Source organism: Lycorma delicatula, chromosome 4 (assembly GCF_047948215.1).
Source record: "Lycorma delicatula isolate Av1 chromosome 4, ASM4794821v1, whole genome shotgun sequence".
In the NCBI taxonomy this organism is placed as follows: domain Eukaryota; kingdom Metazoa; phylum Arthropoda; class Insecta; order Hemiptera; family Fulgoridae; genus Lycorma; species Lycorma delicatula.
The window spans coordinates 84648365-84771159 of record NC_134458.1 but is presented as its reverse complement, the minus strand read 5'-3'; the positions used below and the strand labels follow the sequence as shown (position 1 = coordinate 84771159).

The 122795-nt window shown below is 32.5% G+C and overlaps 3 protein-coding genes across 3 annotated transcripts; all 3 read left to right on the top strand.

Annotated features, from left to right (window-relative positions):
* Window positions 1-1594: 1594 nt before the first annotated feature.
* On the top strand, window positions 1595-11412 carry LOC142322666 (DC-STAMP domain-containing protein 2-like). Its single transcript, XM_075361742.1, has 4 exons — window positions 1595-1741; window positions 2022-2181; window positions 7503-7624; window positions 11347-11412. The coding sequence occupies exons 1-4, from the start codon at window positions 1664-1666 to the stop codon at window positions 11410-11412; spliced, it is 426 nt and encodes a 141-aa protein (XP_075217857.1). The 5' UTR covers window positions 1595-1663.
* Window positions 11413-30667: 19255 nt separating this feature from the next.
* Window positions 30668-31384, top strand: LOC142322664 (uncharacterized). Its single transcript, XM_075361741.1, has one exon. The coding sequence runs from the start codon at window positions 30668-30670 to the stop codon at window positions 31382-31384; it is 717 nt and encodes a 238-aa protein (XP_075217856.1).
* A 9948-nt stretch (window positions 31385-41332) lies between these two features.
* LOC142322890 (uncharacterized) lies at window positions 41333-85181 on the top strand. Its single transcript, XM_075361985.1, has 7 exons — window positions 41333-41495; window positions 46175-46330; window positions 51201-51450; window positions 56491-56712; window positions 67182-67411; window positions 78065-78258; window positions 84140-85181. The coding sequence occupies exons 1-7, from the start codon at window positions 41426-41428 to the stop codon at window positions 84689-84691; spliced, it is 1674 nt and encodes a 557-aa protein (XP_075218100.1). The 5' UTR covers window positions 41333-41425; the 3' UTR covers window positions 84692-85181.
* The last annotated feature ends 37614 nt before the right edge of the window (window positions 85182-122795 follow it).

The following is a 122795-nucleotide window of genomic DNA, read 5'->3' as shown; positions in this document are numbered from 1 at the left end:
TAACAGGATTTGTTTTCTCTAGCAATCTTTTAGATTTTACAGGTGGTTCCCCAACACTCACTAGACTCTCATTGAGCCTATCTAATGCATAAGTGGTTTCACCATCATCTGCTTCTTCTTCTGAAGCGCTTTATTAATAATTGAGGCAGTTTTTTCTGATATTTATTATAAATCTTCCAATTACAACATTTATTATTGTAAAAAGTTGCCATTTTCAAAAGATACCTAACTCTAAAAAACTAAGTAACTACACCAACACAGTAATAAATAAACACTGAATATCTTGACTTCAGAGCAGGTGTATTTATACAGTGCTCATGCTTTCTTACCTCATGTTATTCCACAAATAAATTATTTAAATAAATCAAATATTGTAGGTCATATTTAATATTGTTTACACAAAAATAATTGACATAGACTATGACTAAACTGATGATATAGAAAGTTTCAATACATTTTGTGTTTCAATTTGTATTAATTACAATGAATTATTGCATTACATCATCATTGTTCATTTGATTGAGTTGAGATTTACTATTTCTTATTAATAAATGAAATGAGGAACATATAACCTCATTACTTTTAATTTCTTTTTGCAAGACATTTTATTTGATTTTGCAATTTCAGCCAACAAAAATTTAAGTATTTTCCACCTCAAAACCCCACAAAAAAGATTTTTTTTTGTTAAACATTGATACACATTTTAGTTTTTTATCTTTATTCCAGTGAAGTCCAAGTTTCAAATTTTCTCAGCTATTTTATAATATAAAATTATTATATTTTATAATATATAATAGATTAATAAATATATTTTTCATAAAAAATTGAAGACCTGTATTTCTGAAAGTCAAAGGCTTTATTTCAAGACCTTGAAATAAAGATATATGTAGACATAGGCGTTTTGTATTTCATATAAAAGAACATAAAATAAGCTTTTAAATAAGTCCAATTTTATCATTCTACTTTAGTAAATAACAAAGTTATGTCAACCAAACACTATTGCCACAAGTCAAAATTTGTCATTTTCTAGCAAATTTGAAAGACTCTAAAAACAAAGTGGTTAACGATAGAGATCTGAAATTCAGTATTTTCTCATAACTCTATAAGCAGTTAATTCATACCAGATTTCATGAAAATCCCAATCAGTAGGGTTGTGAATGGCTACGTTGTTGATTTGGCATAGAATGACCCTTTTAAATTTTTTATTATGTAATAATGGAATTATTTCAATCATGACTGAGGATGCAGGATACCGCAAAAGTACTTTCATGAAAAATTACGGTAAGATATGTCTTATCGCAATATGTCTTATATTGAGATAAGACATCTCAATATGACATATTTGTTTATATTTATTATCATATTTATTTTTTTTTATATCATCTAGTATTCTGTACAAGGTGGTTTTTTTAATAGAATTTAGGTATAATTTAACAGAATTTAAATATAGTTTAACATATATATATATATATATATATAAAAAAATATATATATATAAAAAAATATATACATATATATTTGTAAGTATATATATATATATATATATATACTTACAAATATATATGTATATATTTTTTTTAATCTTTACAGATGTGTTGCCCTATTGGTATTGCCTCAAGTATTTTCCAAGCGTGGTCGTCAAGGAATTCTTTTATATGTATATATGTTAGCTGTTATGCATCCATTGCAGAACACACTGATTAATGTTGATGCCCTCTCAGAAAATCTGGCGTGCAAGCAGGTATGAAATTATTTACAAAAAATATCCTTTTGGTCACCAACTGCTAGGGTAGTTATATTATACCATAAACTGAGAGGCTTCCAAGTGTTATGGAATCATCAGTTTACAAAGAATGCAATACTTGCCATCAGAAAAGATCATCATCTTGTTTAGGACTTATGTAATAATTATTACTTGTCCATAGGTAATGCTTTATGAACTGTTATATAGACAGTTAGCTTAATTTCATAATTCCTCTTGTTATACACATAAGACATCTTTATGATAATTTTATTTTTAGGAACTTATACACCTTCAGTTGAACAGAGCAGTGCGAATGCTTACACAGCCAGGACTTTATTTCAAAGATAAATTGGGTCCTATTAGAAAAACATTGAATGTATTAAGACATGAAATTGAAAATGCTATCAAGTATAGAAAACAAATTCTTTTTGAAATGTGTAAGTATTTAAAAGATTTTTTTTTATTTCATTCATTCAATAGTTGAATATGTCATTTTAAATTTCTATTTGGGTTTTGAAGTTCATGTTTATTATTGTAGAATATCATGCTTTTATTTAGTAGAAGAATTAGCATAACCTCTTTTGTGCTTTGCCATCTTAACTGTAGAGTACCATAACTGAAACCTGTGTGGCACTAGATTGACTGTTGTCAGGTTCATATATGTAGAACCCACTGGGTTGGTCTAGTGGTAAACGCGTCTTCCCATATCAACTGATTTGGAAGTCGAGAGTTCCAGCGTTCAAGTCCTAGTAAAGCCAGTTATTTTTATACGGATTTGAATACTAGATCGTGGATACCGGTGTTCTTTGGTGGTTGAGTTTCAATTAACCACACATCTCAGGAATGGTCGAACTGAGAATGTACAAGACCACTTCATTTACACTCGTACATATCATCTCATTCATCCTCTGAAGTATTATCTAAACGGTAGTTACCAGAGGCTAAACAGGAAAAGAAAGGGAAAGGTTCATATATGTAGGGTCACCCTAGGGGCAAGCTCACTTTGTATCCTTTGTTGAAAAAAAGCTGTCTGCAAATAAGATGGTCACTTTTGGCCTGCGAGGAATTTGGTCATGGATAGAAATTATGGGTTCTGAAACTACCAGTGGTAAGCACCCAACTGGTGCTTACTTCACTAAGATAGGTGTTTTGACACTGAGCTTTGGTTAGCTTAGATATTCGATTGGACAGTCAAGCTGTACTTGAAACACTTATTTCAAACAATTTTTATTCTTTACTGCTGTGGGAATGCAGCTAAGGTTTTTAAACCTCTTGCACTTAACAATGTAGAACTGAGATGTAAGGTGGACAGTTAGGGGTTGAGGATAATTAGATGGCTGATTTTTTTGACCAGAAAGAGGTACTAGGCCACCGTTTATTGGTGCTTGAACCAACCAGCCTGTAGATTGTATTACTAGCTAGAATTGCAGTCTGACATTGCTCTAAGAAACTCAATCTTCCATTAGAAAATAGATCTCTGATTGAAGAACCCAGTTAAGGTATCATTAGATCTGTTATTAGATTGTAGAAGTAAAGATTGTAAATTGTGGAAAAATTCCATGTCAGGTTAGAATGATTGTTTTAACTTAACATGAATGTTCAGCAACTTTTATAAATTGTGGGTCTATTTCCAAGAAGACGCAAGGTTGTGGTGATAGCAGTACAGCAAGTTCTGTAGGCATTTTACTTTGAGAGTATGAGATTTGTTAAACAAAAGAGCTGGATTATCCTTTTTTTTCTACTGTATTTTATTAAAGATATATATTGGTCTACCTGAGTAACAAGAATTGATAGAGAAAAAACCTTTTAAGCTGATATGCATATGGTTTTGAACTGAACTCTAAAAAACTAAAGTCCAAATCTTTATATTTTAATACGTATTTTTTTATCACATTACCTTTTTATATGAGGAAATATACTATTCTGGGTAATACCAGCTTATGAAATATATCATTTTTCCATCGGTTTTTTTAAAAAAAATTCAGTGATAACTCTGTTTTTGTCTCAAAGTGTACAAAGGACAAACAAAAAATGTTCATGTTATTCAGTAATAAGATTTAAAGTTTTATTATTCTGTAATGAATTTCATAATTTATTTTCACATAACAAACTTATAATTGAAAATTAATGATAGATATAAACAATTTTTAAAAAACTAAATAAATGATTTTACAGTTCAGTTAAATGCTAGTCCTGTTTCTTTTAGAGATTGTTCGTTTTTTCCCTTCCACCTATCCTTATTTTACATTTTCAGACTTGTGTTCTTGATTATTAATATACCATAATTTTAATGTAGGATCTCTTCTAAACTTAGAACTATTCAGCATTAACTCATTGAATCGAAATTGCATAATGATAAGTTGTCCTTTTTTCTGTGTCTTAAGCATTTTTTTATGTAATTGTTATAATTATTGTGGATAATGGTGAACTTATTGTTAACCATTCTTGAAATATTCTCTGACAGTTAATTTAGATTATATTAACTAAAAATATTTTTCCTCTGATATATATTTTTAATTTTTCAGAATTATTGCATAATTTGTCGATTTTTTTCTATAAATAATATCTGTCATATTCTTTAGGATAAATATATTTTATAAGAACTACTTTTGTTTCTTTTATAAGTATATTCCTAATCTTTCAGATTAGTTGAAATAAGAGCTCTATCTGCCAAACTTGTGACTGATTGTTTATTTGAGCATTGGTTGGGCTAACAGGTAATTCAGTAATAATGTCCAGATGTATTTTTGTTATTATTATTATAGTACTAGTATAAATTTTATAATTTTTTTGTGTAATTGGTAGATCTACAAAATTTGTTGAATATTTTTTATCTTATTTGTTAAATTTATTTGCCTTAACATGTGTATTAAATATTTCTTGACCATAATTCATTTGGTAATAGAATAAACATAATAAAATGCCATCAAAAAGTATAAAGAATTACGCTTACATTCTCTTTTTTGCTTATTTATAATATGTATATATTAATTATTTTAAAAATATTTCAACAAGATGAAATTTTTGTTAAAATATTCCAAAACTTTTCTTTGGATTCTTCTTTTATAATTAACTTTGAACCCAAAGAAAACTTAACATTCCAGGGTATTTAAATTTTACCTTAATATGTTTTCTATATATATATATATATATATATATATATATATGTATATAATAAAACATTTAACATTTTGTAATTTTAAACAATTTTTATATTTTATGTTTTTATCTCTTGTTGGGATTATAATTTAAATAAAAGGTTTTAACATTTTTGTATGCTTTTAAGGTATGGTAAGTTAAATTTAATTTAAAAGTTAAAAACAAATTTAATTAATTTTTAAAGTATATTTAACATTGCAAGTTTTTAATGGTTTTGTAATAAATAAATATATATATATATGTATATATATATATAAAATGAAGAAAGTTCCAAGAAAACTAACTTCCGAGACTATTATAAAATTTTTGGTCAGGCTCTTCAAAGATATGAACCACCCACCCTTATGCTGAGAGGAAAAAAAGGAAATATGGCCCACACCAATAAAGAAAATGCTGAAATTTTGGCAGAAACCTTCAATAGACTCCTCAACTGTGACGACCCCCCAGAGCTTTTTGAGATTGACACTGAAACTCCAGTTAAAACTTCACCAGTAAATATCAACCCGCCAACAATTTAAGAAGTTCTCGCAGCCTTAAATGAAATAAAAAACTACAAAGCAAGCGGAGAAGACCAGCTTTTCGCAGAACTCTGGAAACACTCATCAGTTTATTCAGTCAAAACTTCCCTATATTTATGTTTCGTGAAAATATGGAACGAAGAAAAACTTCCAGAACACTGGACCACAGCCCTCATTCATCCATTACATAAAAAAGGGGATAAAACTAATCCGGAAAACTACAGAGGCATATCTCTCCTGGATTGCACATACAAAATCCTGTCGAGAATCATATACAACTGATGCAAAGACCAACTTGAACTGGAACTTGGAGAATACCAAGGGGGATTTAGGCCATGGAGAGGTTGCCCGGAGCAAATAATATCCCTAAAACTTATGATGGACTTATATAAAAGACGGAAAAAACAACTAATAATCACCTTCGTCAACTTTAAAAGGGACTATGATTGTATACACTGACCATCCATGCTGAATATTCTGAGAAACCTGGGCCTTCACCCTAAACTCGTAAACATGATAAAATTAACTTTAATCAATACCCAGTCCAGAGTGAAATTCAGAGCTGAACTCTCTCAACCCTTCTACATAAAAACTGGGTTGAGGCAAGGAGACGGCCTCTCACCACTCCTTTTTAACTGCGCCCTCGAATTTGTCATGAGAAAATGGTATGAAATAAATCCCAAAAATATAAAAATGGGTACCAAGAAAAACTCCATCACACTAAATTGCCTAGGATTTGCAGATGACCTCGCTGTTTTAGCAAATAATGTTCAAGAAGCCAAAACACAAATCATGAGCCTTCAAAACCTAGCACAAAAGATAGGGCTTGATATCTCTTTCGAAAAAACTGAACTAATGGCCATAGATCCTCTAGTAATAAAGCACATTACGGTAAACAATCAGAAAATTAAAATAGTAAAACAATTTAAATATCTAGGGGAAATAATAACTTATAATTTAAATGAAAAAGTGACTTGGCAAAACAGGACAAATAAAATGATTAAATCCCAAAAATTAACTTGGTCAACATATAACAAAAAATGCCTTTCTGCTAAAACAAAACTTAAACATTATAAAACTGTAGTACAGCCAGAAGTCACCTACGGAAGCGAGACCCTTTTCAAAATCACTCAGAAAAACCGAATTGAAAAAATTCTGAAAATAGAGAGGAGAATTGTCAGAACGTGTATCAATAAAAAACACCAAAAAGAAGGCCAATGGTGGATTGTGCCAAATGAGGTGGTGTATCGAGAAATAGAGCCTGTTACTGATACTATGCGGAAAAAAAGAATCTCTTTCTTTGGTCATCTCATAAGGACACCGGAAACAAGACTGTCAAGAAATATCATTGAAAAGCTCTGGTTCCAAAAGCTAGAAGTAGGATGGATCAAAGAAATTAGAGAAGATATGAAAGAATTGGGAATTTCCCTGACTGACCTACAGAATAAAACTGGAAAAATTACAAAGCTAAAAGATAAAAGCATTAGATTTAAACAAAAGACAGACAAACGACAAAATACAACGAAGAGGGTGTTTACGGATGAAGAAAAGAAAGCAAGATCTGAACGGATGAAGAAATACTGGGCAGCTCGGAAGAGTAAAATAACACGCTTTTCTCAGAAAAGATCCAACTAAAATTGACTTAAGTGGTCCCATGTTGGCCGTAAAAGCATAATAATAATAATATATAAAATGAATGCAGCTGATGATGCGAATAAAATTCGCGAAAGCGCTTCTGTTATGTAATGAAATAAGGTAAGTCATCCTATTTCAATTGTTCTGTACTTAGGGTTGATCTATTAAATATAAATATATATATTTATTCATTTATTTATATATTTATGGTGTCTTAATGTAAATAAAAAATTATACATAACTTTCTACATCTTATATAATTGCTTTTATCTTGTAAAACGTTTTTTGTGCTGTTTTGATAATGTCTATTTATAGTACTTGAATAAAAATTTATGAAATAAACTTTTTTTATGGTGTTCATAAATCCAATTTTTTCCAGAATCCTAACTGATTACACTTAAAAATAAGGGAGATATATGTAGTTAATGTAGTATTTTATATTGCAGTGGAAAGTCTAAGTGATGGTATGGATTGGCTGGAAACTGTATTCAATACATGCTTAAATAAATTTGGAACTCCTTTTGGAAGATGTATGAAGGTGTTTGATGATAATATGAATGACTGTGTTGTAAGTACACTGATGTGTATGTTCTAAAACAAATTAATTTTTTTTTAATAATAGGAATAATATAATTATATTCATTAAAAGATATGCTACAAATAAGATGTAAAAAATGCTTGGTTATTATAACTTTTTTAAAAGTCCCTGTTCTTAAAAATAGATTTACAGATACCTTGTAATCACTGAATAGCCAAACAAAGTATGATAAAACTTTAAAATGATTAAAAAAGTAGTAAACCATTTATCATCATATTTTAACAATCTTTCAACTAGAAAAGTTGAGTTTTAAAAAGGTTTTTTTTTAATTGCCAAATGTTTCTATGCTAGTAAACTGAATAGTACAATACTACACTTTTGTCTTTCACACTACTCTTGTACTGTATCTAAATATTTAATATTTTTGTAAAGTTGCATCTAGTGATGTTTATTTCTATTACTTTTCCTTATCATTAACTGCTATTTCAATCTTCATTCTTCACTTTCAGTATTTTATTTGGTTACTTAAAATGTAATATCTATTACTGTTGTCAGTATCACTATTAGCCTTTATTATATGTACTGCTATGGCATTGTTTTTATGCAGCATCCCAAACCAGTGAGCTGGTAGCTCACTGTTTTTTTTTACAAAACAGCCACATAATTAATTATGTGAACTCTGACAGTTAAGTATATAAAAGTTACTGGTTGGACCAGTGAATTACAGTTCTAATATAATTTTACTACAGTTTACTTGTAATTTGTAATACGTAGATTATTTTTATAATTTTTGATTTTTGTTAAAAATTAATTTTGAGGTGCCTGGCTGATTTTCTGGTTTATTTTTTTGGGGTTGCTGGCATCAAACCTTGATCTTTTTTCATTCTTGTTGAAAAGGTTGGTAAATTAGTTAATTTGTTTAAGGAGAACTTCTCTCTGAATTAATTTTTGTTATAATGTACAACATATTTTTAGTAGTATTCCATTGACTTCATGCATGGCCTGTTGTAATTTGTGTCAAAAATACATTTAAAAATTCTATTTTTTTTTTAGGTTTTGAAATTTTTGGTAACAAAGGATACTTTTTCTTTTTTTTGGCATGTTGTATGATGTTTCCTCATATGTAGAAAAAGATCAGATTGAATTTACATATTCATGTATCCACATGAATATTTTAATCCTGAAAGTTGTTAACACTATTTTAATCCTGGATATAATTGTTAATTAGAGGAAAATGAAAGAAAAAACTTTAAGGAAAATTAAATATACTATAATCACTCACTACTAGGTTTTATGAATTTACTGCAATTAGTGTAACTACAAATAAAGTTATGGAGTAAAGTGTTATGGAATAAAGGTGATTGTTCCGTAACAATACAATGAGACAAAATTAGTATACATTAGATAGAATACAATTAAACAGAAATATTTATTTAGCTTTTTGTAGCAGTTATTTATTAACGTGTTCACAAAACACAACACTTGCATTACTCACGAAATAATCTCTAACTTATTTTGTTACAGTCCTTTTTAAACTTTCAATCTCACACTGTTTAACATGTTTGAGATCTAGTAAACAAGTAAGTTTTTGGAATATTATACCTTTGCTGTGCAAGGAAAAAAATAAATGTTTCTTGTTCCATTGCAGTTTCTTTAATGTCATCAGAAGTATAATTCTAAAGAAGATATGATTCAATGAATTTCAACAGATGCTGTTCGAATATAGCCCAGGATGCTATATTCAAGTAGTGTATTTAGTAAAGTAGAATTGACTTGCTTACAAAAAAAACAAAATAAAATTGCCCTAAGCTTATTTAGTTGCACAAGAGAGAATATGACACCTATTTTAATTAAAAAAGTTCAATAATAATTGAATATGAATTGTGTTGTTATAAGAAGTCCATAATATTTCTAATGACTTTCTTTTAAATGATTAATTTTATGAAAAATACTTGAAAGCAGCAAATTAAATACAGTTAGTTTATCACTGAACAAACAACCTGTAATGTTGATAATATAATTAATGATTCAAAATGTTAAGTTAATGATTTACTTCTTGTAAAGTAAAAGTGCTCTGAAATAAGACCACAGTCAGCATTTTTGTTGCATTTTTCTGGGAATATTCAGTGGTAGTTTTCTGGCTGTTGACATTTGCTGATTAATTACTTACACATTACTGATTGTCAAAGAGTTGTTCTAAAAGATTCTGAATTGTAATAATGTTGCAGTCATTAATTGTTAATTCATGTTGTAATTATAAAACCAAGAAAAGTAATTAAATGAGTTTATGTCATTTGCTTGCAGTTTATTTTTGTATAGGAACAGCTATATAAAAATTCAAAACTATGAATAGTAAATCTGTAAATTATTATATATTTCTGTAGACTGTATTTAATTAAAAAATAATGCTTATCAGAAAAAATATATATTTAACATTAATTTTGTAATATAAAAAAATTAACTAGCTGCTGAACTTAGCATATGTATATAATGAAATATTCAGCTGAGATTGTTAAGCAGCAAGTGGTTTTGTAAATTTACACGGTTGTTTGTAAAACTATTAACTTATAAAAATGAAAATTATTCTTTAAAGAAGAATAACAAAAACTTTGAACATAAGTATGAAAGAAACCCTAATTTTACTGGCGCTGTTGTAAAATGGCTGTCTAATATTTTGTTTTCTACACCTCTAATCTCTTAAAATTTACAAAAATGTAAATAAATACAAATTATTTATGGAATATTTTATTGTAATGTAATGACCGTTACGTTATGCAATATATGTATTAGTACAATTAAAAAATGTTCTCAAGGTGAAATTTGTTAAAAATGAATAAAAAGTTGAAAGTGCTACACAAAAATTTAGGCTTTATTGAAAATAAATACTCGTATATACTTTAAAAACAGTAAATGATGAAACATCACTTACTTGTATGCAGCTGAACGCAGGAGTAATAAATGTATTGTTAACAAGAAAATAATTATGACTGCATCTATATGTATTGCAGAAAACATATTATAACAGTTCTAAAAACAATTGAGTAAGTCATAAAAAAATTGAAGTCAGAGTGAGCACAATGCTCACTAGCATTGATGGGTTAATAATTGCAAAGTTTTGGTTTATAAATTAGTGTATATGAAAAAAAGTTTAAAATTTAGTAAATTGCAAACTTTGAATTATTAGTAAAACTTTGTAGCCAAAGTTTTATTTATAAAGTTTTAATAAATTTTTATCTTCAAACCGTTTTAAAAAAGTTTTGGAATCTGTAGTTTGTAGAGTCATTTAGATAGGTAGTTTATTCTATCTTTAGATTGTTCTTGACAATTTCATATCTGTGTCTTTTATCTTATTTTGCTTTACTGTTTAAAAATATAATGGTAAACATATTATCTTATAATTTTCAGGAATAAATTTAGTTCTGAAGATAATTTTTCTTCTTTGTTGGCAGTATTGGTATTTTCCTGATTTATTAGATTATTACTATTAATATAGTTGTAATATAATTATTTATTAATTCATATATGAATGATATTCCTCATATCACAAAAGAGCCTCATGAGTGGTGCTGTTTTGCGATCACTCCAACATTTTTTCTTTTTTGTTTATTACTGAGATTACATCCATTCTGTCAGACATTAAGACTGAATATTCTGATTCTATTAATATAGAAATATTTATTTATTTAGAACCTGTTTTTGTTAATGTAAAATGTTTAAATAATAAAATATTCAGATTTAAACATTCTTTGCAGGTGATATTTATTTGGTTGCAAGTAATTACAGATGAAGGTAACAGGATCAGCCCATATACTGGGTGATCATTTGAAAAGTTACCACATTTATTATTCAACAGCTATCAGTCCCACTGTATTTTAGTTTGCAGGCATGTATACCATTCTCAGGGGGAACCTTTTTAAAATTATTTTCAAACGGGTGAAATCCAACTTCTGCTACACGTACCCCAATTCAAAAATCTTAGATGGCAATGGTAACATTTAATTAAATTAATTGACAACATGAAAAAAATAAAGAGTTTGGTGGAAAGAAAATAAAAATCCGCCCACCCCTTCACTCGATAGGTGCAAAAAACCATTTGGGGTAGTACTTTTTTTAAATGTCAATCCAACAAAAATAACTGTAAAATTATGTGATATTACTTTTTAAACCATTTGAAATAATCATAATCTGTTGATTAAAACTATGAAGACTTTTGTCTGAAAGTGAAGCATGTTTTGTTACAAACTTATTTTTTTCATGTCAAATGCAACTTTTCTTCGTGAATTAGATTTTTAATGTCTTATTTTGTCACTGTTTGCCTTTGAATATCCAAAAGCAAGGACTATTTTTGTGCAGTCTGATTTTTATAATTTAGGTTATATCTTTTATTTTTAAATAAACATATGTCTATGTTTATTTAAGTTAAAACTTTAATAAAAACAAATTTTATATGAAAGGGCCATTTTTTTATTTCTCTCAAAAAGCAGTACCAGAACCGTTTTCCAACACTAGTGCATTCCTGCTTAAAAACCTGTTTGGACTCTACTTGGTGTATCCAATAATTGATGAACAAAGTCCATATCTGTACAGCCTATACAGCCTACTCAAGGCAACTTCTCACTTAGACATGCAGAGTATTTTAATTACATCAATATCCTGAAAATATTTAGTGTATTTCATTATAAATCCCAGTTGTCTGTTAGTCTCATTTAAAATAAACTGAAAATGTTTGTCAAATATAATTCCCAGACCCTAACAGACACAACCACAAGTAACATGAAATCACCAGTTATATAAAAAGGTACAGGTACTTAAGATCTCTGCCTAGATACAACCAACACTACATTTCTTTGGATTTAAATGCACTCTATTTTTATCACATCCAATCAATAAATAATTCATGTTTGCTTGAATAAATCAGGAGTCAGAATTGTTTCTCATGACAAACTTTAACATCGTTAAATGCCTCAATGAGAAATGTTAAATGCCTCCTGTTCATTAGATGTGATCCAGTCAACTGTAATAACCCATTAGAGATCCCGAATATACTAGGTGTTTTTAATAATACAACATGATCAACATAACAAAAACTTTTATAAAATTGGTATAAGTAACACCTACCCTTCCCCTGGTATGTAGGATTTTCATAAAATCTTCTGTGAACAATGAGGAATTAGTCACAACTGAACAGCCTGTCATGAACCTATGTTGTAGACATAAATTTAAGGTGTGACATGTCACCATAAATGTTTGTTCTTAGTTTTTAAAAAACTCTAGTAAAAGCCTTAATAATTGAGATGGGACAATAATTAGGCACTTCATTACAATTCCTCGATTTAGATACTGGAATAATTTTATCCAGATTCCATTTATCAAGAAAGCTCATTTTTAGAGATAAAATGAGTATGAAGCAAAGCTGTTTAGTAAGAACTTCCTCATAAATTCGAAACAGTATAAGTTGGAATACCGTCAGGACTGTAGGATGTCTTCAGTTTGAAGCTATTTATTGCCTCAATAACATCTAAATTAAATGAGTTAATGGTCAATAAATCACTGTTATTCAAAACTATCAGTAATATGTCCATTCAGTTCATTAAAGCAGTACAATGGAGGAGCTTTTGTTTACAATGAAGATAAGTATTGAGTGAATTGGAGGATATATCACTGTCAGAAAAATTAATACCACTCAAACACATTTTATTCTGATAAAAAGCAGAGTTTTTCTTTTGCCTAATAAAATTCCAAAAATGCTTTATGTCTTACTTTAAAATATCTTCCACAAACTGGATATAGTTTGGTAAGCAATGTCAATTCTTATATTTAGAGATTTTTAGAACTCTGAATAATAAATCATGATACACAATCATTCTGAGAATGCCACCTCTTGTGGGCACGGAGGTATTTTCGATGAATATCCCTAATAATTCAGCCGAAAACCAACATGGGAGGCAAGAGTAGGCGCCATTAACCTTTTTTTTGGAACACACTCCTCTAAAAGTCATTAATCGTAGCATAAAAGCAAACAATAGCTAAATTCATGTGTAAAATTGTATCGTTCCTCCTAAATAGTTGTAACGAATTTGTTATAAAGACTATAAAAATAAGCTAATTTAAAAATTGTATGAAATTTTATTAGGAACAATTAATAGTTCATTATTAAATTGAAGGATTTGAAATCCAATAGGGAATGAAGTTACCCAACATCCATGTATCAAGTGTTCCCTTCTCAAATTTAAACAGTATTGAGTTAATTTCAGGGAAGTTAAAATCACCCAAAAGCAAAATATTACAACTATATACTATATACTCATAAAGGCGCATAAAACATACTCAAAAAAGTTTGATACCAACAAATAGAAGTAACTAGAGAGAAATAAACTATACCAATTAATACACTAAAATTACCAGTATAAACTTTAAACCACACACTCTCAAACTCAGGATCTGCAGTATCATTACAAATTTACGAATGATATAGCTTACCAACTGCCAACAAAACAGCTCCACATCTACTATCCTGTCATTCTTTTTATGTTTTTTTTTTTTGTCTTCAGTCATTTGACTGGTTTGATGCAGCTCTCCAAGATTCCCTATCTAGTGCTAGTCGTTTCATTTCGGTATATCCCCTACATCCTACATCCCTAACAATTTGTTTTACATATTCCAAACGTTCCCTGCCTACACAATTTTTTCTTTCTACCTGTCTCTCCAATATTAAAGCGACTATTCCAGGATGCCTTAATATGTTGCCTATAAGTCTGTCTCTTCTTTTAGCTATATTTTTCCAAATGCTTCTTTCTTCATTTATTTGCCGCAACACCTCTTCATTTGTCACTTTATCCACCCATTTGATTTTTAACATTCTCCTATAGCACCACATTTCAAAAGCTTCTAATCTTTTCTTCTCAGATACTCCGATCGTCCAAGTTTCACTTACATATAAAGCGACACTCCAAGTATATACTTTCAGAAATCTTTTCCTGACATTTAAATTAATTTTTGATGCAAACAAATTATATTTTTGACTGAAGGCTCATTTCACCTGTGCTATTCGGCATTTTATGTCGCTCCTGCTTCGTTCATCTTTAATAATTCTACTTCCTAAATAACAAAATTCTTCTATATCCATAATCTTTTTTCCTCCTATTTTCACATTCAGTGGTCCATCTTCGTTATTTCTACTACATTTCATTACTTTCGTTTTGTTCTTGTTTATTTTCATGCGGGAGTTCTTGTGTAGGACATCATCCATGCCATTCATTGTTTCTAAATCCTTTTTACTCTCAGCTAAAATTACTATATCATCAGCAAATCGTAGCATCTTTATCTTTTCACCTTGTTCTGTTACTCCGAATCGAAATTGTTCTTTAACATCATTAACTGCTAGTTCTATGTAAAGATTAAAAAGTAACGGAGATAGAGAAAGTTAGTTAGAGAAAGTAACGAATGATAGAGAAAGATAGTTGAAAAACTATTATTAACATAATAAAATCCCACCGATCCCTTTCTTATTATGGATTCTTTCTTCTGTTCTTCAATTATTACTGTTGCTGTTTGGTTCCTGTAAATGTTAGCAATTGTTCTTCTATCTCTGTATTTGAACCCTAATTTTTTAAAATGCTGAACATTTTATTCCACTCTACATTATCGAATGCCTTTTCTAGGTCTATAAATGCCAAGTATGTTGGTTTATTTTTCTTTAATCTTCCTTCTACTATTAATCTGAGGCCTAAAATTGCTTCCTTTGTCCCTATACTTTTCTTGAAACCAAATTGGTCTTCTCCTAACACTTCTTCCACTCTCCTCTCAATTCTTCTGTACAGAATTCTAGTTAAAATTTTTGATGCCTGAATAGTTAAGCTAATTGTTCTGTATTATTCACATTTATCTGCTCGTGCTTTCTTTGGTATCATGACTATAACACTTTTTTTGAAGTCTGACGGAACTTCCCTTTTTCATAAATATTACACACCAGTGTGTACAATCTATCAATTGCTTCCTCACCTGCACTGCACAGTAATTCTACAGGTATTCTGTCTATTCCAGGAGCCTTTCTGCCATTCAAATCTTTTAATACTCTCTTAAATTCAGATCTCAGTATTGTTTCTCCCATTTCATCCTCTTCGACTTCCTCTTCTTCCTGTATAACGCCATTTTCTAATTCATTTCCTCCGTATAACTCTTCAATATATTCCACCCACCTATCAACTTTACCTTTTGTATTATAAATTGGTGTACCATCTTTGTTTAACACATTATTGGATTTTAATTTATGCACCCCAAAATTTTCCTTAACTTTCCTGTATGCTCCGTCTATTTTACCAATGTTCATTTCTCTTTCCACTTCTGAACACTTTTCTTTTATCCACTCTTTTTTTGCTAGTTTGCACTTCCTGTTTATAGTATTTCTTAATTGTCGATAGTTTCTTTTACTTTCTTCATCACTGCCATTCTTATATTTTCTAGTTCATCCATCAGCTGTAATATATTGTCTCAAACCCAAGGTTTTCTACCAGTTCTCTTTGTTCCGCCTAAGTTCACTTCTGCTGATTTAAGAATTTCCTTTTTACATTCTCCCATTCTTCTTCTACATTTTCTACCTTATCTTTTTTACTCAGACCTCTTGCGATGTCCTTCTCAAAAATCTTCTTTACATCCTCTTCCTCAAGCTTCTCTAAATTCCACCGATTCATCTGGCACCTTTTCTTCAGCCTTTTAAACCCCAATCTACATTTCATTATCACTAAATTGTGGTCGCTATCAATGTCTGCTCCAGGGTAAGCTTTGCAGTCAACGAGTTGACTTCTAAATCTTTTCTTAACCATGATATAATCTATCTGATACCTTGCTTTTTCTGGCTTTTTCCATGTGTATATTCTTCTATTATGATTTTTAAACTGGGTGTTGGCAATTAATAAATTATACTCTGTGCAAAACTCTATAAGTCGGTCCCCTCTTTCATTCCTTTTGCCCAGCCCATATTCACCCACGATATTTCCTTCTTTGCCTTTTCCAATGCTTGCATTACAATCTCCAACTATTATTAAATTTTCATCTCCTTTTATGTGTTTAATTGCTTCGTCAATTTCTTTGTGTACACACTACCTCATCATCATCATGGGTGCTTGTAGGCATATAGACGTTAACAATTGTTGTCGGTTTAGGTTTTGATTTTATCCTTATTACAATGATTCTATCACTATGCATTTTCAAATATTCTCTTCTCTTCCCTATCTTCTTGTTCATTACAAAACCTACTCCTGCCTGCCCATTATTTGAAGCTGAGTTATTTATCCTAAAATCACCTGACCAAAAGTCGTTTTCCTCTTCCCACCGAACTTCACTAATTCCTACTACATCTACATTTATCCTATCCATTTCTCTCTTTAAATTTTCTAACCTACCAACCTTTTTTAAGCTTCTAACATTCCACGCTCCGACTCGTAGAATGTTATTTTTTAATTTTCTTATGACCCCTTCCTTAGTAGTTCCCACCCAGAGATCTGAACGGGGGACTAGTTTACCTCTGGAATATTTTACCAAGGAAGGCATCATTGCTATATGAAAATGCAGAGAGCTACATTTTCTTGGAAAAAAAAAGCAGCTGTAGTTTTCCATTGCTTTCAGCTGCACAGTACTCAGAGGACTGAGTGATGTTGATATGGCCATTTAAGTCGTCCTGACCTACGCCCTTAACAACTACTGAAAGAGCTGCTGCCCTCTTTCAGGAATCATTCCTTAGTCTGGCTCTCGACAGATACCTCTCTGATATGGTTGCACCTTTGGTCCAGCTATTCTGTATCACTGATTACTCAAGCCCCCTCACCAACGGCAAGGTCTCATGATTCATAGAGGGAGTCTTTTTATGTATTTGATAGTTACTCCCAAATAATTCAGCATCAGATAAATTGTTATTCAGCCATGTTTCAGTCAACCCAATAATATAAGAGAGATATAAAACAGAAACATAGATGTTAGACAACTTTGTTCTAAGACCCCTTTCTTTTCTTTCTTTTTCCTGTTTAGCCTCCGGTAACTACCGTTTAGATAATTCTTCAGAGGATGAATGAGGATGATATATATGAATGTAAATGAAGTGTAGTCTTGTACATTCTCAGTTTGACCATTCCTGAGATGTGTGGTTAATTGAAACCCAACCACCAAAGAACACTGGTATCCACAATCTAGTATTCAAATCCGTGTAAAAATAATTGGCTTTACTAGGACTTGAACGCTGGAACTCTTGACTTCCAAATCAGCTGATCTGGGAAGACACATTAACAACTAGACCAACCCGGTGGGTTATGTTCTAAGACCCCTGACATTTTGATAGTGAACAAAATATTATCTTTAAATTTATACATAATGAAAATGTAAAAGGGAAATAAAAAGTCAATCAAAAAGCTTACTGTATCTGCAAATAAATATAATAGAAACACTAACTGAATGGATGATACCTTAACTTAGTGAAAAATCAATATTAAAAAAAATTGAAAAAATGAAAGCAATATATGTTTTTTTAATTTTCACTAGTTTTATTTAAACATGACAGTTGTCTCATTTCATAGTACCTTCTTCAGATGTTTAGCACACGTGTGCACAAACACACATATACATATCCACATACACAATTTATCTAATTTAGAAAATCAAGTATCATACTGTATGCAGAATATCCATTTATGAATTAATATAATAAAAAATAAAAATTTCAATATCATAGAAATTCAGTTCATTCTGTTCATAAATCTTCTGTAATATCATAAGAAAAAAAATTAATTAATTAATGAAAATTATTAATACTATTTAAGAGTATGTGATACTGCAATGTTAATAAAACTATCAAAATAACTGTGTACAGCATGTATCTTTCTTAATGCCATTCCGGAAAACTGATCTTAATTCAATTCAAGATAAAGTACATCGCTAGCAAGCAAAAATACCTAATATAATATAAACAGAAATGATAATTTATCAATTTAGCTATAGATATGAGAAATTTATTACAGTATAAAAATTTCATAACATTAAATTACCGGACAAATCCAATCCACAACAGAAATCTCACACATACACATATGTATAGATACATTCATACACACAAACACTCACATGTACATATGTTAATATAGATACCATAGTATAAAGGAATTTATCAGACATAAATACCAGTTACTTAAAATGCTTCTTAGTAAGTCAGTAATAATAATAATAATAATAATAGTAATCCCTTTCACTTTTGAATATAAATGAATATATACATAGTAGACAAAGATAAACTGAACCCAAAGCAAGCGAAGAACATATGAACTGTAAGCTGATGTTATACAAGTAAATGAAAGACACAAACCTGCTTATGTGTGTTCCATCATCTCTACAGATACTGCTAGAAATGTTGACCTCTATTGATCAGGCATAGTTTGGCCTGATGAATCACATTCAGTGTGACTTGCTGTAACTTGTCTCATTGGATGTTAGTGATGGTGTTGCATATATTCTGTTGCAGTGCATCAAGAGTTTGTGGATTGCTCTGGTAAACCTTACCTGTCTGGTTGCCCCACAAATAAAAATCACAACTATATATACTAGCATTCACGTCGTGGCTTCACCCACATTATATGGTTGCTTGCATTTCCCATCACGGGTAATTTTTTTTATTTTGGAAATATCTGATCATTTAAATGATCAGATAAAATAAACCTAATTAAAATCAATTTGTAACAAAGCAACCATATTTAAAATAGAATGGGGAGAACACGCTTATAAAGAAATTTATATAGGAACGACAAATAGAAATTTGAAAAAAAATCTTCAAGAGCATTTACAATTTTGTACATTTTTAAAACAAAATTCTAATTAGTCTCATCATGTTAAGAAAAATAAAAATAAAATAAATAATATGAGTATATCGGTATTAAAAATAATGATAATGAAAGTTGATTTTGTAAAATTGAAAATGAGTTAAAAAGAAAAGAAGAAGAACTTTCTATATATATATATATATATAGAAAGAACTGGGAATTTCCCTGACTGACCTACAGAATAAAACTGGAAAAATTACAAAGCTAAAAGACAAAAGCATTAGATTTAAACAAACGACAAAATACAACGAAGAAGGTGTTTATGGATGAAGAAAAGAAAGCAAGATGAAGAAATACTGGGCAGCTCGGAAGAGTAAAATAACACGCTTTTCTCAGAAAAGATCCAACTAAAATTGACTTAAGTGGTCCCATGTTGGCCGTTAAAGCATAATAATAATAATATATATATGAGCAATTAAAGTTTGACAACCATTGGTTCCAGAAATTTTATATGTCCTAAATCATTTAAAATTATATTATTTATGGCATACATTTAATATGGGTCCTTAATATATAAGTTGTTATTTCTACAAATACTGTAATCCAATTGTCTTGAAATAATCAGTTTTATTTCTAATGAGATTAATGTATGTTCTGTAATTTTAGTTCAAAGTTTTAAAAAGTTGGATCAAAAAATTTGTCTAGTGAGTATTTGTAATTATTACTAGAAAGTAATCAGGATCTTAAGATAAAAATAGCAAAGCAGTATTTATGGATTTTAAGAGTTATTTAATAATATATAACTTCAGATAATTTGTGTTTGCTTTTTATTGTTATATAGGTACAAGTAAAACCTTCTTTGCAGAGGGTTTGTTCACCAGCATATGTTGCATCAAATGTCTGCCATTCTGTTAAGTTCATGGATAACATTTGCGTTTTTATTGATTTTTTGGACTCGCTATTTTTTGATACTGTGAAGAAAGGTCATTATCATTGTTAGTAATTATTATTTTATATTGTGCATGCCAGAAAAAGGTAAAAAGTATTTCAAATTGATTTCATTACTGCAACATTTCAGTTGTTTTTGTGTAAAAACATCCATAAACTTTGCTGAAAGGATTTTTTGCAGTTCCTTTCAGTAATGCCGGTCAGACTTTTGGTCTGTTCTTACTTTATTTGTGTTAATTTTTATTAGCTGCTGGTATTATCATTTTTTGACACCAATTTTAGAGCAGTTAGAAAAATTGTGGTATTTAGTTAAAAAAAAGTACAAAATGTTTTGTATTTGTGAATTATGTTACTATTTTTGTATAATTTTTAGTGGGTTGAGTTGGTAACTAGTATGCTTTACGTTTTATTACAAGATAACACTTTTGAGAAGTTTTCTCATCTTCAATGTAAAATTATCATAAAATACACATACAATAAGAAAACATATTAAGTTAAACATATTTTTATAAATCAGCCAAGTTGGCATTGTCATTATTTATAATTTCTTATCAGTACATTATAAATAATGGATTGATTTTAACTTAAGTAACATATAATCATAACTGTTCAACAAATATTGGAAATTCATTATTCCTAAAGTCCTGTACAATCATCGATAAAGATAGTTTTTAAATTTATTATTGCAAAATATTTCTATAATTTCTTTTTTCTAATTATTTACTTCTGAGATTCCTAAATTGTTTTCTATATTATGGTGTGTTATTGATTTTGGCCTGCGAGGAATTTGGTCATGGATAGAAATTATGGGTTCTGAAACTACCAAAATCGACTGATATTTGACTGATATTTTTTTATCAAGTGTTTAGATGTCTGAAAGTTTAGTGTTGTCATTAAATAATGTTAAATTATGTATATGTAAACAAGCATGGACCTATTGATAGAAATACTGAGCAAGTGTGTGTGAATGAGAACTCAAGTGGATTAAAGAATATAAAAATAAATTTAATTTACTCAGAGGATTTTGTGTAATCAATAATTTATATAACTATGTACTAATTAATAATTTACGTAGTAAATAATACGTAGTAATAATTTTAATAACTACTACTATAATTTATTAAATATATTACATCTGAAGAAAATAAAACAGGTAAAAGAGTAATCATCTTCATTACCAATCATTCCAAATTTTGGAAATAGCACGTGTGTTCAAACATTTATGGTTACCATAATAACCATAACCATAACCATTTATGGTTATGGGCAATGAAATGGACCATAATGCTATTAATTCACTCAGATTCAAAGTATCCTAAGTAACTGCAAAATGCATTTAGAATCTTATATCATCACACCTGCTTGCCTGTAAAGAAATATTTCTGGGATTACTTATGCTTATGCTCCTCACTACAGTGAATATCAGTGTGGGATCTGAGGAGGATAAGTCTGTGTGCCATACCTCAAGAATGCCAAATCTTATTTAAGTGCCCTTAGTTTCTGTTATCCAACATATAGGATTACCTTTATGAAAGTACATTCCCTAAGCTCACCTCACCTGTAATGACAATTATGTGAAAATTATTTTTTCATCTCATATGTCATAAAACAATCAGTTAACATGATACAAAATAGAATATTAGTCTTCCTTTTTCTAGAAATACAGTTTAATTGAATTTTTAGAGGGTTGACTTGCCATTTCTTATTTTTTTGTGCCAGGAATGCTGGAATTTTCACATTTTTTTGAGGAAGCAGTATATGCAGATGTAGATATAACATCCTCTTTTGAAAATAATGCAGAAGATCAGCGACGCAGGCAAATCTTATTTAGACTGATGGATGATATGAAGATGATTTTGGAAGCTTTGTTGAACACATTGTCTCTCTTACATTCTATTTCTATTTTTATCACAGTCTTTTCAATCGTTAGGTAAAACTCCTTATTTTTTAAGTTGTGTTTTAGAATCTCGTATGTTAAAAATTTGTAGTTATGATCTTGATAACTTATTTTTTTATATTCTACTTCATATGAATTCAGCTTTATTAATGTTTAGTTTATCATTAATGTACTTTTATAAGTAATGATGGTGTAACGCTTTGTTTTCAGACGTAATATAATAAATAAACATTTCATTACTCCTGTGATACTCTTGTTAATTGTCTCCCTTCTTATTGTCAGTAATATAGTTCAGTATTCTTATTCTAAAGGTGAGCTATGCTCAGAAATATAACAGTTGTAAATGATGAGAATAGTACATAACTATATGTGCTCTTAAGAATTTTTACTGAAAGTATGCTGTTTACACATAATTAGCACATAAAACACACAAAATAAATACAATGTGTTTGGAAAGAAGCTGTGCAGTACGCTTTAGAATTATGTAGTGCATTCTGTTCTTTCAGCATTAGGTGGTTGCCCTCTGGGTTCATTGGGCATTGCTCAGTAATAAACCAAGACATCAGTTGTTGAGTTGTGATTAAACATGCTTCGTTTCATTTCATGTTGTTTCATTTATTGGAATGAATAGTTGTGAGAAATGTAATGGTTCTTTCAGTAGAGGTACGCATTTTTCTTGTTGAATACATCTTCGTGAAGGTGACAAGTATATTGATTTAGTGAAGTACAAATTTTCTGAAAAGTTTCCAAATACTCCTGCTTCTCTCTCTGCAATTCAACATGAACTCTTATCAAAAAATTTCGGGCAACAGGCTCTGTTGAAGACGCTGTTCAAAGTGAAAGATTACCTAAACTAAACAAACAGAAGCTGCTTGATATTTTGGATGCTATGGCTGAAAGTCCACCAAAGTCAATTAGTAAGTTAACACAGCAGCAAGATATCGGAGTTGCTACTGCACATTAAGCTGTAAGAAAAGAACTGAAACTTTTCCTCTACTAAGTAATGTTTGTTCAAGAACTTAAACCTACAGATCATGCTAAAATTATTATCAATGATTTAAACATTTTACTGACCAAAATTCTGTTGGTATCCTCAACAATACATTTTTTGAAAATAAAGGACGTTTTCATCTGGCAGGGTATATTAATTCACAAAATACATGACTGTGATCGACCTTTTTTTTTTTTCGATCCCATCCTCTAGGCCTGGACCCGCCGCAGAAGCACACTCGGTCCTAGGGGTGCCATTGCCTCTAACCTTCCGGGCGACCATGCCGAAGCCAGCTATGCCGTCCCTGGCATGGGTTACTACCCGGTCAGCCAGGATTAGGTCCTCTCAATTGCCTGCCTCAAATCAAGGGTCCCCCAAGGAGGTCCCCTAACTGGGTCTCTGTCTTTATTTGCCTGCCTCAAATCAGAGGTACCCCACAGGGGACCTCTGATTGGGACTCGGTCTTTACACTTCCCTTTCTACTCAGCCACTGTTTGTTTACTTTTTCTGTACAGCGTCGACCACATGAGGCTGAAAAGATCTCTTATTATTGAGCCAGGTTCCAAGGTACTTTGCTTTGGCTATCGGCGCAAACTCCACATATCCTACTACTAAAGTTATTGGAGCCAACCGCCTCCTTCCTGCCATAACCACAAGTTGAGTCTTCTCTAAGGCCAAATGAAGACCTTCTCCTCCAACCAGGCATGTACCATCCGCTTGGCTTCATTGCTCTTCCTCACCAATTCATCCTCCGTTTTAGCCGATATAACCAGAGACAAATCATCGGCAAAACCGGTTAGGTACACGCCCTCTGGATAATCCAAGTGGAGCACCCCATCATAGGCTACATTCCACAATGTTGGCCCCAAAACTGAACCCTGGGGTACTCCGGCCTGCATCTCAATCAGAATCTGGGCCCCCTCAGCACAGTCCCCCACCACCACTTGTCCTCTTAAATAATCTTGAATAAGATGTCGCAAGTATGGGCTGACTCCTCTTCTCTTAAGTTCACTCAGGATCCACCCGAATGGTAGTGAGTTAAACGCATTACTTACGTCCAACAACACCACCGCCGGGATCATCAGCGATCTTCATGATTCTATTTATCACCGCCGTAGTTGTATATCCCTTCCTAAATCCAAATTGGTTTAGGCTAAAACCCTCCCCTCGCTCAATCTCTTCTAAAAGCCTTATGACAATCATCCACTCAGCAAGCTTCCCCATACAGCTGAGGAGGCACAGTGGTCTATAACCACTCGGGTCATTCACTTTCCTTCCTGCCTTCTTCAACAATGCAACTTTTGCAGTCTTCCAATCTCGCAGAAAAACACCATCCAATAAAATCTTATTGAATGCCGACAATATTTGTATTGGGAACTTCATTGCCATCAGCGCCACAACCTCATCCGGAATATCGTCTAAGCCGGGACTTTTCCTCTTACTCGTTTTCATTGCAGCACTAAACAATTCCTCTTGTGTTTAATTCCTCTGTGGAAAAAGAGGAATTTCCACAGTCGCAATTTCCTCTACCTCTTCCTGTCGCCTCCTCGGAAACAATTTCATCAAACACCTCTGCATTACATCACTTGATAGCACCGGTAGCTTCTGTCCAATCCACAACTAATCCTCATTAATTGCACAAAGTCAAAATTGGAGTCTGGGTCGGTGCGAGTGGATCGCACATTGTAGTTCCAATCTTTTTTGAAAATACAGTTAATAGTGATTGTTTTGTTGCTGTTTTAACAAAATTCATTAGTCAGTTTACATAAGTGGAAATCAGTCGTGGTTGGTTCCAACATGATGGTGCTACAGTGCACACAGCTAAGATGTCAATGGCTTTTTTATGAAATATCTTTGGTGAAGGAATTATTCTGAGGGTTTGTGGCTTGCCAGATTACTTTCTATGGGGGTTAGTGAAACAAGCAGTGTATTGCAACACACCATGCACAATTGACTAACTAAAAACAACAATAACACCATATCTACAAGACATTCCAGTACATCAGCTGGTTAAAGTGTTTGAAAACAAATTGAAATGCATGCAGTGTTGTATTGATGTTGGAGGAGGTCATTTTCAATACCTTTAATTAACTATTCTAGTTATTGCAATATCTGTTTCTATAAAATAATGAAATAAAAATATAGAGTAATAATTAAGAAAGTTTCATAATACACTTCTCTAATTCCAGTGCACAGCAACTTTCCGAACACAATGTGCTGTAGTGTTAATTATATGAACTCTATTTTCTTGTTTTGGATGGTCAACTGAATTTAATTGAGAATCAATTGTTATTTCACAGGTTATAAAATTTGTCTGTGTTAGGTGCCATAATCGTAATGGTTACAGACAACTTGAAGCAGACAAAATCATTTATAAGATGATATAATCATTCTTTAGAATAACTAGCATTCCACACCATGTTTATTGAGGAGCGTGAAAAATGTAGTTTCTTGTTTCTTTTCTGAGTCAAATATCCTGTTGTACACCAGTATGCCAAACCCATTGAAATGCAGGTGATACCTATCCCTGGCAGTCACACCCTTCTACTCACCACAGTGACTGGCTAAACTATATAATAAAAATAACTCTAACAGTAAGTGACTCTTATTGTTGCCTGTTGTCCCTAAGGTGCTTGACATATGTCACGTTCATAAGAAACACTTACTAAATTACAGTCGATTAAAAATTTTTGTTTTTGTTATTGATTTTAAATCAGTTTATACTTAATTGTTGTCTTATTCAGTTATAGTCAAGTATCAAGCAGTTGCCTCACGTGCTTAATTTGACTTAAATCTCCATTTTGTGAAGAACTGCTACTATATTTATTTTTTGACACAGTGTCATCCATTTATTTGATTCTTTATTTTTTAGAATTTTTTTTATTTTTGTAGTACTTAGATTTGTAGTACTTAGTACTTAGATTGTTTTTTCAGTATACTTCAAAAATGTTTTTAAATAAAAATGTCAGTCTGAGTATCAGTTTCTGTTAGTATTCTTTAGTCACTAGTGTGTGCTAAATAACTGGACTGTCTGTTTAAAATTTTGTGTGTGCTGTCAAGGGTCAACTCATCCCTTTACCTGTCATCAGTACAGAGTACTACAACATTCTGAGTATTGTCCGAGTTAAACATTTTTCATAAAATATCAGTTTTGCTAAAAAAATCATCTGCATTGAGTTTGAATATTCTTTAACACATATAGCAGTCATGTGTAATCTGTACTGGTGATATAAGAGTACCTTGAAAACTTTATAGGATTATAGCTTTCTATATTTGTAAAGCTTTTTTTAAACTTTTCGACTTAAATACACATTTAAAAATACAAAAATAATACAGATTACACAACTTCAGTATTTTAATATGTTTCTAGTAATTTTGTTTATAGGCCTCATTATTTGACTGGCTTTTCTATAAATAATTTCTGATAAATTTTAGTGCCATATATATTTGTTTTATTTACAGATTGTTTATATTTTTGTATGAAAAATGTTGTCTAAATATTTATTTATTTAACAAGTAACAAATTTTTGTATTGATTTTTAACTTCTCTGACTTTTAGGTCTTTACATTACCATAACAGTTACATAACAAGTGATTTATATGATAATCATTATATAACTGAAGATTTTCTAAAAATTGATTATTATAAAATTTACAGAAAAAAGAAAACATTATTGCCTCTTAACAACAGAGAAAAAAATGCATATGTACAAGTAAGCAAATGTATTATTTTATTTATGTTAACATTTTCTTTAGGTTAAATTCTAGAAACTTTAATGAAGCATAGAAAGTTATTTTCCAATCATGTGGATCTTAAACATTATTACACAAGTACAAGTATACCTCTCAAATATTTCTCAAATGCTAAGTAGAAAAAATTGATTAACTGAATTGAATGCATTTTTTTTCTTTAGACCCTATGTAGTTGGAGTCTTTTGAAATAACTTTAGATATTGTTTATTTTGAATTAGGCCTTTATTCCTTATATTGCAACTATGAAAAATATTGTTTTTTTATTAATTGCTCATAAGCATATTTATGGATTGAGAATTGTTAGTACAGATTTATTACTTGCACTAATTTTTCTGTGCATGACTAGCCTAGGTAACAGTATTTGTTTGAAATAAATGTAATGACAATTTTTTCTTTTTTTTTAACTTACAAATTCGAAATTGAGTGACCTCCCTTCCATAACCAATACTACAGATGCAACATAACAAATTGAGACAGTGATATCTATTAATTTGTTAAATAATATAGAACTAGAATTACATATGAGTACATTCTATGATTGGCAGCTTAACAATATATCTAATATTATAAAAAATATTTTGCAATTAAGTAAAAATTATGTTTATATTGGGTCCGTTAACAATTGGCGCAGTGGTGGTGAGTGGACTGCATGGGGTGTTGAAGAGCTGTTATGCGTGTGTTCCACAAACATTGTTATTAAAAAAATATGAATCCTCATCTAATTACTGTATTTACATTTGCATTTAAAGTTATCTTTAAACTGTGATTTATGTTATCTAACACATATTACAATAGATGTGTAGACCCTTGGATTTATAAAAAACTATAATGTATAACAATAAATAACAAGTATTTAGTATCCTCTTAGGTGACAGTAGGACACTCTTACAATAGCACAGTTTTCTGAACTGCAACAAGGCAAGTTCAATAAATTTATTTGTGCGCTTTTTATTTAAATTTATAAGTGACATCTTTTTAAGAATTACCTATAGCTATTTTCTGTTGGTAAAGTATATTTTGCATGGGTTTTGAAAGCAGATTGTAGTTTCTTTTTGTTATAGAGCCTAATAATTTTAGTATTCACATGAAACAAAATATTTTATTTTAGTGTCATTTCTTCATTAACAATGAATCCTATAATTAAAAGCAAAGTAAAAAATACAAAATTGCATAGACAGAGCAAAGAAATTATATATAACATGTTAAAATTTATGGAAGAAGCTAAGCTCAGCAAATCTAAGAAATCAGATAACAGCTTTCTTATTCCTTTGAAACAAGTTCAGCTTCATTGTTGTAAAGCTACTGGTGTTTCTATTAGTGCGATAACGTGTATAAAAAGGGAAGCTGAAAGCATGTTTACAAATGAAAATGATGAGTCAAGTTTCTGTATTCCAGATAAAAATTGCAAGTCGAGTTGTGGACTGCACGGTGTGTTGACGTGTCTATCTGAGCTCCGCGTTTTTAGTTGTTTTGGATTGGTTTTTTGGCTTTTGTGTTCGACTGGTGAACTGGAATTTTAAGTGGACTGGACAAGGAATACGGACTATAATTTTCGAGTTATTTGGTTGCGGACTTATCAAGTTTTTTAAGTTTTTTGTTCTCTTTAGTGAGTTCATTATTTTTGTACTTATTTCTCGCTAAATCTTTATTATAATAGTGAGTGAGGGTGATAGTGAGGTATATTACTAACGAAGAGACTACTAGTGTGTACTAAAGTGAGAAATTTTTACTGTATAATAGTTTTTTACAATTTTTTTCGAGGTTAGAATAGAGGCTATTTTAGCTAAATTATTCTAAGTTATAAGACAGGCCTGTACGAGTCTGTTTTTAATAGTAAACAAGGACTTTGAAAATTTTTTGTCTAATTCTTATTGTAAGAGTAAAATTTTCAAAGTCCTCAGACTAGCCGTTTACTAGGGAATTTAACTTTCTCTAATAACTTTTGACCCACTCGTCCTATATCCAATATACCCGGTTATAAATCCATCCCCAAAACTTCCCTACCCTCTGACCCCCCAAAATTTTTGATCCAATTTTTGGATCGATACATTTTACCACCTCCAACCCCCCCCAAAAAAATGTTTGGGGCTCCCATCCCCAAGTGGGTACTCGTTGGGCGCGGGATTGTCCCCATAGTCCAACCGTGACATTATGAGGCGCAGAGGATCGCTCCCCTTAGAGGGAACAGCTGCCCAAAGTAGCAGTCAGCAGAGAATGGTACCCATCAAGAAATTAGATGTTAAATGCAAGAAAAGACCACATCAAGGGTCCTCAGAGGAGGAGGAGGAGCACATTGACACCTTGGAAAGTCTGGTTCATCAACTGGGAATGGTCACGATTTCATTGAAACAGCATATGGGGCCGGGCCTCATTAAATATATCAGTACTCATGAACAGGAGTTGAGGGCAGTTTATGAGGGCCTGAATGCACTGGTTGACAAGTCGTCCTCTGTGAATAAAGTGACAAAGGCCACTCAAACGGATCTGCCAGCCACGGAGGACAACATGGAGCAAATTCTTTGCAAGGAGCTAGAAGATGAGGAGCTGTTAGGGCTCTTACAAAGAAGGTGGCCGAATAATCTGAGAAGTAAGATAAGTCTGGTGATGGAACTCCCTCCCGACAGGGAAATAACATGCAGTTTAAAAGACCTAAAAAAGACGGGAGAGCAAGAACAAGGCCCTAGATTTGCTGTAGGAGACATTATAAAAGATGAAGTCTCGGTTATTGGAGACAACACAACAGAGAAAAAGAGAAGCAAGTACAAAATATGCTACAACTCTGGTGTATCTGAGAGGGAGACTCTCACTACACCAGGAGACGACCAGGAGAGTCGTAACACAAGCACCAGATGCTGCCTATGTCTTGCCGGCGGGGAGCATTGGGAACTATATGAAAAAGATCCTGTCGTATCTGTTAAGAAATAAGGAGACACCAATATATATATTGACGATAAAAGGAGACAATAGTGTAAGACATGTGGGCACTAATCAAATACCCATCAAGAAAGCCACACCGCCGGCGGATCAGAGCCGCACTGTTGTTGTGAAAGCCGAAGCCAAGTCATACGCTGAGCTCCTTAGGTCGATGAAGGGAGCGGTGTCGAGCAAGGAGGCCAATAATGTCATATCGTTGCGTAAGGGCCGCAATGAGGAGCTACACGTTAGGATCGAGGGCGTAAAGAATGCAGAGAACTTTACCACTCTACTCAGGGACAAAGCGGCTGATCTGCATGTGGATCTTAAGAGCAGAGCTAGTAGGAGAGCGGTAGTACACATCAGGGATGTGGAGATGGATACTGCTGAACAGGAGGTGATGGCCGCAATAGCCAACTGGATTGGCCCTAACGAAGATTTTAAGATATCGTCAATCAGAAAGGGTTTTGGTGAGACTAGAAATGTCACGGTTATCACCTCTTACAGAGCCGCGTGTAAGTTAGTCGAACAAAGGCTGAGGATAGGGTGGATAAGTTGTAGAGCCTACATACGCGAGGATGAGGAAAGGTACTATCGATGCTGGGGAACCGGGCACAGGAGGCAAGACTGTAAGGGCCCAGATAGGTTGGAACTCTGTTTCAATTGTGGAGGTTGAGGCCATAAGATTGTAGACTGCCAAGAGCTGAAGCGGTGTCTTGATTGCGGTAGCAAAGATCACAGGACTGGGGCATGGCTATGTAAGAAAGATCAGTATGTATAAGACATTATTTGCAAATGTAAACAGGAGTCATCTTGCACATGATTTGATCGCACGAGTAGTAGCTGAGAAAGAGATAGACCTTCTTGCAGTTGCTGAGCCTAACAGATACGGAGCCGCTAAATCTAGTTGGATAACTGATACGGAGGGTGATGTTGCCATAATGGTTACTAGTAGCAGTATTCACTGGAGGCTCAGGTTCAGGGTTAGGGGTGTTGTTGCTCTGGAGAACGAGTCTATCATGATAGTGGGGGTATACGTGTCACCAAATATAGACTTAGCTGAATTCACTCACTTTATTGACATCTTGCAGAGTGTAATAATTAATTCGCCGAAGAAATTGGTCATGTTGGGATACTTCAATAGTAAAATGGTGAATGCTGGTAGTAGCTACATGAATAGGAGAGGACAAATTCTGGCAGATCTGCTGGAAATAACTGGGTGTCGCTGTGTTAACGATGGCACCCCTACCTATGTTGCCAGAGGCCACCAGTCTGTCTTAGATCTGACCATCCTGGATAACAGATGGAGAGGAGAACAATACAACTGGATGGTCCTCCTTGATGAGATTGCCAGTGATCATCTTGCAATGAGACTAGACCTGATAGACGCAAATCTCGAGCGAGTGGAGTATCCCCGTCCACTGAATTTCACAGCCGATCAAATAGAAGTAATAGTTAATAGGACAGCTGATAGGTTAAGGGACAGGTAGCAACAGACCCCTGAAGCTTTATCGAATATAGTTATGCAAGAGATAAACAGGACGGCAAATAATACTGCAAGGAGACGAAATGTATATTGGTGGACAGCCGAGATTGGTAAATTGAGACAAGAACTCCAGTCCTTAAGGAGAAGGAAACAGAGATTACTTAGAAACGGTAGAGAGGAATATCAGCATGCAGCAAGAATGTATACTGAAACCAGAAGGGCCCTGAATAAAGCCATTAAAAAGAAGAAAAGAGAATGTTGGAGCAATCTCTGAAAAGAGCTAGACACTGACCCATGGGGTCAAGCTTATCGCATAGTGACGAAGAGATTCGGAAGACGATTGCCTGTGCTGGACAGGGCAAATGCAGAGATACAGGTGGCGAATTTGTTCCCCAGAATGATGGCCGAAGACAGTGGACCCACACCTTGTGAGGGCAGGAGGTTTACCATCGACGAATTACAACTAGCAGCCAAAAGTCTGGCATTAAAGAAAAGCCCCGGGCTGGATAGGATCCCCGCAGCGGTAATAAAGGGTTTGATCAGGAAGACTCCCTGGGAGTTATTAGAGATCGCTAGCTATGGCTTAGAGAGGAAGTTTTTCCCTGCATGTTGGAAGGAGGCCAGAGTGGTCTTCCTCCCTAAAGGTGCACCTATGACTGAGGACGCCACTTATAGGCCGTTGAGTCTGCTAAATACCATGGCTAAACTTGTAGAGAAGATGCTAGCGAGCAGAATTATACAGGAATTAAAACAGGGAGTCGGGATCAGTGCAAACCAATATGGTTTTTGGCGGGGGCGGTCCACGGTGCAGGTCATCGGTAAAATTTCGAACTGGGCCAACGAGGTCAAAAGAGGAACTTGGCGTACTAGACGCATACTGATGATAATCTCACTTGATATAAGGAATGCCTTCAAATCAGTTAGCTGGAGACATATAAATAGTGCGATGACCTCAAAGGGGCTGAGCCCTTATTTACGTAGACAAATTGAGGATTATCTCTCCGATAGAAAATGTAGCATCGAGGCCCAGGAGGGAAGGATACATTTTGAGATGCACTGTGGGGTGCCGCAAGGATCAGTCCTGGGGTCGCTGTGCTATGGTTGCTTGTCATAGACGACCTCCTGCTTAAAAGTTTCCCTGATGGAGTGGAATTGCTGGCTTATGCGGACGATCTCGCAGTCCTGGTGGAGGGCAGAACGGTTGATCAGGTACAAGAAAGAGCGAACGCGGCCACCCGCATTATATACGAGTGGATGGACTCTAGGGGTCTGAGTTTGTCATATGAAAAGTTTCGGTGTATTGCCATAACAGGCAAAAGGGTACTAGACCCCATTGCTGTATTTATCAACGGTTATGTCATTGAGGAGGTTCATAGTCTGAAGTATTTGGGTGAAGTTTTGGCTTGACGATGCGGAGCACATCTTTTTCATGTGCGACAGGTGGGCCGTCTTGAGATTTAATCAGAACATCAATGGATTAACACCTGACAATATAGTGCAATTTATGACTAGCAGTGAATATAACTGGAACACAGTAGCAGGTTACGTTAGGCAAATTCTAATCCAGAAATATGTTGATGAAAGAAGCCAAGGATATTAAAAGAGCTGAACCGGTGGGCCGACCTGTCATGCCGGACGTACAGCCGGTAGGTGGGGAGGCCCATTAGAGTCAAAAGACACTCCCCTGGGTGGCGTAATACCAACAAGTCGGTCCGGCCCAGGGGAGTTGAGAAGAAAAAAAAAAAAAGATAAAAATTGCAAGAGACAAAAACCTATTACAATGAGAGACAATTATGATTCCTCAGCTATCAGAAGAATTTTTCACAATTTTTACTTGATAGATAAAACAATACCTACTGTCAAAAAATTAAAAAATAAACTTCAAAATGATTTAGGTTGGCAAGGAGGAGAAACAAGCTTAAGAAATAAATTACACGATTTAGGATTTAAATGTGTGAAAACAACAAAAATTGTTGACAGAGAAACATGATATTTCTGTGAAGAGGATATTTTATTTGATAGCCATTAAGAAATTTTGGAAATAAAATAGACCAATCATATATTTAGATGAAAGTTACTTTTTAACTTTGCACTCATCTGCTAAATCATGGAAAGATGGCAGCAGTGAGGGATTTCACTCACCAATTTCCAAAGGTGAAAGGGTCATCATAATTCATGCAGGAGGAAAAGACGGGTTTGTTCCAAATGCCTTACTGACATATACCACTAGCTCAAAATCAGGTGACTACCATGATAATATGAACCACAGGAACTTCGAGAAGTGGATTTCTGAAAAATATTTGGGAAAATTGAAACCAAATTCTGTAATAGTTCTTGAAAACGTACCATACCATTTTTGCAAATTGGAAAAAATTCCAAATATGGGAACTCTTAAAGCAGAAATGGTGGAGTGGCTAAAGAGACAGAATATTTCCTTTGATGAACCAATGATTAAAAGAGAGTTACTTCAGTTAATACAAACATTAAATCTGCTTGTAACTTATTCTCGTATCATTTTAAATGCGGAGGGTCATACGGTTCTTTAATTGCCTCCAAATCACCAAGATTTAAATCCAGTAGAACTAATTTGGGAAATAATAAAAGAGTGGGTGGCAGATCGAAACTTATCCTTTAAAGCAGCAGATATTATTGCCCTTGTTGAACAAAACGATTTTTCTATTGATGCTATTATGTGGTTAAAATGTTGTCAGAAAGATATTGAAATTGAAAACAACTGCTGACGTAAAGAATGTGCCATGGATATTGAAATTGACAAAACAATCAACCTAATTAGTGAAACTTCTACTGATGAAACAGTGAGGGATACTGAAGATGAGATTCCATCGAAGATACTATTTGGAGTTGAAGAAATGGATTCATAAAGTTTGAATATGGAACAAAAATTGATAAGTTTGATTTAATTTAATTCAAATGTTAATCAAGCATTTAACCTATACGATTATCTGAATTAGATTATTAGAATAATTAAAAGATTGTATTAATTAAATATCACCATTTACCATTATATAACATGTTACAATAATTTATGTTTTTGTTTTCCATGTATTTTTTATATTTCATAATTTTTTTTAAAGTTACTACAAATTACAATTACATTTGAATTAATCTACTTGATTTTTCTTTCAATAGTTAAATTATCTCTCTATACTTCAGTGTATTATGAGTTGTAATCTATAACATAAATGTTTACGGTTTAGTTTCATTTGCATTTATAATCATGATATACGTTGCATTTGCGATGATGTGGAACAATAGTAGAATGTACAGTATACTGTATACAGTACAGTATGTACAGTATAGTGTTAGGCTACAATCATCAAGTAACCGACCTGTACCGGTAAATTAACAGGTATTGTTAAGCAGAAAGGAACTTTTTTGTGGAATTGCAACATTATTTTTGTTGCAAAAGTTCTAATGAAAAATTTGCTAATTGTTTGCTTGTTAGATCAGGCTTGAAGATAGGTGGAAGTTTATTTAATATCTTTGTACCAGAACAAAAAGGTAAATTTTTGGTAGTATGATTTTTTTTGGATGTGGTTTGATAGCAAGTTTTAATGTTTTGTGCTATAATAATGTGAAGGGGATTAAATTATAAATTTGATCTATTTGATCTATCAAAATGTACCAAATGTTAAACATAAATAACAAGGTAGTATAAAAATTTGAAGTTGATGGAAACTTGCTTGTCTGTGAATTTCTCCGATTTTAAGGTTCAATGGCTCTTAAAGTGAATTTTTCATGGACTATATTGTATGATGTAAGTATTTTAATAAAATGATTTGATTCACCATAAAGTTATTCAGTTTTACTAAATATATGTAAACGTCAAAACTTCAGAAATAAATAAAATATCAGAACAAATTATACATTTCATTATCTTTATTACATTTGTTTTCTTTAACAGAAAATTTATTCTTCCAATAAATTTTTTTTTCATTCTTCCTTTGACACTTGATTAGTTTCTGATTCTAGAAGCATCTTTAGTCATTTATTCTACTTTATTACATTAGTCATTAACTTATTTATTCTGTGATGGATTTTTTTTTAATGATAATCCCTAGAAATTTAATTTAATCTAGTTCACTCAATTTGATATACACTAAAATTTATGTATATTAAAATTAACACTTTAATTTTTGGTCTCTGAATTGTCCTTTACGTCTTTTTATTTTTTATGAGGAAAAGGATGCCTGATTTTACCCAATGGGATTCTCAACTGCGAGTTTGTACTACCCCCAGGTAGGAAATAGAACTTGGATAGCATCACAGACACAATAAAGAAGGTTACCATTCCATCAAGCCCCAATAAAAAATAGCTGCTTTGCTAGCTACTGGAAGGTACTACACAGCCAGAACCAGGATAGGCTAATTCCTATTTCTACAATACTCACCCGAATAAGAACGAATAAAGTATAAGGAAAATAGAGGGAAGAGAAAAAGAATGATCAACTCACAGAGGGACTGCCTTTAATTGGGATAGTTTACTCTCTTTCCCAAAACACTCCAGCCTGAAGTAAGACAAAATTTGTGTTACTTTATTTTCTACTGTTACAGTCCTTTGATTCTTTTATAAAATTGTCAATAACTTAACTTATAGAGATATATTCTATACCTCTATATTTCAGTTCTAATTTACATATTAAACATATTTCATTATCAAACCTTGTTGTGCAAGGTCTGATAATGAAATATGTTTGGTACCAATCAAAATCGATAGGTACCATTTAATTAGCTTTATTTTTCTTCAGCTTGTCTTATAAAATTAATTGTTATATTAGAATTGATAATTTTCCCATTTCTTTTCCTGAAAAAAATGTTTAACCATAGTGGTCTTCATCTAGTGCATCTTCCACGCTAACTTATAAGGACTTCAGTTCTAAAAATTATTTTACTTTGCTGTTTGGAACCATGAATTATGACTTCAGTATATTTCTCACATATATTGAAACTTGACAGTCCAGGAATCTCTACCATTCATTAATATTTACTTTTTCCTAATTTGAGCTATTGTAAATGAATCCAGCTCTTTATTTTCTCCTAGTTTGCCTTTTTGTGTTCTACTATTATGTGTGCTAACTATTACCACAGCCAGCTAGTTCTTATGTAGATATTGTGTTTCATTTTTATTTCTGTGTATTTAATCTGATTTTTCATATAATTTTAAACACTTTATTCCATCCCACTTATCAAATTCTTTTTGAGATTACAGTTTTGTATTAATCTTCGTTATATTAATTGGAGGGTTAAAATGCCTTTCTTATATCCATGCATGTTTTTAAAATTGGACATGTCTACATATAATATAAATTTTACTTCGCATTCTGATCAGATGTTAACCTAATGTGTATTTTTTATGTATGGCGTATTAATTTGATAGTGCAGTAGTTCTCACATTTATCTCCCTTTTTTAGTGTGATGAAAAGTATTTTTTTAGTAACAGTAATTTATTTGGTCTCATAAATTCTTCCTATTAATCTCTGTAGCCAATTCAGCCTTAATTCCCATAAACTACATAATTCATGATTCTGTTTAAGTATTTAGATTGCGCTTATTAAGTTCTGCCTTGGTCCCGCTCTTCCTATAGAGGTGTTGATCGCACAATATTCCACAGACTCATGTAGATCAGAGATGCTGTATTTGGAGGTATTGTATTGTAATATTTTTTCTGCTTTCAGTGCATTCTGATGACTAAATCTACAAGATGATAAGTATGAGCATTATGAAATATTTTTTACATAGACTTTATTTGTTTGTTGTGGTTATTTGTGAAGGGAACACAGTTTGTGTTAATTATTGACTATCTTTCACATTGTTTATTGATCTATTGGAACTGGCATTTTTATGTATTTATGTTTTTCTATCTTGTGAAATTCATTTTTATTTCATTAGGTAATTTATTTTCACAGTTATTTACTCATAATAATAGTAATTATGAATGAATTTGGTAGATTATAAAAATTAACATACCTGGCTTAATGATTCAGATATTATGATATCTTAATCGGTTTTACTGCTTGAACTGTCCAAATCTAATCAAGATGAAAAATTAATTAATCTTTTGCATTGTTCTAAATAAAACAAATAACTAAAAATATATAACTATGAAAGTCAGAGTATGTAGCATCTAGAGATTTGGTACATGTTATATACTAACAAGAACAAAAAGTGTTAGCATAGCCCTGCTAACACAACTGGCCAATTTTAGCTAGCACAGGTCATACATTTTCTAATCTGGATATAAATTAAATGTTTTATATTATTTATGTAATCATTTAGCATATTATTTAAAAACTACATTTAAATTGATTGTACGAAACTTTGATTGTACGATTGTATGAAACTGATTCAGTTTCATCAGCCCACCTGATATTTTTCTGTTCACTACTGGTAGTAGTGATTGATGAAACACTGTCATCACTTCCACTAACTGCATGATGTGATTGCCATACACAATTTTATTAGTGCTATGATTAATCAGAAGTATTTGTTGAAGTATTTGCTATGATTAAGTATGTATTTGTTTATTGATCATAATTAAGAACAATTTCTTTATTTAGTTATTTTTAAATTAAATTAAATATTCTGCTGTACGATATAATTAAAGGATTTATTATTTAGTTGTGACTTGACCTGTGATAACTTCCAAAGTTTTATGTTTTGGATATTTGCAGCTTATTAAATGTTTTGGCTTTTTAAGTACACAGGCTGTAACAGAAGCATTTTACTGCCTTAGCCAATACTCTAATAGCTTAGGTGCATTTATAATGATTAATAGCTGTATCTTTATGATTAAAAACATCACAGTTAGTTTACTTCATTGTAGCTTGTATTGGTTCATATAACTTTATTCTATAAAAGGATGAATTGAAGACAGACAGTAGCTAATTTAAATAATGAGAATACTTTCTAAGAATATAACAAAAAAAAAAAAAAAAAATAGCTAATATTTATGTACTGTTTAAACACATGCAGATGCATACTTTGCTGAAAATTTTCTAGATTTCTTAAAGTGTATTTTGTATATATATATATATATATATTGTTGCTGAATGGCTTTGATGATGGCAAGTGGCTTCTTAAAACCTTTTTTGGTAGCCCTGAAAAGGGCTGTTTTTGGTTTTTGGAGTGATGGCTTGGACAAGAGTCATTTGTGTGTTTTGCAAGGAAGCCCTGAGGAAGGCTGTTGGATCCAGAAGCTGATTTCTGGTGATGTTGATTTGGCTGTTGGAGAATTGCTGCTCATCCATTGGAATCAGACTGAACTTCTCCTCAGTGGCAGTTGAGTCCCTACTTCAGCACGGCAGTGGTGGCCCCTAGAGTCCCGCAGTGTCAGTTTGTCTTCAGCTGTCTTCCACCAGTGCAGCCAAGGCTGTTCTCCCTGAGCAATATCACACTGAGCTGGCTCCTGCTGATGGGCCCGTTGATTGGCCTACTGGCCAGGATGCTTGAAGCCCAGCAGGCTGGGGCAGGAATGTAGCATCTGTGCCCAGTGGCTTCCTTGGTCTGGCCTCCTGCTCTGAGGGGGTGTTGGCATCTTCTGGGAGGTCCCACATTGAGCCAGCCAGGGAACTTCTTTCTTCTTCTTCTTCTTCTTCTCCAGGTGGTGGTCAGTGATGAATTAATTCTTGCTGTACTGACATCATACTTATATAGATGGCCAAGAGCGTGGTGGGAGTCAGGCTGCTTTAGTGGGAGGTATTGTGTGGTCAGCTGGCTTGTTGGGGACTAGTGCTTGAGCATGCACATAGGTATATTGTACTCCTGCTGACATCTAAATGGCTAGTGTTGTGGTCACATATATGAAGCTCAACATGAATGTGGCAACAATAGATATAAACTACACATTGTATATATATGTATATGAAATAAAATATTGTGTTAAATTTATAAAATAATGCTCTATCTCAATGAAAAAAATTTATTCTAAAAATGTATATATATATATATATATAATAAAATGTTTTATTAAAGCTATAAAATAATGCTCCATTTCAATTAAAAAATTTTATTCCAAAAGTAGTTCTTTTTCACTGGTTCCAAATGACTAAAATTAGTAATAATTTAGTATTAATTACTTCGTATTTACTTAGTAATAATTTTTTTCAAAACTAATGAATAAATATGAGGGTTATGTGGTAAGTAATACCTATTCATGCATCCTTTTCATGCAGATGGTCTGCACATGTCTGTTCCTATTCATTCTGTTTCAGTCATATGTCTAGAATGTCCACTTTCTGTGTTCGTATTGCATTCTTCTTACTAATATTGTTTCTGTATGTACATAAAGTGAATAAGAGAATAGAAAACTCTGCTGCAAGTGAAGTAAGATCTGGGATTTGATTTTTAAGTACAAGAAATTTGGAACCATACCTTATTTATACCTTGTGAATGAAATATTATTCACAAGGTATATTCAAAAATTGACTGATGAAAAAAGTGGTTGTCAAAAAATATGGCAGAAGCTCATTAGCTATCAGCAATCTATTATAATCTTGTTTCATATAATCTTGGTGGATCAAATATAAATGAGCCATTTCATTAAAAAAATATATATATTTGTGGTAAAAAAAATGAAAAAGCTCACAATAATATGCCGCATTGATGGTGCAATGATTCAATGTCCAAAACCAAGACATGCCGATTCCAAAAAACTAACTGGTAAGCATCTTCCCAGCTGACAACAGAGTCAGCTGGGAGAGTTAGAGGGCTAACTATTCTTCTTCATTCCATGCTGGCTTGTTTCAATTGGTGTCTCTAATGATGTACCCATGTTTCATTTATAATATGTAAATATAATTAATAAATCTAATTTATTAATATTATATATATATATATATATATATATATATATATATATATATATATATATATATATTATTATACAATTAATATAAATATAATTAATGGTGTACCCATGATACAATTTAAAAATGCATCATCTTGTGTAAACCTCACTGAGAGCCGAGCCATTCACGTAAATAGAAATGTGCCAACTTCTGATTTGCAGACAAAAGAGAGGAGACCCATCGTGCAGACGCTATGAAACCTTAGGTTCTTTTTCATTGCAGATTGAATGCTTCCAATAGCTTATTCTGATTTCAGAAGATATTTTGGAAACTGTCAAATGTCGATCACCCTCCACAAGGTCATGCACAAATGATGTGAATGTCCTGCTCCATAATGGTCGTCCTACGTGGATGTTGGTCGTGATTCTCATTTTAAGCCTCTTTATGGCCCTGCCTGAGTTTCTAATGTCAGGCAAAACATCTGACCTTGACAGTGTTTGATCTCCGAACTGTGTTTTCAGCCTCCGCAGAATTTTGATTGATTTTATGTGTTCATGAGTGAGAAATTTGATGAAGATAGATTCTGCAACAGAAGGGTGTACCTCTTTCTCAGATATTGTGTATGATCTGATAGGATCTCACAAGGCTGGTTGGCCACTCTCTTCACACCTGACATCCCTACTTGACAAGTCTCAAAGCAGCAGCCTGTTTTGTTCAGTCTTAGGTGCTCAAAATGAAAAGTTTATATTTGATCCATCCTCATATATCTGCCATCTATTTTGTTAAAGTAACAAAATTTGTAAAGTAACAATTGATGATCCATGGAATGGAACCAGTTATTATTGCCCCTGCCAAGTTCAATGCGCATTGCATGATTAAATCTTTGGTTCCACAAAAAATGGAATATCTTAAAACAGAAGAAGCATTCTAGAAAATGAAATAAGAATATAATGCTAATGATCAAAGACATCTTCAATGAATTGCTTCCCATTTATCAAATTTTTAATTTACTGGATGCTGTTTTACTGCATGCAGAATGGGAACTTGTGTTTCATGAGTCTAATGAATGTGTTAGTTGTACCATGTTATAACACTTTATTGCATATATGGAAATTTTTATTGTTTCTTAATGTTTGCAGATGACTGATACTAAGTTGTTAAAAAATGAGAAAAAGAGAATTATTGCTTCATGTATATTGATAGCATTTGTAGCAGTTCAGATTTCTGTATTTGTAGTCATGGATTGGTTCACATACTGGGTTGTTGAAATAACTAGGAGCTATGATAAGTATTTCTATGAAGATAAAGGTATAGCATTCAGTTAATATTATATCTTAGTGAAATAATTTTTTCAAAACTAATGAATAAATATGAGGGTTATGTGGTAAGTAATACCTATTCATGCATCCTTTTCATGCAGATGGTCTGCACATGTCTGTTCCTATTCACTCTATTTCAGTCATATGTCTAGAATGTCCACTTAGTCTTTCTGTGCTCGTATTGCATTCTTCTTACTAATATTGTTTCTGTATGTACATAAAGTGAATAAGAGAATAGAAAACTCTGCTGCAAATGAAGTAAGATCTGGGATTTGATTTCTAAGTACAAGAAATTTGGGACCATACAGTTCAACTTCAAATCAAGGAAGTCCATGAAGTTGTAATGGATGAATCATGAAAATTTCAGTAATGTCAAAAATTTAATGCAGGGTGAGAGAATGTTCATGATAATGAGATCTGGTTGCCCACCTGTTATTAGATGATTTTATTGTGTTGTGTTGTTGATAAATTCATCAAACAGGATTGCCACGTCACACTTGAAATTAGTGAAAATTTTTCATTTTTTTCTCACATCATTGTCAGCAAAATTGTCATTATTCATCTCAATTGCAGAATAATTTGTGTGAGGTGGATTCCTTACAAATTTAGTGATGAGCATAAAGAAAACAGTATGGGTGCTTGTAAAACTTAAGGGAGTTATTTTTGATCATCGAGACTATAGTCCTTAATCCACCAGGTTGGTCTAGTGGGTGAACTTGTCATCACAAATCAGCTGATTTTGAAGTCAAGAGTTTTAAGTTTCAAACCGTAGTAAAGGCAGTTACTTCTATATGAATTTCAATACTAGATTGTGAATACCGGTAGGCTTTGGTGGTTGGGTTTCAATTAACCACACATCTGAAGAATGGTTGACCTGAGACTGTATAAGACTACACTTCATTACATTTATACATATCATCTTCATTCATCCTCTAAAGTAATTCCTCTGGTGGTACCAGAGGCTAAACAGAAAAAAAGAGACTCACCTGGCTCGTAGTGACCAACATCTGTTTATCAGACTGAAAGATTTTAGAAGGAAAGCATTTTGAAAGTGATGAAAAAACTGACTATTTATCTCAGTGAACTAATGACAGAGGAATATGACTTGGAATTATCAAAATAAATCAGTCTGTGTGAAAAGTGCTTAAATATACATGATGACTAGAAAAGTAGCTTAAAGTTAGTTTATGTTAAAATAAACTGTTTTGTTCTAAAACCTTTATTGGTTATGTTTTGTTTCATAAAAGGGGTATTACTTTCCAGACAACCTTTGTAGATATACAACTGCAGCAAAAAAATCTGGACTTCAAAGGCTAACAAAATAGGAACGATAAGTGCTGTTTAAAATTCTATTTCATTATCTAATACAATTTGCTTTTACTTAGCTTTGAAATTTGTTTCTACATGGTCTTCATTCATGATACACATGCTGTAGATTTCTGAAGATTGCATCACCCAGCAGACAATTTCTGGCAGTATTGTTGTAATTTCTTGATATGCCTTGCAGTTTCTGTTCGCTAACAGTTTTTGGTTGATGTTCATAGACCTCAGTTAACTCCAAAGAAATATCACTGAAAGCAAGCCAGGTGAATTTGTAGGCTGTACTATCTCAGTGTGTACTGAAACATTATGAAAACAATTTTTCTCAAAAGTTTCTTTGATGTTCTTCCTGTTTTTCTGTAGCTCCAACCTGTTGTAACCATACTTTCAGATTTCTTAAGTTTTCTGAGTGTTCTTGGCAAAGTTGCCCTGCAGCATCTCCATATACCAACCAGAAGTAACTGTTTGGCCTCGTCAAAATAGATTCCATAAAGAATAAAATCTTCTATAGGCACCAAACAAAATCATGTTATCGGTGTAAATGTCTTTCAAAAAGTTGAGAATTATTTTTCACCTAATAATGAAATTCTGCTTTTTCATAGTCAGGCAGATCAGAGAGATCTTAGTCACTTGTAAGAACAGTGATAGCAGGAAAGGATGTTCTTATTACATGCCTTGCATTCGTATTCATTAATTTCCTGAACAACTATAATTTTTTACAGATGGAACAAAGACCAGTGTGCAAATTTCTCCTGATAGTTCAGACAACCCTAAAGCAGAAGCATGTTCACAGGGTGATGTTTGGGAGACTGGAAAATGTACTGTATTACAGTTTGGTTATTTTCTAGTATATGAACAACAAATCTCTTGGAGGTTTTCCATTAGATTTTTTTTTTAATGTTGAACTTGTGGTTCTGTAATTTCAAATTGAAAGGTTTTTAAACTGATAGCATTTCAGTTAAATGTGAAGTGGTTTCAAGAACCTCTCTTTATTGTGATCACAGTTTCATTGGCTTCTTCTATAAATTCTTTAATAACAAACACAGTGTTAACCCATCCAAGCTATGTTGGCAAAAGAAAACAGTAATACATGTATCTAAAATCTCATTTTGACCCACCTTTATACTCCTGTATCACTTAACACTGGCCTAATAGCTGAGTTAATGCTAAATGTGAGAGGTTTTATTGCTGTACCGAGAAGCTTTTTTTTCTTCCTTTTTATGTTTATTGGTTTTATGATTTGTAAAATAGCCTTAACTTGTTTTCTTGAGTTTGTGTTTTTCAGCATTTCTTCTGAAACTTTCTGGATAATCAGCTGATGGTTTTCTCCAATAATCATGCCCTTTTCCAACATGATTGTGTTTAATGTTTGTAGCTGTTTAGATTCTGTATTATTCTTTGTTTTTATTCTTGTTTGTTTTATTATTATTTGCTTTTAAGTACGAATTCTGTACTGTTGGTGGAAAACTGTGTTATACTTTTGTCTTTGACATGATTGGTGCAGAGGGGAATATGGACAAATACAATAACAAAAAAAGAATTGATTTTGCTAAGTTAATATAAATATATATATACGTGTGTGAGAAGAACTCTGTGGTTTTACATTAAATCTACTTTATTACATTTAGAATTATAAATTTGTGTGTTTTATTACATGAAATTACAAACTTTAAAATTAATTTTTATATCTTAATGTAAGCACCATTTACAGCCCTGCAGATGTCAAACTGATAATCCACCTAATTCCACACTCTGGCGAGCATATCTACAGGAATTACTTCTACAGCATGTTATTCTTTGGCACAGTTGATCAATTGACTGGAGTTTTTCTTGGTATATGATAACTTTTATGTAGCCCAAAAGAAGAAGTTAATTGGCATCTAATCAGGACTTTGTGGTGGCCAAATGATAAGAGCCTTTCCAGCCTTCTGGGAACCTAACCTACCAGGTTGGTCTAGTGGTGAACGCGTCTTCCCACATCAGCTGATTTGGAAGTTGAAAGATCCAGTGTTCAAGTCCTAGTAAAGACAGTTACTTTTATACGGATTTAAATACAGATTGTGGATACTGGTGTTCTTTGGTAGTTGGGTTTCAATTAACCACACATCTCAGGAACGGTCGAACTGAGACTGTACAAGACTACACTTCATTTACACTCATGCATATCATCCTCATTCATCCTCTGAAGTATTATCTGAATGGTAATTACTCGAGGCTACACAGGAAAAAGAAAGAAAAGCCTTCGTGGAACCTGTCATTGAGCACAGTCCACACAACTTCAGTAAGATGTGGAGGGCATCCAGTCTGTTGAAAAATTAGGCCCACCATATTTTCAATCTATGGAAACAAGCAACAAAGTTCTTTAATGTGTCCAACTACTCCATGCCCATATTGGTCTGCTCATGGAAAAAAATTGTCCAAAAATTTGATTATGCATGATATATCACACCAGACATTCACTTTTAGATAGTTACAGACGAATTCTACAAATTCATGTGGTTTTTCTGAGCTCCATATGTAACAATTATAGTGATTCACAACTCAATGAACATGAAATATTGCTTCATCAGAAAACAAAATGCACTCTAGGTAGTTTTCATCAGCAGAAATGAAGTCTTAACATGGATGTTACAATTTGAATGCTTTATGACTTATCGTTAGGTTTAATTGCATGGAGTAGCTGACATTTATAAGCACCGAGTTTCAATCACTTGCAAACATCATTATGGATAGTACTTTTAGGAATGTTTAGTTGATGACCAACACTATAAACTGAAATTTCTGCACTTCGCTGGAAAGCCAGATGAATTCGTTCTGTGTTTTCAGCACTTGTTTTACGACTGCCTGGTGTCTGTCCTTTCAAAGTGGGTATTGTGAGATATTTGCTGAAGAATCTCACTGTATATTGTCTCAAATCATATGACACCCTGCCTTTGTATTTGTGTGCTTTTTATTTTTGAGTTTATTCTTTGCAGTGTTCACTCTACACTCTTTGTAGACAGCTCTCATATTATTAAGAAAACCTAATGAATAATCTAATCACTTAGTACTCTTACAGAACCTTTTTATAAAAGAACTGGGATCTCATGCTCATTATGAATGATGAAGCATTTCATCATAAAAACAGTGAACATAGTCAGCTTGATATCTTTAAGGGCTATTACAAATAATATAATATGTTTCTGAAGAGTGGTTTCAGTTTGCCATTACAAAATATTGTGTAGGAAAAGGAAGTTGTGAATTGAAGTTTTAACATAAAGCTTACTTTAGTATATACATAAAGGATTTGCTTAATTTAAAATCTTAATTGAGAAGAAATCAGTGATAGGAAATAATATTTTTTTCTAGGTAAACCAGAATCAATATCAGTTTATATAAGTGGAAACAGCACTCTTGAAAGATTTCTTAAAACTATTATTGATAATGTTAAGCCAACTAAATATGATGTGGAGACGTGCGCTTTTGCAGGATCACCTCCTGATCTGAAAAAAATGGCCTTTCTTTGTAAGTAGCAGTATATTTTATAAGTATTTTTAAAAAAAACTTCAGGTAGTATATCTGCAAAAAAAGAAGAAAAAATTGCAGTAATTCTCTAGGAATATAATTCCCTGAAGTATTATTATGACTGTGTTATGAATATTAATTATTATTATTATTCACAATAAATGATAGTATAAAGATAAGGCAAGAATAAATAATACACTATATAACTTACATCTCTGTATATTAAAATTATGACTATACTGTATGAAACCCTTCTGCAACTGCTTGTGTGTAATAAAAATTGCCTCACTGCATATACTACATTACCAAAAGCAATTTTTTTTAATTTAGTTGAATTTGATTAATCACGTTCCTCTCCTTTAGTTTTCATTCAAAATATTTGAAGATTTATGGTTTATTTATAATTTTCTGAAGTAGTGTATGCAAAAATTTAAGTTAACAGTTGAAACAAGTTAATAATTTGAAAACAAATTTATATATCAAATACAGACTGTATCACGAATTTCTCAAGGGACTTTCATAACCTATTCTACTTGTGAAAATAATGGAAAAATTTCATATGAACATATGTCCTAAAATTCTTCATTTGCGAGTTATGGCTAGTGAAGTATTTTGCTTGGATTTCAGCTACTGGGGTGAAATGAGATCGTATTGAAATTTTTAGGATGTTAATTAAGGGGCAGAATTAGTGATTTTGTATGGTTTTTGACCTGAAAAATCAAAACTTTTAGAAAATTTCAAATTTTATTTAGAAACAGTACACTAGACCAAAGTGCATTATACGTACCAGTTTATAATAAATGTTCAAAAATGAGCCCGCCATTTTTATTACATTTTTTGAATTGGAGATGTTGACCTGACTGTTTATAGTAATGATAAAACTTATTTTGTTCAAGTGTTCTCCAAACCAACGAATGTGAAACTGATCTACTTGGAAAGACATTATGTACTGACACCTGGGCTGCACTGAACTGCATCAATAATAATTTTATTAATAACAGCGTTGGGTTGGACAGATTGTTCATAGCTGATACGATGACTAGGTAGTGAACCTAGAAACCTGGGTTTGGAAACCTGTTTCCTGAAGATTGCACTAAAAAATCACACCCGTTGTTTTGGGATTTGGAATCCTGTGATTGAGAAAACGTATTTCATATTCTACTGCAGCAGCTGCAGCACTACTATTACACACACCCAAAATGAATACCGTATCAGTGGTTCCTCTGTTTTAAATAAGTACAACATTACTTTAATGACAATGACCTTCTAATTAAAATTCATAGAAAATCTTCACTGTCAACAGCACAGTTCACAGTACCCTGGATATTTAATGTACCTTACATAATGATTTAGACACCAACAACAATACAGTATTGTGTATTGTTGATCAGCTGTTGTTATTTTATTGCCTACTTTGAAACAATAATTTTTCAAATAATTTGTTGTATTTCTGACATTTAATAAAAAAATTATTATTTGAGTAATTTGTATTAATTTATTTCTATTATACAATTTTTATGTAATTTCCTTTTTTTCAATTTGTTAACGGCGATTTTTAACAGTAAATTTGTAAGCCGATATAAAGAAAATGCTTTAATGAATCATTCTTTTCAGCTGAAATAAAATTATAATAAATATTATCCAAATTATAAAAAATTCAATCAGATTAAGATTACATAGTTGCATTATTACTTGGTGTGTATTTTTAACATTACAGCGAACAAATAAATAACTATAGTAGCCAGCAGGCAATACAATTATTTAAACAAAATTATTTCTTGGTGTAAAGTTATCAAATTACAAAAAAAAACAAAAAAAAACATTGTTTTTTATAGCACAAATTATATTTATTATATAATAAATAATTATATTTATTCCAAATGTAAATATATTAATATATAAATATAAATGTATTAATAAATATTTATATAAATGTTTATGCGCGCGTGTGTGTGTGTGTTATATGTTTATATTATTTATATATGTTTATATAAATGTAAAAATATATTCAAATGTATTCCTATTGGCAAGTATTGCAAAAGGAAAAAATATTCACTCATTATCTAAGATATAAATAAGTAAAGATAAATAGATATATCTGAAATGTATGACCTTCAAGAAAGTTATATATTTAAATACCATAAAGCAGGTTTGTCAAAAGAAACTGGATTTTAAAAGTAGTTACCAGGAAAACATATGATTGCACAAGAGATATACCTTTCATAAGAGGTATGTTAAGCAAAAGGTAACCTCATCTATTTGGATGATTGAAAAAACAAACAGGTTGAGATATTAAACAAACCCATATTCAAAAACAATTTTTGTCTCAAATTTTATGATTTATCATTTTACTGAATTACATTTCCCAATGTATAATTACTCTTAATGATGTTATATAGTCATGTGGTGAAATAAATAACTTACATTAACTATAAATGAAATACACCAATGCTAACATGGTTACTGAAAATGCATACTCTGAACATTAACTTATTACGAGGGTTATTTTTTTCAAGGTCCAATCTATCGCGAAATAAAAACCCGTGCAAAAATCGGATGAACCTTTGCGCATGTGTGTTGCGCAGCGTCTCTAGTATGGTCTTCAATCACGCCGCATCACTTTGTTTAGTTCTGAACACGCAGCTAGCACGTAAACATGTCTACAACAATAGCATCTCCCGCAAGTGTGAAGTGCGTGCAGTAATTTGATTTCTTCAGGCTGAGGGGTGTAATGCAGCTGAAATTCATCAATGAATAAGTAATGTGTACAGTGAAACTTCAATGAGTGACAGCAAGCACTTTGCTGTCACTCATTGAAGTCACCATTGTCGCACTGACAATGGTGCAGGAACATTAAAGCAGGATGTACAGATGTTCATGATGCAGGCGGTCAGGGAAGGAAGCGAGTGTCAACCGAAGATCTCGTTGAGCGAGTGGATGAGGCAATTCAAGAAAATTGTCGCTTCACAATTTCTGTATTGAGTGATTCGTTTCCTGAAATTTCAAGGTCAGGCCATTGTGAGTGAGAAACTTCAGTACCGCAAACTGTGTGTGAGATGGGTTCCCAAGATGCTGTCCGACCATCACAAAACAATGAGAATGGACGCCTCCCTAACGTTTCTCCAGCACTACCACAGTGAAGGAGAAGATCTTTTGAACAAAATTGTCACAGGTGATGAGACATGGGTCCATTTCGAAACTGAAGAAACAAAAGAACAATCCAAACAGTGGATACATTCTCATTCTCCCAGTAAAGAAGTCCAAAGAAGTTCAAGCGAACCTTCTCCAACAGAAAGTGTATGGCTACTGTGTTCTGGGACTGGAATGGAGTTCTCTTGGTGGAATTTATGGAACTTGGCACGACCATCACTGAAGCCTCATACTGCGTGACTCTTCAACGTCTATGAAGGTCAATTTAGAATAAGCAGAGAGGAATGTTGTCATCAGGCATTGTCTTTCTCTATGACAATGCTCGGCCGCACACTGCAGCTGTAACAAAGAAGCTCCTGCAGCGTTTTCGTTGGGAAGTATTTGATCACCCACCATAAAGCCTAGACTTGGCTCCATTCAATTTTCACCTCTTTGCTCACATGAAACGCTGGCTAGGAGGACAACATTTTGGCACAGACATCGAGCTGCAGACCAGCGTAGAAACATGGCTGAAAACACAGGCGGCTCCGTTCTATGACGAGGGTATTGGAAAGTTGGTACCGCGCTACAATAAATGTCTAAATCGGAGTGGCGACTACTTAGAGAAATAGCGTAACTATGTAAGTACTTGTTACAAATAAAAAATTTTTTATTTTCACTGTGGTTTTAATTTCGTGGCCGATCAGACCTTGAAAAAAAATAACCCTCGTAATACTTGTAAGATGTAAAGATAATGACATAGAATTTCAAAACTCTTTTACAAATAACATTTCTATAACAACTTCTATACTATTAAAACAGTTCTTTACACTTTGCATGCCAGAGCTGTAATGTTATGACATTGTTATTCTATGAAAAATGTTATGAGTTATGAGTTATGATAAAATCAGAACTTTTATCTATGGTTTGTAATGAATTCTATCATATCATTACACCTCCACAAGTTTTTAAATGTAACTAAATATTAGTTGTAGTACATGTAAGTGCTTACCATGTAAGTGGTATATAGCATTTATTGCCCAAATTTGATCGCGAGAAAAATTTTATTGTTATGTTACAAGTAATTTTTCATTTTGTCAATAAGTGAACTTTTTTATTCTTTCCTGTAAGTATATACCTTTGTTTAATGTTTTTTGTATTTTATGAATTTGAGAAAAAGATATCATGCTTCTAACTACTATTAATAATCTTTAACAAAGCTCTGAAATGCACTAAAAACAGCTGGCATCCATGGAAAGTGTTTTAATTAAATTGCTGGCATTGGTGTTGAACAATCTGTAAGATAAAAACTGTTAAGTTGAGAATAATGCCGGCCTCTGTGGCGCGAGTGCTAGTGTCTTGGTCTTTCATCCGGAGATCCCAGGTTCGAATCCTGGTCAGGCATAGCAGTTTCACACGCTACTTGTCATTCATCTCATCCTCTGAAGCAATACCTAATGATGGTCCTGGAGGTTAAAAAAAAAAGTTCCGAATAATAATGTCATGACATCCTGATTTATACCTGACATGATACTTTACTGTTCATTTAATAAACAAATTGTTAAAAAGATATAAATAAAACTAAATTAGCAACTCATTATTTTATTACTTGTATACAATAAACAAAAATTTTTTTTTAATGATCCGACATAAACCAAGGTAGGCTGCTAATCATGGAATCTTCACTCTGTTATTTATTCACTGATAAAAAATTACTGAATTGATAAGTTTTTCTTTACAGCTTCTCTTCTGGTAGTAGTCTGGTGTATGGGTTTGCTAGAACCATATGGGTTAAGGTTACGTCAAATTGTAATGGCTACATATCATCCAAACATTTCGCAACGACGAGCTGTTTGGCTGTACAACCACATATTGACCAAACGAAAAACTTTTGTGACGGATGCAAGAAGATTTCTCCGTCGAAAATTTTCTCTTTCAATACGACCATATAAACGTCAACCGCATCGGTTCATAAAATTCTTCTTCTCAAGGTAATATTAGGATAATTCCATACAATTGATTGAAATTATTATTGTGCATATGGTCAAATAAGTAGGTGTAACGGAACTGTTTTCATTTTCTTAGTTAGAATAGTAGTTAAAGATTAATTCTTAATTTCTTAATGAAACAAATTCTCATTTGTGTTTTGTACTGAAGTTATTAAATTAAAACTTTCATGCATTACAGAATGAATGATAAAGAATTTTTTCTCTTTATAAATAAGTAATTTAAAGGCCTCTGTTTTCTTGTTTTATTTTGACACATTTTTGAACACTGTGATTTTTTGATTTTTTAATGTCAGTTATGAAAATTTGCAGCTATACATAGTGTTATTTTCTGAATAAAATGTTTAATTAAGTATAATGATAATTGGAAATATTTCCTTAGGAGTAATTATTCATTACCGATTAAATACTAGTAATGTTAAGTACTACAATACTGAATGAAGCATTAGCTGATAAAAACCTCAATTAAAAAAAATTTAATTTTTTTCATCTGAATGTTCTACCACTAGATTTTATCGTACATACCACCATATTAGTGGTTAAATTTTGTTAATTTAACAGTTCTAGTTACGTCCTACAAGGAGAGCTAGATACCTAGAATGTACATTCTACTTGAACACTTACCTGTCTTTTTCTTTCTTCTGTTTTTTGTTTCTTTTGTATCAAGGTATTTTCCAATTTCTACCCATTTTTTTTCTCTTGCAGTTTTATATGTTTTTATCTCAGATTTTTAACTTCAAAGAGTCAGTTTATTTCAATTATTAAAAAAAAATAACAAAATTATATTTCAAGTTTACTCTTTCATTTTATGCACATTCAAGTTATCCACTATCAGCAAGCAGTCCACTGCAATAGACTAAAAACTGTATACAAACAATTATATTTATATTTGTATATAGACATCTTTATTGTGTAATTCAGTTTTGATTACTATAATTCTAAGTTTGTTTGGCTGAATGACGTAAGCAGAGTCCAAAAAGAAATGTCAGTATGGTACACCAGGGATCTATAGTGTGACTTTGATATGTTATCATTGCCGAACAATATTTTTTTTTATTTTGGAATAAGTAGACTGAATTGGCACTGAAAAAACATTCAATATTTCCATACATTTCTACATACTGGAAGTAGGTTTCTCAGTACCTTTCATTACTCGCAGTTATTGGTAAATATTGATATCAAGTAAAGTCAATAAAAAAATTGTTATGTTGAACTGCTTACTATACAGCATTACTAGAATCATTCAGATGTGATCATACATTTTTTATTGTTAGTAATAAGTAGGATTTAAAGTAATATTAACAAAAATGGTAAACATTGCACTGTGAGATACAATTGTTTAAAGAAGAACTATTTTTTAAATTGTACTTATTTGAATCCTGATAACTTCTAATATTTTCAATTTTAGAATGTTTTAAGCTTACTGATATTAAAAATTTCCTACTTTAAAATTGTAACTTTATTGATCTATTTTGTTGAATTTTCAACTAAAAAAATTATACATTTATTTTTATATATAATAAAAATGATTCCAGTAGATTTCATTATAATATTAATTTTAGGAATATGTAGCCTGATAAAAACTGATAAAGTTATAAAGAAAATGCCAAATGAAAACCAAGTTGTAAAATGCCAAAAGCTAAAAAAATGAAGCAATAAAAATACTTTAAAAATATAAATAAACACAGTCAAAACTACAAAATATACACCCAAAAAACTCCATTCACAATGCATTTCTTTACACATGTTGAATGAAAAACTAAAAGCTATTGTATTATACATAAAAACTACCTAATACTGTATAACTATTTCAAAAAGAAGTAAAATAATAATCATGACAAAAATTTGACTTAAATTATGATACTCCAATGAAAAATAGTAAAGCCAATTTAAGAATATTGCCAGTTGGACAAGGAAGGAAATCATTGCAAAAGCACAATTAACAGTCATTAACAATATTTAAGGGTAAATATTTATATGATATTCATCCTTAAATATAATTTTGTTCAATAACTACTGAGACACAGAAATGGAATACAAATGAAGAGAATAATTAAAATTAAGAGGTTGTCAAACTATGTTACCAATTATTGTTAACTAAACTTATTTTTTTTCCTTTTTTTTACTAATACTGGTATACCTCTTCAAATTTCCATAAATTAAATTTCTTCATACAGTAAAACTTTTGTGATTGCTGTTATTTCAAATTTATTCTTCTTTTAAAATTGTATACTGAAATTTTACTGATAAACTGGATATTAACACTTTACATTTTATGCTGTTTGAAATTAGAAAAGACTGAATTATAAAACTGTACTTAGAGATTTCAGTTGATTATTTCTGGAATTTATAATGATTATTTCAATGTTGTCTAATTATTATTTAATTATACGTGAAATCAAAATTTCCAAGGAGTGTACTTGAGCTCCTATTTGTGCAAACCCATCCAACAATTAAATAAAAGTGAATCTGCAAAATTTAAAAGATAAATTTTAATTTTTCGGACTGGAAGGCAGGTGTTACTACTAAAAAAATACAAAAACAAAGTTTACACATTTTTACAATATCAATGAGATTAAAAATAAAATCAGTCGTTAACTAAGATAATAAAATTATCTCCTGAGTGTGGTGCACTTGATAACTTTTGGAAAAAGTAGATGGATATCTACTTTTAAATAAAGCTGTATCCTATATGGCCGTCTGAAACAAGAAAAAATTACATATCTCCTTTAAAAAGGGCAGAAAAATATCTGATATAGAGGTAAAATATTTATTTACCATATCTTCTATATGATGTTGTCATTACTTTTATTTATAAAAAATTGAACAGAGGTAATTCATACATCAGATATTGTTTAAGTTCTTCACCTAGGTTTTTGTGCACAGTAAAACCTTAAAAAAGTATGTTGGAAATTTTCATTTTTTGTTCATTTACGAGGCATATTATTAAAGTAAGAGCTGTTTGGTCATTAAAAAAAATTAACTCATGAGAAAAGATTTTTACTTACAGTTTTAGTTTACTACGTATCTACTTCACTTTTCCACATAATTGCCATTCAGTTCTAAGTACTTTTCGTAATTCTGCACCAGTTTCTTTAACCCCTCTGCATAGAAGTTTGCCGCCTGGGAATTGAACCAGTTGACAACAGTAGTCTTGAGTTCCTCATCATTTTCAAACTGTTCATCAAGCCACTTTTTCAAATGCAAGAAGAGGAAGTAGTTGTTAGGTGCAAGGTTGGAGCTATATGGAGGGTGGTCAAAAATTTTCTGATGAAAATCTTGAATCTTCTTTTTGGCTAAGGCAGCGGTATGAGGATGTGCGTTGTCATGAAGGAGGATTACGCTGGACGATAGTTTTCCACGTTGTCAATTTTGGATCGCACGTCCCAATTTGGTGAGCATTTCGCAGTACACATCGGCTGTAGTTGTTGATCCACGTTCCATGAAATCAACCAAAATGACGCCCTTTTTGTCTCAAACAATGGTAGCCAACATTTTTCAGCTCGAGTATGAAGATTGCTTAAATTTTTTTGGTTTTGGGGAACTTGAATGGCGCTACAGCATTGACTGTTGTTTCAGTTCTGTGTTGATGTAGGATATCCACGTCTCGTCGCTCATAACATTGTGGGAGATCATATTATCTCCATCTTGTTGATAGCAGTCCAAAAACGCTCGTCCACTGCACAATCTTTGCTCTTTGTGTTGGTCGGTGAGCATTTTTGGTACCCACCTTGCACACAGTTTGTGATATCCTAGCTTTTCTGTGACAACTGTGTAGATAGAGGTGTGTTCAACATGCAGAAATTCATCAACCAGAGCACTAATCACCACATTGCAGTTTTTGGTTCACTTGTTCAATGATTTCGTCGACCTGAATACTAGGTCTGCCACTCCACTCTTCATAATGCACATTTGTGCGGCCATTTTTAAAGTCTTGACACCATTGTATAACATTTCCTTCACTCATTATTGTAGGTCCATACACTAGGCACAACTCCCGATGAATTTCAGCAGCTGAAGATCCTTATGCACACAAAAATCAAATCACAGCACGCACTTCATAACTGGTGGGAGAAATGATTGTTGTGAACATTGCCATCTGTATTCACTGGCAGGCAAATGACTACTTAATCAAAACAACTGCAGTGGCTTCGTAAATAGCCGATAGATGGCTCTGCATGTGTGAAACTATGTTCAGACCTGCTAATATTTAAATATAAGCCGACGGCCTGTACTTTATGAATATGCCTTGTATTTGGGAGAAAGAGTGGTTCAACATCACAATATTTTTAATTTTCATCATGTTAATAAGTAAGGGGACTTACGGGAGTTAAAATTCTTACAAACGCTGGTGATGACTCCTTTGTGGACCAAAAAATTAGATTCCAGAATTTTGGACATATGATTTCATGTATGATGGACTTTGTTTTTATTTATTATGTCGTGTATTATGATAATATTATAATAGATGAGTTGACCAAATTCTTATGTATTTTTTTCACTCAGAGGGAGTAAACTCTTAAACAGTGATAGATTTTTTGACTAAAGAAATAAAAGTTTAAGTCTAACTGCAGTGGACCAGACATAGAAAATAAGTTTTTGGCCAACTGTTATGTGTTAGTAGACTTGTCTATTCTGTAGTGACTACTGCATAGGAACCGTGAACTATCTTATGTGTTGTAAATAAACACAATCTACAGGTTGAAATGGTATTTCGTCTATCAGATAAGGCTATCCTCAGTTTGTTAAACATTATTGCCTGACCAGATTTTTCTGTAGATTAGGTAACAGTAGTAAATGTTATGTGAAATATAAAAAATAAACAAAGAAGGATAGCAACAAAATTCATTAAATACGTGTAAGTATGATTAATTAAACAGAATCTTACTTGTGTAGTAGCTTTGCTAATAGGACTCCTTTATTAATTTTATATATCAAAATGTTTCAAATCTACATTTGTTTTTTATTGGTTTAGTTATTTATTCAAGGAAGGTTGATGTAATGACTAATACAATTATGTTATAGGTTGCCTCTACTGGGAAATATTATAATAAAGAGATTTATTGATAATGAAGCATGTTTTATATGTGGTGATTTTGCCTGTTATGATAATCATATGGTTCACTGCCCTAATGAAAACTGTGGAGGTACTTTTTGCTCATCTTGTTTTGAAAATTTAGGATTCATTTGCACTATTTGTAAGCATCCTGCAGAATATGGTGACTTATCTGATGTTAGTGAAGAGGTGTAAGTATTCAGTTTTAAATGTGTTATTTTAATATTCTTCTACAACTAAATTCTTCTGTTTTTTAATTTGACTTTGGAGAGTCAGATAAGAAATCCATTATTCTTTTATTTATTTTTTTGTCACTGTATTACAACAGTACTGATATAGGATTGTAGTAAAAAATATTGTATAGTCCACTAGTTAAAATTTCCTTTACTTTGATAAATTTCCTATTGAATCCTGAAATTTCATATTATCAATTTAAAATTTTTTTTGATACTGAATGTAATCACAACAAAATTCCATTGAAAAAATTTGTATTATTGGAAATCAAGTGTTAATAACATTTTTCTAATTTTACATTAGTCTTATTTAAAAAAAAAAGAAGAAAGTAACAAAATTTTTATTTGTAAAAAATTAGGCTCAGTGTCCTTTTATTTTTATATATCATTATGTTCTATTTATAGTATTTATAATTATAACAAAAATTATTACCCGATTTCATATAACAGACATTAATGACTCATCTAAGTTGTTCAGTGCAGTTTTATTTGTAAAGGTCATCTTAATCATAGTTACAATCATTTTTGTTATGTTTACCGTAACTATTGTAGTTTTTGATTATAAACAAGATTTTCCTTTGCAGCTTTATTATTAACTAACACATAATTTTTACATCACTCTCCAACATTAAAATTGTGCTTGAGGACAGTTTGTATCGTAATTCATGTCACAACCCAGCTATAGATTCCAGTGCATCAGAAGCAGCAGAAATATAGAACCAGCTAATAAAATTATTATTTACTTCTTTTATGCTAAGACCGGTGTTGAACAATATTATAAAATACAATAAATAAAAAAACAATCACATAGAAATAGATAAAATTACATAAACATAAACAGTGCTATTGATAATGTTGTTATGAATGTTGATGACAGAGAGTTGGGGTGGTGAATAAATTGATAAAGATCCTCTTGCATAAGATTATGAAACAATTATTTAAATCAGATCATAGATGTATAGGGCATGACTAAAGTGTAATGCATACTGTAATATAGTGGAAGAATAAAATGTCACAGAAAGTGACAAAGATGGTGCCATCTTGTAATTTCATTACCTTACTATTAACATTCCAGTACTCATTGACCCATGCCTTTTTTTTCTGTCAGTGGCCATTGTTATGGAGTTGAGTAATCCTGCTATGTTAATACATCTAAAACATTGTGTAGTTATTGAATTTTTAATAGTGGAAAAAATGAATGCTAGTAACATTCATTGTCATCTAAAAGCTGTTTATGGTGATGAAACTGTTGATTGAAGTACTCTGAATAGGTAGTCACTAAAATGTTGTGTGTACAAGCTGGTAAAGTGAATATTGAGGAAGACCTTGCACTGGTCGATCAGTTTCTGTGACTGATGAGTAATAGCCAAAGGAAATGGATGAATTGAATCAAAATGACTATTGCATCATGCCACAATACATCGCCATCCACATAAGGTTATTGAAAGAACAAATAGAACACATTATTGCACAACTGTGCTGCCATAAAATCTGTTTGTGGAGATCCACACAAACTCAGAAAAAAGAACAAATGATGATGACAAGAATGTTGTGAATATTTTCTAAAACATTATCATGACAAGGGAGATGACTTCCTTTTAATACTGTGATGGGAGGTAAAACCTAGGTGCTCCATTATAATCCTGAAAAAAAAATGGCAGAGCATGGAATAATGACACTATATTTTGCCACAATAAAAAAATTCAAAACACATTCCTCTGCAAAAAAAATTCTCTAGGCAGTGTTCTGGGGATTCCAAACACATGTACGTGAACTGACTACCTGGAAGCTGGGTCAACTGTAAATTCTGTACGATACATAGAGACATTAAAACACCTTAGGAGACTTGTGTGTTGTATTCAATAATCACAAAACCGTTAATTCTGCAACACAATATTGCTCTACCACACTGATTGCATGCAGTTACCAAGGCTCTTGTGAAGTTGAACCTATTCCATACCTTACATACTTATCAGATTTGGTGCCCCGGATCATTAATGCTTTATCTAAAATATGACATGGTATTGAAAATATACATTGCAGTTTCAAACTTTATAGGAGCTATGGTTAAAACCATATGTCGATAAATTGATCAGCATATGAAGCGATTGTAAAATCAAATATGAAAAGAAACATTCAAATATATGATTGTGAGTCTGATTGGTAAAACTAGTGTCGACTCTTTTACAGCCGATACTGAAAGCATGATTATTTACTGAACAAGCGCTGGTTGACAGTTAAGTACAATGTCATATTGGTGAAATGTTAAATGTAACAAATATAATGAATAAATATATAAATTATGTAGTTCCCACTATAACAACTGACTGTAATTAAACATCACACACTATTAGTCTTACAAGCAAGTGTAAGACTAATAGTGTGGGTATATTAGGGTAATATTAAGGTGTAGATATATTAGGGGGATATATTAAGCTTAGATATGTTAGGGTATACAGTTCCTACTACAACTAAACATGCTAGGCAAATGAAATCAAGCTGTTCAAAAAATTTACCCACACTTTAAAATAGAATAGCTGCTATATTATGTGAGTATTACAATACCAAGGGAAAATTTACAACACAGATGCAGTTTCTTTGTACTATTTCAGCAAGTGCTCAAATTGCAAACCACCAACTTGCAAAAACTTTTGAGCATGATGCTGTACATTCTTGGTGGCATTTCCCTGAGTGGCCACAGGGTTTGTTTCACAAGCCATTTCATCATCATTTTATGGCGTAGTTTCACTATGACCATTGCTTCTTACTGTACACTGCGTTCTTCTTGGCCCCCACAATTAAAAATGTAAGGGGTTAAATCAGGTGAATGGGGGCTACTCAATCACACCCTTCATCCTATCGAACCTTAAGGGCGTTGGATAGGATCAGCACCTACCTACCTGTACTTTCACCAACTACCTGGATAACACTGTAGTGTTATCCAGGTAGGTGCTGAAAGAAAGTACAATGGGGGCAACATCATGTTGAATAAGAAATGAATCGTCACAAAAAAAAATCCCTAATGAATGATAAAATTAATGTGTCCAGTATCTCCAAGAAAGCCTGGCCAGTAACTGTACCTTGGAAAAAGAATGATCCAATTAGTCCCTTTGATGATAGCCCACACCAGACAATGAGTCTTGGAGAATTGATTTATTGTGCAAGTGAGCAATGCTTATGCATATTGGCAGTTCAGTTCCATATTCCTGCCTCCATTATCGTTGCACTTAACAGATATTCTCAAACCTCCAATACCATTTCAAAATGTTTTTTCCCTCCTCGAATGACAGCCATATTTGTGCTGTCGCTCCATTTTCTCAACTGATTGCATCTATTACATTTTTATATTGCATTAACACTATCACTACCTGTTGCTGTTGCTGAGCAATGGTATTACATGTTGAACCATAGCCAACGTGAATTGTAGTGTTCACATGTATGACATGCTTTTTTTTTATATGTTTTACATATTTAAAAATGTATACATTTTTAGTTAGTAGATATACATCAGGTACAATCTTGATCAATCAGATCTTGATTATCTGGAAATTTAGTTTTAATTTAATTGTTTATTGTACTTTTGTTAGTTGCACTGCGATTCTAGGACAAGTTTAGGCTTTGAACCCTTGTTAGTTGCACCAAACACCATGGCGCTCTTAGGACAAGTTTGAACTTTAAGCCCTTGTTAGTTGAACTGGTAAGTGTCAAAGGTCAAAGTTGCAATAGAAGCCTCATATGGTTTTTTGGGTGTGGATTTGTTATTGCTTGTGTTGTGGAGTTGTGCAGTTTCAGTGAATCGGGTTTAAAGGTCAAAATTTTCCCAGAAGGAACTTATCTGCACTAATGCTTACCTCTGCATTGTTTGATTTCTTTCTTTTTATTGTATCTTCTCTAGATTTATATAAAATTTAACAAGTAAAAATATTTTTTTTTGTTAGACTTAAGAATTCCTTAGGCATAAGAATTTCATCATGTATGTCTTATACCTTTTGTTGCTGTAGATTTAGCTTTTGTCCTTTTTTTGGTGTTTTATAGCATTCTTTTATTTCGTTAGAGTTATTAGCACTTGCTTAGAAAAAAGTGTTAATATTTCTCTGATTGATGCAATAAAATTAACGTATTGTTTTAATAATGAATTGTGTAAACCCTTATTCTTCTTTGGATTGTTATTTTGTGTTATAATACTAGTTTGCAAAGCCAAGTAGTGAATCATGGTTTCATGAACTAAATTTGTTTATATGGATCCGATGAGCACAATGTCTTATCATGATGCAATGTAACATTTTTTTAAATATATCTTGCAGTGTCATTCAGTAATTTCTAATTCAGTTATTCTATTCAGATAATATTTATTGTGTTTTTTTTTTTTTGGTAATAATAAGTTACACTTTATTCATCAATTCAACTAAACAGTCATAAATTTAGTAATAACTTCATGATGATATAAACCAACTACAGATCTACATTAATGATGATTCCTTATTGTATTCATATTTGATAACAACAATCAAATTTGTTGGCATACAGATTTTAAAAGTAATTTAGATACTCATAATTCATCACTGATCCCTTTTCTCTTGTCTGAGAGCTGGTGACCCGATTCCTGTCCTGCTGACAATTTCCTGCCATAGCTCATGGCCGTATGCTGTTTGAATCAATATGCCTAACTTTTCTCCTGTTGCCTCTTCAATTTGGTCCAGCCATCTTTCGGCAGTCTTCCGTGTGACCTACTGCCCTTGATTTTTCTCTTACAACTATCTTCTCAAGATTTTTGTAGGGCCTACAGATTATATGGTCGAAAAAGCGGAGGATGCACTGGAAGCATATTGTGGACAACTTCCTCTGTATACCCAGCTCGTTTATAATTATGTTGTTCATCCTCTTTTCCATCCATGCGATGTAGAGCATACTTCTGTAGGCTCACATTTCAAATACATCAATTTTCTTCCAGTCTTCCTATTTGATGGTTCAGGTCTCAATGCCGTACATGATTACTGGAAAGACTAGTACCTGAAGCAGTCTCAACTTGTATTCATAATTGCCCTATCGTTCCAAATAGCAGTCAACTTCATAAGCACCTCCTTCGCCAAGATAATTCTTCTTTGTATTTCAGATGACAAGCCCCTACCTTTATCTATAGTGAATCCTACATATCCAAAATGGTCCATCTTCAAAATCACACAGCACATCACTGATTGAAAGTTTGTTGGTTCTGTCTACAATCATAACTTCTGTTTTTCCAATGTTTAATTTCAGTCCTAGCGCCTCACGTTTTTGCTGAACATGGTCAAAGATCTCCTTCATTTGGACTTCAGAGCCTGCAAACACGGTCATATTGTCAGGAAACCTTAAGTTGGCCTCCTGTTTACATACTGCCGTACGTGTTTTTCAGCCTCTTCCGCATGATATATTCACCATAAATGTCGAATAAGATTTAGGGAAGGGTACATCCCCGTTGTACTCCTCACGGTGAGTAAAAGGGATCTGTTGTATCATTTTCCTGTCACATGTAGGAAATATATAGGTTCCAAATGAGGGTAACTTGATGATCAGGAACGCCCATCTCCTTAAACCTGTAGGTTTGTAGAAATTCTTAATGTAACATTATTTGAAAGTAAGTGATTTTATAATTATAATTGTGATGATAGAAACATTTCTATTAGAAGTCTTAACACAGTATTTAGTTGAAAAAAATCTTTTCTTCATTGAAGAATTTCTTCACCTCGCTAATAATAAGTTTGCATCTAGGTAATAAGTAGTGTAGTTAAATACTTAACTTATCTTTTAACTTGCCCTGTACTGCTTGGTATTAAATCATCAGGTGATATTACAAAATAAAATAGAATGTCATTACCATTGAATATTATAGTATTTATTTTTTATTGATAAAATATTCATATTAGAGTATATTATACGATACTATAGTATATTATACTTGGTATATATTTTTCATGTTGGTAGTACTATTATTTTGAATCACTTTTTGTTACACTTATTATGTGTTGACCAAAATTTTATTCTTTTTAAATATGCTGTGTAGTATGTTATATTTTTGTATTTAATTATTATTTTATAAGTCTTTATTTAAGTAATTATTTTAATACTTAGAGGGCTAATACCAGGTGATTCAAAAAAGACTTCACAATTTTAAAGGAATATAAAAATTTATTGAGATAACTTACAGATTCAGTTGAGGTCTGTTAAGTGAATGTCACACAACATTCACTCTGGTTTGATATGGTTTCCATTTGTAATGCGAAATACATCCTACCTGAAGTCGATTTCATTTCAGACTGTAGCCCGCAAGTCGGTCGTTACCTCTGCAGCTGTAGCGTATTTTGAAGTTGTAGCTCAACAAGATCAGCAGGGAAATGTGTTACATAAACCCAGTCTTTAGTGAAACTCCACAAGAGAAAATCTAGCAGGGTCAAGTCTGCGGAGTGAGGAGACCATGCAATTAGACCTTCATGACCAATCCACTGACCTGGGGATCGAGTATTAAGAAAATCTTGGACTTGCTAGGTGGTAGTGAAGTGGTGCCCCATCTTGCTGATAGTAATTGTGTTGACCATAGTCATAATTGTCTAACTGAGGAATTAGAAAATTTTGAAGTATGTCCAGATAAACAATACCATTTACGGTGCCTCCTAATAGAAAAACGGGCCGTACAGCCTTTGTTTGCTTAGAACACAAAAACCAATGACCTTAGGGCTATCACAAATGTGCTGAAAAGTTTCACGAGGGTTCTCGTTACACCATATTTGGCAATTATGGGTGTTCACCTCACCATTGATGTGAAATTATTGACTTGATAACTAAAAATTACATTGTTTAAAAATTTATCGTTGTTTGTAATTCTATCCATTATTTCCACACGAAACTGCAGGATAGCAACTTTGTCATCATCTTTTATGTGTTGAATCACGGTTAGTTTGTATGGCTTCAAGTACAGTCGTTTACATAATATGTGCCAAACAGTTGTTTGTGGAATGTCGGTCTCACATGATGCATGTCAAGTTGATTTCTTCGGACTACATGGAAAGCTTTCTCTGAATTGTTTACAGCACTTTCAGGGACACGTGGGTGTCTTGGTGATTCTTTATGTTTTAAGAGAACAACCTGTATCAACGAAGGTTTGATACCAAGAGTAAACCTTTTGTATGGTAGGAAGCTCCCTGCCATACTCTACAAAAATTATGTTTAACTGCAGTTATTGATTGAATATCATGGAACCAAACCACACAGTGAGCACATTCCGTAGTAAATGTAAATTTTTAACAACATTGGTGACAATGCTGGTGGCTGAATTCAATACTAATTGATGTGTTTTGCTATGAAATGAGACCTCAACTGAATCTGTAAGTTACTAAATAAATTTTTATATGCTTTTAAATTTGTAAAGTTCTTTATGAATCACCTGATATAATATTATTACAATGAAGTATTCAACTGATGCAGGTATTGAAATAAGGATACTTATTCACTTAGGTATTATTGCATTCAGAACCTTCTGCCAAGAGTACAAAAGCTTGGTTACCATTCATCAAATTTCCATTGTAACTATCCATTGATTTATTGTATTCAGTGCAGTAGATCCACTGACACGCAACAAAAATTGTTCCCAGCATATTATGGATACATAGATGTGCATCATTTTATTCAAACCTGTTTTAAATAAATGCTACAAATAGCACTGATTCTGTCCTGTTGTACACATAGTAAACAAAGAGAGCAGTGAAGTCAGCATTTTGTGCTGATGAAATGCATGTTCTTAAAGTTGTAGTATGTGTCTTGTTACTTAGACATGTTGTGAAAAATGTAAACTGCAAACATTAACTGAAAAATTTAAGTAGAAAATAAAAAAATATAATTACTTACTTAATTTGAAAATACTTCTATTCACCTACATAACTGTATAGTAAATCTTTTACTGTGTGTTAAAAAAATTTTCGGAAGTTTCTACATGTTCAGTTATTTAAAAAAAAAAAAGATAAGTGAAATTATCAAAAAATAATCACAGAAGTTGATAATTATTCAGAAAATTTACTTTGTAGAGTCAATAAGCTAGAAATACTACTAAATCTGATTTTTTTTTCACTGAATGTTATCCATCTAATTTTGTCATTGGCAGTGAATGAGTTAAGCATAGAATGCATATAATTTTTTTTTGTTACAAACATGTTAAAAGTAAAACCTGAATTCAGCTATGGTTAAACATAAAATTTTTATTTGAATTTTGGCTCCCTTAAACTTAAATTATGGCTGTACTAAAACTAGTGGATAAGATACTGCAGATCTACTCCTGCAGTCTAAATACTGTAGAACAATTGATTATAAAAGTCAGTTACATAAATCACTCAAATTTGTAACTGATATATTAAGAAATTAATTAAAATTTTAATTACTTAAGCTTTGTGGTGATAGTTGAGCTAATGCATGTTACCTTGTTTTGAAGTACATAGTGATAAGAAGTATAAGTTAATTTTCATAAAATTAACTCTTGAAATGAATAATAAAAATAATTATTATTTTATGTTAGAGGTTAAAAATATAATTTAAATAAAAGAGGCAATTTACTTTAATATTAGACAATGCATTTATTTATCTTTTAGCTGACTGCTTAGCAAAAAAGAAAGGAAAATTCAAAGTTCTTTTCTTTCCTTTAAATGTCAGATCAGTATTATAACTGATGGTTCAGGAGTTATAGTTCCTGTGAAATACCTTCACCATAAACTGTTGATAAAAAAATTATTTTGATGAGTAATTTGATTATAAATCAAAGAAGTTAATGTAAAAGGCTGCTAGTGTATGGTGGATGAGTCATGGAAGTTTCATAAAGTTAACATTATCAAGAGCACAGAGTTCTTTTAAATAAAACAGTACTCGAAGAGACTGATGAAATACATTGTGAAGATATTGAAAATATAAGATAGAACTTATTACTAGGTTGTACTGATTATGACTCTTAAGAGAAATTAATTTTAACTTATAGATCTGCAATGTCAACAATCCTGGATACCAATTTTTTAAGCAAGGATAAGATATCCACCACCGTTCAACAAGAAGACATCCAGTTAGAAGAAGATGATGTGGATCCAGGTTGTTACATTAAAAGACTTGTGAATCCTTGATATCTCTGTATGAACTGGTTAGCATGCTGAAAGAATATAATTCTGTCAAATTCCAGTTTAAAAAGATCACTTCATCTTATAGCACCTTATAGCATCTTATAGCATCTTATGACCAATGCAAATGGATGTTATAGGTTTTCTTAATAGTACTTATTTATTAGCGTCACGTTTTTCATTCTATTTCAGTTATTGTTGACTATTTTGACAGATTTTATTAAAATAGGTATTAACTTTTTTTTAATGACTTAGATTTAACTGAAATAAAATATTATTTTCTGATTATATTTTCTGATATATGTATTGTCTTTCTTTGATTTTTGTAAAATATTTTTTTTTTTTTGTTTCATGCATCTGCTCAGTAAATTAAAAAAAGAATAATATCTGCTATACAAGAAATAAAGTATTTATGTTATCCAATTTATTAAAATATAATGTTACAGAGATTGATCCAGATGACCAAATCTTGATTAATTAATTAATATATTTGGTGTATGTATGTTTAAGTGCCATAACAATAACAGTTGGAGGTGGCCAGACACGAGTCACAAGTCATCCCTGAAGATAGTGCAGTCATTCTGTAGAATAACAAGATTCCATGCCAGGCTTACTAGGGAAAGTGAGGCATAAAATTGATCTTTGCCACCTTTATCAAGGCAAATATTTATAAAAATACGAATAAACAACTAGCTGGTTGTATTAACCGAGACAACTATTTAATAGTAAGTTAGTAACATTACTGCCTAAATGTTTCTGTCAGTCACAGGAAATAAAGAATATTCTTGTAAATATCAATTGGTGCTGAAAAAGCACAAATGTAGTTCAAAGTAATATAGTACATAATATAATATAGTAATATAGTACAAAGTACTATATATGTTTCATACTATTATTGATAATTAAAAGAAAGTAGTTAATGACATTTCAAAATGTATTGTATGAGTATTAAGAAAAACTCAAACAATGTATTGGTTTATTGTCAGCATAATATATTTAAATCCACCAGCGTGTCAAAACTCAACATTTGTCATAACATTTTTGTATAATTTTTCAGATCCTAAGCAATATCTGGCTAATATCATTCAAATCTAATTATATTTTACCTATAACTTGAGACTATTTAGAGAAATCAGAAAAGGATAAAGGAGTTAAAATAGTATTAAAAGAAAATGTATGCCTGATTTGTATTTATACTGGGTTGGTTTTAATAAGCTATCAGATTTTTTTTATAACATTTAGTTCTATTAAAAAACCAATTCAAATTTTAATAACTTAATTATTTTTCTTTTGTGTAACCAGAGATTCTTCAGAAGATGAAATGAAGAATGTACAGAAGGCGTATACTTCATTCCAACATAGAACTGGAAAATCTTATCTTAGTGAAACTGATGAAAGATCAGGTGATTCTTCTCCGGATAGCAGTCTAGAAGTTGTTCTGAGATGTGAAACAGAACCAAATTACATGTGGATTTGTGTTACTCATGGTGCTACTGCTAAACATGACTTTTTCCAAAGATTCTATTCATCAAGTAATTTTATTTTATTAATTAATTTATTTTTATTTGCAGACATTACTATAAAACATCATTCTTATGTTGTGTATTACTTTGTTTTGCATATAATACTAGCAGACCCATTGCGGCTTCACCTGCACTGTATGGATTACTTGCATTTCCTGCTGTGGTTAAGGGATTTTACCCAGTCAAGGCTCACTTCACTTGCCCTTCCCATTTATTTTGACACACAACACCATATTGGTAGGTCGTGTTTTTAGTTGGCTCCGAACGATTTATTTATTTGTGCAGTTTCAGTTTTATTTTTGTGAATTTTGTTCTTTGGTTTTTAGCAAGGGTATAATTGTTTGTTTCATTATTATTTTCTGTGTGAGTGGTTGTTTCAAGTTTCTGTTGCTTAGATGGCCTTTAGGCTATCTGGGCTATAAGATAGTTGGGTGGTATAATTTATTTAAGTCACCCTTCTGGTTGGCCTTTCCTTTTGTTTTGGCATATTCTGTGATATAGTACAGTTGTTTTAGCTGTTTGTTTGAATTTAATATAATTCAAGTAAATTTGTTAATTGATGAGTTGTGATTTTATTTACATTGGTAACAGCCATATTGGTTCTTAGTGATTGGCCATTCTGTTTGGCAGCAGCCATCTTGCATTGATCTGATTGGTCTTTCCTTTGTTTACATTGCCATTTGATTTATTGGACTTGTTATTGGCAGTGAACAACTTTAAATTAATTTAATAGTCTTTATTTGTTTTTGTTTAGTTAATATTGATTATGTCTGACAAAGGGGGTAAGAAGAGTAAGTCCAGGCAGGCAAAATGCACTCCTAGTGAAGTAGTAAATGAAGTTCGGCCTGATGATTCCTCCTCACCAGGAGATGATGAGCCAAGGGCGGGGGTATCGAGTATATCCACCCAGGTTTGGTGCAGGATTTTGTTCAAGTGACAGGGTGTGTGGGGAGTTCTGCTTTGCTTGTGAGGGAATTTAATGAGCGATATGAAATGCTTATGCAGTTCTTAGAGAGTCCCAGGAGCAGTTCAGCTAAGATATGAGAAAGAGTTATCCCCAGAATGAGGGAATTCAAAGCAATTGTTCTTGCCATCATGGAAGGGTATGATAAGTTGGTTGAGAGGCGTCCAGAGGTGCGTTAGGTGATTGTAAAGGAAGTGGTTTCTGTTCCAGTTGTGGTGCCTCAACGTAAGCCTTATTCTCAGGTATTGAAGGAGAAACAAGAGGCCAGTCTGTCTTGAAAGCAGCCTGAGGTTGTTTTCATTAATTTAAAGGAAGGGGTATCAGTGAAATCTAGCAAGGAAATGAAGGACGAATTTCAGGTAGTCCTTCAACAGAAGAAATCGAGCCTGAGAATTTGAAATATACGTTAGATGAAGAAGGAGCTAGTTGTCGTTGCCGACGACAAAGAGACAATTAAAGTAATTACTGACTCCCTTGAGGTTGGTAAAACTGACATTGAAGGTCGCCCCTAAAAGGAAGAGGCGTCTTAAGGAGGTAATTGTATATGATATTGATCGGCATCTATCTGAAGAGGAGTTAATGACTCTCACATGGGAGCAGAATACTCAGATTGCTGAGGCAGCCTTCAAGGCTGATCGTCGACTGTTATTCAAAACAGATAGGTGTGAGGCAGATCATTACCATGGTGTTTTTGAGGTGAGTCCTGAACTATATAAAGGCTTCGTATCTGAGAACAGGTTGTTTGTTGATTTCTCTTTGTGTAAGATCAAAGAATATGTAGATGTTCAATTGTTTCAAGTGCTGCCAGTTTGAGCACACAGCTGAACTGTGTAAACATCTGGTGGTAGTGTGCTCCCACTGTGAGGATGAAGAACACAAACAAGAAGAATGTCCTAAGAAGTCAGAGGGTCCGACTTGTATATACTACAGACATCTTTGAAGTACCATAAGCACTCTATGAATAGTAAAGATTGTGCTTGTTTTCAGAGAACTGTCACAATGTATTAAAATTCAATATCATTAGATGGTTAAAATTGGGAAATTAGACGCACAGAGTGCTTACATTGTATAGATTGAACTTGGCGAGATTGCCATATATAAGGGATTGGATGTTATCTTGTTGCAGAATCTGTATGTTATATCTGATGAACTGCCAGATTTTTCAAGTTGGAAGAGATTGTATTTTGGCTCTGATAGCATGCCTGCTGTACTGTGTCTTCATTTGCTCGGTAGGAGTAAGTGCGAAAATTATCACATGGGTTTTTATTAAATTCTTGTTTGAAAGGTACTACCCAGTGTGTTGGAAGAAAAGGATTGTGAAATTATTGTTTAAAGGTGGCAACAAGGTTCCTGCTGTTAGTTTGTCCTATAGGCCCTTGACATTGCTGCTGGTTATTGGTAAGGTCTTTGAAAAGGTTTTGTATCTTTGTATAAATGAGAGGTTGTCCTTGTGCAGGTTACTAATGGATAATCATTATGGGTTTCATCCTGGAAAGGGTACTGAGGATACCATACTTCATGTGATGAGTGTGGTAACCTCCAATTTGGAGGAATATATTCTGGGAATTTTCGTGGACATTTCTGGGGCATTTAATACCTATGGTGGCCTTCTGCTATATACCAATTACAGAAGAGAGATTGTACTGTGAGTTGCAGGTTATGCGAAGTTACTTCAGTCATCAGGATGTGCTGCTCCGTGAGGGCAGCCATGAAGTGGGGAAGACACTGTCCAAGAGATTCTGCAGGGCAGTGTGTTGGGTCCCTTATTGTGGGTGGTGGAGTTTGATTCACTTCTGCAGCTGAGGTTGCCCAGCGGGTTTTGCATCATGGTTTATGCTGATAATGGGCTCCTGTTGGTCAAAGGATGTTTGCAGAGGGGGGTTGAATTCCAAGCCATTCAAGCATGCAGGATACTCGAGCTATGGGGTCGTCAACATAAGATGACACTTAGCTCAGAGAAGACCACGATGATGCTCCTCAAAGGCTGTTGGGCTGTGAGGCAGCGAGTCGTGTATCGATGTCAGGCCAATGTATTAGATATGTTCAGATTTAAAAGTTTGAGTGTTTCTTGATGAGAAATTGCAGTTTAGAAAGCACCTGTAATACGTTGTGGGGAAGGCCTGTAATGCCTTCCTTGGAATTCAACATGTGGTCAATCCTGATTGGGGTCTGAAAACTATGAGTATCTTGTATAAGGGTGTCTGTGAGGAAATTATGCTATGTGTGGCACCTGTTTGGGCGGATAGGCTAAAATTAAAAAGCTATCAGGATATTTTGTTATGGACTCAATGCCTTATATTGCTAACGGTAACAGGGGGTTACTGTACAATTTCACAGGAGTGATCTTGGTGATCGTAGGTATGAAACCAATAGACTTAATTATATCTGAGAACCAATAGCATTATGTTGCTAAGAAGTCTGGTGAATTGACTTTGGAGAAAATAAAGGAGATAGATCAGCATGGTGTCACCCTATGGCAGGCCAGGTGGGATGAGACAGAGAATGGGCATTATACATATGGTCTTTTCCTTAATGTTGTTGATTTGTGGGACACCTCTTGGGTACACCCGAACAAGTATGTGATGCAATTTCTTTCTGGGCATAGCGCTTTTCGGGACAGACTTCAGAAATTCAGCCTGGCGGACTCTGATATCTGTTTGCAATGGGGATTGTTGGACAATGCTCATCATATGATATATGAATGTGCTAGGTATGACTTAATGCACATGCTGACCCTTTGTCACCTTGATATTATCGAGTCAACACTTGATCTCCATGTTAATTGGAAAAACTGGGCTGAATCGTTGATCATAGAAAGTTTTATTACATATTTGATGAAAGAAAGGATCGGTGAAGGGGTGTGATGTTCCACTTGGACTTTCCTTCTTTGTGTTTATGTTTGGTTTTATTGTTATTTTGTTTTATGGTTTATTAAACTGTTCCTGTTATTGTTTTTGTTTGACTATAGATTTGTTTGTTTCTCATTAGTTATGTTTTATGTTGCTGTTATGTTACATTATTTATTTTTATTGTTATGTTTTGTTAGTGTTTTATTATTCGTTGTGTGTCGAACTCATTTTTAGCTTTTGGGTAGGTAGGGTTCAGTTTCTTCGTTCTTAGAAAGTCATTCAGTTTTGTTTGAGACTTGGCTAGATGAATTTTGTTTTGAATTTATGTTAGCAGGACACCAATGGGAATGTCACTTGCATCAGTGTGATCCTGGCTGAGGCTTGACTGAAAGATGTCATTGCCGAATTACTGAAAATGACCTTCAGTAAAGCTCATAAGGGCTAGGTACAGAGGGGTTGGTGTGGTAACCGAAACTGTCACATGGAGAGTGTCTTCCCCTATGGGGTCCCCATATGGGATGCTCTTTCCGTCTAACCAGTGGGCTCTGCACCCTGGTCTCTGTATTCATTAAACTCATAATAAAAACACATAAAAAACTGTAACTCATAAAAAATTAAAATCATACAAAAAAATGTGTAAATAAATAACCTAAAACTTCTTTTATTAAATTTAATGTAGTTTAAATGTATCGAGAGATACAGATAGATGTATTAAATGTATCGAGAGATATTGTCTATATCAATGTCATTGTCTATATCAATCGTTGTCTATGCCAATATGAACTTTCTCAGACAGTTATTATGTGATTAAATTTCTCTGAATATCTCAACCCAGTCTCACCTAATTAGTCCATTTTTTGCAAAATATATCTCTTTTCACTTAACTAATATATATTCTGAATATGAGCCAAATCAGACCATAAATGCAATTCTTCCAAATATCTCAACCTCAGCACCACCTAGTGGGTCCAAACTAGTTCAGAAATCTTCATGGACATGTGCACAACTCACTAAAGTTTCATTACAATCAGATGAGTGGTATAAGAACACATATGGGACAAAAAATCAAACAAACTTTCATGTTTATATATTTATATATACAGTAGTAGATAATGAACTTGACCTGTAGTAAAATAAAGGGTAGAGCAGAGGAAACACATGTTTTTCACTACTGAATAATGTCAGTTGTTTTAATATTATAGAAAAAAAAATTTACAATAAATAATAATACTTTTATTGCATTTTTAAAATAAACATACCTTAATTAGGTTCGGAAAATGCCAGTAAAATGATGTCTTTCTTGTTGTACGCAAATTCAGAGCCTCTCCTTAAAGCTCTGCAAGGCTTTCTCCAACATTTCATTCAACACAGCTTCAATTTCTTGAGGAGTGAAAATTTTCAGGTCTTCGATTGTGTGTGGCTTTTTCACTTATACTCCTGATTTCAGGTAGCCCCCCAAAAAGAAGTCGCTAACCAATAGATCAGGAGAGCGTTGGGGCCAAGAAACATTGCCGAATCATGAAATGACATGTCCAGGAAACATTTGTTGAACCACTTCAATCAATGCTCTTGCCATGTGAGCTGTGGCACCATCCTGTTGGAACCGTATTTCTCTCATATTCACCCAATGTCTTTCCAGTTCTGGAGGTAGGAAGTTGTTTAACATGTCTGTTGTTTAACAGTTACTTTTGAGCTGTGGAGAGGTTTTTGGTGTAGTTTGGATTCTCCAACACCCAATATCAACAGTTCTGTACATTAACATAGCCATCCAGATGGAAATGGGCTTCATCACTCATCATTATTAGGGCGTTTGCATCTTCTGTAAGAACGGCATTCATTACGCCATGAAATTCTTCACGTTGCACTAAATCCCACACAGTCAGCTGTTGGATAATCATTATTTTGTATGGGTGAAATTTGAGATCACCATGTAAGATACGATGAAGCAAATGATGTGACATACTCAGTGCAACAGCCTGTCACCAAGCAGATCGTTTTGGACTACCAAGAACTGCCCTTCTCACACTGTTTATGTTTTCTGGAGTTCAGACTGAACAGGGAAGGCCAGATGGTTTTTTCTTCATCACAGATCCAATACTTCTAAATGTCTCAACCTATCGGTGTGTGGTATTTCGATCTGGAACCGCACCACGACTTCGACATTAAAATTTCGACGGAAAACACTTTGAACTGTGACCAGAGAATCATTGTTTTTAAAAAAACTGTTTGACTGCAAACACATGTTGTTTGACTGCAAACATGATGTTTTACGCTCCAACGCTCCATATCAACTGAAACTGTGTGGTTTGAGCTGTCCGCCAAAGGTCACTGAAGGTCAATACCCCTACTCGCCCCTGAGTACCAGTGGTTTAAAAAAACACAAAATTCATGGATGTTTAAGCAGTACCAGTATTATAACAGTTTTTTTAAATAAAAACTATTGTACCGAATACACCATAATCTAAGGCATTATATAACTAACAAAAACTTTACACAGTAATTATATAGAAAGCTATTAATATTAATCCTAACAACTGAATAAATTTCAAAACAAAATGGGTAAAAAATTTGTTTAAAAAGTTAAGTACAATTCATTAATACCACATGTTGTTTTTACTATAGGATCATTTTACTTATAGGATAATTAGGATTATTTTATAGCATGCAACTCTTAGCACAGCTGTCAATTTTTTAATTGTTCATCCCATCATAAGGTTTTTTATATACATTATTTAACAAACTATAAACTATTTTAAACAAAACTTATTAAACTTATTTTAAATTTACTTACAATTAGATCATATTTTTAATTTGCTGAATTATACAGGACGTTTCATAATGTTCTTAGGAGTTAAAAAAATTCAGTACATAAAAAGTATTTCACTTACCTAAATGAAAGTTGTACGAGGTGATGCAGGAACTCAAACAGTTTTTGTTAAAATCTATAAATGTTCAATATGTGCTCCTCTGGTGACACGACACACATCAACACAAAAGTCTAGCTCTTGCCAAACTCGTTCTAACATGTCATTTTCAATAGAGTTGATTGCATTGATTATGCGATCCTTTAGCTCAGCGATATCGTGCGGCATTGGTGGGATAAACACCTTATCTTTCACGTAACCCCATTGAAAGAAATCATATGGCGTGAGGTCTGGTGATCTTGGTGGCCACAGCATAATGTGTTGGTCTTCTTCAGACGCACCTCCTATCCAGCGCCGAGGTAATGTTGTGTTAAGGTACTGTCGAGCCTTGTTATGAAAATGGGCAGGACAACCATCTTGCTGGAAAATGAAGTCGTTGAGTAGCTGAGGCATAAGCCATAACTGTAACATATCCAGGTATATCATGCCAGTTACTGTCGTTTCCATAAAAAAGAACAGCCCCTACACTGCCTCACGAGAGATCGCACAAAAAACGTTTACTTTCGGAGAATCCCGAATGTGTTCCACATAAGTGTGTGGGTTTTCAGTTCCTCAAACTCGCACGTTATGACGGTTTACTTTGCCACTAATATGGAAAGTAGCTACATCGCTGAAAATTATCTTGTTTACAAAACCTTCATCTAACAACATCTTTTCCTGTAACTGTAAACAAAAATCGAGCCTACATGTTTTATCTCCATCAGAAAGACGCTGGATTAATTGAAGATGGTACGGTTTGCATAATAAACGTTTACGGAGAACTCTCAACACTATTGTTTTCGAAATTCCTAATTCTCTGACTGCAGCCGCAGTTGATTTTGATGGGCTGCGAATGAAACTTGCACGCACACGTTTGACATTGACTTCTGAGGTTGATGGACGACCAGTTGATTTTTGCTTGCAAAAGCAACCAGTTTCACTGAATTGTTTATACCATGCATGAATTGAATTGTCACTTGGTGGCTCCTTATGAAATTTCAACTGAAACGCATGTTGCACAGAAATTACTGACTTTAACAAGTGAAATTCTAATACACAAAACGACTTCTCGCTCCCCGTGCCAGCCATTTTCTCCACTGTCGATGCCTAGCGAGCAAATGGTTTACTAACTGCGTAGTATATGTGGAAAAAACTATTTGAAGTACTCTTTCGTACAGTACTTGTTTTATTCTTATGAGTGAAATAGTTTTTTGTTAATGAATTTTCGAAACTCCGAAGAACATTATGAAATGCCCTGTGTATTATAGACTTGTATATTAAATGTGACAATATAGTCTGCTAGGAACATAACAGAATCTGAGTCGGCAGCAAGTTAGAGATATTGTAAAAAAAAAGAATATGTGAGAGAAATCTGGGTTAAATCCCTGAATTGTTGTAAATGACAGGATCTCTTTTCACGTGTTTATGGTACTAAACTTAGATGTGTTTAGGGCACATAGAATTGAAATTCAGTACTCATAGAGATAGGTCTCAGTTCTGATTAGACATTAATTCATTTGTAATTTAACAATAAATTTTAAAATTCAGAGCAGGATTGCTCATGTGCTTTGCTTTAACATCAAAGAGAAGATAGTTAATTATTGTAATGAAAATCTCATTTGAAGTTTTATATTTATTATATTTTTACTGAATATCTGACTCAGTCACCTTGGTTATTAATCTATCATATTTCTTGTATTGATTTCTAATACCTCATAGTATGATTTCTTAATCCTTTTATATATATATATATATATATATATATATATATATATATATATAAAGTGTATTTAATATACAGAATTATCATAAAAGAATGGTACAGTTTTGAACATGGTTTAAATTAAAACAGAATTACTTACAGTTTATGTTTTTTATTTTTCAAATTTGTCGTCTCACACATTTTTTTACATAATTAATAAATTTCAATATGTGCACTCTTAGTCGCTCGACAAATGTCCAAACGATACTCAACTTCTCTCCAAACATTGGTTAACATTTCTTCGTTAATGGTTGTCATTGCTTCATTAATCCTGTTTTTTTAAGCGGTTTAGTTCGCGAATTTTTTGTGTATAAACAACGCCTTTGATGTACCTCCACAAGAAAAAGTCGCAAGGTGTCAGGTCTGGACTCCTTGGAGGCGAAAGTATGGGTCCTTGCCGGCCTATCCATCGATCTCCAAATTTTTCATTCAAAGCGTCCGTGACCAATGCATTGAAGTGCGCGGGAGCACCATCTTTTTGGAAATGAAGTTGATGAATGTTTTCGAGTTCATCCAGCTGAGGAAAGCAATAATTGGTTAACATGTCAAGGTACACAACTTCATTAATTGTTTTTTCAGCGAAGAAGAAAGGCCTTATTACACAATTTTTCATCACACCACCACACCAAACATTAACTTTAGGCGAATTGCGTTGTTTCTCAATAATTGCATGTGGGTTTTCAGAGGCCCATATTTGTAAATTGTGTCTGTTAACACATCCATTCACATGGAATGTAGCTTCGTCTGTAAAAATTATATCATCTAAAAATGATTCGTTTTCACTTATTCTGTCCAACATTTCAACAGCGAAATTGTAACGTTTTACACCATCATCGGGTTTCAATTCCTGCAGTATCTGGTTTTTATAAGCCTGTAATTTCAGTTTTTTATGTAAAACTTTGTGAACTGTTGATTTTGGAATACCTAATTCGATGGTAGATGGACTTCCCAGGACTTCTAATTGCCGATTGTCTTTATTAGTTCAACCGTTTCGTCTGGTACACTTGGTCTGCCGGTTGATTTCTGTTTCTTAACTGATCCAGTTTCTTTGAATTGTTTGAACCAACGTGTTATGTAATTTTTGTGTGGTGGATCTCTTCCGAATTCATGTCGGAACGCACGTTGAACTAAAATTACGGATTTTAATTCAGATATCAATAAAACACACTTTGCTGTGTCTTTATCTGAGAACATAGTAACTCACTAAATTCACCGCAACAACAATACAAGAACTGACGTTATGGTTACAACTGCTGATAAACAAACTTTTGAGTTGGAGGCTTTCAGGGATACCAATATAACACCTAGAAATTTCCCTACAATCTTCCTATGAATTACTGAAACTGCACCATTCTTTTATGATAACTCTGTATTTTAGTAATTTTTATATACCATGTATCAATATTGCTCTTTCTTGGGCTGTTTGTTTTAATTATATTTAATTTATTTGTAAATATTATTATTAAATACATATTGTAATATCTAACTTGTTACTCACATTTATGTATTTAGTAGTTAACATTTTTATTGATTGTGTTACTTGTACAATGTTTTTGAGAGTCTTTAAAAATTTCTCCATCAAATCAATTGAACATTAACAATTTTTTTATACATTTTTTTATCTATGGGAACCAACAGGCTCCCATAGATAAAAAAAGGTAAACAAGACTTGCAGTTTCTCTACATTATGTGGGATTTATTAGTGATCAGCTGATGACTGTAGCAATTGATTCCTCTTAAATTTAAAATACATTTTTTTTTTAATGTGCAAATCTCAAAACTTTAATAGTGATCCACGTACAGTTAAGATGGCTCGCCTTAGACTTTGTCTGTGAAATACTGAGATATTAGTAAGACCTTTATTTGGTTTTTCAATAAGAATCTAATATTTAGCATATACTTTATCAGAAAAAGTGTGAAATGTTATGTTTGCATTGTAAACTGTTGTTCACTTTAGTGTAGCTGCATTGTGTGAATGTGTTTGCAGCTGGTGCATAGTTAAAATGAAGATCTGTAAAACTAGCTTGGATCCCTACATTCATTGCTCCCATACTCTTTAAAGTTGAAGGCCATTGAGTTATGATTTTTAGTGAAGTTATAATATTTTTGTAATAAATATTTTGTTTGTTTTAATATTGGTATTTAAAGAACAATGAAGATATTCTGTTTATTTCTTTGTTATAGCAGAATCTACCATTTCCACCAACAGTACACAATACAATTGGTGTAATTGTGGACACGGTGTATGTTCATTACACAAAAAAGTTATACAATTAACACCTGAAAATTCTGGAAATGTTCTATTTTGGAAATGTTCCAAAGCAAATGTACATTCTAGTGATTCATGCAAATTTACATCTAATTTTAAAAAATTCTCAGTGAGTATTCAAGTTATTTTAATATCTTACATACATTTTACAAATAATAAAGGAATTATTTCAACTAAAATGTGACAATATCTTTACTTCAGAAACTGTTATACATCATAGTGTTTTTAAAATTGAGCTTTGATTTAACATAATTTATCATCTTAAGTTCTGAAGTAAGTAAATGAACCTGTGTTCCTTCATGAACCTGTGTACTCTTGTGGCAGTTGGATCAGTCAAATCAGTGGCCAGTAATGTTCATGTGATAATTCACAGTGGTAGCTCCAGATATAACGATATTCAGTAACTATTTAAGTATATCAGAAAATTTTATTAATTTTACTAATTAGTTCTATTGGTTCATTTAATAGATCCAAAAGGTCTTGCATGTAAAGTGACAGTGAACGTGTTACTGTTTTACTTGCATCAGATTTAAACCATATTAAGAAACATTGTTAATTATATCTAACAAGAGATTCAGAAACAGAACTGAGAAACTGATTGTGTTGATATTAATTTGTATAACTAGACCTCAATCTATAAAGTTTTGTATAAAAAGACGAGTGCTTAACCATTGAACATAAAATAAAACACATTTCGTTATAAACTTCTTAAACTGATATAAAAACTTTTCAGTTGATAATTTTTATCTCATTTACCACTATCTTTAAACAACTATGTAAATTTGATTTGAAATTTAATTGTGTAGTTTCTGATCATTGTACCTGTGTAGAAATTACTCCTTGCTCTGTGTATTAATATCAAACTAGGTTATGCACAGTTCAGAAAGGCGTGAGACTAGGATGTAGTCTATACCTGTTGTGTAGATAAGTATGAGAGTGATATTAGGGGAAAATTAAAATGTAAAGATTTCCTTATAATGTTCTTTTGACTGAAATTAAAATTTAGTAAATCACTGAAGTAATGGACTCATTGCCAGGAGAAAGATATTATTATGAAATAAATATATCTTAACAAATAGTAATAAAAAGTGAAAGATGGGAAAATAGTGATAAAATTAGTTTTAAGATGAAGAAACGTTTTAAACAAGAAATTAAGGTATTGTGGACCCAGCAATTTATTTAACAGCACCCAGGATGATTTTTATCTTTGATGATTTGGAGTAAGTAATCAGTTTATTGACTGGTTTCAGCCACTGACATTTTCTCCTTACTTTTATTTTCAATGAAGTTATGATTTCTGAGTGAAACCACCAGCTACAGTTCATCATCTTGCCTTGGACTCTAAAATCTACTAGAATCAAACATTTATATTGATATTAGAATTTTTTTAATTTTTGTATGGATCATAACATTTTATAATAGTGAAATGTGAATAATAGAAATACAAGAAAAACAAAGCATGTTGATATAAAACAAAACAAAGAATAATTAAGAATAGAAAAAAATAAATAGAAAGAATAGAAAAGATATATACAAGGTGATATCAAATTGTTTTCAGACAAGCTCTATTTAAGGAAAGTTGCTTCATTTATCTAAGTTTGAAGATAATTTTTTTCAAAGTCACCCTCAGCATTAATGCACTGGACCCAGTGAGCAGTAGAACATTGGTCCTTCACTGGGACAGTGGTCCCAGTGTTCCAGCAACTTCTGGAATGCAGTCTTGAAGTTGTCTTTTGCAAGAAAGGTGAGAATAACCTGCGATTCATGCTTAATTTTAGCAACAGTGTTACAGTGGTGATCTTTCAGCTGTATCTTCACCTTCAGGAAAAGAAGGAAGTCCACAGGAGCTAAATCTGGCAAGTAAGATGGGTGTGAAAGTGATAACGTGTTGTTATTTGTGAGAAAATAATGAACAAGGCTTGCTTGGTGACAGGATGCATGTCATCATCATGATTCCAGTTTTCTGTGTCTTACTGATCCAGTTGCTTTCACCGAATATTCTCCCTCAAACACCAACAATGTCAGCAATGTTGTTGATCATCCTCCAGTGGTCCTTGTTCACAAGTTGCTGAATTTTTCCCATATTTTTGGGAACAATGCAAGTGATAGGTTTTCTGGATCACTTGTCATCTTCCAGGGATGTTCTTTCATCTTTGAAGTATTAATGCCAATTGAAACATTGTGTGCAATCCATTTTCTCATCGCTGTAAGCTTGTAGAAGGAAATTGAAAATCTGTTGCTAATTTTTTTTTCTCTTAATGCAAAATTTTACATTACCTCTTTGTTCAAAATTCTTATCCACTGCGTAATTGCAGACTATCATGTGCACTTAATCACAAAACTCCAATTTAACAAATTCCAATGTAAACACACCAATGTCACTTGCCACAATGCATTTTAAAGTTTAGAGGTTAGGCTTGATGGTCATGTAATTGATGCTGTTTATGCTCAGGTCTATGCTGTTATCTCTTGCTGTGCTACAGAACTAGTACGGTAACTTTTTGACACCACTTTGTATGTAATATAGGGTTTAAAATCACACAAAAAAACTGTATACAGAATCTAAGAATTTAATTGTTGAGCATCATTTTGAGAAATATTCAGGATATATTTGGAAGAGAAAGAAGGTGTAGAAGAAATAACTGTTTTTTTCTTCATTTGTCAGTGGTTTGTCAAGTGGCATATCTCCACTTTATTTTACTTTTTTCTAATCTCAACATCTTTTTGATTCTACAACCTCAATTATTTTTTTGTGTTCTAATCATCATCTTCCTGTGCAGTTTTTACCTTCTAAATGTCTATGACCAAATTAATTAGTCAGTAGTCTTTAAATATGCAGCTTACTGATGTTATTCATCTTTTTATGAAATTTTGTTGTAAGTGTCACTATTCTCTGATTAATCTTGAAATCATTTTTTTCTCATTGCCTATTAACTAACATAATTTTCAACATTCTACTGTAGCCAAAAATGTCTAAAGTTTCTGTTCTTTGGTTTTTTGATTTTACTTTTGTCCATGTTTCGCCATTAAGTGTTATACTCCATAAAAATATTTTTTGAATTTTTTCTCCCAATTCCTAAATTTATATTTGATAGCAAAAATGTTTTTCCCTGATTGAAGGTTAGTACTTGTGCTAGCCTGCATTCAAGTTAGCCTTGCTACATTAATTCTTGTACATTTTACTGCTTAAATAACAAAATTCTGCAGCTTATGATATGTTCTGTTTCTCATACATTAATATTTAGCTCTTACTAGCTTCACTTCTGATACATTTTATCTCCTTTTTTATACTCCAATTTTCTTTAAACTTGAATTTCTCCCTTTACGTTGAAAATTTAGTTGTTGTTTTGTGGTAATATTTTAATGACAATTTTTTCACTGTAAGTATGGTAGTGAAAGGAGCTCATTTAATTGAGATTGATTTAGAAAGTGTCTAAGTTATATTTATGTATAAGGATAAAATTTATTATAATTAAAAAAATGCAATAATACAATTACGTTGAGGTTTTTATAGACATAAAGAATGAAAAGGAATCAAGAAGTGCAAGTTAGTTGACTGATCTTAAATAAGTTACGTTAAGTATTTATGATTTTAATAATAAATCTGTACCATTGTAACATAAATTTTTCTTATTGAATCTAATGTTTCCATTAGACTTTTTGAGCAATTTCATGTAACACCTAGAATACCATTTACATTCAGAACATTCTTTTGTTTATTCTATATCCTTTTATTATAAAGAATATGTAAATAGACTTAACAAATGATAAAATATACTTTTAAACTGATTATTTTTTTATTAATTATTATTTATTTACATTAATTTTTTTAACTAATAAGTCATAAAAAGCAATAAATAAATATTCTTACATAGTTCATTAATGTAGACAACAAAACATAACTTAATTAATGTGGTAACAATAAAATTAACTTTAACCAATACCCAGTCCAGAGTGAAATTCAGAGGTGAACTCTCTCAACCCTTCTACATAAAAACTGGATTGAGGCAAGGAGACGGCCTCTCACCACTCCTTTTTAACTGTGCCCTTGAATTTGTCATGAGAAAATGGTATGAAATAAATCCCAAAAATATAAAAATGGGTACTAAGAAAAACTCCATCACACTAAATTGCCTAGGATTTGCAGATGACCTTGCTCTTTTAGCAAATAATATTCAAGAAGCCAAAACACAAATCATGAGCCTTCAAAACCTAGCACAAAAGATAGGGCTTCATATCTCTTTCGAAAAAACTGAACTAATGGCCATAGATCCTCTGGTAATAGAGCACATTACGGTAAACAATCAGAAAATTAAAATAGTAAAACAATTTAAATATCTAGGGGAAATAATAACTTATTTTTAAATGAAAAAGTGACATGGCAAAACAGGACAAATAAAATGATTAAATCCCAAAAATTAACTTGGTCAACATATAACAAAAAATGCCTTTCTGCTAAAACAAAACTTAAACATTATAAAACTGTAGTACAGCCAGAAGTCACCTACGGAAGCGAGACACTTTTCAAAATCACTCAGAAAAACCGAATTGAAAAAATTCTGAAAATAGAGAGGAGAATTGTCAGAACGTGTATCAATAAAAAACACCAAAAAGAAGGCCAATGGTGGATTGTGCCAAATGAGGTGGTGTATCGAGAAATAGAGCCTGTTACTGATACTATGCGGAAAAAAAGAATCTCTTTCTTCGGTCATCTCATAAGGACACCGCAAACAAGACTGTCAAGAAATATCATTGAAAAGCTCTGGTTCCAAAAGCTAGAAGTAGGATGGATCAAAGAAATTAGAGAAGATATGAAAGAATTGGGAATTTCCCTGACTGACCTACAGAATAAAACTGGAAAAATTACAAAGCTAAAAGATAAAAGCATTAGATTTAAACAAAAGACAGACAAACGACAAAATACAACGAAGAGGGTGTTTACGGATGAAGAAAAGAAAGCAAGATCTGAACGGATGAAGAAATACTGGGCAGCTCGAAAGAGTAAAATAACACGCTTTTCTCAGAAAAGATCCAACTAAAATTGACTTAAGTGGTCCCATGTTGGCCGTAAAAGCATAATAATAATAATAATGTGGTAACAGAAAACTGAAGAATGATCAGTGAGCATCTACTATGTGTTGTTAATACTCCCAATGTGAGATCTTTTTATATTTGGTCCCTCCATTTAAGATTATAGCAGACTGAAACTTAAGTGGCCTGCCCAGCTCAGTATAGACTTTACTGTTAATTTTGGTAATTAGCCTTTTTTTTTAACCTTTCCTAAAATTTTTTACACCTTGTTCTGAAATGCACATTTGTCATTTTGTTTAGATAGAATTCAATTCTCTGCTACACATATCAATGTTGGTTAGCTTATGGTTTTTATAGACATTTATTCTAGTTTTGAAGCTAAAGTATTTGATACAAACATTTTCCTACATGCCAAAAGGTATTTACTTACAATACCTTATACAAAGTTTACTTTATTACAAAGTATTACTTTAATACAAAGTTTATTTTTTTACAATATTCCACATGATTTTATTGTATTCTTTCACTCTCAGTATTTAAATTCATATACCAGTTATAAAAGTTGGCTGTCAATATCAAGTGCCTTTTGTTTTGAGTGGCTCTTCCAAGATGCATAATTTTAGTTTTATTCTTGTTAACTTATTGATCCAAAAACTGTTAAGATTTATGAAGTGAAAATATTAGTCTTTTTGATGATGTATAGTTCATATTTGTATCTCTAAAGAATAATTTATTTAAAAATCCAAAAAAGATTAAAACTGGTTGGCAGACCTTACCTATCACAATAATATAGATTTTCATGTTTTTGAAGAAAAGACCTAAATATGCTAATTAAAAAGAATCTTTGAAAAGCATTGGTGGGAGGAATTCTGGTAACCTTGTTTTTAGAAGTAAGATTATAATTTTTCATTTGTGCACTACATAAAAATAGTGTTTATTATTATAATATTTTTGTACAGGTACAAGATACACTTAATTTGAAACATCAAGATCATTCTACTAACATTGGTGAAATAACATTCACTGATTCTGAAGAGAATCAGATGGTATCAGATGCTGTTCATGAATTTAGCACCATCACCAGCAGTAGCGAAAGCCATGAATATGGTTCTCTGGATCTGAGTTTCAACTCTAGTCGAAGTAGTTTAGAAAGACAGCTCAGTTCATCTTTAAGCTCTCATGATCGTATTAATGAATACAGAAGATCTTTTATCTCATTTCCAGATATCTCTCTTCTTGAAGAAGTTAATAAAAATGTGTCATCCATTGATTCAGAAAGTACGATTAATTCTTCATTGTATTCAGAAAATGTTCTGTCATTTGACAGTGAGAACCAAAGGGTTGAAATAGAAAATAAAAAATCATCTGATTCTTGCCATTTACGTAACGTAAGTAAGGAGATGATATCATTTACCAAGAAACTTGCAATTCCTGTGATACCAAAAAGATCTGCTGACTTTGACACTGTAATTAATGAGTATAAACAAAAATATGGTAAACTTCAAAATTAAAAATAAATCATTACTAAACATTCACATAAAATTCTCACTGTTTGACAGTCATGATATTTTTTTGTATTTAATAACTGCAACTAAATTAATTCTCGTATAAAATTAATTTTTTTTTCATATTTTTTACTTGTATGTCAAAATTATAAGTGCACCATTTCTTGTATTTGTTACAAAAAACGTTCTTACTAATATTAATTCTATAAAATTATGAATGAGTGAAAAATAATTTTAAATGCTCATAAGATATTACTGTATAGAAAATTATGTTCTTTTTATTAATGCAGTCTTGATTTGCAAAATTAATCGTATTTAAATATGTGTCATGTCCATTTAAAAGGCTGACAAGTAATAAATAATGTAATATATAAATGAATTGTTTTTTAACCAATGTTTTGTAAGCTTATACTTGCAGTACTTGCATTACAACATTTACTTGCAACACTTACGTCAACATTGCAATACTGCAAATACTGTAATGTTGTGGTAAGTCAATGCCCCAACACCCAGGTCATCATGCAGAGCTACTGCTTACATGATATTTGTCTAAGTATATGTTTGTACTATAATTATTATCTTGAATAGGACATTTTTTTTTGTTTACAATAGTATTATTCTTGTCAAAATTTTGATTGGTTTTAAGTAATATTTTCTATTCATATATACTGTTATTCCTTTATTACTTAACACTTTTTTTTTTACCTCCAGTACCACGGTTAGGCATTATTTCAGAGGATGAGATGAATGAGATAAGTAGCATCTGAAAATGTCATGCCTGACTGGGATTCGAACATGGGACCTCTGGATAAAAGGCCGAGAAGTTACCACTTGCGCCACAGAGGCTGGCTTATTACTTAATACAGTTAACTATTAATATTTTTGACTTGCTTTTATTTATATTGAGTTGTTTTGAGTTGTTACTGTCATAAAATATAAAACCAAAGAATTTATATCAAGTCTTCTTAACTGTTTTTTAAATGATTGTGTGTGCGTGCATGTGTGTTTTGCATGCTTTTTCTTTTCTCACAGCTATCAATAGAGAATTGCTATGTACGTTGCTACTATTTTGGATAAAAATGCCTTAATATTAGTTTATTGATAGGATGAATGTCTTGAGAGAGCCTTGAGTGAAGTCTCATTGTTGATCTTTTTTGTAAGATTACAAGAAAGTAAGAATATGAGCTGAATTGCACGTACAGTATTTAGGCCTTTTAACTTCTCCTAAAATACTAATCACAATTAAAATCAATTTTTACACCTAAATTGACTTATTTTAAATATTTTAATACATTATAAAAATACATTATGCTACATTATGGAATTATTGATGCAATCATTCCAGTGAGTTTAGTTTTAATCCACTGTCAGATTGTACTAAGATTATTAGTTATCTGAAAGTTTACACACCATATAAAAGTTCTTCATGAAATGTTCTTCAACCATATCTTTTTAAATGATTAAATTTCCCTTCTAGATCATGTGTAATCACTTAAATACCTGATCATAAAATTCTGATTCTATTTAAATAGTTTTTTATATTGTTACTTTAAAAGTATAAGAAACATTTTAGTTTATGATTTTATGCTCTGATTTAGGGTCTTTTTGCTTGATTGCATACAAAAAAGAATTTGCATTACTGGAGTACAAAATATTTTCTGTAAAATTGTAGTTGTTATCAAATGGGACCATAAAAAAGATAATTATGGCTATTCCTTGAATAATTATAAACTGTTACTTTGTACAAGCTGTTGCACTTGCAAAGGAAAATGTGTAAAGGATCTGTCTTGACATAAAACTTGAAAAGGTAATTGAAAATAATTTCATCTTGAATTAAACATAGACTGGAGATTAATTGCTTTTTATTTGAATGAGTTAACAACAGCCTACAAAAAATAGCAATACCAGTATACTCAATGCTGATTTATAAAATAAGAAAATTCTAACAAACCAGGAGACAGAATAAGAAAAATGAAGTCAAAATGATATTTTAATACATTTCTTATACTTTCACTACTTATGCTGATAAAAACAAATTCAATAAAGACTTGGTAAAAGTCTTTAATTAACTTGTAATTTAGCATAACATGTAAAATTTTACCATTATTGCAATTATTTGACAGTATTGCTTTTGTATATAGTCAAAATTACTTTCCACAAACTCGTACTGATGGAAACAAAAAAATTAACATATAGTAAAAAATTCTATAATTTAATTGGGCTGATTCAACCAGATTTCCATTATATATATATATATTTTTTTTTTTCTTTGTGGTTATGCATTATACTTTTATACTCCACATAATTCATCAGATGGTCAGATGTAATCTCAGTAAAGCTTGATCATATTCTTGAGTGGCTCTTCAGTATGTGGAGGAAAATCAGATTGTTACATGTGCTTGAGCTGAGCAAAGCAAAATGTTCAGTAATATGCTATCTGCATTCTGGCTGCAGATAAAATAATCTCTACTGGAACTACTGCCAGAATAGGCAACTCACTCAGAGGAGCTTTTTTTTTGTTTTTGTTTTTCAGGGTGAAAAACACTTTCATGTTATCATTGGAGTGTATTTTTTTGGTAAGTAATTTTTTCTCATTTTGTCGTCTCTCTGTAAGTAGGTTGTTTGTTCTTTTCTTATTATCCACCCATTTTATTCCTGATCTCTTTCTCTGCAGAATTTCCTGTGGTTCTTGGTTAAATATCCACTGGAATGTATCTCATAGCTACAGATACTCTGTCCAGCAATTGTGCAAAAAACCAGTTGTGGACTATGTGTTTATTAATAGTCAGGCTTCTCATCCCTTTAATGTGTAATTACAGTCTTATCAAAACCTTAAGTAAACAGCAGCCCTATTTCCATACTCCAGAAGGAGTGAAATAAAAGCTCATTTAAAAGTTGCTACTAACATTTTTAAATGAAAATTATTCCTGCTTCATAAAAAGACAACTAAATTTAATGAACTGATTCAAAAATAAAAAATGACTGTCTTAACAACTTAAACATATTAATTAAATAAAACAAATTAAACCTACTAATTGAATGATTACAATATAATCAACCATCTCTGGAATGTTTTGAATGTAGTTACTTTTAATACATCATTTCATATGATATTTCTAAATAAGCAAATAAGGCTATAAAGAGCTACAAAATTAGTATATAGTTATTAAGAAAGCAGTAAATAACTTACTGGATTTTTAATTCAGTGCTGAACGTGATGCATTTTAAAATTTAATGCACTTGTTCAAGTATTTACAAATGTTCAGTATGGGTTCCTTGTTTAACATGAAAGTTGTACCACCTTTAAGCAGATTCATCCCAAATCTTATACCTTATGTCTGCTTCATTCTTTGCAAAAAATTCTCTTATCCAAACTAGCAGCTCATCTATGTTTATAGGAAGAGAAAAGAAAACCTTTAATGTAGCCCTACACATAGGTGGTAGATTGGGACCAGGTATTCTTACGAAAAACCCAATCCAAGAAGTCATAATGTAGTTGAGTTGAGAAAATTCATTTGGCATTAAATAGGTACCAAAATAAGTAGCATAGTGGGTAATTAGGAATATAAACAAATAAGTGTTTATTTTTATATCTGAAATGTATAAATTCTTTTTATTTACATGTATAGTAGTCAAAATACATATGAAGTCAAAATATGTACTGATCTTACATGATGATTCATTTTATTTTATAATGTAATTAACTTTTATTTATATAAAATTTAACTGCTTTGAATTTATAATTTTTAACTCAGTTTTCTCCTATACAGCATTTATAAGTAGTCATTCTATTTTAAAAATCTTCATATTATGAAACTAATTTTGACTGTTAATTAGATTATGAATTTAATTAGGTTCAAAAATTAAAAAGAATAAAATTCAGAATTATTAAGTTAAAAAGGTAAATTATTGGAAAATTAAAATACTATTCTAAAAAAGTAAATTTTCAGCTTATAACTTTAATAAGTTTTATATATTTATTTTCCTTACTAGCATCATCATTGTAATATATTTTATTTATTTTTACTAATGAAGAAAAACACAAATTAAATTACATTCTTTTTTTTAACAGTGAAGTCTCTACTAATTAAAAAAAAATACAGCAACAGTCTCAAAAAAAGCAATCATCTTCTGACACATTATTTATTTTTATTACTTCTTCACCACCAGGTTGTCCTAAATCAACATCCTTTCTCTGAAGGAATTTATGTGGACTTAGAGTTTTATGTTATCAGTAAATTTAAACTATAAATTAATAATGGCTGATAATAAATTCAAAAACATTTCTTAAAATGAAAAAAGTACAAATACTTCTAATAATAACTGAATTATACATATTAGTTCACCACAAAGGTCAAAGCTTGTGCATGGGAATATGGAATGGAAATTTTGTAGCATTTGAAAATTAAAATAATCTACTAAAGTGGCTTTACTTTAAAATGAAAGCTAGGCTTCATTTTAAAGTAAATATCAAATTTAATAAATTCCCATACAGTTTACATTATCTTACAATGTGATTTCTCCTTATTCTGTACTAATATTTTGTTATTATTTTTGTATAAATCATTAATAAATGCTTTGCACTTCACTTTAAAAAAAGATCTATAACAGCATTAAAAAAATAATAATGTAATCATATGTTATTTTTCAGCCTAAAAAAGCTTACTATTGCAAACAGGAACCACATTTCAGTAAAGTTTAAAGCATTCTACTCCCTCTTTTCACAGCTCTCTATAAAATTGAAAAAAAAACACTTTAGTGCTTGACAGCATGTAAGTTGGAAGTCACGTCTCCATAAAAAAATTATCCACTGAAAACTTTGGTGGAAATTCATAGTTTATAAAATTTCTTTTCAATATGATATAAAGAATGTTTGTAATTATCCTATTAGGACTGAAACTTGAAATCTAAATATTTACCTGTTAGGTGTCAAATGAAACTGTTAAGTAGTGATATGAAAAATGCCAGTCTTATACATGAGCAGCTGGCATTCTAGGGAAAGTGGAAAGTGAATTGATGTCTCATTACTTTCTTTACGTCTCTGGTTATACTTGTTCTGAATCAATATCACCAGCTTAAGCTGATTGAAATGCAGATGTGATGACATCTTCATTGTGTTCTTCAGAAGAATTCTTGCTTGGGGTACTTCATACTCTTTAGGATACAGCATTAATTTCAGTAGAATGCTGATTGATGCCTCTTTTTTCTCATTTGCCTTACATAGATTATAGCAATAAAAAAATCGTGATAGTGTGAAATAAACAACAAGCAAATACACGCATTTTCGTTGTGAAACAATGGATTGTATACACCCCTGTGTATCAGTAGGCAAAGATTTTTAAATGTATAAGATTATTTTAATATGAAAAAAAATATTATAACTGCAAATAGAATTAGATACTGTATGCAGTTTAAATGAAAGTCTTCATACTATTGCTGGTTTCATTAATATTAAAAATTCTTTAGATGATATTTGTATACCTAGATGTTGAGGAAAGCTGAAATCCTAGTTAAGATTTTTAAATGGTTTCATTATGGTTAATGGTTTCATTAATCTTGTTACTGAATCCCCAGATACATCTTTGGATTACAGTTTGGGATTTCCAAGTACACCTTAATTCCTCTCATATCCACCATTTATTTGTAAATGTTGATTTGATATGTTTATATTAAATATATATATATATATATATATATTTTTTTTTTTTTTGTCTTTTATCTGATAATATACGCACATACATAAAATTTTCATAAATAATAATAAACGCTATAATTTTAAGTGCAAATGCCTGTAATTAATAATATACAAAGCCAGAAAAATTCTTCTATGTATTTTCATTTAAATTTATATAATAAAAAACGGATACAAAAAGTAGTGACTTATGAACAAATACAGTAATTTTAAAGTTTATGTATTTAATCAACACCTCATTAAGTTCTGATGTTTAACTGTTAACTGTCAAATCAATTATCAAATTCTAAATCCCTAATTGTTCATCTGCTTAAAACTACTGCTAAAAAGAAATGGAACCTAAGACTTACATTCAGGCTACAAGTTACTGTAAAAGTATGCTTAGAAAACAAATGTACACATTTAGAAATCAATAATTGAGGCTAGGATGAAAACTAGGTACAAAGATAAGAAAATATTTCAGGTAAGAAGTGGTAACAAGAAGAAAGATAAGGAAAACTTGGTTCATTACGTTTAGCACATTTAATGTTTCTTTGCTCATTGTATCGAATATTTATATATATATTGTATATAAAGGAAATTAATGTTCAATAATAGGTGGAAAATATATAATTAATTATTCCGCAATACTCTACATAATGACTATTTTTTCATAGTCCTCGCACCACTCTATGCAGACAGGCTCTACATAAAACAAAAATGATAATAAAGGGACAGATATAATATAAATATAATACATTTTTTGTTCACAAAAAGTGTGCAGTATTATGTTGTGTATTAAAAAAATGTTATTACAGACCATAATAATACATAAAAATAGTAATTTATGATATATTAATGCGTCCATAAATAAAATCTAAAAAGAATAAAATAAATACTTTGAAACTATAATTGAAAAATTTGAGAATTTACATAATCATTAAACAAGTATCCATAGATTTCAGTTTTGCATAATTAGCATTATTTGTAAACTCATCTACTGAGTAATATTGTTTCTAGAAAAACGAAATCAAAAATTGTTTTAATGTAAGTTTAGATTAAATAGTCGATCAATTTTTTGTTTTACTATTAGGTACTTCATTAAAAATAAAAACTGAAGCGTAATAAAGTTTTTTCTAATAGGACAAATTAGAAAAAAACTTGATTTTGTATATTAAAAAAAAACTTGATTTTGGTTGATAAAAGTATAAAATTATTTTTGTTCTACGTAAATCGTATTTATTATCAGAAAAATTATCCTACAGTCATTTTTGTATGTTGAAAATTCGTTCTGAATTTTTGAAGTAACTCCAAAATGTTATATTAAATGTTAGATACGATTAAAAATAGGCGTAAAATAATAAACATATGATGGACACCCTTAATGATATATCAACACGCTTCAAAACAATATAATATGGTTTAAACCCGTCGCAAACTAATCGATTTGATAATCCTACAAAAATTTACAATTTAAAAAAGAGACCAAAAAAATGTGCACTATGGGAAGTAGAAATACTAGTATTATTAATGGGAATACCATATTATTTACTTATAGAAATTATTTAAATCGATTAAAAGTTACCAAAAAAAAAAAAAAAATGAGTTTTCAAATTATAAGGAGGTCTGTATGGTTCTTCCAATACAGATAAATTTTCAGGTTTCCTTTAGATTTGATATGGGAAGGGTCTACGCTAACTAAACTTTTTTTTTTCTAAGTCTAAAAGAAGTAAGTAACCTAGAATTTTATACGATTAATTCAGTATTTATTAGCGTTAGGCTACACATGGTGTAAACAAAACGTAGTTCTAGATAATACATTTTTTTTTTATTTGAAGTCTACGTACGAATTTGTTTATAAACAGTAAGCGGTTTCCGAGACTGTTACAAATTCATATAACATAGGGTTGAAGAGATATGGCAACAGTGTGTAAACCATGAAAATGCCGGCATGCGCGGATAATTTGTTTTCAGCCCTAGTCGTTCTGTGACGGTGCTACCTACATTAGCATCAATTCCTACCAGAATTCCGTCCAGTTTTCGCCTGTTATTATTATTTTTGTTAACATACGATTATATTCTTTCTGTCCTTACAAAAGAATAGTTTTTATGTATGTACTGTCTGAATTACATTAAGCGATACGTTTTTATACGCGATAAGATGTATGTTCCTCATCGTCTCCAGATGAAAATCAATAACTGGTCCATCCCTTAGGTTGAATGTAAAAGAATGTAAAGCGACAGTGAAATGTGCGTCTGTCTTGGCGGGAATCGGAGAAGCTTTTTATGAAACAAAAAAAGATTAAAAATAACTTTTTTTTCGAAGATGAGTATCGGTATATCATCGCCTGAAGAACGTGATGGTAAGAATTAACATTTTTATAATTACATATTTTTTTCTTTTTTAATCCATTTGTTTTTATCAATTGTATTAAATATTTTTATAAATTTTGAATGAATAACGAACTAACATCAAATTATTCGCTTAACAAAGAATTAGCACTATTTTAATTTATGTAACGTTATAAAATTGAGTTTATCATTAAATGAATCTAGTTTAACTTTAATTTAAGTATTTAAAAGTTTAAATTTAAAAAAAAACCTGATTTAAAAAATTTTATTATCAATCTTTTTCTAATAAACATGATCAAATATATTTTCTTCGCTCTTTTTTAATATAGATCTTAGGTGAATAAATTTTATATCATGACCTAATCCTTTGGGTAAGACGGAAAACTACATCGGTTTAATACTGTAGGTTTTGCGACATGAAACGTCTCAGCGATGTATTGAAAATTGAAGGGATTAAGAATACAATGCCGACTACCGAAGCCGCGTTAGGTAAACTGGTTTTCGTAGATTAACGAAATTAAAGAACGCTAAGTGCAGTATAATTGTATACTGTTGGATATGTTTTATTAGCTAGTGACGACAGTAAGTAATACCACTTAAAATTAATAATAAAAATTGCATCTGCCTATATTATATTAATAATTCTTTCGAAATATTGAGTTTTATGCATGTTAGTTGTAAAATAGATGTTATTCTAAACAAAACAAAAAATCAAAATTGTATGCACTGTCCATTTTGTCCATTATTAATCTTCTAACTTTGTACATTTTTTTTATAAGTTGTCTTAAAAACGACTGAAGATATTTTCAAAAATTTTGTTTGTTTTAACCTTAATCAGGGTTCAGCTACATAAATAAAATTAGGGTTATAAAATACAAAAATAAAATTTTCTCTAAGAGTACGCCATTCTTTTTGGACGAACCGATTGAACATTTTACAATGAAATTTTACTGAGTTTAGAAAATGTTTAGTCAAGAAAAAATAAATACTTTTTTTAACAGTCATAATGAAATGTAATTGTCTATATTTTCATTTAGAGCGCTATCTGTAAATAAATTTGCAAAAAAATTAATTAAAAAACACAAAGTTTTTACTACAAATATAATCTTCAATTTTTTTAGGAAATTCTTTATAATAAATCAGTCAGAATACAAATCTTATAACGAAAAATTGTTTTAATAATAGATATTCAAATTTATTATCGTTTACGTGCTAAAGTTAGAATTCTAAAATATTTTTACTTCTACGTTGCTGTCTGGGAGTTCGAGAAAATTCTGAGACAGATAAAATATTTAGTATATGACAACCGTTTCTTTCATATCGATATTGTTTATATTATCGTATTTAAGTGATCTTAAATTTATTACACAACTGGTCAAAAGGAGTGTAATATTTCTAGGATGTATGTATGTGCGTTTGTTCCACCGTAGCAGCTCAACAGCCGATTTAGATGTATGACCCCGCGTTGGAATCCTTGCGTTACGGGGAGTGTCATTGGCTATATAAATATGTATGTATGCATGTTTAATTGTAACTGCAAGGCCAAGAAAAATCATATATACGATTCTAAATGGATAATCGATAGTATTTCAGTATCGATTTATTTGTATCGAAAATAGTTGTGCTTTAAGATCTGCTATGATATTGAATGAATAGATTACGACAGTAAAATTTATTAATCTATCTTATAATTATTATTACTATTGTTATTTATTGTTTATAAACATTTAAGAAAAAAATAAGTCAAATGATTTTTTGATGGGCAGTATTTCGATCATGTAAACATGTTCTTTATTGCTAAATATTAACTAATAATCCCTTCTTTTATGAATAAAATTAATAAATAATGATCTATATAAATAAAAATGTAAATGTTTGTTTGTTCAAAATCTTAAATCTCCGAAAGTTCTTCACCGATTGATTTAAATTTTGACACAACGTTGCATTCGAATACGTGCGTGTTTTTATATACCTATTATTTATATACTTAAGACGTCACACCTACATGAATTTTTTGAAAAACAGCGCTATCTGTTGGACGTAGAAGCAACACACGCTATACTAAATATTTTACGATTCCATTTAAATGTTTCCGAGAAGTGTGTCAGCTATAGACTAAAAAACTACTGGATCGATTTACGCGCGGAGAAAAAGGGAGAAAGGGAAAGAGGGAAAAATCGTAAAAGGTAAGAAGGGGAAAATGGAAAAAATAAAAAAGGGAAACGGGGAAAAGGAAATGAAAAGGAGAAAGGAGAAAAGAGAAATGGGTGAGGAAAGGGGAAATGGTGGAAGGGAATGCGGTAAAAATGAAAATGGGAAAAGGAAATTGGTGGAAGGGGAAAGGGAAAGGGGGAAAACGATAAAAGGGAAAGGTTAAATTTTGTGAAGTTCCGTAATGTTCATTTTGCTAATATTTTATCAAACTTTCAATTGTGTTCATTTAATCTATATGTATACTCAAATCTAGCAATAGCAAAGTATTACCGGGTCTGCTAGTAAGTAAATAAAAATACAAATATAAAATATAACTAAAAATAATCTACGCTTAGAAATTAAATAAAATAATTTGTAAATTAATTGACAACGGAGTGCTTCTAGCGGGAGAGAGTCGTGGAGGGAGCCTACCATTGGTCCGCTTTGCGCCATAATTTTATTTCTAAATATTAACTAATAATCCCTTTCTTTTATTAATAAAATTAATAATTTACACGACTGCCCAAAAAAGGAGTGTAATGTGTTTAGGGTGCTGTATGTGTGTTTGTTTCACCGTAGTAGCTCAACGGCCGAACCGACTTAAATGAATGACCCGCCTTGGAATTCTTACGTTTCTGGGAGTGTCATAGGCTGTATAAATATGTATATGTATTATATATACGTATGTATATTTATAAAAATATACGTAGTAGTGGAGATTTGCCGGTTGAAGCATAAACTTCAATGAACTGTGAGTCTCTGTCACTGTGTTAGCTGGGTTTGAACTGAATGATTCAAATCAATCGAATGAATAAAATTACAAAAATAATAGAATTAAATTTACGTTAAATAAAATAATATAGTATTAAATAAATTTAAAAAAAATTATGTTTAATTATGATGGGCTTCCCGCGGGGACTGCGTGTGAGGCTGGAGTGGTGAGGTGATGCGAGTACCTCATACGAGGCTAGACCAATCATCACCATTAAATGGTAACAAACGGAGTATCCCTGGGGCGCTGTTCTGGGTGGTTAAGTGGGGTGCTCTTATAATATCTTTTCTGCAAAGAATCGTCCGATTTTCAAAATTCTAACGGGGTATTTGCATGTATACAAAATCATGATGGAACCAAACCAGAACAATAAGAGCAATTTTTTTTGGACAGTCGTATTTTTTAATTTTTAATATTTATCTCTTGTTTTACGCACGCTGTAGGTTATTGTAAAAAATTACGTTGTGAAAATTTAGATTGCAGAATACTAAACCGTATAAAACAATATAAAAATAAAAATTAAGCTAATATATTACTGCTTTATTAAAATAATAGAATAAATTATTATTTTTTAAATCACACAAATATAAACAGCAGAAATAAGATCGCTTGGCCGTTCGATTACGTACATGTCAAAAACTCAATGATAGTAGAAAATTCTCATTTCCCCAAAACTATGTTACGTTTCATACAGAAAGCATCGTCTAACGAATTATTATAACGATAATAATAATAATAACATGAGATCAGCAGCAAAGCGGTGACTGATTCTAAAAATATATGAAGTCGACTAAACAAATGCATGAGAGATAATGTAATCTCATAAAACACTTCAATTTAAATGTGTCTATTAATTTTTATTCTTAGTATTTAACTTTACTTCGGGAACAAGTTCCTATCATCAGGTGTAAATATATCTAATTAATTGTATTAGAATGCGTTGATAAAAACAGAATCATGAATAAATAATTATAATTATACTACTTTTTTTGAAAGTTGGTTGTTGAGTAATTTGAGATTCGTAAAACCTCAAAAATTAAAAAAAAAGCAAAATTGCGTAAAGACCGATTATCGTTTAAGTCTAACGATTAATAAAACAGTAATTTATTGATAAAATCAATACATTGTTAAATATAAAATACATTTGATAATCCAGTTAACAGACTACCGTCAAACAGTGCCTGTTATAACTCTGCTGGCCTCAGTGTACATAGTTATGTTTCATGTAGTAATTATTTATTTTTGTTTAAATGCTCATAGTGTTTAATTGTGCATTCTAATACAATGAATTATATACATTTACACCTGGCGATAGAGGGATTTGTATCCAAAACATCATTCGACACAAAGAAAGAAAGTGCAAGTTGGATTTTAATTAAGGTACTTATAAATTTCATAAATCTATTTAAGCAACTTTTGAAGATGGTAAGAAATTAAAAATGAATGATTTAATGTCCCGCAGCTTTGTGTTTTTTGTTTTGTTTAATATTTAGTGAGTTGAACAATAAAATTATCATGAAAATTTCTAATGATCGCGACCAACAATCTTACTTTGTTTCTGTTATGTACTTGTTATTTCATAATCGTATATTATGAAGTGTAAATGATAAAAATAGCCAGAATAAATTTAATATATATGCATTCCATGTTCTCACTTTTTCCAAATTTTTGTTTGGAATGGTTTTGAGGCTGATAATTGGAGATTTTTTTATAAAAAGATATACTAAGATATAAGATGATAAAGATATACTAAAGAAAAGATATACTAAGATGATAAAATTAGTTGTACAATTTTGACGAAGCATTTTATAATGACTTAAGTAAAGAAAGCCACGCGCATCAAAAGTAATTAGCAATGAATACATAGAGCTTTGATTAAAGATAAGTTCCACATAAGTAATTTTATACCTTATGTATATTACAGGAATTAATATAGAATTTTGTTCTGGATACACGGATGACACTGGAAAATGGAATGCAGGGTTTTATTGTCCAAGTGATGGTAACAGCCGAGCACTATTTTGTTGTGGTACTTCGACCTATAAATATTGCTGTACATACAAAGATCTTGTGGAAGAAGACACTTTTAAAAGGTATAAATTTCACTTTTATTTTCTAATCAAAAATTGTCAGGTGCTTTAATAGTTTTTTACCACTAAAGCGGGTGACCCTATTTGGGCCATCCGCTCTTGAAAATACAATAAGGTTGATAATTGGAATCAAACTAACTGGTTGTTACTAAATATTTTCAAGCATATAATTACAAGCAAGAAATTATGATCAGTTATGTATCCATAGTATTTCCTCTTAAAAGCTGACAGCCAATATAAGTGAGTAGTACAGAAATGGGGCACACGTAACACCAACCAATAGGATTGTGGTATTTTGGTCACGTGATGTCGGCCATTAGTTTGCTTGGTATTTCTCCCGCCACCGCCCCATTCGGTCGCCCTAAAGCACAAGACCGAATGTCTGTACCACAAACGGCTAGTGAGTCTCGAAACAGTTTAGCGACCAATGTTCTAAATAGCTCCTAGAGATTACCTAACAGTGTGAGCGGACTAAGGGCGGTGCCATACACCACCGGATTACGTGTCCCTATCGCTCCCTTGTCATATATTTACTAAAATAGGTAGGTGCAACCCATCAACTACTAAAAATATATATGACATCCATAAATTAAAATTTACTTTGTCTAGACAGCAATTCGCTGCCACGCCTAGGTCGCTGAATGCCAGAAAGTACCTATCCACCAAATTAAAGCGCTTGGAGCCCTAATTGGTCGGTGGTCAGCCATATATCTCAAGGTTAGCTTCCCATAGCAGTGCGTTAGAAGTCTTTCCCTTAAGTAAACTACTGATGTCGGTTGAACATATCAACCGCATCAAGGAACTCCCACACGGTCCGACAATGCGGCTGTGTGGGAGTTCCCACCACATTGACTCGCCGCTTGTGAGTGGCCAATTTTCCCTTGACCTCTAAGTTCCAGGGTGGCCCGGTCTCTGGTCCCCCAAGAGCAGGGCAGTCAAACATCAGGTGTTCATTTGACTGGACCTCCCTGCAGACGCACAGCTCATCAGCTGCCAGGCGGAACCGAAACAGATATTGGTTCAGATTAACATGGCTGGTGAGCACCTGGGCATCCGTTGCTCTTAAAAACAAACTCGAGGCATACCATCCCCCTAGATCCCGTATAAACTTGTACAGGGATCTTCCCTTAGTCGTGGTGTCCCATTCTAGCAGCCATGCTTCCATCGCAAGGTTCTGCAGCCTCTTCCCGACGTCGGCCATCTTGGATTTCCGCCTCTTCTCCTGCAGGAGCCAATAGGAAATCAATAATGTAGCTCCGCCCCTCTCTCTCATCCCTCGCCTTTCCACCAATTTGATGTTGGAAAGTCATAGGATCGCAGCGTTTTGGACACGTAATACCCGCCATATTGGGATTTCCTTTTTCCCTCGCAGTGTTGTCAACTAATAATTTTTTACACATTAAACGTTAATTATTTAATTATTCAAATATTCCAAAGGTGATAAAACTGGACTATTGTTGTCATGTGATGTGAAGTCACAGGTCAGCGAGAGAATTGAATAAGTAAGTAATATTAAGTGTAAAAAAGTAACTGTAGGCCTCGAACTTGGTTGACCGGTGAGTCAGAAGAGTGGTGGGTTAGCCCGCCCAGCCATGGCGTCTCCTAGACCGTTGAAGCAAAATTTGTTCTGCATAAGCCGGAATAAATCCTGAAATAAAATTAAATAAATAATTATATTTTTATGAAGGTGTGTGTGTGTGTGCGCGCGCGCGCGAGTGTGAGTATGAGTAAGATAGTCTTACTTGAGGACGATCGTGATTGTTATGGCTGCTGCATCGGGAGGCGGCGATTGACGGACAAGGTGCTACTCGAGGCCTGTGCATGTGGGAGTTTACGGACGCGCGGAATATCTAGTCTCAGCGAATACTGTCGGGTGAATGAGAGCGCGAGATGGATGTTACACAACTTATGCCGACGTCAACAAAACTGATATCCCTATATCAGTAATCAACTTAGTTTATTTCATTGGATGATCGTATTATATCAGCGGTTTTTATTTGGCGCCTGGCGATCACAATTGAATATTAAATTTAAATAATACTTGTGGGTGCGTGCGTACATGTTACTGGAGTATGAGTGTTATGATCAATAATATTTGTATAAATTATATGTTTAATTGTGTGTGAGTGTGTGTGTGTTTGTCAAAGGACGGATCCTCTATCAGATTTTATCACAGGTCTTGGGATCTAAATCAATTATATAGTTTCTGTAAAAGATGAACCTGAAGAAAGGTTAACGGTTGACAGCGTTTGGTGGAAACTATGCGTTTATTTTTTCTCATTTTTATCTGTTATAAGACAAAAATTTAATTTTCATTAATTTGCGTTAAAGATGAGAGAAGAGAACGATATCGCTCGTAGACTTTACAAGCAAGCTAGACGAGACTTTCTGACGCGAAATTTAGAACTCAAGGCATTGATGATTTGTATAACATCGATTTACTGAAGATCATACCGTACGCAAATATTAATAAAGGTTATAAGTATGTAATAAATTGTTTTACCAAATTTACGTTCGCGAAACCGCTGACAGGTAAAACGGCCGAAGAAGTTGTCAAAGCTCTTGAGTCAATTTTGAAAACGAATAAGATGAAGCATTTTCAAACAGATGATGGTAAAGAGTGGTTCAATTTCAGGATTGAACCACTTATGACAAGATATTATATTAATCACTATTCCAACTATAGTCATAGAAAGGTTTCTACAGTGGAACGCTTTAATAGAACTCTGAAGAACAAGATGTGATGTAAATTTACTGAAAGGGTTAATCACAGAATTGGAGGTTTCAAACCAATCAATGTCAAACAGAAGAACGATGGTGAGGTAAGGCACAACATAATGCTTTCTTTACAGAGTAGACGTAGAAGTACGAAAAACAATTTTAAAGTCGTTGACAAAGTGAGGATAAATAGGTGAAAAACGGTATTTGCCAAAAGGTACTTGCCGAACTGGACTAACGAACTGTTTACAGTACACACCTTAAAGCCTACAATACCCGTTACATATGTATTAAAAGATGGTAGAGGTGGGTTATAAAGAGATCGTTTTATAGCGAAGAATTAAATAAAACGAAATACGGTGACATATTTTTGATATAGAAAATCTTAAAAAGGAAAGGGAACCAAATGCCTGTACGATGGACGGGGTATGATAAGAGTCACGATTCATGAGTTTATACAAAAAGACTTATTATAAGCGGAAGCGCTTCTAACAAGGTGCCATTTTTAAAAATTAAGTTCGGAAAACAAAATAAGCTTTCAGTGTATAATTTTGATAACTTAATCTCAAACAGTATCGAGAATAAAATGAAACAAAGATGTAGTAAGTTACTTCCCATTAATATCAGGTGTTTAGTTGTAGTTCCTACAAACTATGGTAAGACGAGCGAGGTTTTTAATTTGTTATTTGGCTGTAATGTTTTGCGTTTTAACAATGTGTATGTATTTTCTAAATCGCTTTATCAACCGAAATATGAATTTTTACAAGTGCTATCTGACATTAAAGGTATAAATTATTACCGTTTTAATAACAATCAAGAGATTGTTCCTCTCGAAGAAATGGAACCAATTGCAGTAATGATTTTTGATGAGGTTATTCGTGACAAACAAAACAATATTACGAATTATTTCGCTATGGGACGTCATAATAATGTCGACATGTTCTATTATGTCAAACATAAAATAAAATTCCAAAACAGCTAGTAAAAACAATGAAAACATTTGTTTTGTTATTCCGCCAAGATGAGCGTAATTTAAGATGTAATAATAGAAAAATAACAATATACTAATCACAATAAAAAATCAGACCAAGAAATATACATTTATAAATCAGCTACACTCACCATACAGTGCCATGACCAAAACCGTCTGCCATTGAACCTAATTACAATTTCAATCAGTTTGTAATTTAAGACATGTTTACCACGATTACGTAGCCCCGGTCATGACAATTGACAAATTTACAAACTTATGTGGTTGTGCGTGGAATCGAAACAAAGATGGCTTCTTGGTCACTTATAAAGAAAGAGCAAAGGCAAAGGGCCGCTACCGCTATAATTTCGGCGTGTTTGTCACAGAATTTGTTACAGAGTAAAAGAGCCCGAACACTAGCCTGCACGCTTTTAAAAAAAGCCTGGAAAAGCCGTGCGTTAGCCTGCATGCTTTTGGAAAAGCATGCGCGCTAGCGAGCCGCTAGCTTGTACTCTTCTGTTAGCGGGTCCGCTAGCAGCTACGTTTCCGCCCTTTGATTTTATCACACATATATGCGAGAGATATCCCTGTATACACCACTACGATCCATTATGGTCCACGTTGGAGGATCATGAACAAATCACCAAGGAGATCAAGAGATTCAAAAGAACATAAAGATAAAACACGAGTCCCTGCAGCTCGGTTTGAGTGAAAGAAAACAATGTATGCGAATAAGTTTAAACATATTTCCGAACCGATCACCAAATTGGCTGGGAAAATATCGACCGTTGAAATAATTGAACGGGGTAATTCTATCGGAATTGAAAATGGACCTCCGATAGACCAACCGCATCATGCGATGAAAGATAACGAAAACCATTAAGTTCTAAATCTATGTATAATGAAACAACTAAAATGTGCTCAGAACCACCTATATTACATATCTTATATGATAAGAAAAATATGAGATGTATGCTGTACTGTTATTTAAAAATCGATTTTACTCAACCGAAAACAATCCAATAGATATTAGGGTTCAGATCCATATGTTGTTTTAGATCCATATAAATGGCACACGTCTCCCGAACCGATTTCCATTAGCTCAGTGAATGCTAACCTGTAACGTATTTAGAAATTCGTATACGGAGGGAGAAGAACACGTGTAGCATGAATCTTTTCCCAAAATTGAACGAGGCTATAAATTATAAACACCACAACATAATTTATCTTCCTGTCAAAACGAGACGGATACACAATATCATAATACAAGTTGAGGATCAGAACGGGAAATATGTCAATTTTAAAGGGGAAATATTTTCTGGGTTTTACGTCTTCATCTGAAAAAAAACGAAAATAAAATTTAAAAAAGGGATTAGTTTTTATCGAACAAGAAGGAGGAGGAGAACAACAGAATAAGAAGGGAGTGTCGGGACTCTGAGCAGCAGTTGACAACTGTAAGGCGAATAACACCTGAAACAGACGTTTTTTACAGTCGTTGGGATTTACAGTTGAGTTATATAATTAACGTAGACATAAATAACGGAATATTGGATGATCCAGTCATTAGTTACGAATACCATGCTCATTCGCAGTACGCCTCTTCAACACTAAACAACAACGATGAAATTAGAAAACATTCATCAACAGGATATCTACATATATCCGGCGGAAAGATACTTGGTGATGATGGGTACAGATACGGATATGGGTACCTTTTTCCCCATCTCTGCCTACTTGGGATGGATTTGCATTAAAGCTTAGCACGGCCCAAGCAGTGTCCCTTGACTGTAACGATTCCCTACACCTGCCGGCTGTATGTCCGGTACGGCAGGTCGGCTCAGATCTTTTGAGATTTCTTCTTCTTGCCATGCCGCTAACAAACCAGAGAGGGGTAGTCCGGCCCCGACTAAGTCGTTCCCGGGCCCCTGCCTGGCGGCCAGGACTCGGTCTTTTCGATTTGTTTTTTTAAATCCCTATCCCTTTGTCTATTTCCTCTATTTGCCTCCTGATTTTCCATCGTATTTTTTCTTTGAGTTAAAGTTATCCATAGAGAATTTCTTCTTTATCTACCATCAATTTCTATTCATAAACTTATCAGGTTAAGATGATTACTGTGAGTTTCGCCTTTGTTTGCCACCGGCCAATCAGAGAGGAGTAATCCAGACCCGAATATGTGCGTTCCCGGGTCCCTCCCCAGCCGTTGGTTGCTGGAGTCAACTCTCTCTATCTGATTCTATCGTATCTAATATTACGATAATAATGTTCTCCATTCCTGTGTACCACGTAGCATACAGCTTATTACAGTGTCTGGGGTAATATTCATGATTTGTTCTCTTACTTTTATTTCTAACTACTTATCACAAACCAAGAGTGTGTGCTGTGGCGAGTCAGGTAATCCACAGTAAACACAATAATGAAATTCTCTTTTCTTGAATCTGTTTAAATAGTCTCAAAATTCCCCATGGCTAGAGAGGAAGTGGGAGATGTAATATCCCACCTCCCCTTGGCCCCTCTCTAACCATAGGCGCAATCCGGGTATCAATCGTTTGGTCCACAAGCTAGTATGGGCTGTATTCCACATCGTCTGCCGCTCTTGTAATAGCATTTCAGACGCATCTTGTCAATTCATACCTTCATATATTCGTTTACGCTTCCTTGCCAGAAGGTGAATCGGCGGAATCCCTGCAAGGACTCAAGCCACAATGGTGGACACCGTTCTATAAGCCAAAGAGATCTTTAAATTCAATCTTCTGTATAATGAATTTAATCTTTTTATATTCCTTTGTGTATTAAAAGCTGTATACCACGTGGGAATAATACGGGTAATTGCCCGTTGAAGTTCGTCCGTGGAAAAACATATTTTATCATACACTGGTTTTATCATTTGATCAACTGCTCTAATAATAAATTGCCTTTCGATTGCTTGCTTAATCTGTTACCGTGTAAGCTGCGAGAGGGGTGCACCGAACCTTTTCATAACAATCCGGCACGCCCTCTTCCACAAGTCGTCTTCCAACTCTGATACTAAACGCTTCTATCCCGCTCTTTTGGAAGCTTTGACCGCTGCACAAAATTCTTTGCGGGAATTTTTAAACCGGATTTCAGCCCGCGTGATCTCATCGAACCTATTCCTTTAGCTCTTTGTAATTTCCTGCAAGCTGCCCACATTGATGCCCTCAGTATCTCGATTTCAGGCGTCCACCAATATATGTTCCTTCTCACCCGTGCTGGTGGTGGTCTAAGTCTAACACATTCTTCACGCATGATAGTAAGAAACCCACCCTGACTTATATCTCTTATTGCGTTCATTTTTCCTTCTACCGCCTGAGCAAAGGCGCGTGATTGAGCCATCGTAGGCTTCGATCTGTGACTCCGTTGTATCGTCAGTTGTCTCAGGTTGACTTCAAAATAGATTCTTAGATGGTCACTCGTGAAATCTTTTTTTAGTATGCGTCATGAAGTTAGCTTCCCAATACTGTTGCCCGAAATGGCCGTAATGTCGATTACCTAGTCCCTACTGTGACCCACAAATGTACAGATCCCCGGTGTATTGACGATCTCCATGTTGACTGCATTTAACATTGCCGCCAGTTCGTAACCACGTCGTGTGGATCTGGTGCCACCAAGTACATAGATATTTGGTTCAACAGCCAGTAAAAATCCACATCTCGATCGATAGCCGTCTCCAAGCGAGGTTATATACCGTCACCGTTCTATGCATGTTGACTTAAGTAAATTTCATTGTTTGTTCGCTTCACATATCCGGCCTCCGGTCCGGTGTCCAACTTTACCGCAGTTTAGGAATTTCTGCGGTTCTTGACATTCTTTAGCGTGACCATAGCATAATGAGGTGCGATTTGGACCTTTGCAATTTCTGGATGAATGTCCGCACTCCAACATTTATAGCATTTTACCTCGTTTGTATTGATTTCGACTCAGCAGGAATGCCAGCCCACTTTTATTCTAGGTTTGCTCAACAATAGTTTTGGTTTCTAGTTACTAATAGGACAGTCGCCTTCTGTGTGTTCCCAAAGGTGGGTCTCATTGCAACGACTCGGAGTAGGATATCCGGACCAATCTCTTTCTTGATCGCCATAGCAACGTTGTCAGTCGTTGCATCAACATCAAGATCCTTAACATAAGAAGCCGTCTTACGTCCTCCATCCGGTCTATCCTCGACCACCGCACCCTCGACATTAGCTAGTTAGTCTTTTGTTAACGTCGTTTCGTTTCGTAGTGGAATCGACGACACGAATCTCCAATGTCTCAGATTTGCCTATTTTGACTGAAAGTATATCTTCAGCTATATCCTCGCCAATACTTCCTTTGACTTCCTTTAATAAGTCCGCATACGTCATTCCGGCTTTCTTAACTGTGACTATCGATGAGCAAGGTCCTTGAGTCACCTTCTTCTTCGCCTCTTTTTCAATACCGTAAAGCTGCAATCTGTTATCACTTTTATCTGATCTACGGATCCAGTATTTTGAAATACTGGATAAAGCGTGCAAAGCTTTGAAGCTTTGCACGCTTTATCCCCCCTACTGTCATGCGGCATATAAAACTCAAGCCTGCCATTTTCAGCAGTGCGGACTCGATGCAGAGCCCTTATAAGATAATTGTCTTATAAGGCAGTGTCTTCGTCTTCGGGGTAAAATACATCCGTAGTTCTTAAATCCCTAAGCACTGTGCTGTTTAGTATCTTTGTGCCTGTATCTAACCTCTTCATTATTCCGGGGGCAGACTCTCGTATCGTCTTCATAAACAGGCCATTTGCCCAATGATCTTGCGACAAGAAAAAATTCGGCTACCTTTCACCTCTTCGTTAGAGAAGCCATATGTGACATCCACCCTTTTGAACATATCCTTCGGCCAACGAACGTTCATGACTTCTTCCAATTCTCCAATTGGAGAAAACATCACCTGGTTCCCGGATGTTTTCTACTTTAATTCTGATTTCGGCTCTGTTCGACCTTTGTTTATCATCAAGGTTTTGTCCGCGTTTGGTCTGAGTATCACTACTCTGATTAAACATCGCGTTCGCTATTTCGTATAATGTATACATCGTAGTCTCTACATCCTTGGCAAAATGTAGTACACGATAAGCACAATGTTTGAGTTCACGCTTCGTGTTTACGTTCTTTTTAATATGCAAAATTAACTCTTCTATTTCGTCATCAGATGATCCAAATAGGTACCATCCGTCAGATCCCCATCGCTGCTATCTTCTATTACATCTATTTTCCTTTTGGGGACGCTAACTTTTGTCACCTCCATTGTATCGCTCTCGTCGTCTTTATCACCTTTGATACATTTCGTGTTTTCGCTCAAATCTTGAGTTTTATCGCCTTTCTCCTTATCACCTTTCGCTGAAGACAGTCCGGGGGCCGAAACGTTGGATCTTCTTGATCTTTGCTGCGCCTCCCCTCACACTGGGGAACGGATCAAACTTCTTGTCGCTTTGAAAGGCTGTTCTGCCATTTTCTTAAAAACGGATTACGGTAAACAAAAAGTAATCGCAGATTCTTACTCAGGATTGAAAAATACTTGAAATCGACACCCCACACGTTAAATTCCGGGGGGCCGGAGCAGGGAGGTGGGGAAAAAATTGGTGGGGCGGGGGTATAGGTAATTTTTATAAGTCCAAAAATGTGGTCGGAAATTTTTTTGGGAGCAAGTGTTTAATCGGTCGGGAATGACGTGAAACGTCTAGAAACAAAAGGATTTGGCCGGGAGAGGATTTTTTTTGGGGGGGGTATTTTTTGGGTTGGAGGGTCAAGAGATAGAGAGGAGGCCCGGATCGCTGGAGATCCGGAAGGATTTGGGTCTAGGAGTAACGGGGAGCCAGAAAAATGTAAAAAAGGAATCCCCCCTTGTAACTGAGACATCTAGGACTTCGAATATTTTCTCCTCGAATGCGAAAAATATTCGAAGTCCTTATTTACTACAACTAAATGACGTCACACACTAGCACTGTCTTGTCTTTCAACTTACAATAATTTTAACTAATTACGAGGTTAAATACGACCAATTTCCTATACTAGAGTATAGGAGGATATGGGTAACTTGGTACAGATATCCCGGTAGACCTTGGTTTACAAGTGGTTAGTAATTGTATTCCTTTTCTATTCAATGAAATATCAAATGTAGCGGTGACCGCGTAAGAAATCCGGGTATAACCATCACATTGAAAAACTTGCTTACTTTAAGACAAAACGATAAAAGTTACATCCAGTCCATTGGATGGATGGGCATCAGCATTATGAAACTCAACTTGGTAGATGGAAAATTTGCGATTCATATGCACTTGAAGATGTTAACGGGATTTTTAGAAGACTACATAGAACACTATTGAACGTAAAACAAGAACTAATTCTTAAAAGGTCTTCTTCCGACGTAATTTTGACTACTTAGTAGCCGGTAAAACCAATTATAATTTGACACTCTGAAGTCGTATGGAAGGTCTCTTACGTACAAGTCGCAAACGATCAACGGTTGCTGGTCTTAAGACTGGTGAAAGATACGTCTACAACGATGTTAGACGAGTACCCCTCTGTTTCTAGAACGCAAAATAATATGTGGACAGCGAATCTGCTTCTCCAGCGGAAAAGGCGCGTTATGTCATCGTGATTCCAAACGGACAGAAAGGACCAAGCGAACAAGATCAGTTCAAATTTTAACAGTTGTAACATGATTAATATGTGGTTGTATTTAAATTTTGTATACTATCCGTATGAGAAAATGCGGGCGATTACAATTTATTGTACAATATGTTCGTTTGGCTTTATAAATCTTATTATAACCATTCATCTTATCAAACATTCAATCTTATTATAACAAACATATTAAAACAAAAATGTTATCAGCATAAGTGACTATAAAATTCTCACTTTTTTTGTGTTCGACTGCTCAAAGCAGAATGATACATTAAAGAAGGGTACGATAGACGTGCGATGGAATTCACCGAATTTTTCATCGAATTTTTTTTTGTCTTCAGTCATTTGACTGGTTTGATGCAGCTCTCCAAGATTCCCTATCTAGTGCTAGTCGTTTCATTTCAATATACCCTCTACATCCTACATCCCTAACAATTTGTTTTACATATTCCAAACGTGGCCTGCCTACACAATTTTTCCCTTCTACCTGTCCTTCCAATATTAAAGCGACTATTCCAGGATGCCTTAGTATGTGGCCTATAAGTCTGTCTCTTCTTTTAACTATATTTTTCCAAATGCTTCTTTCTTCATCTATTTGCCGCAATATCTCTTCATTTGTCACTTTATCCGCCCATCTGATTTTTAACATTCTCCTATAGCACCGCATTTCAAAAGCTTCTAATCTTTTCTTCTCAGATACTCCTATTGTCCAAGTTTCACTTCCATATAAAGCGACACTCCAAACATACACTTTCAAAAATCTTTTCCTGACATTTAAATTAATTTTTGATGTAAACAAATTATATTTCTTACTGAAGGCTCGTTTAGCTTGTGCTATTCGGCATTTTATATCGCTCCTGCTTCGTCCATCTTTAGTAATTCTACCTCCCAAATAACAAAATTCTTCTACCTCCATAATCTTTTCTCCTCCTATTTTCACATTCAGTGGTCCATCTTTGTTATTTCTACTACATTTCATTACTTTCGTTTTGTTCTTGTTTATTTTCATGCGATAGTTCTTGCGTAGGACTTCATCTATGCCGTTCATTGTTTCTTCTAAATCCTTTTTACTCTCAGCTAAAATTACTATATCATCAGCAAATCGTAGCATCTTTATCTTTTCACCTTGTTCTGTTACTCCGAATCGAAATTGTTCTTTCACATCATTAACTGCTAGTTCCATGTAAAGATTAAAAAGTAACGGAGATAGGGAACATCCTTGTCGGACTCCCTTTCTTATTACGGCTTCTTTCTTATGTTCTTCAATTGTTACTGTTGCTGTTTGGTTCCTGTACATGTTAGCAATTGTTCTTCTATCCCTGTATTTGAACCCTAATTTTTTTTAAATGCTGAACATTTTATTCCAGTCTACGTTATCGAATGCCTTTTCTAGGTCTATAAACGCCAAGTATGTTGGTTTGTTTTTCTTTAATCTTCCTTCTACTATTAATCTGAGGCCTAAAATTGCTTCCCTTGTCCCTATACTTTTCCTGAAACCAAATTGGTCTTCTCCTAACACTTCCTCCACTCTTCTCTCAATTCTTCTGTATAGAATTCTAGTTAAGATTTTTGATGCATGACTAGTTAAACTAATTGTTCTGTATTCTTCACATTTATCTGCCCCTGCTTTCTTTGGTATCATTACTATAACACTTTTTTTGAAGTCTGACGGAAATTTCCCTTTTTCATAAATATTACACACCAGTTTGTATAATCTATCAATCGGTTCCTCACCTGCACTGCGCACTAATTCTACAGGTATTCCGTCTATTCCAGGAGCCTTTCTGCCATTTAAATCTTTTAATGCTATCTTAAATTCAGATCTCAGTATTGTTTCTCCCATTTCATCCTCCTCAACTTCCTCTTCTTCCGCTATAACACCATCTTCTAATTCATTTCCTCCGTATAACTCTTCAATATATTCCACCCATCTATCGACTTTACCTTTCGTTTTATATATTGGTGTACCATCTTTGTTTAACACATTATTAGATTTTAATTTATGTACCCCAAAATTTTCCTTAACTTTCCTGTATGCTCCGTCTATTTTACCAATGTTCATTTCTCTTTCCACTTCTGAACACTTTTCTTTAATCCACTCTTCTTTCGCCAGTTTGCACTTCCTGTTTATAGCATTTCTTAATTGCCGATAGTTCCTTTTACTTTCTTCATCACTAGCATTCTTATATTTTCTACGTTCATCCATCAGCTACAATATATCGTCTGAAACCCAAGGTTTTCTACCAGTTCTCTTTATTCCGCCTAAGTTTGCTTCTGCTGATTTAAGAATTTCCTTTTTAACATTCTCCCATTCTTCTTTTACATTTTCTACCTTATCTTTTTTACTTAGACCTCTTGGGATGTCCTCCTCAAAAATCTTCTTTACATCCTCTTCCTCAAGCTTCTCTAAATTCCACCGATTCATCTGACACCTTTTCTTCAGGTTTTTAAACCCCAATCTACATTTCATTATCACCAAATTATGGTCGCTATCAATGTCTGCTCCAGGGTAAGTTTTGCAGTCCACGAGTTGATTTCTAAATCTTTACTTAACCATGATATAATCTATCTGATACCTTGCAGTATCGCCTGGCTTTTTCCAATTGTATATTCTTCTATTATGATTTTTAAATTGCGTGTTGGCAATTACTAAATTATACTTCGTGCAAAACTCTATAAGTCGGTCCCCTCTTTCATTCCTTTCGCCCAGCCCGTATTCATCCACTATATTTCCTTCCTTGCCTTTTCCAATGCTTGCATTCCAATCTCCAACTATTATTAAATTTTCATCCCCTTTTATGTGTTTAATTGCTTCATCAATCTCTTCGTATACACACTCTACCTCATCATCATCATGGGCACTTGTAGGCATATAGACGTTAACAATCGTTGTCGGTTTAGGTTTTCAGGGATATTCGATGAATATCCCTGACAAAACCGCGGCATACTGTCTGATAATTACCGATTTTATAATGCAATATACTCCGTTATCTGGTATAATTAACAGAATGTGTAAGCTGTTTTGTAAATTAAAAAGCAAGTGGATGAAACAAATATTCATATGAAAAAAAAATTCAAAATGGAAAAAAAGTTTAAATGAAAAATTAATAAAAAAAGATCTATTTTACTTTGGATGATTTATAGGTCTCCCGAGGAGAGATTTCGCTCATTAATAAAAAAAAATCTCAACGCGCCGAGATTGTTACTTTAAGGGTAGTGTGGAAACGCAACCGATGTCCACAGTCTATAAAATTGTACGTAGCAGTACCGGTTTCATTCTACGTTTGGTTGTCGTTATAGAAGGTATAATTTAATTTCACGGTTTCCTCGATAATAGCGACGATTTCATCATAAAGGAATTTGTTATAGTGGATCAGTACCTCTTTACGATTATTTTCTTTCAACCTCCTTATGCAAAATTTAACCCCATACTGAGATTATTGTCGAATGTCATATTGATTGAAAAACAGCTGTCATCATATAAACTGGGATTACGGAAACGCTGTTTACACTGAGGATACATTCACAAATGTAAACCTCTGTCCTCTCTAAAAAAGAGAAAATGCCCACTGCATAATGCATATTTCTATATAGTTAATACATCATCAAAGACTTTTCCAGGGAGACCAATCGGCTGCATTCGTTTCGATATCTCGACATCGAGGATAAAGAAATGTAAGTAAAAAGGGGCAGTTGAAGCAATATCCTTTTCCATTACTTCATCCAATTAAGACAGTATAATTTTTATATTACAATAAATTAGATTTCTTTTCCGTACAAACCCACCGCTCGCATTTTCAACGTACACGTTTATGCAGCTCGTATTTAAAACGCGCGCGTTTTTCCTTAAGCTTCTTTATTCTTTGTATATGTTTTGTAAAAAAGTGAACAAAGTGTTTTCATCGTATCGTCAGTGTCAGTGTACACAGCGTCTCCGTAATCCCAGTTTATATGATGACAGCTGTTATTAATCAAATGACGTTCGATGAAAATCTCAGTTTGAGGTTAGATTTTGCATAAGGCGGTCGAAAGAAAATAATCGAAAAGGAGTATCGATCCACTGTAGCCAATTCCTTTACGATAAAATCGTCGCTATTATTGACGTATCCGTGAAATTCAATTACACCTTCCGCGACAACAATGTAATAAAATAATAACATTTATTAATTTATTATGTTAATTAATTTGGTTTTAATTTAAAAATGTTATTTGGATCATTTTCGGAATTACCCCCTCAAAAAAAAACAAAAAAAAACACTTAATTTTTTAACCAATCGTCCAGATTAGTTCAAGGTATATTGAAAGCAGCAGTAGGTGCAAATGCCAGTATCAAATTAGTTCAACAAAATGGATCTTCTTTTGATGAAGCCAATGAAGATAGAATCCTTTTTTGTAATTCATTGATACCAATTTCAGGTAACACTGCTGTCTATAAATTTTTAGATTCTAACAATGAATATTCACAAGAAAATAAGACTTCCTCATAAAGCATCACTATCAATAATACTATTGCTGAAGAAAAAAAAATACAAAATGAGATATTTGATGAAAAGATCAGGCATTCCAATTTGAAAATACATTTGACGTTCTTTCTGATGAATCTTACATTAAAACCGAGGTTGTGGAAGACCAGCTGGATTGATATAGTTGTCTCAAATAACACACCAAATAATAATTCAAGAGCTATTTCACCATTGATTGACTCTGATGTTGTAAGTTCTGAAAGACCTAGTATTGACCTAGTATTTTAAGCGTTTAATAGACCTTCAGGAAAAAAGTATTTAGGAGATAAAAGAGTCAGAACAAAGGTTGTAGGAACAATTGTAAAGGAAGCTAGGTCCAAGCGATAGGAAATATTTTATCATTTTTGGTATAGTCTTACCTCATGGAAAGAAAAACAAACATTTGTGACAACTTTAGCTAATTTAAGGTCCATTATTAAAAGAAGAAAAGGGTATGTAGAAACATTTTTTAAAGACACTTGATCTTGGAAAGGATACATTTAAAAGATGGGTTTCTAGATCGGGACAACAACCCAATAAGATAAGTGAAAATAAAGAATCAATTGGTGAACTATATGGACAGACTGTTAAAATAACAGAAAAGAAACAAAAGAGAGATTATAAAAACAAAAAAGAGAAAAGTTCTTAAAATTAAAACGCCAGGCTATAGTTGAAAAACATAAACTAGAGGCAAATAAAATCAGTGCTCAAACAGAATGTGAAAAAGTAACTAGCGAGAAACACATGTTTCTTTTCGAGTGGAGTGCACTTCTTCCAAAGGTACCAAGCCATTATTGCTAGAAATCTACTGGTAAAACTTATGTTGAACCAATTTTTAAATCATGGAATCACATTCATGAGGAAGGTCAAATGGAGTAAAAATAACTGTAAGTTATATATGGGTGACATTTTGTTCACAAATATTTAAAAAAAAGAAATTATTATTGCCATACATTAGCCTATAAAAGATCAGTGTGATGTATGTTGTGCCCACAAGGTTGGAAATCTTTCAGATGAAGAGTTTCAGCTGCACATTGAAAAGGACAGAAGCGCAAAAGCTAGACTAGATGCTGTAGCAGAGGCTAATGAAAAGAACTTGGTCATTGCTATCGACCTTCAGCGTGTCCTTCTGGCACCAAAAACTGAAGCCTCATCTATGTATTATAAACAGAAATTACAAAATCATGATTTCACAATATATGAGATAAATTCAAAAGATGTGTATCTATATGTGTGGCATGAGGCAGATGGAGGGGTTACTAGCAATGAGTTTACAACATGTATTATTGATTACCTTTCATCAAAAGCAGGTTGTGGCTACAAAAAAGTTATTATAATTTCTGATGGATGCAATTATCAAAACCGAAATAAAGTCCTTGCATCAGCTTTAAGCGATTTTGCTATAAGGCATTCAATAGAAATTAATCAATTAATTTTGGAAAAAGGGCATACATATATGGCTGCAGATAATGTGCATGCAACACTTAAAGGGTACTTTTATCCCCCAATTTATGAACCAAGTGACTATATTTGTCACATGAGGATGGCTCACTCTCAACAGCCATACATAATTAAAGTTGTAAATTATGATTTTTTTCAAAATTATGGAAATATGAAAACAAATTTGTGTTCTCTGAGACCAGGTAGAAAAACTGGTGACAGCTGTGTTACTGACATTCGGCAACTACAGTATCTTGAAACTGGGAAAATTAATTACAAACTTGATTACAATGAACATTGGTCTCATTTACAACATCATCGTAAGTTATATGAAAATCAAGAACTGCTACCTGCTATAATTCAAGAATCCCCAAAGTGACACAAAATATCAACATCTGCAGGAGCTTAAAAAAGTTATAGATAAAGATTTTTGGCCCTTCTATGATGGTCTTCCAACAAGTTGTGAAGGAAAAAGAGGAGCAACAGAACATGTTAAGGTAAAATGAAATAAAAAAATAATTTAAAGAAAGATGTCAACAAATTAATATTTTTAATGAAATAATATTATACTGTACATTTATTATGTAAAACTATAGTGTATAGAACTGTTACTTTAATATTTTAAGTGTTTTTATATTTTCTCCGTATGCTAATGAAGCAAAAGTTATTCATTGGTTTTATTCTTAGTTTGTAAACCTAATGGTAATAAATCAATACCAAGTTTAATTTTTTATTTACAAAAGTCTGATTAAGTTATAATATTAAGTTTTAAGTCAGTAGGGTAAGAAACTAATTAAATATCTCTTGAAATGTTACTATAATTTTTAAGAGTGTTTTTATATTTTCACAGTATACTCATGGAGCAGCAGTTATACATTAGTGTTTTATTTTTTTTTTAGTTTTTAAACCGAATGGCAATAATTCTATACCAAGTTTAATTTTTTGTTTACAAAAGTCTGATTAAGTTATGATATTATTAAGTTGTAAGTCAGTAGGGTAAGAAACTAATTAAATATCTCTTATAATGTATTTTTTTACTGTTATCTAAAAAAATAAAAGTATTTTGGGAGTAATGTCTTTACTTTCTTTCTCTACAATTATTTTGTTTCCTATAATCTCAATAATTAAAAAAAAACATTTTATAATATAAATAATCTAATAATATCATGAACACTTGTACTACGTTTCAGTTTAAGGAAAAAGCAGGCAAAATTAAGTTTCTAGGCAGACAGATGTTTTTCAAAGCATATTTTTCAAGTATAACATGTTTAAAACTCCCAAGAATAAAGTTCAAAAGGCCCTAAGTAGTCAATCACCATTGTTTGAAATCACCTATGTGGCAAAATAAACACATTTTTTCGAATTGTAAGAAATCTCCTAAGTGAGTAATAGGTGAAAAATCTTGTTTACAAGCAAAACGACAAATCATACAAAGAATTTATCTTAAAAAACAGGTAATTAGACATCTTAGATTACATTTACGATATAACTGTAATATTACATTCTGTTAATTCAATTTCAACGGTTTTTCTGCTCCCCTGAAAAATTTAGGTTTTTGCACATAAGAGGATAAGGAAAAAATGCACATATAAGGAAAAATTTGTTATATTATTTAATATAATTGTTTTGTAATATAATTTATATTACCATTCTTATAACCATTTATATTTATTTATTTTATAAATATAATATAACCAAACTTAACATTCGCTCGCTTCGCTCGATAATCTTACTAATTAACAATAATGTTTTGAATATGTAAATAATAAATTTAGTAATTATTTCAATTATTTATTATTTAAATAATCAAAACATTGCTGTTAATTAGTTGAGGTTAGCGATCGAAGTAAGCGTAGGTTAAGTATGGTTGATTATACGAGTATTTATAATTTATATCAATAATTATAAGCAATAATGCTTATATTTTTATTATGCAAAATATGTTAATATGGAGAATGTTTGAAATGACCGGTATAAAAGAGCATGTTAGTGAGTTATTGGATTCTTGGGTTATTTCTCCAACTTGGTAATATATTGATATTAACCTGGTTAATATCAATATTTCCTGCTATTTTGAAGTATGCATATTCCGACTTAATTACTATTGGATATTAAAAATACATCAATTTTTGGTTGATTAGTTAAAAAATTAAGTGACTTTATTTGGGGGGGGGGGGGGGAATTCCGATAAAGATCCTGTTATTTTTTAAAAGTACTTTTATTGTTGAGCATCACATATAAAACATATCAGATTAATTTTTTCTTATGACAGCAATAATATTATTTTGCTTTTAATTTCTTCTGTTAAGTTTCCAACAGAAAGGGATATATTAATTTGTTACTTTAAAGGTTATATTTTAGCTTTTCTTTGTGTTCTAGTTTAACTGCACCTGAAATACAAGAGGCACCAGTCAGAATTGGTTTCTCTGAGAGTGATTGTGCTCAATATATAGCCAATCATTGTGGTGAACAGAGTGAATATGTTACTTGTGGAGATTAATGTCATTTACATGCAGACAGACTTGATATATCTAAATATAATTAGATCAGTAAAGAAGGAACACTCTATTTCCTTAGTAATCTGCCTAATGGATGCTTGTCATTCTTGAGAACAGCCATGCAGTTTTTGGGAGTGATTTATGATTCATGTTAGGTTGATTTTTATGGTTATGGTAACTTGCATTTGCATATATATATATGTACATGCGTGCGTGCATGTTTTTGAATATAACGATTTTAGCATTTTTTTTTACAGTTGGTATATTATAATTGGAGTCATAATTGGTGTAAGTTTGACAATTGTAATAACTACTGTGATGTGCAGAACATGCTGCTCAGCATACAAAAAAGTTAATGTAAACAATCAAGCTACAGGTAAACTATTCTATAAATTTTAATGATATATTTCTTTGTAGTAAATTAATTGGAATTGATACTAACAAGTAATAATTAATGAATTTATAAGTTTTCCAAAATCAGTATAGTTTTTGGCTAAAGTAATCTTGTGCATGTAAAATTTAAATATGATCATAAAAAACATTGATTTATAATGGTCATAATTTTGATTATTAGTGATCATCCATTTTGACTTTCAGTGATGATGATCCAAGTAATATTTAGTTGAATTTTTTAATTTAGCAAACAAAGAAAAAACAGAATATTGTAAATAAAATAAAGGTTTTACCTTTATTACCTAAAGTATCTTTTTTGTTGTTTCTAAAAATATTATCATGTTTTTTGCTTGTTCATGATATATATTTTAATCCTATGTGACATATACATGTATTTAATTGCATGCATTTCAACCATAACTGTGTCAGAGTTAAGTATCATATGGACTGAACATTTTTATCAGAAATATTTAGGGTATAAAAAATTGATAATTTATTACTACCAACTTTTATAGGACTTTTGTGTCTTATTGATGGCACACTTTATATATTATGTTACTATACTTATAACTTTTAAAGATTACTATTTTTACATAAGGTAATTTACAATACCCTTTGAATCATTTACTTTTAGGTTAATCCATCATTAATTTGCTCTTGGAATAATATTATGGGCATAGGAAAGTAGACAGCAAGCCACAGGTTAAAAAATAATTTGAAGCTGTTCAAAGTCCAGATTGTTAATTTATAGAGTAATCTGTTGCTATTGTTCTGCTTTGATTTCTTTGTTATGAACTGTTTTTCACATAAAATTCTTTATTTTTTATATGCTTAAGCTGATTTATTTGTTGTTTGGATTGAGGATTTTTCATTTAGATTGTTTGTTATTATTTCTCGAGGTATTTAAATTCGGTTACTATTTTTACTTTATTACAATTTATGTTTACTTATTTTAATTGTGTTGGTTTTTGGGGTACAATTTCTCTCTTTTTGAATGTTGTTTTAAAGCCATTTTTATTTGTAATGTTTTGAAGTTCTAATATCTGTGTATTAGCTTCGTTGATGTCATTTGCTGGCAGTGCCAACATTTCACTGAAACTTTGTTGAAAGTTTCACTGAAAGTTTGTTTTGATCTTTTGGCCTGCTTTTATTTTGGGGGGCTATTTTTTGAGCCATTCCTTCAGTACTATTTCCTGAGCGCAATTGAATAGAAGTTGTGAGAGTCCATCACCTTGGTACAGTCCGGTTTTGATCTCAAATGGTTCCAAGAGTTTGCCTCTGAATTTCACTTTTGATTTAGTGTTTGTGAGGGTCAGTTTTATCATGTTCATTAATTTGAGGTGTAGTCTGAGATATCTTAAAATTTTTAGAAGGAATTCTCTGTGGATGCAGTCATATGCTTCTTGAAGTTTACAAATGTTATCACCATGTCTCTGCTTCTTTTTCTGTTGTAATCCATTATTAGCTTGAAACTCATGATCTGGTCTGGATAGCTCCTCCAGGGTCTGAAACCACCCAGGTATTCTACTAGTTCTTTCTCGAGTTGTAAACCGATCCTGTTGAGAATGATTCTTGAAAGAATCTTGTATGTTGTGTCTAGGAGTGAGATTCCCCTGAAGTTGTTAGGGCCGCTTTTTTGTGTAGCGGCTAGATGAGGGCTATCATCCAGTATTCTGGTAGTTCTTCTTTGATCCAGATGTTGACAAGCTGTTGATGAAGGGCAGTTTTTTCTGGTCTTCCGGCATGTTTTCAGATCTCTCTACAAAGGTCTGATCTTCTCCTGCTGCTTTGTAATTTTTCATTTCACTCAGTGCTTGGTAATTTTTACAGTGCTTTATTGTGGGAGGGTTGATGTTTTTTGGTGGTGTTGTTATTGGGGTGCTGGTGTCGAAGTTTAAGAGTTCTGTCAGGTCTTTGCAATTTAGGAGTTTGTTGAAATATTTAGGCTAGGATTTCTGCGTTGTCTTTATTGTTGTGGGTTAGATTATGGTTTCATCCTTCATTAGTAGGATTGGGGTCTGTATTTTTGGAGTTGTTTTTTGAAGGTTTTGTGGTAGTCTCTCGACTGCATTTTATTGAATTCTTCTTCTGTTGATTTCAGTGTCGTTATGGTGTTGTCATTTTACTTTTCTTATGATTTGGGTGGTTTGTTTTCTTCGTTTTACTAGATTTTGGAAGGATGTTTCTGATTTTTGGGATTGGCTTAATAGCCATACTTGATGTCTCTTCACTGTTTCATCACATTTTCTGTTCCACCATTGACTTTTTTATAGCGTTTTATTGGGGCCAGTTCTTCTGAAATTTATTTATGGTTGTTGACTAGGTCTTTGAGTTAATTCATGATTGTTATTTTGGTTGCTTTTTGGTAATTTTCGTGATTAAACAGTAGTGCCTATTTTTCATTTAGTTTTAGGGGCTTGGTTTTGTTGCTTCATTTGGGGAATGAATTTAATTTTAATTTTGACTACATAATGATCTGAACCAGAGATTTCAACTACTGAAGGATTTTATACAGAGATTGATGAGTCTGTCCATTTTCATTTGTTCTCGTTTGGGCAGGCCATTTTCCGATGATGTTGTGGTATCTTATTTCTTTGCCTAACTTGAGTGTTGAAGTTTCTGATTAGTTGTTTAGCATGATTTTTTGGGATGTTATTTATGATCTAGTTGAGTAGGTTCCAGAACATTTCTGTTTGTTTGCAGTCTTTGGAGATTTGTTTTTATTATTAGTGAGGGGTGTGAGCGTTTATTATGGTTCAGATTTTATTAGATGCTTTTAGGGTGAATGTTGAGATTCTTGGGGATTGTGACTTGAATTCTTGTACAGAGTTTATTATTTTGAGGCTGAGTAAAAAGTGTGTTCCAAAATGTGGGACACTTTTCATCACTCTCTACCCATGTATAACTTTTTAGAGCCTACATCCTTGAGATTCCATGTTGTCCTGGTCTATATTTCTTATTTCCTGCAGTCCCATGATGACAGTTTTGTGTTGGTCCATTAGGTCAGTTATTATCTTTAGTTTATTAGACTGATTGAGTGAGTTTACATTTTATGTGGAAATGTAGATTATTTGGTTTGGTTTGATTTTAGATTTTGTATTACTCTTGTTTGTGTGTGTGATGTTAGTGCATTTCAGTGCTTCTAATTACATGTTATCTTCTAACTGGCATATTCAAGTGCTGCCTTCTCTAAACTCTGGTGTTGCTTGGTTCAGCCAGTGGAGTATTCCTTAAAAGGTGTTTCATTGTTGACTGTAAAGGGGTCACCTGTAGTGGGACTACATCTCTAGAATGTGATCCCAAGACAACTCTAGAATGTGATCTAGTGAGGTGATAGTGGGGTATGACTTGATAGATGAAGTTTGTTTAGATTCAGTTCACTGGACAAATTTCTCCTTTTGTTCTGGATATATCCAGGCACACCTTGACTTGTTATTATGGAGAGACTTATTTTTTGGAGAAGGTGTTTTGAAAAAAAAGTTAAAATTTCTGATCCTAGACATTACACTATTTCATTTGTTTACATGTGTTAAGTTACTTTTCATTTAACAGATTTAGTGCAGAATGATAATTGTGCTTTTGTGAAAAACTAATAAAAATTAAAAACACTTTTTGACAATTGTGAGTGGTGATGTAGTTCCAAGTATGGCTGAATGATGTTCAATTGAACATAGTTCAAAAAAGGTATCTTAAATGATTTTTGGATGTTTTGAACAGGGAACAAGTAAAATGGAATTGCCAAAGAATGATTTCAAATTAATCATACAATTCACGATTACAATTATGAAAGGTTCTTTATGAATGAGTTTTAACAGACTTAAAATATATTTTATTGTTAAAATTTTTTTTTTAAATTTTCAAGCAGTATTGACTACTATGGTAATCTGCTACTAAATGTGTCAATGTGTGTTTTTTTATAAATTTACAGCATTTGTGGTTAATGTTGGTGTTATGTGTGAACCAGTACATTGAATATAGCTTTCACTGTGGGAAAATCCTTACTTTACACATTTCAATTTCCAGAATGCTACTTCTTGAGACAAAAATTGTAGAAGAAATGCAGTTTACAATCTTACCCAGGACCCATATATATTACACAGTTTTGATAAACACAAACAATAAATCTATCAAATTTTCAGCTCAACAATTATTTGAATAAAATGTTAGAGAGTTTCATAGAATAAAACCAGATGTATATCTGAAATAAATATTTTTTACAGAATGGGAGACTAATTGAAATAAGTTTTTTATGTTACTTGTATTGCATCTTAAAACATTTCTTTAAAGTTTATTTCTGTGCAGTATATTTTTAACCACACTGGGAAGAATTAGAATCTCAACTTGCATGTGATTTTAATCAAATAGGCATCTCATAATAATGAATAAAAAGAGGATGGAAATGAGTAACTTCAATAAGGGGCTATAACCTGTTGTAGGCACAGCTATTCTCAAGATTATAAGTATTCCATATCATATTCTCTAAGGAAAATGAGGAATGAAATTGTTTCTTTGCCGTTTCTATCAAGCCCAATAATTGTTACACATAAGCATCTTAATCTGCTTAAATTCAGATGTTCAGTTAAATAAGTGTTACATTTACACTTAACACTGTTAACCATAGGAACTGAGTGTGTAGCAAACATAATTACTCAGAAAAAGCAACTCTGATCAGTGCATCCTGTACCTCAGGTGCTTTACATGAGTCAGAGCTACAAGAAAGACTGGATCAGTCTTTTTGGGTCTTTTCGGGTTCAAAAAATTAATATATCACTTCTGCCAAGAAACATGTACCATGTACATTGCCTATATTCAGTAGGGGATGTGGCATAACTTGATAAACATATAATTATTAAATGAAATTAAAAAGGTAATAGTAGTACAAATTATTAAAGCATCGGCTTAGATAGAAGCAATTAAATTATACAGAATGCATCACTAAGTTCTCCTGGGATTTTCTTAACCTATTCTAAAACATATGTCACATAAACATATTTCTAAAATGCTTCATTTGCAGTTATGGCTAGTGAAATATTTTGTTTGGATTTCAGCTACCCCAATAAAAATGAGATCGCACTAATATTTTTAGTACGTTAATTAAGGAGCAGAATTAATGATTTTTTATGGTTTTCGGCTTGAAAAATAAAATGAAATCATTTTCCAGAACTTTATCTGCTGTACTTTTGAGAAATCTGGGGTGAAAACCAATCAGTTGGGGTAAAACACCTTTTTTTATGTTTGATGTACAATAACTCTGTTAAATGGGTAATAAACTCATAAAAATTTTAAACAAAACTTGTAGAGAACAAAATAGTATAAGTTAAGATAAATAAAATAAAAATAAAGGAAGAAAAAAGGGAAGGCAGCTTTGAAGAAACCCTCAAAGAAAAAACTGATTACGGTCAATGAAGATTCTGATGATCCTGAAAAAATCGACAACCTATCAGAGGACAAGAGTGTTTAGATAACTTAATTGAAATGAATGAAAGAGACCAATTAGAAAATTTAATATTTAAAAGATGCCTTGATTTAGAAATTGAAAATGAGGACTTTTTTTGGGAAAAAAGGAAGAAGATTGTTTTATGTTGCAAGAATTGTGGAAAAATGACCTAATGAGATGTATGACGTTCATTATTACAAGAGTGAATTTCAGCAATAAATGTTTTTTAGATAAGGAAGATATTTATGACATTTCAAAGGAAAACATTAAATGTAAACTTCCTCTTTCTACTGGTGGCAGTGTCAACAAAACACACATACTATTCCTGTTGATTTTTCCTCATACAATGTGCAATGAGCCAAATTTTTTTCTTATTTAATGAGATAAATTATGATTTTCCTGTATATTTTTCAGATAATTA

Excerpts from the sequence above, each read along its gene's own strand:
- LOC142322666 (XM_075361742.1), top strand. The coding sequence starts at position 1,664 with ATGTTAGCTGTTATGCATCCATTGCAGAACACACTGATTAATGTTGAT. Across the intron at positions 1,742-2,021 it reads AAAATCTGGCGTGCAAGCAG|GAACTTATACACCTTCAGTT; the intron begins GTATGAAATTAT and ends TTTTATTTTTAG. Across the intron at positions 7,625-11,346 it reads ATAATATGAATGACTGTGTT|GTGATATTTATTTGGTTGCA; the intron begins GTAAGTACACTG and ends CATTCTTTGCAG.
- LOC142322664 (XM_075361741.1), top strand. The coding sequence starts at position 30,668 with ATGTATAAGACATTATTTGCAAATGTAAACAGGAGTCATCTTGCACAT.
- LOC142322890 (XM_075361985.1), top strand. The coding sequence starts at position 41,426 with ATGGATTGGTTCACATACTGGGTTGTTGAAATAACTAGGAGCTATGAT. Across the intron at positions 41,496-46,174 it reads GTATTTCTATGAAGATAAAG|GTAAACCAGAATCAATATCA; the intron begins GTATAGCATTCA and ends ATTTTTTTCTAG. Across the intron at positions 67,412-78,064 it reads CCAAAGATTCTATTCATCAA|CAGAATCTACCATTTCCACC; the intron begins GTAATTTTATTT and ends TCTTTGTTATAG.